Source organism: Talpa occidentalis, unplaced genomic scaffold (genome assembly GCF_014898055.3).
Source record: "Talpa occidentalis isolate TD23 unplaced genomic scaffold, MPIMG_talOcc4v2.1 talOcc4.3, whole genome shotgun sequence".
NCBI classification, from domain to species: Eukaryota; Metazoa; Chordata; class Mammalia; order Eulipotyphla; family Talpidae; genus Talpa; species Talpa occidentalis.
In genome coordinates this window covers 93,659,431-93,790,281 of record NW_023603184.1, presented here as the reverse complement: position 1 = coordinate 93,790,281, position 130,851 = coordinate 93,659,431, and the positions used below count along the sequence as shown (strand labels likewise).

Below are 130,851 nucleotides of genomic sequence, written 5' to 3'. Positions count from 1 at the left end.
AGGTGCTCCTCGATAGAATGCATTTTTTTTTTTTAAAGAATCCTACATCTCTCTCATAATCTGGGACTTTAGAAAGTACAAGAAGAATCGACCAATACCAGAAAATGTAAGAGTCCCTTAAACATCTCTCTTTCCTTTCTCTCCCCTCAGGTCTCCTCCCCTCCCATCCTGACATTTAAATCCTCTTTTTTTTTTTTTAAGAACAAGAGCAAGAGTTAAACCCACCTCATGCAGCAGAAGTGGAGCACACTCATCCTGACGTAGTTAACCTAAGAGAAAAATAGATTTTGTTTTCCATTTTTAGTCGCTAGCTTTATTAGATTTCTCACTCTCACAGATTATCCGAAGACTACCCATTGATTGATCGCCCGTAGAGCTGCATTTGGTGTAAAGAAAAAACTCACAGCTTTATTGGCTCCCAGGAGACAAAACAAACAGAACAAGATATTCATATTAATGCAAACAATGCAACAAATGAGGGGAAGAATCGCCCGGCTGAAGAGGGCTGAAGAGAGGCGGGGAGCGGAGCCGAGTGGCCCGGGGCCGGCAAAGGCCTGGGCACCTCGGCTTCCCGGCCTCGCCGACCCCGGGCGGCCGGAGCTGTCTGTCCCTCGCGCCGCCCGCTGGTCAGGGGCCCCGGGCCCGGGCTCCGGGTCTCCGGGCCTCGCGGGCCGCAGCGGGGCAGTAGGCCGGACAGGCCGCCACCGCGCCCGGAGGAGGCCTCCAGTCCAGGGAGAGGCCCGCTCCCTGTGGGAAAGGCCTGAGACGCGGCCTCAGCCCATCTTAGTGCCGGACCAGAGGGACCTAAGAACTCTCCTAGCATTCTCCTAACGTTCTCCTAACCTCCGGTTCGGGTGTCTCAGTCTCCCTTTGCCGCAGGGTCAGAGGTGGGAGCCAAGAATTCCCAGCGCGCCGCCCAACCCACCTGAGTCAGCCTGGAAGGAGCCGAGAGAAAGACGTCGAGGCACTCAGTGGAGAGCAGGAAGCGCTGTGATAAGCATTCTTAAGCTTTTAAAAGCTCACATTCTCGTTGAGGACACTATATAAACACACACTTAAACGCAACACAAAACACTGTATAATCACAAGCGAAGGGAGTGATATGTACAGCAAATGCAGGGCATTTTAGAGGCACCAAGACTTTACCTGTGGAATGAAAGAAAGAAATTCGAGGCACAAAAAAAGGGATATTTGTTCCACACTTAATCACACCCTCCCCAAAGCTCCACAAATAGAAAAAAACTAGGGGAAAATCTATTTAGTAGAACTTCATTTCACATCTTTGCAGTCAATGAGATATTAAAAAAAGGGTTGCCAAATATTGCAAAGGACATACTCATACTCTTTGTTGCTTATCTGAAATTCAATTCGAACTGGTTGGTTTGTATTTTTATTTACTAAATCTGGCAAGCCTCACTTAAAAATACTTAAAGAACCATAAAAGAAGAAAGGCTCATTCTCTGATGTGTATTAATCCGGATTTGGGGGATACTTTTAATGGGGCTTTGTCTTGGAAAGGAAAATGTGTTAGTTCCACAGAATACTTTTCAAAGAGGAATGTAGGGTGGAGAGGGAAGAAACGACTGAAGCAACTTGGTATTGTCCTTCTACTTAAGGAGGAAGTGTCAATGTCAATTGTTAAGTAGGCAGTGGATTACACCTGCTTTCCCTAAACTTGTCTCCTCCTATCAATAAAAGCTACCAGAGCATGTGTGGAAGTAGAATCTCAGGTACAAACATACCCCCATTGTCAGAGTTGTCTATTTTTTCTAAACTCTCACTCTAGATCTACACTTCTCATTGGTATGTGGTTCATTTCAAAAGATACAAAGTTGAGATTTGAAAACTTTAAAGGTGGAAGAGCAGAGCAAAGTCTGTTTTGAAATTTATCAAGTATTTTAACTTACAAACACATCACACCCAGGCCATGCAGATGCTGAAAGAAAAGACTTTCAATACGCCCATGATAAAATCTCAGAAGAAATTAAACAAAACAGTGGGTCTTTGCATATTGGAGTGTGTGTGTGTGTGTGCATGTGTGCATGCATGTGTGTGTGTGTGTGTGTGTGCATGTTTGAGAAAGCTGCTTAACTGAGGAAGCCTGCTGCTTGCATTTCTTCCTGGTTCCTGGTTAGAGAGCTTTTTCAAGGAAGCTTTATCACCCTTACTAATACTTTGGATTCCCAGTGAGCCAGCAGTCCTTTCAAGCCAATTGCTTGAAGTTGTATGAATACACCCACACAGGATGCCCCTTTATCACTGGCGATTAGTGCTATTTAATAACTGCAAATGGAGAAACTATTTGTCTAATGAGAGCTGTTTTCAGAGTTGATTCACCAACACTCAGGGGAAGATAATGTTATGTAGAGACCTCCTCCTGAGCCACACAGGCCATCTCAACTTAAAGGCCAACTCTTAACCCAGATGAAGTTTTTGGTTAAGAGAACATTTTAGTTGCAGTTTAATAATTTCAGAAAATGCATAGGCACACTTTCAGATCATACTGGTTTACTATTTTTTTTTCCTTTTCTGTACAAACTAACTTTTGGTTTAGAATATGGACTATTAAAAAGTTAGCATGTGGGGCCTCCCTGGTGGTGCAATGGGTTAAATCTCAGCACTCTGAAGCTATAGGCAGCCACTGCAGCATGAGTTCGATCCCTGGCCAGGGAGCTAAGCCACAAGGCACAGCAGATCTCTCTTGCCTTGCCCTGCCTGCTGCTCCCCTCAGCAGTTTCAGTCAATCTGCCCATTCTGTCTCTGGTGAATCCTCTCACACACACACCCCCACACCTCTGGCCTACACCCTGACTCTTGTACACATAAATAAATAAAATAAATCTTTTTTTTTTAAAAAAAAGTTAACATTGTGGTTTAAGTGTTATGTTTTAGAGGCACAAATTCTATTTATTTTTTCTTCCTTAGTCTATGTTTTAAGCTACAAAAATATATTCTGGTACTTGCTGTTTCTCCCATGGGAGCAGCCTTGAGAAGTGCTCAACACTCAGTATGCTAAGGTGCTTCTTCCTCTGAGCAGAAATGTTAGAGTGGTGAGAAATTGACAATCCCCAAATAATAAACCCCATTCCATATCAGGTAATGTCAGGCTCCCTACTGTCTCCATACTTTAGCATAGTTTCTGTGTAAAAAAAAAAAAAACACACTTCTGGTATAATAATTTAGGCATCCTATGAAGTCAAGTACATAGCCAGTGAAAAGTATATCTTTTCTGAGTTGAGAGATTATTAAGGAAAAATAATCTATTGAAAGGCAGGAGTTTGAGTTTAATTCTAGCTTTCTGAGTGTGTTTGAAGGACTCATTCATTTGGATAGTGTTTTGGGGGGCTTTTTTTTGTTCATACACACAAAAAGTTGGATTAGGTAATCTTTAAGATTTTACTATCTAAAACAATTATTCCTTCAATTAAATAAGAAATTAACCAATCTTTTATATACTGCATGACATTTTATAAATTTATTCACTATACAGCCCTAAACAATGGACATGTAGGCATGCTCAAGTTACCCAGGCATTCCAGATTCCAATGGGGATATTCAAATGAGGAAAACAGTTCAAAATCATGGGGTTCCATAATCAGGTGCAAATACTCTGGAGAAGTCTGAGTGACTTAAAGCTACAAAACCCTGTAAAGACATGACAAAGTTGATAACACATATGAGAACTTCACTCCTTTTTGGGGATAGAGAACTCAGAAGAAGACAGCAATAAAGTGAAAGCTAGTTATTTAGTAAATATTTGTGGCATCATAATTCTGAATATTCTAAGTGCTTGCTGCATTTTTACATGTATGAATTGTTGTAGTGGTTCTAGAAACAACCTGAGAAACTTGCTTCCTTCTATCCTATCAGTGTGATATGGTGATGTGCCTTTTAATTTGAGACCCTTTTTGAACTGTAGGCTCCAACAAGCTTTTGCTAAACAGACTTCATTCACATTCTGAATCTGGTTTTTGTCTCACACATATTAAATTTTACAAAACAGAAAGAAACAATAGAGCTTATTAGGAAAAACTTGTTTTGAATAGTAAATTAAGCATAATGGAAATAGGCACATGTTTTAGCACAGTTTCCCCCCTTTTTTACCAATTGAACATTTACATCTTTTTCAAAGTGCTGTGATTTTCCCCTTAAGTCTTAAGCTGGCACCACACACTTTCAATAAATGAGACTAACATCACTTGTTCTACTGAGAGAAATCACTGTAATACTGTGGATTCGAAATGCACAGCCTTCCAAAAATGAGTTTTAAGTGGGCACCCCTAAACTATATCAATAGAATTATTGTAGCATTCTGAGAATCGGAAGAAGTACCTAATTTCAAATACAGTATAACTCAACTGTCAGTTTCAACTTGTTTCAAATTATGCCCTGTTCTCAGAGAATGGAAGTCTGTACATTCAGCTGTCCACCTGACTAGAGGGTTTGTTATTGAGAGATATGCCCCAGGTGGAGGCATCTCCAAAGCCAATATCTTTTCTTTATAACTGGTGTCAAATTGATGTATATATTAAAAAATCTTGGAAAATAATCTCAAAAAGGAAGTAACAGTCCAATGAGCCATATGTTCAGGGAACCTAATAGGTTTCCATTGGGACCAAATTTCACTTCACCTTTTTGTCCTTATGTGCAAATAAAAACTTATCTGTAAATACAATTAAAACAATGATGCAAATTTGGGAAGTCTATAGACTGAGAAGAAATTACACTAAATGACCAAGATGTTGGAAGGTAAAGGACTTGGTTATGTATTAGGAATACAAAACACAACATGGAATTGGACTAAATCTATCTGTTGGTTCATAGCTTTAGACACTTTGCTTCCACAGAATTGGTCAGTGAAGACTGATGAACAATTAATAAATTGCTTAATTTTGATGCTGATGGGGCATCTGAATCTTCATTTACATTAATAAATGTAACATTTCCCCCCCCCCCCCTTAGGTTGTTATTTTAACAGATTCAGAAGCCAGGGAATTTTCCAAATGCCAAATAATACTGAAACACTAAAAAGTCTGTATTGCAGCAGGGGCAGAGAAGCCTGCTTAGTGGTTTTCTAAAGATCGGAAATAAAAAAAGCCTAAGTATTTATGTACACACGAGTCTTCATCCTCTTAAGAATTCTCAATTTTAAAACGTATAAATATTCTGTATTATTTGAGTAGGTCTTAACAAGTTTATGTTCAGCTATTGTATTGGTATGCCTGGGCATATTCTAAATGGAAAAATGACTCACTCTGTGTGTTTGTGTAGTTTTTTAGTTGACCCTATAAATGATGATGATAAAAATGCCAAAATCTACTCATCATTTTTATTTTATGGGTTGTATACTTTTATCATGAAACATTACAGAAAAAGTTAAAGAGAATAATGAGACCCTTGTGTATATATGACAGCTTTATCAAATCTTCACATTTTAAAGGGATTTTTTAAAGTAACAATTGTATGTTGTAAAGTTAGGCGATGTTAAAGGTCAGCAGAAAAAAAAACCATACTGCATGGATTATTTTTCAGCTGCTTTCTTTTTCCACTTATGACTGGGGAAAAGAAAGTTTTATTATGTTAATTGAGACACCTGGTTAGTTAAATAGCACAGAACACGTTAGAAGGAACTGCATGCTTATTCAGTCCAAATTCCTATTTGTTATTCTTTGGAGCTGTGTTCTGTTTAAACTACTTAGGCCATAAGGATGTCAATGGTTCAATGTTTTAAGTCTCTAAGTAAATGTAAATCTGCAATAGTAAAAATATGGGAATAAAAGTGTGTTCTAAGCCAAAGCTTTAAACTCAACGATCAGCTTTTAAACTCAAAAAGTAGGAGAATTGCACCAAAAACCTCAGGTCCGGGGTCTGCCTCAACAGGTAGAGATAGGAAACCTTTTTTACCGGATTCTCGGGTTCGGGAATATTCTCCGTCCATGGGCAGCGAAGGCCCTGCGGTTCTGACCAGCTCCTCTCAGGCTAGAGAGCCGAGCAGAGCCAAGGTGGGTGGGGGGACAGGGAGCAAAGCCGCCAGAAATTCCCCAGAGCCCCGCTCTCCTACTCCCTTCCCCTGACCGCTGAGCGTCCTCAGAGAGGGTGGTGGGGAGGTTTCTTACAGGTTTTCTGTACCCCAAACAGTCTGCCGGGGTATCTCTGAGAGTCCCGAAGGCCCGTTAATCTTGTTTCGGGTCAAGAGGTCAAGCTTTGGAAGCGCAACTAACACTAAGTCCCTTTAATTGTCTTCCTTTCGGTGCTTATTAAATCGTGAAGGTCTGGTTCGGGCCTAGTGGGGAGCAGCGCAGGCCGGGGGTGGGGGGCGGGTAAGGGGCCGACCGCGGGGACTCTGCTCGAGGCTGCCCTAGTCCGCCGGGGCGCTACCGCGCGCGGGGTCGGGCCCCTGGATCCCGTCTTGGGGGACTCCTTTGCCTTTCTCACCCCGACTGCTCCCCACCCTTGGCTCTCCCTGGTGCGCCCCGAATTCGCTCGGATTCCCACTCGCTGCCCAGTGGGCTCAAGTCATCACAAAGCCAACAGACGCGAGGTTCAGGCTCCCGGGCGTCCGAGACGCGGCAACGGGAACGCGGGCCCTGGCCGCGCGCCCCGAGCTGCGCCCCGCGAGTGGGCGCCCCGCGCGGGCCGGCCCCGAGCGCCCTGGCGCCAGGTAGCATCGCCCGCCGCGCGGGTGCGGCGGGGCCCCCCGAGGGCGCTCGCGGGGGGCTGCTCCGGGCCGCCAGAACCTCGAGGGACGCGGTGCCGGTCGCTGGGTTACACTTGCCAGCGGCGGGGAGGACGCGCGGGAAAGCGAGGGATGAGGATGCGGGTGGCGGCGGCGGGTCCGCTGGAAAGGAGGGAGCGCCGCGGGCGGGAGGAGGGAGCGCGGAGGAGGGAGGCCGGGAGGAAGGAGGGAGCGCGGCAGGCAGGCGGAGGGAGGGCTGATTAGCATGCAGCAGCGCTCGCGCGCCCGGCTCCATTGTTTTAACACCTCCCCTCTCCTCCGCGCCAATCTGTCACCGTTCAGCAGGCGAACGCTGCTGCCTCAAATGCTGCTCTTCTCAAATGAGACGGATAATTAGTTGCCCCGCACGAATGCCGCACTCTTCTCACCCCTGATTGCTATCACCTTCTTGCTCCTGGCAGTTTTGACACCTCGTAATCAGCCTGCTGCTTTTCTCTTTTCTTCCCGACTTCTGCTTCCCTCCCCCTCCTTCCTTCCTGGTTTATTTATTTATTTATTATTATTATTATTTTAAATGCAATCCTGGTTCCTATTTGGACGAGGCCTGCGCCGCGAGAACCTTCCGCGTATACATGTGTGCATATAGATGCACACGGAAAGCGGGGTGCCTGTGCGTGAGCCGGAGGCGGGCTTGCAGTTTTGCGGGAAACACTCGCTTGCACGCGGAGAATTCTCTGCTCCTGGAGATATTTTGGGGAAGGGAGGAGTTGGGGAGAGGGACGGGAGGGGAGAGTTGGGGAGACCTCAATTAATGCTTTAAAGATCTCTTAGAAATTAACAAACTGGGGAGTCTCGGAATCTGCTGTCAGAAGCGTGTTTTCCCCTCTCCTCTAACAAGCACTGACAGTCTAATTACTGTAGCTATAAGCAGCTGTCGAGGCAGCAGCCCGGGAGAGAAGGCGCCACGGGCTGAGCGCACCCGGCCGGCCCCAGCGCCAGCGCCCGCCCAAACCGGCCCGGCTCCCGGGAGGACCGCGAGAAGGGCGAGGCCCTGCACCCCGGAGCCCCGCGCGCGGAAGGCGGGCCGGCGAGCCCGCGGACACGCTCGTCGTTTCGTATTTATAAAGTCTTTACCTTGAAGGTTAAAAGATGTGCAGAAAAAAGGAGGGGACTTTGGGGGAGTGGGAAGAACATCTCCTGAGCTTCCAGCCACCCCTATCCTACCTCCTCGAGCTCTCCCTTCCCCCGTGTTGGTAAAATAACCACGCAACCCGGGGCTGAGGGGGCGGGGTGAGCCAGGCTGGAGTGTAAGAAAGCAGATGTCCCCGCTGGCAGCAGCCTCAGCCTCCGGGGAAAGCTGCATTGGGGGGGGGCCCTCCCGAGGACATTCACCTCCCACTTCTCAGGCATCCCGCTCACAACTGCCTCGCCTCGGCGGGGGTGGTTTTTTCAGACTCAGCGTTTCGCGTGTGCAGCTTTTTTACCTGGGAGCTGTTCTTACCCGGCCACGCTTAGCAGATGCCAAGACGCAGCCCCAGCACGACTCTGTAATAACAGACCGAGGGAGAGACCTGGCGAGTGCCCACTCCACCTTCCGAGCTGCAGCCACCACCACCACCTCTGCAGTGTGGGAGCGGGGCTTGTTCTCCAGGCTGCTTCCCCTGTGGCCCAACAGGGCTGTGATGCCTCCAAAGTTGCAGCTTCGAGTAGCACTGGAACCCAAAAGAAAACAAGAGTTCCTCACTCTTACTATAAGTGGTCGAGGTGGGAAAAGGGTGCATTGCAGAAGAGAGGTCAGCTATACACTTTGAGTCATTTTCTGGGCTATGATTTCCTTTGGCTGTCAGCGAGCTAGTAGATCTATCTCAACCATGGGAGAGGGACTCTTCCTCCACTGGAAGACAGCGAAAAAGAACCCCCTTTCAGAAGATAGGTACAGTGGTGTATTCTGACTGGTACATGCTGGGAAGTTTTTATTTTTAATGTTGTGTATGTGTGGGTGGGGAGGAGAGAGAGGGGAGGCTGGGTGGGTGGGAGGTGGGGGGGAGGGAAGAGACTTGGATAATTGTCTAGGCATTTCCATTCAGCCCCAGTGGCAATGAAAGAAAGATGTACATGCCTCAGAACCCTTCACAGTGAATGCCTAATAATCACTATGTCACCTTGGTGAGGAAGATGTCAATTTGATGTGCTTGGCACCTTGAGAAGTTGAGGCACTGCTCTCATTCTTCCACAAGTTGAGGCTCTCCGCTGTGGCACAGGGACCTGCTCAAATTTCCCATGCTAAACCTTCTAGCTTTTAACAACACTTTCTTCAAAGAAGGCTTAAATGTCTGAGAGCTGCAAATCACTGTTTACTTCATAAAATAAAAGCCGTGCCTTGTTTTTTAAAAATCGGGGGAAAGAGAAACCTAAAAGGTAAGAATCATAGGGAAAAAAAAAGGAAAGGAAAGCCTTCTGAATTTGTTATCTTGTCTCTTAAGTGTCTTCAGGGGTCATCAATAAAGCTGCTTGCTAACAACAAATATCTCAAACAAGAATGTGAATATTATAACAATAAATATGGATAGCTTTTAATAGGGTTTTAGATTTACCCCCAATAAATGCAAACATATTTCTTTAGCAAGTTTAGTTTGAAAAATAATTTTAAAATTCGAAGTGATGCAATGGTTGTAATGAAATATTACCAGATCTGGTATTACCTTTGTTATCAAAGAAAACATGAATTTTATCAACTTCCCCCAAATATGATTTCCTTTATTTTTACTCAGGAACATAGAACACATTAATGATCACAACAGATAATTCTTTTAATATCTAAGTCATTTCATCATGTAGCTATACACACAGTAAAAATTAAAACCATTTTTATTACTAAAAAGCAATCTAAAGTGTTTAAATGATTCTATCAGTGATTTTATCACTGGGCAACAATTATTTTAGGTTTGGTATATACTTATGTTGTCTGCTATTCTCTATTATACATTTATTCAAAGAGAATATCACCTAGAGCATAAATAATCAAACATTTTAAATGAATACAAATGAACAATCCCTATAAACTTTTGACATCACGAAATTCAATAGCTCTAACTAGAAATCCAAGTATTAAACTTAGACATTTGAAACAAAGTATGGTTACGCAAGTCTGCAAGTCACTTTTTAATTTTGATTTAAGGTAAACACTGTAAACATGAATACAATGAAATAGTTTTGAACAAAATGACCTTTTAAGAGATAATAAAAAAGTTACAATGTAAGTTTAGAAAAAAAATTCAAACAGCTGTGACTGGATTTTTCAATAAATGATCCTGAACTAAGTTTGCAATCATTTGTATTCCATACATAAAATCATCACACAGTTTCATGTCTGTATTCAAATGTATTTTAAGTTTCTCCATTAAAATGTGAATTAAGGTGCCTGAGGAAATCCCCCCTGGATGTAATGGATGGTGGGAAAACTGCTTGACAGAATTCACATACTCGAGGTATATGCAGTTCTGAGTCTGTGCCATTTAGTACCGGTAAGTCACTGTCTTGATTAGGAAAGGGCTTCCAAAGGGGCTGCAGAAAACAAAACAAAAACATCTTCTGTTATTTGTATTTCTCAACTTGCACTGGACACCAAATTGAAAAATTGTGAATGAATTATATGCATATATGTGAAATTCCCTAATATGAAAGCAAATTACCCTTTTACAGAGTTATCATGAGGACATGATGTTATCTGTTTCATAAAGGGAACACTAAACTTTAAAAAGCCCTTAAAATACACATGCATATACTGTCTCTTCGCATATTTAAAAATCTTTCAGCTTTAACATCAGAAAATTTTAGTATCCCAACATTCCATAATTTTGGAACGCTATTAAATTTAGGGGCAACACTTAATAACTGAGACTTTAAAAACTACATTCTATTTTTTCCATTTTATAAGAGAAAACTTAAGTCATAAGGACTTTATTAATACATAGCAGACTAGACACGATGTTTCTGAATGCATTTTAATAGAGAATAAATTTCACCACTATTTATAAGCAAATACACAATGAATAAATCATATAGGAATAAGTGTTTTCATTTTTAAAGTTTTTTTCTTTTAAAGTACTAAAATTTTATTGATCAGAGTTTTTTGTTTTTGTTTTCAATCTCAATTACTTAAATTAGCCATTCAAAAGACTCTAACACTGGATGCATTCTTTTGACTTATTTTGCTCCTGGAATAAGTGCATGGTTTGGCCTTCTTTACTCTTTCTGAAGCTGAATAAAGTAAAACCTGTCAGTGGTTGCCCAATTAAAGAATTTGGAAAAATTATAATTCAAAAGAATTACCCCCATTATAAACAGTCTAAGTAGCATTTATATACCCTCAAACAACTTTATTTTAAAGAAAACATCCAGAAGGGCAAGAAAAAGCATTTAGTTCAATAGTAGATGCTCAATAAATGTTGACTGGAATATCTTATTTTCCTGATATTATTTTTTACATTTGCTTTTTTATCTTGACACAGATAAGTAGCTATTTCTGTACTCAGGAATATCTACTCCCCAAAATCAAAGGAGACCTTTTGCATTCCTATTACTAATATGTTTTTAAAGTAACAGCCTAGTCTCACACCTGATACAATATTAGTTTTCATTTCCTTAATTTCTTTTATTTTAGTTAAGCAATCATTTACATAAATAGCATATTACTAATTGAAGTATTTGGGTTTCACAACATCACTGTCTTCTTATAAATAATTTACTGGGCAGCTGTGTAGTTGGTGTAAATATACAAAGTCTGTCTAGGTACTAAGATATAGTCAAATATCAGTGCACAAAGATATTAACTGACTCAATTCCTTCTGGAATGAGTAACAATTTTATCATAAAAATAGTAATATTTAAAAGACATTGAAATCTGAGGTTTCATGATAAAGCAGGAATACTTGTTAATATATAAGCAAAAATCTAAAATGACTTAAATTTTACTTCTTGCAGTTTAAACAAAAGTACATTTGATTAATATGTAACACTCTAATGGGATATAAATAAATAAACTATTACTATATTCAAGATAATTCTTATTAAGATCTACAGCATCTATAGATTCTATTGGAGGCAATTTAGTTTCTAAACTTGGTGAGGCAATCGTCTGCTAATTTATGTTCAATGTCCGTATTTGTTCTTCTCTATTAGTATTCAGATTTGATCTCTTCATTGAATTCACTTGGGACCCCATCACTGACTCAGCAAAAATAAGAGAAAGAGAAAATCACAAAGAACAAAATTACACAGATATGTTTTAGACTTTTTTATGATAGTTGAATGTATAAAAAAAGTATTAACTAGTAATGCTTAATATAAACTAAAAATTTTAAATAACAAAAATTTAATTTCCTTGTTTTTATCAACTCAAGAATTTTTATATTTATACCAGCTTTATTAATACAAATAAAACTGCAAAAGGTTTTTAAGAACTGATTTTAAGAAAAATTCTTTCAATGCTAAACTGTAACATAGTCTTCAAAACAAACTAATTTCTTTGCTTTTTCTGCCAAAATATCAATTATCTAACCTTATGCCCCATGTCTTGTGACAGCTCAACACCAATTCTCCTGCATTTTTTAAGCTGAATACTTTTCCATCAAGTTGTAATCACATACCAGCTGTTTCCCTTGCTGTAGCAAGGGAAAGCAAATGCACAATGCAGGGTGCCATCTACTGAAACATGAATGCACAGACTAACTAGTAAAAGAACAAGCAAGAAATATAATGGAGAAAAAAGTAACAAGCATTAGAACTGATGTACTTCACAGCTCCACAGGACTTCTACTTGCAATAAATGAAATTGTTTAATTTGTTTCATTTAGTGGTAACTATATCACAGACTATGATGTGAAATAAGGTACAATGTGAACATAACTGAGTTTATAATTAAAGCTTTTTGTCAGAGAAGCCTAGTTTTCCCTACTACTAAAACATACCACAGCTTGACTACTGTTTCCTTTGTATGCTGATTTATAACTCTGTAAGTTATAAGAGTACTTATAAAATCATAGGGTATTCATCAACTTGTTCAGTTTTTTTTAAGTAAATTAAATTTCTCAAGGCAAAGAGAATCAAACAAATGTTTGCAAGTTATACAGACAAGAACATCAATCTGTATTTTCACACACTTCTGTTTACTTTAGCAATTATATATTTTTCATTTGCCTTCAGGCGTTAAATTTTTTTTTTAAACTAAGAGTTCTTTGATAGAACTTGTATAAAGAAGAGGGTAGGAGCGGATTGGGGGACTCCAAGTAGTCTGTGAGATTTAGAAACATTAGTGTATTTGATTAAAAATATACATATGCAGAAACTATTCAAAAATACATTGATATATATTTAATGCACATTAGAAACCAAAACTAAAACCTACAGATCTATATGCACTCTGTAACAAAGAATGTAATGGAAGTATTCATTCAAAGACAATTCACTTATTGTGATAAACAGGCATATACAATGCAATTATTTACTTGGGGAAAATCATGCATTCTCATAAATGTAAGTATAATATACATAATATTTAACACAAATTTAATTAAAAATGTTATTGTTTAATATAATGAAATTTAATGAAGACTCCTTTGACAATTCTGATGCTGAATAAAAAAGCTTTGAAAAAGGGACTAAGAAAGTGACACACAACAGATATGAATAAGGTACCATAAATTTTAAAATGTATTATAAATTTTAAGGTACTTATATATAATAGAGCTTTATCATATCATCTTTTATAATTTCATGTTATTTATTAGAGGACCTGAATTTCTCACTGAAAGCCTAAACTTTGGCTGGTCATTAGTTTAGAAAGGATGTTCAATTACCTAAAAGAGATGCATATCTATGCATGTATGGCAAAATGTGTGCTCACACATATTTGTTAATGCAAACCAGTTACCTGCTGTGGTCCTCGGATAGCTTTTCCTGGGGAATCAAGTGAAGGAAAAGGTACACCAGACGGGTCCTGAAGTGGGTATGTATTTATATATAACGCATTATGGTCTCCAGGTGGCAAACACGCAGCTCTATCCAGAGTTGTCCCAATACAAGCGTTTACAAGATTTGAAGGTTTTGCTTTGTTAGCTGTTTTAAGGTTTTGTATCGCTGAAGCTATGGGGTCAATTCCCTGAATATCAAATAAAGTTTCTGCTGTTTTAACAAAGTTTGCTGGGTTGTCTCTGAGTTCCATATTAAATTTATCCTGGCACATTGCCTCGGATGTAGCAGGAACAAGAACATTGGGTCTTTCTGGAGTGCTATGTAAGAAAGTAGAGTCACTGTCCATAGGTGGGAACTTGACATTGAATTTAGAAAGTGATTCAAAAGAAGTATCTTCTTCATCTCGGCCCAGTCCTCTTGGTGTGACAGATGTGATACATGGTGCACCTCTATTTATATCATCTTTAGTCTGAGGCTTAAACAGTGCTTCTTGTTTATCTGTTTTATCTGTACACTGTATAGGCACAGAACACTGTGTTTCTGCAGGGAAAGGAACACAAAAGGAAAGCAGTCACATTCCAATCATTCTTAAAAATCTTAATGTTGAATCAGCTTTGGTTTTTATAGCAACTTAAGACAATGAGGACTTTTTTACTTTAGTTACCAGCTTATGCAGAAATATTAGCAGTCTCCTGTGGGTGAATTGGTATGTAGCTTATTAGTCTCAATTTAACTACTTTGTCTTCTCCTATGCCTTTTGCTGTACGCTTTGCATCTTGTTCACAGTTACACTGTTTTACACTTAAAAAAACATTTGCTCGTAGTGTATACATTTAAACATTTTGTCAGTAATGGAAGCTGCAACTGTGAGCTTGCTTAGACAAATAAGTTGTTAAGGGAAAATCCTTACTAGACATATATACATTATACAGGTTAATAATCTGTATGAATTACACCATTTATTCCCTCCAATATCACTGTATGATAATGTATATCACCAATCAAATTAGCTATTTCCCACTCTCAATAATCCATGTGAGGAAATGATGGTGGTAGGGGTTAGGGAGCAAGAAGACAGAGGCAAAAAAAAAGGATGAATTTTTGAAATTCATGTTCAGGAAACTGCATGTGAATGTATGATTTTCTCATCATGTATATGTATATATACATTTATACAAATAAATAAATAAATGAAAAGCCTTTGTAGAAAATGGTTAGCTGTCAGGGTCTTTGTAGCTCATTTTATCTAGAAGTCATTTATGCACCAAATTCAGCTCTCCACAAATAGGCAAAAACTAGAAAACGAGTATACAGAGCTTCTGATGAATCTAAAGTGCAGCCATAGAGTCAGTAGATACAAGATTTTTGCTCTTATTCTCATTTTAAATTTATTCTAAGGAGCCCAATGATGTTTCCCTAATGTATAGCTGGTTAGAGCAGCAAATGTAAACGTATGGTAAAGGCAGGTATTGACATAAAACAAAACAAAACAAAACAAAACTGAAAGCATGAGAGCAGATAAAAATAAAAAAAATTCAGACATAAGAACTCAAAAAGCACTACAGTCTAATGTAGGGTCAACAAAGGCGACATTTCTCAATGCAAAAAAATCTCAAAACAGGCCTCCCTGGTGGCACAAGGGTTTAAGAGCAACCTATGAAGCTATCTGCAGCCACTGCAGCACAAGTTTGATCCCCGGCCAGGGAGGGGAGCTACCCACAGGGCGCAGCAGACCTCTCCTGACTCGCCCGCTTCTCCCCTCAGCAGTGTATTTCAGTACATCTGCCTGTTCTGTTCCCCACTCTGTCTCTGGTGAATCCTCTCACCCTCCACACCTCTGGCCTGTACCCCAGTTCTTATACACATAAATAAATCTTCTAAAAAACCCCAAATCAATGATCAAAGCACTCCTCGCCTTGATGCTATGACATTAGAGCAAGCTAAATTATGAGCCACAATGTCACCTCAAGGAGGTTTGAAGATTGAAGGTTGGTAATGTTGTATTTTTGATAGATGAAAAAATTATAACACCTTTCCATCTTTTGTCACAGCACTTTCCAACACAAGGTATTTTTCTTTTTGGATATAATTATAGTACAATACAACCAATTTCTTTGTTCCACCATTTTCTATACCTACTGCCTCATTTTAGCATTATCATCTTCTTTTACTGGATTATTACAACAGCCTTTGAACTATTTCTTTGCCAATAAATTTATCTCATAACCAATGCATTCTCTACACCATTCCTCCTTCTCCATGCCCCGAACTTTTCTAAAATACAAATCTGGTCATGTTACCTTCCTAATAAAAACTTTCATGGCTCTTGAAGGCTCTCAGTCCTCAGAAAAGTCATGTAAAACTGTTCATGATTGGTCACTGGTCACCTCTCCAAGCTGTCATCTTTCACACCTGCTTCACATTCTTGACTCCAGCTATAATGAAATTTGTAGAGTTCTCCAAAATAGCCATGCTTTCTTGTCTTTAGGTCTTTGCACACATGTTGTGCAGACTGCTACAAGTGTCCCCATGACTACTCTTTGCATAACTCTTATTTATTCATTGTATCTTGGTTTAGACATTGATTTCTTGGGATGGCTCTCTCTGGCTCTTCAAGACTGATTTAAGCATGACTCTTGGGTGCTGTAAGGACTCCCATAAAATGATGTTTCTTGAGGTCCTAAACTATGTTTTGTTTCGCAGTGATTTCCACTACCTTGTCCAGCACCTGGCACATAGTATGCTCTAAATAATTGCACTCTGAATGAATCTATCTTCTCTTCTCCACAGGGCCTAGTTTAACAATCTACATTTACCAGATAATCTGGCTGTGACTAGGAGTGATACAGTAACTTAGAACAAGTTTCACTGTTTAGAAGGATTTCTTTGTACTTTGAGCTTCTAAAATTCATTCATCCATAAGTAGTCATTTTTTCTGGTAGCTTAAGAGTGGCAGGAAATTCTAGGAAACTAATTTTCTTTGTAGTTTATATTTGTTAACTGCAAGTTAGAAAAATCAACTATTGAGGTAACTAAATTCCTAACTGAGAAGAAGGAAACCCTTATGAAAATGATCTTCACAGAACAGGGGAATATTGAAGAATTTGCTTCTGCTAACTGCAATTATTAGTAGTATTTGTATGTGCCACACATTTTTATAATCATTGTATGTGCATGAATTCATTTAATATTAAAAAAAAATCCCACGGTAAGTACTGTTATCCATTCCCACCCTATAAAAGAAGATACTGAGACATAGAGAAGGCTAATTCCAAGGCTACACAGCTAATGAATGTGTGGTAGATATGGGACTGGTATCCAGCAGCTTAACTCTAGAGCCTGTGCTTTGAAACCTTATGTAAATTAAACACGCTGGTTTCTATAGAGAGGAGAGTTCTCAACATGACAGAAATGTGTTCTGAATTTCTTTTCCAATAGCTAACCTAGTCATTGTATAAACATCATGGAATCAAACAGCTGTAATAAAGCAGATTTTTTTTTTTTTTCAGTATAGATAGCTGGCATACCGCTTAGCCATATTAAAATAATCTTTTGAATTATTCTGCTCAAGCAATGGGAATTACTATTTATCAAAGGAAAAAAAAAAGGTTTAAACATAAGACTACTAGAAAACCAAGGTTAGGAAATGAAAATTCAAATGAGGTACATGAAAACAGTTGCCATCCTAATACTATATTGAGAAACATGATCAGGTGAGCAAGTTGCTTTTCTATTTTGTCTATTTCAAGGACACTTATTTTTGCAAGGAAAATGAGAAAGATTTTTAGATTTCTAAATTTTAAGGACAGGATGCCCATTTAGACCACTTCTCAATTAAATTACCTTGTATAGTAATAAAAGAGATTCGATGGTTTGTAACATTTAGTTATTTATCTTTTCTCCTGCTCTCCAATGAAATAGGAGTTTCTTTTATGAACCAAATAGCAATTTTTATGAAGTCACATTTGCTCAAACATACATTTGTATCTTTATCCCTACTTTTGCCTTATTTTGATGAGAAAAAAAAGAAATTAAAAGGAAATGTACAATTCCACCAATTTAATTTTTATGAATTATATCTGTTTATGTAAAAGTAAAAATTAAATTCTAACAAAAAATAACCTAGGTACAATAATGTCAAATATATTGCTTCAAGATGTATCATGTAAATTACATTTGAAAGAGTCCCTCTATATTTTAATTCAATGTAGCACTCATCCTTTAAAATCCTGGGTAGGCACCTTTCCTCAAAATATTTCTTTTTCTTTCTTTCACCTTTTGATCCAACACTGCCAGAACATAATATTTGATGTTTTAATTTCTGTTTGAACCCAGCAAAACAACACTGGAGTCTATAGCACAACAAATCTGAAACATTTCAAGAATAATGTTGTATCTATTCTTTGTAACATATAAAGCATAAGAATGTTAGGAGGAGGCAGTTTTAGTGAGAAGAAATTGAAGTTAAAAACACTCTGTGTTCTAGCTGACAGACACATACTCAGATTTAGACCTGTGCAATTTAAAAATGGTCAAAGTATTAAGCCATTGATAATGGGATAGGTTCTCTGTGTAACAATGAATATTATCACCATTACAATGTTTTGATAAGATGCTGATGTTCAAAGAAGCATGTTTATGAATTCTAGGTACTACATTTTGTAGCTAGTGTATTTTAAATAAAAATAATTATTTACTTAAGAATTTACCTTTAGTCTTTAGAAAAGATGCATCGCTCATGAAATATAAAAATTAAGGTAGAAAATCAGTTATTTTTGGAGAGGTAGGCAAAAGGGAGGGGAAATAAATTATGTCTAACCACAAAGCTTGTTTTGCTTCTCTAATATTATACCGTGTACTTTTCCTGAAAATAAAATGGTAATAGTAAGCAAAAAGTGAATCTGCAGTATTAAGTCATTTTAAAAGAGTGTAGATATAAGAGTTGTAAGAAATGGAAAGTGATCTTTAATTAAAGGGGTCATAGTCAGCACTGCTGCAACATCTTTCAGAGTGAAAACTGTAAATCCCATCTCTTGGGAACTGTAAGTAGAATATCACAAGGGTAAAGGAGAATTTATTATTATAAACGATCAGTTTACCTTCCTTTTGTTTACAGAAGTACTTGGTAGCCAGATTCAATCCATGGTATTTTGCTATTCATATAATCAAACTACTGAAGCAAATACCAGGAAGCCAGTCTAGAGTTTGAAGGAAGGGTAGAGCTTTTAAAAAACATACTGCAACACATGTGTAAAACAGATGTTCCTCTTAAGTTATATTTTATACTAAACTTGTACTTTGTGCCTCCAACAGAATTAGTCTCCTGAAATTTCAAATGTTTATTTCTTCAACCAAATTACATGAATATCTCCATGGTGTTTAATTAACTTTCAGGCAAGAAATTAAAAACAAACCTGATGTTAAAATTTTATTTAGCTCATATATGATCATACAACTTCAAGATCACTTACTAACATATGAATTAATATTTAATAAGACCCCCATATAGTAAATGAAAACATTGAGAGATATATCCTATATTTATTTTGTGTTTTTTCCAAGGTAGAACTTCTCATTGAGATGCTCAGTAATTATGTCATTTCTACTCAATTCATATAGCACCACAGAATAAAGAGAAAGGGAGAGTCAATAATTAGGTAGTGTGGTATATTACAACCCTTAAATAGCACTGACTCATTAAGTGGTATGAGGCACAAGTTGCAGATTCTTAGTACTTAATAAACATTTAAAAATAATTTCACAATAAAAAAATAAATCCATTTCCACCAATAAAATTAACATTACTGTAATTAAATCAAATCTTACCAGTTGCAGTAGCTGGTACATTAAGTTTGTTTAAGTGATCTTTCTGAGCTTTTGCTAGCATGCATATTCTATGAAATTCTTCTTTCAGATCCCAGAAAGTCTTTTCTATACATCCCCTAAAAAAAAAAAAATCAGTATTTTAAAATAAAAAAATGTACTTCAAATATTTTTAAAAACCATAGCACCCTTTTTAGTACTACAAAATAATTATTGGAAGGTTAAAGCTAAAACAAATTATCTTGAATTCCTACACAATGTCTTCAAACACAACTCTAATGTTTGGAGAGTCAGGTACAAAATAAGTGATAAATGACAAGTCCTGATACATAAATGTAGTACAGACCAGCTTATGTACTTATCACACTTATGCTGGCTGTCTCTTTCTAAAGCATATTAGAAATTCCAATGCATTGATTTTGTTTTCTATAAAGATCTTAAATAAAAAAAAATTAAATATCACTCACTTTGATAGGTACACATTAAGATTCATCCACACATATCAATGTGGTCACAATACTTGGTATATTTCAGTTTTAGAGAATTCAGAGTTTAGAGTCATCTCAGCTATTAAACTGTATGACTTATTTAGGTCATTTTATTTATTTATTTATTTTTATTTAGGTCATTTTAATATGGAGGAATCTAGAACTCGGTCTCTTCTAATTCTAAAAGGCTGCTTTTCGTTACAGCTGTTAAGATTTAAAAATAAGTAAATATATGTCAATATTTAAGATTTTCAGAGTTGGCAAAAAAGGATGCAGAACTACCTTTCATGGAATAAAGGAATGCCAAGACTCCTTGATGAAGTTTCTTTCCTAGGAGAGGAAACCTCTTGTCTTCTGACCTTAAAAGATACAAAATGATTACCATTTTAAATTGCTTCTAAACTCAAATGAGAATGGGTTAACAGAAAACATATGGAAAATAATTTATCTTTTTTATTGAAAAATAAATTTAGATAGCTCACAAATGCATATAATATACTACAGATTTTTTTTTTTCTTTACATGAGATCAGGGAAAGAGAAAAATAAAGGCAGAAAAGCAGGACAAAGACTTGAAGTATTTCTGGTAACTTCTTCAACTATTTTCAGTACTGATAATTCAAGGAATTTCCTCATTTTTAACAAGTGCTCAAAACTGCTACTCTGGTCACTAAGTACCTGGTATGACCAGGGGAAAAAATGGTATTTACTTTTTTTCCATAATTGGCTTATACATTTAAATAAATGTCTTTGTATTTTGTTATAGAGTCTTTGCTAAGAAATACAGCTTTATTAGAGGGAGGAAGAAAGAAAACCATGTTATAGTTCCTTCGCATTTACAAGCATTTTAAAGATAGTGTTAATTATGTATTTAAGCTACTTCAACACAAGTTCTTGCCTTTCACTCCCACCTTGTGGCTTACACTGGTATTGCATGTATTTTGACATTTAAAAGTGAACATTCAAGAACATGTTGCCAGTTGTATTTAGATTTTTAAAAAATCTTTCACCATACCTAGAGTACTTTAAAGCTTCAAGTCAATAAATTCAAAACTAGAAGAAGTGCTAATATTATACAATCACTAATTATAATCTGACCAAAACTACACAGGTCTTAATTTAAGTTCAAATTCAAACCAGTGGACATTTCAATTTAGTGACTAAATTTTATTCAATTCTTCAGTTCATGGTAGCTATTATTAAAATGGGCAATTTCCCCTCATTGCTTCATATCATGTGAGTACATTTCTGTTTAATGTTGCTTTTCAAAGGCAATTTCAATTTCCTAGGAGTCTTATTTGTTCTTTAATAAAAAAACTTGATTTGTTTTTCTTAAAATTAGTATCTTCTCCAATTTATTTTAGTTTATTGCTCTGATTCACCAGTTTTCTCTAAATACCAGTGTTTGCTTAACATTTCTAAAATAGGGTATTACCTAACAGTAATTAGTAAAATAAAATCTTGGCAACATAAGCCATTTGTGATTTTATATATTATGTTGTCAGATTGAGGTAAAATAAAAATCATTTGCTGTTGAATGCTTTTTATCAGACAAACATTTAGGTCAGGGCTTCTGGATTGAAACTGCTTTATTGAGCTTTATAAAGCAGTCACATCAGAAGACATTTTCACATTCACAGTTTGTTTTTAAAAGTGGTAGACAGGTTTTTCTTTAGTGTTATGTGTAATTAGAACACTCAATGATTTTAGTATGGACTAAGAAAAAGGCAACATTTTAAAGCTAGTCAGCCATACAGGATGCTGTATAAAAACAAACTTTTAAAAGATTATATTAAATCTTTAACAAAATCAGAGAGTAGTAAAGAATAGAAATACTTGACAATTTAATGTTAAATCATAATACAAAGATTACATCAAATGGAATGATTAACCTTTCAAAATGTCCTACTGGAAATTCTCAACATTAAAAAAAAATATTTTATTAGATGCTAAAATCAACCAAAATGAAGTACCTTTTAATTTAAGCCTAAAAATGAAGGTAGTTCCAGAAGGTAGTAAAGAAGAGAATACCCGTTTTCTCATTTAATTTTGACAAAATCGAGGAGGGATAGGTTCTAAAGCTAAAGAAACTGTAAAAATTAGTAAGTGGATGAGAAGAAAAAGTGAAGGAAAAGGTGGGAAAAGAATTATAAACTTCTGTTTGGCTTAGCAAATAATTTGTGTCAAGTCTGTGATGTTTACATTTGCTAACTGGTGTAGATGAATTTATCTAGAGAAGATTCCTTGTGTGTATTGGTAGGGAAAAAAGGAAGGGCATAATTACTGAAAAATTTCTATTATTTTTATTATTGTTATAAGTAAAGTTTTAAGGGGCCTCCCTGGTGGTCTAAGGATTAAGTCTCAGTGCTATCACCATGACTGCCACTACAGGTTGAGTTCCAGCCCCTGCCAAGGAGCTTACCAACATAAGGTAAAATGTATTTCAGAAAATCTGCCTGCTCTGCTCCCTATTCTGTCTCTGGTGAATCCTCTCACCAGAGGATTCCCGTCCCTGCACCTATGTCCTACACCCCAGCTCTTCTACACAAATATAAATAAAATCTAAAAAAGAAAGGTATTAATGACTGTATTAAAGAAAGTTGTGCACTATCATTCATATTACGTAAATCTGTTGATATATTTCAAGTGTAAAATGTAGATCCCCAGCAACCCAAGAAGAAATTTCAAAATAGGAACCATTCAACATGTTAGTTGCAAAAAAAAAAAATAAATAAAAGTGACATAAATAGGGTTCATTTAAAAAGAATGCAGCATGTTAATGCTATTTCCATAGTATCTGAGAACCTTCTGAAAAGGATCACGTATTAGTCGAAGGATTTAGGATTAATTATTAGTCAATGGCAACTCCAAGATATCCCCTAGAAACTCAGACTTTCTTTCTTATTTTTTTTTTAAAGATTTACTTATTTATACAAGCACTGGGGTACAGGCCAGAGGGACGGGAGGGTGAGAGAATTCACCGGAGACAGAGCAGGGAGCAGAACAGGCAGAAGGACTGAAGTGCACTGCTGAGGGGAGCAGCGGGTGCGACAGGAGAGGTCTGCTGCACCATGTGGGCACCTCCCTGGCCAGCCAGGAATCGAACTGGTGCCGCAGAGCTGCGACAGCTTCACAGCGCTGCACTGTGCCCAACCCACTGCATCACCAGGGAGGCCCCAGACTTTCTTTTCAATGTCAACTTGTTTTAGATATTAATAAACTTCACTGAGTTTGTTGAGTATCCTAGAGAATAAGTAAACATCAGAAGAGAAAAGTTGTAGTTTTCTTTTTCATTCTCAAATATTATTTCAGTGAATCCTGTGCTTCAGGAAGCTGAAGTTATTGTAACTTCAAGTAAGAAAGGAAGAGAAGTTTGATCATTTTAGACTTTAAACATTAAATCATTCAACAAATGCATTTGAGATAGTAAAACTTAAAATACTTAACTTTATATACTGTTTCAAGTACTAGTTTAGAAATACTGAACTTGGGCCTCCCCGGTGGCGCAGCGGTTGAGCGCTGGGTTGCGAAGCTGCCACGGCCTCTGTGGCGCCGGTTCGATCCCCGGCTGCTCCCCGGCCACCGGAGGAGGGTCCCACATGGCACGCAGACCTCTCCTGCCGCCCACTGCTCCCCTCAGCAGTGTACTTTGGTCCTTCTGCCTGCTCTGCTCCCCGCTCTGGCTCTGGTGAATTCTCTCACCCTCCCGTGCTTCTGACTGTACCCAGTGCATGTATAAACAAAAACAAACAAATAAATAAATAAATGAATAAAATACGTGCCTCTTTAAAAAAAAAAAATAGAAATACTGAACTTGTGGAATGAAGAGAGTCTTAACAAATTGTATTTTTCATTACACTTCCAGTATGATGCTGGATAAGTTATTCAATAATTAAGATAAATCCATTTGAAACAAAAGATTCTAAGAAGAGGGCGCAGCGGTTGAGCACTGCGTTGCAAAGCTGCCCACAGCCTCTGCAGCACCGGTTCGATCCCCGGCTGCTCCCCGGCTACCGGAGGCAGGTCCCACGTGGCGCGCAGATCTCTTCTGCCGCCCACTGCTCCCCTCAGCAGTGTACCTCAGTTTTTCTGCCTGCTCTGCTCCCTGCTCTGGCTCTGGTGAATTCTCTCACCCTCCCGCGCTTCTGACTGTACCTAGTGCTTGTATAAATCAATCAATCAATCAATCTTTAAAAAAATTTAAAAAAATAAAAAGATTCTAAGAAGATTCCTTAACTCTTCTCTTATGTGAATTAGGAGCACTTTGCTTTATTTATTTATTTTTTAATAGAGGCATGTTTTATTTATTTATTTGTTTTGTTTATACAAGCACTGGGTAGTCAGAAGTGCGGGAGGGTGAGAATTCACCAGAGCCAGAGCGGGGAGCAGAGCAGGCAGAAGGACCGAAGTACACTGCTGAGGGGAGCAGCGGGCGGCAGGAGAGGTCTGAGCACCATGTGGGACCCTCCTCTGGTGGCTGGGGAGCAGCTGGGGATCGAACCGGCACCAGAGGCCGCAGGCAGCTTCGCAACCCAGCGCTCAATTGCCGCGCCACCTGGGAGGCCCAGGAGCACTTTGCTTTAGTGTAAATCAATTCAAGCTTCTCATAAATGGGTATTACATAAAAAATATGTTTAAAGGCTAGTTGAATATGTAATGATAACTATGCAGGAGGAAAGAAAGTCATTAGTCCAAAACCAGGTTTGTTGTTTTTATGGTGTAGTTCAGGATACGTTAGATATCAACATTCCAAAGAGAGAAATGTACACATTCCCTAACACCTGTCTTTTTTTTAATATTTGGTACTAAAAATTAAAGTGTTTTATTCTCTAAATAACTTTTAAGAATACAGAAGTGATTATAGACAAGATATGGATTCAACCTAAGTGTCATTGATGGATGTAGAAAATGTGATACACACACACACACACACACACACACACACGTTTGGTTATTGTGTATATATAAATGTATTAATATTTTAAGGCTGAATATATTAGTTTTATGAAGAAAACCCTGTCATCTGAAACAACATAAATGAACCTGAGAATATTATGCTAAGTGAAATAAGCCAAGCACAGGGCCTCTCTGGTGGCGCAAGGGGTTAAGCACCGCACTATGAAGCAATCTGCAGCCACTGCAGCACGAGTTCGATCCCCGCCAGCTAGGAAGCAATCCACATGATCCAGCAGACCTCTCTTGACTCGCCCGCTGCTCCTCTCAGCAGTGTATTTCAGGCTGTCTCTGCCTCTTCTGTTCCCTGCTCTGTCTCTAGTGAATCCTCTCACTCCCCGCATCTCTAGCCTGTACCCCAGCTCTTTCATGCATAAATAAATAAATCTTTAAAAAAAAGAAAGAAGCCAAGCACAGAAAGACAAATACTGTATGATTTCACTTACATGTGGAATCTAAAAAAGTTGAGCTCAAAAGAGCAGAAAGTAGAATGTTGGTTGCCACCTTTTGGGGAGGTGGGTAAAATGGAGAGATATTAAAGAGTTGATATTTCAATTATGGAGATCTAATGTACAGCATGTTGACTATAGTTAATACTATTACACTGATTACTTGAAATTTGCCAAGTAAATCCTTTATATTTTCACTACAATATGTGCAATGGCTTAATCAGAAGTTAATTAGCTTGACTGTTGATAATTATTCCATAATGCATACATATCTCAAAACATCATATTATATACTATATATATATATAAATTATCCTTTCATAAAGCTGGGGGGTGGGCAGCAGAAATGCAATGAAAAATTTTATTTCAGAATGTTGTTTCTTAAAAATTTCAAGCAGCTAAATCCTGCAAAATTAAATTATGGGACCTTTATTATTTCTTTTATTAAAGATTTATTTCTTTATGCATACAAGAGCTGGGGTATAGGCCAGAAGTGCAGGGGGTGAGAGGATTCACCAGAGACAGAGTAGGGAACAGAACAGGCAGATTGACTGAAATACACTGCTGAGGGGAGCAGTGGAAGAGACAGGAGAGGTCTGCTGAGCCATGTGCATCACCTCCCTGGCTGGGGACTGAACTGTGCTGCAGTGGCTGCAGATAGCTTCATAGTGCTGCGACTTAACCCCTTGTGCCACGTTGATGCAATGTGTATGTATTCTAACATATGGAAGGAATCCAAGCTTTAAAAGGCTAATAATGAATAAAGGTTGTAAGTTTTCAACAATATCTGAACAATAGTAGAAGAACTACCACTTTATTCCAGTGTTCATATCAAAGATTTCCTTAAAATTTGAGTTGATAACCTTGTATGCAAAAGAAATATTTACTTTCAGGTAGCTCAGGTAACTGAGGGTAGCCAATATTTGATTTTGTTTCTAGATGAGGTTTAACAGAATTATTCTTTTAAAATGGAAAAGAGAACTATGCTGTAAATTAAAAAAATGTAAATCAAGAAATAAGCTGATTAAGAAGGGATTGATCAGTAAAAAATATAAAGTGATATAGTTATTAGTATTAGCTTGATAAATTTATGCAGAAAAAAGAAAAATGAGCATTGGGAAAAACTGAAACCAAGGATTCACTTATTACTTAGATTTTGAAGCAGAAGGAAATGCTAAAGGAGAAATGGAAGTTGAGTAATTTCCTAGTTAGTTTCAGACTTACTGAGATAAAGATGTTAGATTAAGTTAAGTACTGAATTTGGTAGAATTAGGGAGAAAGACGGGGAAAAATTATAGGAATAGGAAAAAAATTACAAAGAGATTTGATTAAAAATAAATATAAATGCATAGTAAAAGTTAGGGGACAAAAAGTAAATTAAAAAATACAAGGAATTTTTATTTACAAGAATGTGTGGCCATTCGAAGTCTATGGCTCTTTCATCTTCATTAATATTTCTGAAAATCTTGCAAAGCAAGAAGAACACAAATCCTAGGAGCCATGTCTGTTCTGCATGATGCAGTGCGCTATGCAAACCCACTGCCAGTGTGGGAACAATTCCAGGGCAAAATGGGAACCATCCCAGAGTTCTGAAGGAAGTGGCAAGAAAATAAACAAAATAAAAATAAAATTAAATAACCCATTACTTCCAAGTTCTTTAGAGGATTCCTGTATAATGTAAATCCAAAAAAAATCTATCAATTCCATATAAAAAATCATTCTTTAAAAGAAAAAAATTAAATCTTTTGTAAGTACTGTCACCATAATTACTCTAATTTAAATTCTATGAAGTTAATTTGAAGCAAAGTGAGATTAATAGCTTCCTGTTATCTGTCTTTTGAATCTTTCATTTTGCATATATTTTATATATATATATATATTTTTTTTTTATACAAGAGCTGGGGTACAGGTCAGATGTGCGGGAGGGTGCGAGGATTCACCAGAGACAGAGCAGGGAACAAAAGAGGCAGACTGAAGAAATACACTGCTGAGGGGAGCAGTGGGCGAGACAGGAGAGGTCTGCTTGCCATGTGGGTTGCTCCGAGGCAGGCAGGGATCTAACTGGCACTGCTGAGTATGCGGACAGCTTCACAGCGCTGCGCTCAACCGCCTGTGCCACCAGGGAGGCCCTCTTATTTTCTTAATAGAAATAACTAATTATGGGAATCTCTTTTTATGCAACATGAGTAATTTAAACGACCAATTCAAAATTAATGTTACCCATACTCCCCTCACCCTTTCTTCAAACATATAAGTACCTTAAAAATAAAGCCAGCCTCCCTGGTGGCATAGTGATTAAGTCTCAGTGCTATAACTGCTATGCCTCGAGTTTGATATCCGTCCAGAGAGCTAACCCACATATGGCGCAGCAGCCCTCTTTTCTCTAGTCCACTTCACCTGTCAGCAGTGTATTTCAGTAGACCTGCCTGATCTGCTCCCCACTCTATGGTGAATCCTCTCAAGCACCACACCTCTGGCCTGCATCCCAGTTCTTCTACACATAAATAAATCTTAAAAAAAAAAAAAAAAAGTGATTTGGAAAAATCCTTTCCATTAACCACATTTTATGTTACACTATTACCATGAACAAAATGTCTTCATGGAAATAGCTATCATGTAAGCAATCTGCATATATTCAATAATTTAATCCACATTATCTTGTGAACTGAGCCCTTTAATTTGACTTTAAAGTTATAGCAAATAAGGTTTTGGTGAAGTTAAATCATTTGCCTATAATCCAGCAGGTGGAGTAGCTATGACTGGAACCCAAGCTTCTCCACCCCAGGCTCTTATATTATAGCACAGGGGACTGGCTGGTAGAGAAGCTAAGTAGTAGAATTATTCAGTATGGTGAGGTAGATACAGAACAGTAACATTTATACATTGCACTAAAGCAAACTAATTTTAAGATTCAAAAACCTGTCTGTCATACAACAAATACATTTCTCACTGAGAAGTAGTTATGAGCCAAGTTTTGATGTTTAAATATTGCTGGGAAAAAATCTTTGGTATGGTCTTTTTTTTGTGTGTGTTAAAAAATCTCCAAGTGAATAATTTAGACTTGCACCATGAACATTATGAATATTAAGTTGTGAAGACATGTTACGTGGTACAGAGAGGTAATGAGTTTCTTGTTTCTGCAGGTAATTAATTTGGTTATATGCAGACTCTGAACTATCACACATTTGAAGCCAGATAGAATTTAGTTTAATCCTCTCATTTTCTGATGCAAACTATTCAGTTTGCTTCACAAATCTACGTGCTAAGGTGGTAACCAGAGGTTTGAGCTGAGTTAAACACAAAAATTAGGGTTGTTCTTCTCTGACATGTTCCTCTTTGGGGTTGTTTCCTTTAGTCTTTGACGACCATGGTTATCCTGGACTCATTCTCTTTCCTGGTTCTTTCAGCCAGAATGATTGTGGGCTTTGTAATGGAGTTTCAGCCACAGAAACTGTGGCCACCCTCAAGGGCAAAACCACTGAAAACTGAGTTTACTCTGAGTAACTTACTTGCTTCATAATTGATTCTTCTCCAAAATACGCAAAACTGTTTCCAAAGTCCTCACATAATTGGTTTTTTTGTGTGATGTCCAGAATTATTACTATTATTTGTAGAACACGGTTTTGTTAGCTGTCCATTGTTCAGTAACAGAAGCTGAACTCCCAAACTCAGTTTTTGTTCTTTTTTAAAAAAACTTTCCATTCTTTTAAGATTTCACCATGATTTTCCAGAGATGTCTTAAATATCAATTCAATGGCTCTTTCTAAAGCTTGTGTTCTGCTTAATGCTTATTGGAGAGACAATATTTCACACTACAGATCAACATCTCCTCCTTGAAACTTTTTCTAGCTACAAGCATCTGTTATTTAGATTTTCTTCTTGAAGTTTAGGTATTTTCACTGTTCTCTCTTCGTCCTTGACCACAAATGTGGGCATTCTGGAAGGGTCAGATGCAGACACATTATTCTCCCCTAGTTATCTTTCTTGTCATTCATGCACATTTCAGGCCTACTCATAATCATTTCCTGAATTCTCTCTGTTTAGGCCCACTCTCTCCATAGCCACTCAATTCTTCCAATACAACTTGCTGTCTACTGTAGACCTCCAAGTTTAAAACATAACATAATAACCTTTTCTTCAAATCTGGATGACACTTCCAATCTTCATTTTTCTTTTTAAATATAAGACCATTCTTTTCAGCATTAAAAAAAAAATCTTTGGGCAAGGTAAACCTTAAGGAAACTGAGATTAGGCTTTTGTGGAATAGCAAAATTCAAACCATAACTGGGGATCTGACAAAGGGATACCAACTTTTAATTCTGCCAAGAAGGACTTGGAGAAAACAACTAATTACCAATATTTATTATCTTCTCCATGTCAAAAAGGAATGAACATTTATCTAAAAAGCAGGAAGAGTTTTTAGATTGAGCTTTTAAAAAAAGTCATCGCTGTCCTTAGACATGATGAGAAGAGCTAAGGAGAATGGGAATTTTGAGGCATGTTCCTCGATTTCCATCAGTATGGAAAAAGGAGGGAGGAAATACTGTTTAATAAGCAGCAGCAAGAAGGAAAGCAACTTATGACCACTTGGTTATGCAGTAGGAATACTTTTCAGATGATACTTTTTTTTTTTTTAAAGAATACCAGCTCCTTCAGGTTGACTTGGGTTTATCTTTTTTTTTTTTTTTTTTAAGATTTATTTATTTATACAAGCACTGGACACAGTCAGAAGTGCGGGAGGGTGAGAGAATTCACCAGAGCCAGAGCGGGGAGCAGAACAGGCAGACTGACGAAGTACACTGCTGAGGGGAGCAGTGGGTGCGGCAGGAGAGGTCTGCGCACCATGTGGGACCCTCGCCAGTGGCCAGGGATTGAACTGGTGCTGCAGAGGCTGCGGGTAGCTTCGCAGCCCAACGTGACGGCCTCAGATGATACTTTTTAAGGGACAATGATCAGTCAATAACCCTGGCAGCATTATCTGGATGAAATGTTGACAGAAATATGCTGTCTTTAAAGTTAAACAATGAAGAGCTATTAGAGATTAAAACAACAGTGGGTAAAACAGACATATGTGGACTTACTTAGAAGAAAACTGAGTTAGAACACAAAAATCATACCACTACTGATAAACACAGTGAAAGAGGTAAAACAAAAATTACCTATCTCATTATTACGTGATTTTCCAATAGGAACATCAGGAGATAAAAAACAGGTTAAAGACTTGCAGAGTACCTGATAACTACTTTCTAATAGTGTTATTAGGATTCTAGTATCTATTAATCCATTTATCTACCTGCCTGCCTGCCCACCCATCCACCTACCTATTAGAGCAAAATATAAAGTAAATAGAAAGATGACTAATAGCCAGAGGAAAAATCTTACAGGGAAAAAGTTAGCTTTTATAATATGCAAGACTGCATAAGTAGCAGAGTTCAGAGTGTAATACATTAGGTGCAAATGAAAATCTCCCTCATCAAATTCTAGCTATATCTTAGAGGGAACTACAAACCCATTGAGTTATTAAAATACAGTAATGGGAAAAGTGCTAGCTAGAGATTATGTGGTTAAATGAAGCTAACTGGTTTTCTCACTGTTGAATTCAGATCTATAATTCATTTGTGTGTCTTTAAAAATGACCACAAAGTGTACATAGTATGTGGTGTTTCACAGGTCTTGGGTTCTGTGGAATACCTCAAGAAATGTATCAGGCTTTATACTTGTCTTTTAATGAACTAGAGTAAAAAAATTAGTGTTTGTGCTAGATTTAATACAGTAGATATAGATAAGCAACCAGGAATAATTTATAGGTATCACGATCTAAAGTATAAAGATATAAACCAATTAATTATCCAATAATTGTGAAAAAGACTGGCAGGCAAACATTATGATTTTTGTGCATAAATAAGGGTTCCTGAGGAGATGCCACAGTATTCTTAAATCATGACATTTTTTTCAGTAAGATGGGAAGTAAATAACTTACTGAGAAAAATGTAACATGATTTTTCTAATAGGAAATTATAATTTGGTAAAACCACTGGTTCTCAAAATATGATCTAGGGTCCTTGGGAGTTTTGAGAGCCTTTTAAGGGATCCACTATAGGGAAAGAAATCATATGGATCCTGAGTGTCCTGCAAGCTTTTGCTATGCGAGACAAGAATATAAAGCTCTGATTTTTACCTTGGGACATTTCTCAGAGTTGTGTTTGCAGAGGGCAAATTTGAAGGATAAGATAATGTTTTCCCTCTTGGACAATGAAAAGCTGTTTATTGCCTGCTATAACATGATCGGTTTTCCCATTTCAATGTTACTCTTCTTTAATACTATCCATGATATGTAGGAATCCATTTGGATCTACTATGTTGGCCATTTCATCTACCTCCAATGCAAATATAATGCTTTTGCAGCTTCTATGCTATGAATAATAAAGATAGTTTTCTCTAATCCAGGAGTTGGTGTCTTCTTCCAACATCTATGAAACATTGGATTATAGGTAGTGTAAAATCAAATCCTATACCCTGAGCTCCATGGGGTCAACTATTGTCACAATACTAACAGATGTTATCTGCCAATTTTATTGCATTGGCAATTATACTATTTACTGTCAGTAATACTGATGATGCAAAGCAACGGTGAGTAAAACTGCTGGTACCTGAGTATGACCCAGGCAATGCTACCAGACTGTAGTCACTATATTCTTCAATGCCACACATTCAGTGAAAAAAAAAATTAAATAAATAAAAGCTAGTTTTACCTAAGAAGATACTTGATGAGGCAATAAAAATGATAAATTTTACTGAATTTTTTCTACTGAATTTTGATCCCAAGGAAACATCTTTTTAGTATTCTGTGCTACAAAATGGGGAACATATTAAAAAGATTTCTGTTTCATGCTGAGGTACAATGGTTGTTCGGGAGAAAAACAGAAAGGTAGAAGAAAAGTTCACTGGCACATGGTTTTAGTTTTCCTACTGCAGTTAACATTTAAAGAAACAATTACTTAAATGAGTTTTAGTGCAGTATCAAAAAAGAATATCCACAGTTTCCTTCCCAAATATATCTGTGTGAGGCTGGACTGTCTGAATATAATTCAATCAAAAAACAAACAAACAAAAAAAACTATTAACATCACAATAGATTGAATGCAAAAGCATTTTATAACAGAAAAATATCTTCAAAACAGATTTGGAAAACTTTTAGGATGGCAGATTATACTAATTCTGCTTTCTGAGCTCTGAAGAAGAATAGAAAACAAGAAAGTGGCAAATAAGGGAGAAAGGTCACACTAGATATATTTAAATTTGCTTAGAAGTCAGAGAAAGAATTAAAAAGTCACATGTCGCTTCTCATGTTCTCTCCTCAAAAATTATTTCCAGAATTACAGCAAAGCAAAATCCCTAAAATGACGTCCTAAATTAAAAAAGAGATCCAAACCAGGAGAGGGTTGGAATGAAATAATAATTCAGATATGGTGATAAAATTTCTTGCAATAGAAATTTCAAAATGTAAATATTAATTTGCTATGGATATTAATATCTTCTTAGAGTCTGTTATCTTTATTATGGCACTCTGGAAAACTTTAATGAATGAACTGGTTGGCTATAGTTATTTTTCCTTTAAATTATTACTCTACCAGATAGTCTATAAGCAAAGATTAGTCTCCAAAGATGAGTAACATATAAGTGTTATATATAAAAGAAAGTCTATTTGATTCAATTTCTAAAATAAAACCAGAGGAAATGGAACATTTGCTTTGACCAAGAAGGTAAGGTGAAAACCTTAGTTTTCTCCAATCTTCTGTAAGTCCCAGCCTAAATTGACATTTGTCATTGTATCATAGGCACTTGAACTAAATGTTTAATTCTTGTTCAAGCCTACCTTCAGCTCACTGGGGATTTTTATTTTTAAATTAAGGTCTGTATGTTTTATTTGTACTATAAATTTATAATTATGATTCATTCTGTCATATAAATAGGACTTTATATTGTCTTATTATGCTTGCTAATTGCCTTGGGTATTTAAATCTTTTTTTCTCCAACCAGATTATTGTTCCTTAAAGGGGATGGATTTACATTTTTTTTTTTTGTTTGCATTCCTGTCAATGACTAGAACGAGTGGGCAAATACGAGTTCAATAAATACTTCTTGACTAAGTGACTGACAAGTGTATATTTAGACATCAGCTTTCCTTCAAACATGTCAGAGATTCTATATTTACTTGCAATTGCCAGGTATAGCACATCTTATTTCCTTAATGTTATTAGCACTGATGGCAGCTCCACAGCTACACCACTGTTTTACTATTCTAAATCTACAAAAATCTTTCCTGCTTCTCAAAGATCTGCTAATCTAATCACAATGATACCTACGTTAGGAATGTGCCAACTAACTTCCATCTTTCGGTACCAACATTCTTTATATTTTAAAAATTTTGCTTAAAACATGTAACTCAGATGAAAAGCCATGAAAAGAATGAGTTAGGAATATATATACAGAAAATCAGAAGTGAAGGATAAAATTATCTCTGGACACATGAACACATGATCTCTACTTAAACAATTAAAAGTGCAAATAAACACATTTACTTCATATTGTGGACCCTAGAATCTGAAATAACTTTGCAACATTAAATAATGTCTGATTTGGTTATTAAATCAATTAAGCCAGAGGAAGGTACAATATATCTTTGTTCTTCCAGTTGCTTACAGTATCAGGTACATAGCAGTTGACAATTACTAAATGAATGAAGAAAATTTACCAACATCACCAAATTCTTATATGTTTTATATTATTGCTCTTTACATTTTTTCTTGCATCTAAACATTCTAAACTATTGTATAATTTCCACTAAACTAAAAGTGGGATTAAAGATAAGGGCAAATAATTTTTGTCAAAATCTAAGATACTCTAAACACTCTAAAGATACTCTAAAATACTCTAAGATACTCTAAATACTAAGGTAGTATTTAGTTTGGCGGTTGAAAATGCATCCTAGAAGTAAACATCTCCTATTTCCAAGATCATAAAAATGACTATTATAATGCTACTTTTTAAAAAAGTGATTTAAACAATATCTACTGACGGTTATATAGAACACATTTGTTATTTAATAACTGGTATCATGACATGTATTACTACATTTGATAAAGGTGTCCTATAAATGAGATGACTAATCTTTGCCAAGAATAAATATGTACATTTTTGTTAATTCATTTCCTGTATACAACTATTTTCAATTTTAAAAATTGGTTATAAGAAAAAGAATTAGCAGTAACATACAATAACTCCTTGGTTCTTTTAGTACTGCTCAGCTTTCTTCTGAGATTAATGATGACAGGATTCAGGAAACTGAATTCATTATTAAATTCTACCATGTTCTTTTAATGATCATTAATATTTACCATAGAATGAATTAAATACTACCTTCCCAAACCCTAATCTTTGGTACCCTCTTTGGTCTACCACAATCTACAATGCTTGTGATGCTTTTAAAATATGGCTACAAAATCTTTGGTGGTTTTCCTTTCAAGTGAAGGAATTTTCTTCTTACCTCTGGAGTAAAAGTAACTCGCTTCTAAGCTAGTTAATCTAAAGAGGAAGTAAGTGTAGGTCACAGAAAGCACTGACTTCCTCCTTGCTCTCCTGTGGATCTCTCTTATTTTCTTAGGTATCAGGATGTGAAGAGAGGTCCTTGCAGAGAAGTCTCAAGCAAATAGTCATGTGAATGAGTCAGCTTAGAAGTAGATCTTTCAACAACAGACAAGTCTTTATAAAACTGAAGCCCTTGTTCATACCCTGACTATAATAACATGAGATTCTGAACCAGAACCACTGAACCACTTTTATCTTGCATTTCTAATGCACAGAAACTGAGATAATAAATATTTTTTGTTTTAAGCAGTCAAGTTTTGAGGCAAATATGGGGTAATTTGCATGTTTTTTATGTACAAGTAGCATTAACAGAGCCTGAATTATAAATTTCACATTTTTCAAATAAAATTTTCTAAAAGAGCCTCCTTTTCAACATACCCTTCTTTCTTCCAGTTTGTCCAAAAGTTGTCATATACCATAATGTCCAAGGATCTTTCCAATTTCAAATATCCTAACCAAATTCTAAACAAAATAATCTAAAGAAAATAAATCCTCAAACTAACCACCAAACAGGAGAAGGAAAGAACTGTGGGTGATTAATAGTACCATCCTTCTGTTACTACTGGTTCAAAGCATCTTTATCAACTTACTAATTTATTACAGAGACCAAATGGGAATGTAATATCTAGAAATCAGTTTTTGAGACTAGTGAGTATACTGATAATAGAAAAATAAAAATCTTAGCCATTGCTGCATACTGCCTTCTAAATCTTGTTTGTGGATATACACTCTTATAAAATTGCAACCAACCAAAACTCTAAAATACCCCAATCTTTCAAAGTTCATAATTAGGGAAAGGATTTCACTTGTATTCCTTACATGTGAATTTATTTATAGCACAATAAATACAGAGAAATATATGCCATTGGGAAAGTTTAATTTTAATCACATGACTGGCCAATGTTTTTCTAAATTAGGCCTTTTTTTTTTTTTACAATGAATATACAACTAACTAAAATATTCAATAAATCTAATTTATCCATTTCTTTACAATATACTTCTCCTCTGTAATTCCTTGTGATTTTAGTGCTCATTAGCACTTTGTTTCTGGATATTATAAAGGAAAATAAGAAAGCTGAAATACAGATTTTATTTTTATTAAACGGTTACAGAACAAGAGGCGTGAGTACTTAAGCTCTTCATAGTATTAAATATGTGGCTATCACATAAACAATTACTCTATTAAATAAAAATAATTATGAGAACTCACTGAATTTAGTTTTATTTCTTATTTGGTGCTTTACATTTTTTGTTCTTATTATATGTTCAAAAAGTTTCAATAGTTGCAACATCATTATCAAATAGTTAGAAATAAAACTCTGACATGATTTCTGCTACTTACACTGAATTTCAGCCAAGTACCCAGATAAGTATTTTAAATTTCAAAGACTTTGTCTTATAAAACGTAAGAAATGCAGGCCTCCCTGATAGTACAGGGGTTAAAGGCAGCAAAATCAAGCTACCACCAGCCACTGCAGCACAAGTTTGATCCCGGCTGGCCAGGGAGCAACCCACATGGCTCTGCAGACCTCTCCTGTCTTGTCCGCTGCTCCCCTCAGCAGTATATTTCAGTAGAAGCGCCTGTTCTGCTTCTCACTCTCTCTGGTGAATCCTCTCACCCACTGCATCTCTAGCTTACACCCAGTTCTTGTATACATAAATAAATCTTAAAAAAAAAAAAGGTAACAAATGCTACTTTTAAAAAGAATTTTATTGATAGTTTGCTTTTTTTATTTTTATTTTATTTTATTTTTTATTTATTTATACAAGCACTGGGTACAGTCAGAAGCGTGGGAGGGTGAGAGAATTCAACAGAGCCAGAGCGGGGAGCAGAGCAGGCAGAAGGACCGAAGAACACTGCTGAGGGGAGCAGCAGGCGGCAGGAGAGGTCTGCGCGCCATGTAGGACCCTCCTCTGGTGGCCGGGGAGCAGCCGGGGATCGAACCAGCGCTGCAGAGGCTGCGGGCAGCTTCACAACCCAGCGCTCAACCGCTGCACCACCGGGGAGGCCCGATAGTTTGCTTTAAATACTTACTGACTGGAAAATAAACTCTAAAACTTTCATAAACAATGACAAATTACCCAAATTTAAAATAAATTATTAACATATCTTAGAGCCTTTCACATTATTCCTTTTGTTCTAAGCAAGATTTATATTTTCCATATTTTGAGTTGGATATATCCAATTATGTTCAAAGAAATATTACAGCTAAAATAAGTATATAACTTTTGATTAAAAGTTTAGAAGTCTTTGAAAGAGGAAAATGGACTACAAACATTGTTTACTTAAAGGCTAAGTTTGTAAGTCAGCATTTTATGGAGTAGTTTAATGATTTTATAATGTACCATAATAGACCCAATCATAAAATTTATACTCCAAAAGTACGAATCATTGTTTCTAAATTTCTTCTTTTGCAATATAAACCTAAACATATTCCAAGGCTACAACCTCTCGTTTTTAATCAATATTTTTTGGTTAAAAACTTTTAAAAATTATTTTGAACAAAAAATATGAACTATGAGATATGACAGATAATTTTCTCATTCTAAAATTATTCTTTTAGCAAAGTATCAAAATTGGATTTCTCAGATTTGATGTTAAATAAGTAAAGAGAGTCTTAGTTATAAGATCAGTAACTGAATAGCCCTGATAAATGAAGCTAAAACCTACCTTATTTAAAACTAATGAATAAATAGAGTAGTCTTGACTTAATTGGTGTTGTGGATGTTAAGACTACTCAATGGTCATAGCTTATTTTAGTCAAAACATGTTTCAGCCCATGAAAACTCAACTCATTAAAAAATTCCTTTCTAAACTCATAAAATTTCAAGATTTAGAAAAATACAGAGAATAAAATATATGTCTATGTTATCTACTACCTTAATTTAACAAGTGTTAACATTTTGGCATATTTGCTTCAGATACTTTCTTAAAAGAAAAAAGTTAACAGCTATACTGAAAATCCTATTTGATTTCTTACCAAAATGATAGTCTCTTCTCTCCCCAACTGTAGAGGAGATGATTTTTTAAAAAGGATATGCAACTTGTTCATGATTGTATACTTTTATTACATATTTGTGTTTTTATAAACCTGCCATGTTTAAATATTTACATTTTAACAATTTGTAATTTTCATTTTTAATCAAAATAGCCTTTGAAATCTATGCATATTAAGATAGACATATATTTTTAATTTAGTTTAATTTTTCTGAAGTGTTTAATTATAAAGATGTACTATTCTGCTAATGATAGATTTTTAGTTCATTTCTAACCAACCTAGCATTAATACCCTAGCATATGTCTTCCTGCAGATATGGAATATTCCTTTCCACATTGCCTCAAGGAAGGCTCTTGCTGAACTTGGTAGGGTTGATTTAATTTTTCAAATTAAGCACAAGCAATTAAAGAAAAAAATAGAATGTCATTTTCTAACATTCTGTTCTATGCTTTACTATATAACTTAGTTTAATTTTTATTTCTTTGTTAAGCATCTTGTGATACAGAAAAAAGAACAGTAGAGAATATGCAACATAAACTCTTATTTTGCTTGGAAATAGTACTTCTATTTAGGAACATGTAAGTTATTTGCTTTGTATATACAGAATTTCTGTTTAAAATAACAGTGGTGGATCCACCTCAAGAAAATAAGGAAGATGTACTGTGTATCAGCATTTGAATGTTGTGTTTTACTAAAGTAATGTCAAGGCTGAAAAGAATTTTGTCTACTTTCTCTCACAAATTGTGCTAGAATACTAATTCAGAAGTCTGTTGGACCTATTTCTAATGTTTTATGGAAAAAAAACTAATAGTGTACTACCTGAGATTCTTTTTCTCTTGGTACTCCTGATTTCACTTTATCATTTGGCTGATTAAGAGTGAAATTATTCTTCCTTGCTTCACTGTCTTCAAATAGGGGGACACAGCCATAACTGTTATCTGTAAGACAAAAACCTCCTGGACATAAGTAGGAAGCCCATGTTTTGGTACTACCTGGAGAAGTAAACAGAATACAAATAAATCCTAATTTTAAAGAGTGAGCATTTTAAACTATGAGTTAAAAATCTTTAGATAAAAGTTACTTTGACAATATAGATTTACCCATTTAGATTTTTTTTTCAATCCCAATACACAAAACTCCTATTTTCCCAGAATCAGTTGTTTGTAGAAACTAAAGGCATGCTTTTGCAGTCTACCATCAGCATAAGTAATTAAACTTCATGTAAATTGTATGTTAGGCATGCATTTGTTTAATTACTTGTATAATGATTTCATGCTTATTGTAGGAAAATCACAAAATGCAGACATGGCAAAAATAATGAAAAATTAAAGAGAAGGTATTTATCCCATTAAATTATTCATGTTACTATTTTGGCTCATATTTTATCAGAGCTTTTCTCTTCCTATACATATAAATTCATACAAGAATCATCTTTTTTGGGGCCTCCTTGTAGCGCAAGGGGTTAAGCACGACCTATGAAGCTGTCCGCAGCCATAACAGCACAAGTTTGATCCCTGACCAGAGAGCTACCTACATGGTGAAGCAGACCTCTCCTGACTCGCCTGTTGTTCCCCTCAGCAGCCTATTTCAGTAGATCTGCCTGTTCTGTTTCCCACTCTGTCTCTGGTGAATCCTTTCAGCCCCTGCACCTCTGGCCTACACCCCAGTTCTTATATACATAAATAAATCTTAAAACAAAAAAAGAATCATCTTTTTAAACACAAACATTCATTTTTGTATCCTGCTTTGCTCACTTTGCTATATGCTACAAGGTGCCTTGGTGGTGGGTATGGCATGGTAAAATATATCTAAAGAAGCTAACGTAGTCTTCTGAATCATACAGTGTTATAAACCAATGTTATCTCAATAAACAAATAAAATAAAAATAAACAAAGAAAAAAATTTATTACTTTTCTTGGCTACATAGCTGTTCATTTTATGGTAACTATAATTTAATTATGAGACATTTCTTTAGTTTTTTATTATTAGCAATAATACTGTGATGAGCATCCTTGCATACACATATTTTTTTTTTAAAGATTTATTTATTCATTTATACAAGCACTGGGTATAGTCAGAAGTGCGGGAGGGTGAGAGAATTCACCAGAGCCAAAGCAGGGAACAGAACAGGCAGAGTGATGAAATACACCGCTGAGGGGAGCAGCGGGTGGTAGGAGAGGTCTGTGCGCCATGTGGGACTCTAGCCTGGTGGCTGGGGATCGAACCGGCGCTGCAGAGCTTCGCAGCCCAGCGCTCAACTGCTGTGCCACCAGGGGAGGCCCGCATACACATATTTTTGAGTACTTGATTAAGTATTTTTTTAATGATGTATTCTCATGAATTGATTTTTGGTTTAAAAGGTAGAGATTTTAAAAAAGCTTTTGCTATTCTTCAGCAAATTGTATTCTAAGAAGTTTTATCAACTTAGTGCTCCACCATATGGTATATGTGAATGTCCATCTTCCCATATCCTGCAAGGGTTTATTCCTTAGGGGGCCTCCGTGGTGGCGAAGGGGTTAAAGTCTCAGCACTATCAAACTATTACCAGCCACTGTGGCATGAGTTCAGTCCTGGTCAGGGAGCTAACCCACACAGTGTAACAGATTTCTTCTGTCTCACCCGCTGCTCCTCTCAGCAGTTTATTTCAGTAGATTTGACTGTTCTGTTCTCCGCTCTGTCTCTGTCTCTCTCTCACCCCCTGCACCTCTAGCCTAGACCCCAGTTCTTGTATGCATAAATAAATTAAAAAAAAAGTTTATTTCTTTAAAAAAGAGCTTATTTCTGTAAATAAACACAACATGTAATTGCACCACAATTATTAAAATATCCTATTAAGAAACAATGGAGAAATAAAATAGAAAAACATGACTTGCAGCACCTTTCTTTTCTCCAAGAAGTTCAAGAAATATATAAAAAAATACATAAAAGATTAACATGTACATACCTCGACTGGAATTCACAAGAAGTAACTGTGATTTTAGCTTGTCAATAATAGTTTGTTGAAGTGACAGCTGTTCCTGTTGCTCACGTATTTTCTGCTCATAGTTCTCAGTCTGTTGACATAAAAACTAGTTAGTCTGTTATTTACTGACAGACATATACATACATTTACTGTCCATTAATAATTTTATAAATATATGTGAGCTGCCCAAAGTGCCATTTCCCATATAGTAAGCATTTTTTATAAACTAAAATCTTGCTCCAGTAATTATAATCTTTATAGACGTCAGTGATTTAAACCAGTTAAAACTGTAAAATTTAAAGAAATTTCACTTAAGACTTCAATGTGTGATTTTTTTTGGTACTCCAGTTAGCATAAAAATTCTGATTTATAATTTATGATTAGTGATAACTAAAAAAAGCACAAATGGAAAAATATGTTACATTAATTCTATAAAAATACACATTAAATTGAAAAAAGTTAAGATTTCAAGTCTTTTAAATAAACATACTTCCCATTTGCTTTTAGAGTACAAAAACACAAAGGAAGATTTTGTAACTAAGACACTATGAAAATCAAATTGTCTAGTAAAAATTATAAAATTCTATTGATCAGAAACTTGTTTTCTAACATTAAGTTTTATGTCAAGAGAATACCATGGCTAATCTTTATTGACTATCATAAATACCCACATAAATTTATAATCATAAATTTCCCTTATATTTCTAATCCATTCACCTTGCTCTTTTATAGCAATGTGTATGAGAATTAAGCAATGCCAGAAGACAGGAGTTTGCAGTAGAGAATATAAATGTTGCAAAACTTCAAGCAAATTTGCACTACAATTATGTAATCAATACAAATGTTAAAAAATATATCACAAAAAAAAGAAACCAACCCCAAAACACACCAGAATTCTTTACCTATTTCTATCACTGGAGAAACAAATATATAAATGACTACCGTATGTATATAAATCACTACATTTTAAATTCCCTGAAATATGAAATGGGGTCCTAATAATTTTGGGATGTCCTTCAATGGACACTATATATTTCATTTTGAATTGATTCTTCACCCCCATACCCCTTGGACTGATTCTTAATCAAATTTTCAAAATTAGTGAAGGTCTATTATTTTCAGAGGCCAATAAGCCTAAAGTTCTTTATAAATTACACAGCTGTTATAGATTACCAAAATAAAGTAGCTTAAGAAATAAAGCAAAGTGCCAGATTTCCCCAAATGAGAGGTGAAATTTTACAAGTAATATACTTCAAACATGAATAATGAACAGAACTGGTATGCAACCCAAGTGGTGTGTAGTTTTTGCATGTTGCCCTGAGGTACTTTTATAATTTCATACTCCTACAAGTAACTTAAACATAAGAGGTATTTAGTACATGCTTACTGACCAAAAAAAAAAAAAAAAAAAAAAGAAATAAGTAATTGAAGTAAAAAAAAAAATTCCAAGTAAATTTTATTATTATTACGAGGAGATTGAGTCTTGTGAGTCTGTCTGGACCATATACCCTATGAACTTAAGAACTGAAACTTAGGGCCTCCCCGGTGGTGCAGCAGTTGAGCGCTGGGTTGCGAAGCTGCCCGCAGCCTCTGCAGCGCCGGTTTGATCCCTGGCTGTGACCCGGCCACTGGAGGAAGGTCCCACATGGCGCATAGACCTCTCCTGCCACGCCCGCTGCTCCCCTCAGCAGTGTTTCGTCAGTTTGCCTGTTCTGCTCCCCGCTCTGGTGAATTCTCTCACTCTCCCGCGCTTCTGACCGTACCCAGTGCTTGTATAAATAAATAAATAAATTTTTAAAAAAAAAAAAAAAAAAGAACTGAAACTTAGATACCGAAGTCTAGTCTAGGTGGGGCTTCCTAGGGCAAGATTTCTTATTCCTATTAAATTTATATCCATGTACCTAGAAAGAATGTTAGGCTGACTGAAAGAATGGTTCACAGGTCTACAGCAAATTATGGATACCTGAAATTCACCTGGGTTCCACAGAACCACCAGGGTTGAGCAATCAGTAAACATATTTCTGTTATTATCATCTTTATCTATTTCTATGTATTTAGAACTTTCTGCAAAGAACTTAAAGCTTTTCATAAATATCAACCACTAATGACCTATTTCACTATGTTTTGTGATATTCTCCTACCCAGATACTAAGCAGTACAAAAACTTAACAAGTTAAATGGGTTCAGAACAAATATCTGAGTTATTTAAACCTCAGTGCATCCTCCTGCTACTATTTTTTCCCAATTTAATGGAAAACCAAATGACCTATGTTTTCTTTTGGAACCAACTCAATCTCTATCAGGTAATTTTTATCTTCTAGTCTCTGTCTTAAAAACATACTTCGGCACATTTGTTCAAGTGATCAAACAGAGTACAGTCTGTATATAGCAAATTACAATACATGAATAATGCTGGAAATGTACTCATTAACAGGGAAAAATCAATAGTCCAATAACTATTTCAAGTTGAAGTTCTGAACTATTCTTAAACCACTTAATAAAAATTTTTATAAGCTCAATCAAATTCTGTAACAATTTAAAAACTGACATTCTGGAAGTATAGCAAGGGAAATAGAATAAGAATGGTCCATGTACTTTTACTGCTCTTTCCACATATTTACATTATAATAATTATAGTATTATAGTCTAATTGTCTTCATGTCTGATTTCTCTCTAAACTACGACCTTCTCAAGAGGAGACTATTTTCTCCTAATATCTCCAGAGTATAGCAGAATACCTGGCACATGTTCAGATGCTTTGTAAATATTAGCTGGATAAAATCAACTAATTAGGTTGTTAAAGAACTATCATAGATATAGATGTCTTCAGAAGTGACCTTAAGTAATGAATGAAAGGCGATGCTTATATTTCTATACCAGGGAATTTAAAAAAGTAGAGACTTGGGTCAATAAATGAGTAAGGCAAAAGAAAATTAAATATGAGAAAACAGAAGATTAGCAGTGCCTCAAGATTTTTTTTAAATGAGGCTTATACCATAAGGGAAAAAAAGGTACTAATATGAGAAAAGATAATATACATTTAGAAAATAGTATAAAATTTTGACCACAACGTTATGAGAGGGAAAGTCCAGAAAAGGGTATTATATCAAGTTGGGAAACCAAGAGAATTCAGATTACTTGTTAAGGGTTGAACTAACTGAAACAGAAATTTTTCTTTTTATTTAATGTTTTTTGTTCACTGAACAGAACTGAATAAACTTATAACCTGGTAAGTTCTTTTAAAAGGTCAGGTAATTGATGCACTGTCACAGTATTTTTTTTTTTAAACATAATTACAAAGCAAGTACTTTCCATCACTATCAAAGACCCCACAAAACAGAAAAATCACTAACATCACTAACAACCACATTGAAAATGTACAACAGCAATGTCTTGTCAACACTTCTGTACAGAGCACAGACATGACAGCTAAAACAGACAGAAGAGAAGATGCTTTTGACAGCCAGTGTGTGTGAATGATTCTTTGAGTCAGATGGCAGCAACAAGTTACCAACTAGGAGATCTGCATGACAACTAACCATCCATCTGTATCAAACACCATCTGGCCAAGATGACTCTGGCTTCTGTGTATCTGACACTCCTTCCAATTCTGAAGACTAGCAAAACAAGTGGTCTACCAGCATCTAAAGAGGTAAACAGGTACTTAGGTACCTATTTATTCTTTCTTTGTGTTCAAAAGCAAAGCTTAAAACATTGTTGATCAAATATAATATACATCTTAAATTTATTAAATATGTTTGTACAGACATACTCATGGCTATCATAAATAGAGCAAAAAGCTAATCTTAAGAACTGTCCCTTTATTCATGTACAATTTCTATCCATCTTCAAAATCAACGTAGCATATTCTCTATAATTTTGGACACACAGCTGCAAGTTTTCCCAAGTTTCACAAATATTAAAATAGATTTCTATAAATTGACTTTTTCCCTATTGCTGACAATGAAAATTCTCATTTTTCATGCTTTCCAAAGCATTTATTTACTTAAGCAAATAAGTGTCCTTAAGTCATTTATAATACTCTGTAATACTCTAAATAGGTCAACATTATCTCATCTTCAGGAACTAAATTCAATATACTGAAATACCATTGTTTCCCCTAAATATAAAAAGAATAGGAATGTAATATAAATGGGTTAAAAAATAAAAAGGAAAGAGTTTCAATTTAAAAATCTCTCAAACTATTCCAAGATTAACAAAGAGATGAAAGCTTTATTGAAAAAATTGCTTGGTTACCACAAATGTTCTCAATAGGGAGTTCCACAGTTCATGAAGGAAGATAATTAAATATCAGTTATTCCAATACATAGCACTTTAGACTCGAATTAATTGTCTTATCTTAAAACTCTGGAAAACTAAACATCAACTTTAATTTTAAGTCAAATGTACATGAAATTGTATAGAATTAACAACTCAGATATCCTGGTTTACATAACTCATTCTTCAACCATCCTCTGTTATACATTCTTATTAACTAAGTTATAAGTCCTGTGCTTCCTTACCCTCCAGATACCCAGACTTATCTCAGAGAGGTGCAATTTGACAGATCAGATTACCAATGTGATTACTAATAGGCAACAGTGCTGCCACCAATTTCTCAACATGCCATGTGATAAACTATAACAAACTATTTTTATTTTACAAATTTATGTTTTGGTCCTGATTAGTTTCTTTGAGTCTTGGTTTCTTTCTTTTGAAATGAAAATAATAATTTGAAAAACTTGAAAGATTGAAGATGATAGCCTCCGGCCTCCTGGTGGCCAAGAGGTTTAAGTCTTGGCACTACCACCTCGATGGCCTGGGTACGATCCCTGGACAGGGTGCTAACCCACATGACACAGCAGACCTCTCTTGTCTCACTTGCTTCTCACCTTAACAGGTATTTTGGTAGATCTGCCTGTTCTGCTCCCCATTCTGTCTCTGGTGAATCATCTCATCTGCCTATACCTCTGGCCTGTACCCCAGTTCTTCTATGCAAAAATAAATCTTTTTTTTTTTAAAAAAAGATGATGATAGTATATATAAAATATCTGGCATATAAGCTAGTTCTTTTCCTTGCACAACAAGCAAAGTATATATATAATGTCTATGTAGCACATAGGTGCATACATCCATTAAGTGTACATCTGATTACCACTGGACAAGGCAACCAGACTTACCACACAACCATCCCATGCATTAAGCCAGTTTTCTCTGTCTTTCTTCTACTTCTTTGCAACCTAAGACTCAGAAGTTGGTTGAGAAATCAGTGTGGCATCTCCATTGAGTGAAAAACATTCTGTCAAACAAACAAAACCCCTGGCTGTTCAGTTTACAAAGAGACAAAATAGACTAAGAAATAACTGAAGAGTGGCTAGTAGTTTTTAAACAATTACAAAAGTAGCACACTTGTTGGAAAAAGGCAAAAATAAGGGCATCTGGTATCACCACCACCACCATCAAACTTCAGATGTGTACAAAGCAAAAAGTGACAGTTCCAGTCTTTGCCTTCTACTCCCCCTCAGGGATAGTAAGTACTATAATACCTTTTCAGGGCTTCTGTGTTCACATGTATATGTTTCTTATTTAAAAAAAAAATAAGAACTGATGTGCAATCAAATTTTCTACAACATATTATCATCACTTGATCATTTCATTGAATACTTACTGTACACCAAAATCTGAAGGCTTTATTTTCTTTATTACATTTAACTCTAAATGTGTATCTGAGGTTATTTCTCTCAGTTCTACTCAGTTGGTAGTAGAGCTGTGATTTGAACCAAGGTTTGCCTGACCACAAAGCTCAAGTCCCCAAATAACCGCTAAGGACCTATCAAGTGTATCTATCTAGGTTTACTATGGTTTTCTATTTGCTACTTTCCCTTTACACAACATCACTTCTAATGGCTGGTTATATGCCAGACTCTCAAATTTCTCCTTTAAATGCAGACCACGTCTCTAAGATGACCTATTTGGCCAAGTGCTACTGGGAGAGCACTTCAAATTTTACTTATTTATTTATTTATTTATTTTTTAAAGATTCATTTATTTATGAATACAAGAACTGGGGTACAGGCCAGAGGTGTGTGGGGGGGTGAGAGGATTCACCAGAGACAGAGTGGGGAACAGAACAGGCAGACTGACCGAAGTACAATACTGAGGGGAGCAGCGGGCGAGTCAGGAGATGTCTGTGGAGCCATGTGGGTTGCTCCCTGGACGGCCGGGGGATCGAACTCATGCTGCAGAGGCGGCGGACAGCCCCATAGGTTGTGTCCTAACCCCTTGCGCCACCAGGGAGGCCCCCAAATTTTACTTATAGCTATCTCTTCCCTCCAACTTCCATTCTCCTGAAAAATATATTCCTTCTTGGATCATGCTCAGCGAAACAAGCCAGAAAGAAAAAGAAAAATACCGGATGGTCTCACTCATAGCAGGAATCTAGAAAACTTAAATAAGGGACCAGGAAAATGAATAACTATAAGAAAGTGAAAATCAAAATCAACAAAAAACTATGAACCAGAGACACTTTTTGGGGGGTGGGGGGTGGGAGGGGAGGGATTGGGGTCAGAATGGGGGGGTTGCAATTGTATGGGGAATATAAAAATAAAATCTATTATTTAAAAAAATAAATAAATAAAAAGAAAAAGAAACAGAAAAAAAATATATATATATATATTCCTTCTTTCAGTATATGGCAGTACTATCTGTCCAAAAGGCTATCACCATCTTGACATCCAATTATTCTAATGTCAATCCATTATCAAGTATCAATTTTAATCTTAAATAGGCCTCAAATTTCTCTGCATTTTCATGTCTTATGTAGCCAATCACAATTCAAGCATTCCCAACCTTATTCAATCACCGCAATAGTTTAACTGCTCTCCCTAAATCTATCACTCAATCTATTCTCTACACTACAGCTGTGTTCTTTGCAAAATGCAAATCTAATCATAACACTCCTTTCCATCTACCTCTCCCCTCCAGAAAACTGAAGAACCAAAATCCCCAGTATGACCTCAAAGACCCTATATGGTCTTGCTCTAACTCTTCTCATTGTACTGTTTCTCTTATTTTTTCAGTTCTTCTAGGCTAACAAGTCTTCGTAACACAGATCCTGTACCTGGAAAGCCCTCAACTCTGCCTTTTTAAAAATCACTTTGCTAAGATTGTCTTCTCTGCCTTCCTGTATTAGGTTAAACGCCCAATAGACATTCTAATAGCTTTCTTCCTGATATTTATCAGAGTTCAAAACTTTGTTTGACTAGTTTCTGCTTTATAGACAGTGCCACCCAGTCCATGAAAAACATGTATGGTTTTCATGGTAAGCCTATTCTCACAGCAAGCCTATTCTCATAGCAGTTCTTGATACAATATACTGAGTAAATATTCAAAATATTTTTAAAGTAATAGCAAACATTCCTAATACTGTACTTTCCTTGAATATACATACTAGCAAGCTGTCTAGAAGTTTTGGCAGGACATATTCCTGGAAATAAAAATCCTAAACAAAGGATATAAACATTTCAAAATCTGATAGGTGGAAATTTATAGTAAGTTACTATATAAGTCTATAGACAATGCATATAATAAGGCTTAGATCAGAAATAGCCAGAAGCACCTTTATTTCTTACATTAGTAACTTCAGTAGGAAAAAAAGACAAGAGTGAGCTGCCCTAGTCCTATGGACACTTTACAGAGATGTATGGTTTGGGGGAATGAAGAAAGAAAAAAAAAAAGGGTAGTAAACAATAATGAAGCCATTTACATCTTGAATAAAAGTAAAGGCATTTAAAAAAATAAAGTAGTACCTAAAGGCATTTTATGCCTTCATGCAATTCTTTAAAACCTATATTATAAGCTTTAAGAGGTAACATAAGCCTTGAGGCTAAGAGTTTACATTTCAGATGGGTGAAGATTAGCTCTAGAATATGAAAGTACAACCCTTATAGCTTTATATCTATTGTCAGAAAAATGTTAAAATCTGTAATTTATGAGAAAAAGACAGCAGTCAAATTTAGTCTTGTTTGAGGCCTTCACCACAGACTCATTGGTTAGTTAATAAGGCTCTTAGCAAATAAGATAGTTTTAGTATTCTATATCCTTCACCACCTTTCTAATAAATAACAAAAAAAGGACATTTAAAGATGAACTGAAATAAGAATTAAATTACTTCCTTTCTATATAAGACATTGCTTCTTTTTTCTCTTTTAATCAAGTCTGGGCAAGAATTGGCAAATAATAGTTGTCTTCTCAACAATAAAATTTCTATTTTGTGATGATACAATGAAGAATTTTGGGATCAGCAGGAAGAAGTATAGAAAGTTTTCTGTAACTTAATCATTTATGAATATGCTAATCTTTTAAATGAGAATCAGTTTAAAGATTTTCAGATATTTTTACTCTTTTATTACTTCTTGTTCCCTTGTGGAGGTGGTCAAATAAGTAAAAAAAATGTACTTAAGTCTTTATTAAATATATTTGGTTTCTCGCACAGAACCGTGGCAGAAACAGACTGACAAGCAACTTGGTATGAGTAATAAAATAGATTAAATATTTAATCCTACAAAATATAATCTTGTGATATTTGAAAATCTACAGGGAACTTCAGCCTAGTTAACCAAAATATGTGGCAACAGCTTCAAAATATTGCCCCATGTACATTCTTATTCTCTCTTTTAGTAATACAAACTTTTAGCTGGGCACATGATCATCCAGCTATAGCATTCCCTATATGATCATGTGTATACAAATGTGCTGTACAAATTCTAGACTATAGCACTAAAAGGAAGTTGTGTGTTCTTCCTGCCTCTCCCTCTCTACTCAACTACCAAGAAAATGGTGACAAGTATAGTCAGTGTGATTCTAGAGAGGGACACTTTATGTTAAGGATTGTGAAGCTGTCTACTAACTAGCCCTAGTCTACTCATCTCTGGTCTGTTACATAAAAAAAAATAAACAAACTTCTATGTTATTTAAGCACATTATTTCTTCATCTCTTTTGACAACAGCTTATTCTGTACAATAACTAATTCAGGGGCAAAACCAAGTCTACCACTACCCTATATAATAATCTCTTTTCTTATTTTGTAAGCATATTAAAAGTTGTCTACGTCAGGGGATACTGTGATAAAAATCTTCCTCTATTTCAGAACAGTCAGAAGACTTCTAAGTGTGGGTATACATGAATGATTACACAAGGCAAGAAATAGAATAAGCAATATTACATTGTAAACACTAAGTTACGTTCTATGTATTTTTTCTCTTTGAATCCCTAACAGGTATTATGTTCCTGGCATATTATAAATTGTTTCTAGGATGAATGAAAGAACTATTAATAGCAAGTTTTATACTCTACTTCTTTAGGTAAGAGCATCCTCACTAAGTACGGATTCATCCAAGAAAAGAGGAGACTGTATCAGGTTATTCAAAGGAATGGGGAAAAAGTTGAAAAACCTGAAATGGGCTGTGAATCAGCTAAGTAAGTATAATGTATATCGATGTTGGAAACAGGTAAACCTACTTTCAGTACAGATATTGTCACTTATGTTGAAAAATTAACCATTTATGAGACTCAGTTTCTTAATTTAATTATGGGGTTTAACTACGACTATTCTGTAGGGCCAGGAGGATTTACATGTAAAGTATGTGACATTTGTAAAATACACTTATTCATTAAATGTTAACTTTGTTTTATGAAATAATATGAATTTAAGAACTGAAGGAGGAAAAAGAAAGCAAATGGTTTCTATCTGGCATTTTAGTATGGCCTAGAATAAAGGCTATACTGGGAGGAAAAGCAGTATAAAGATTCTAAGGCAATTCTAAATAATTTAATGGCACGGTGGCAAGTGCCAAGGTATAGCAATGAAAAATTTGGTGTATAGCTAAAAGGGAAAAACACTGCCTAAGGAACAGGGAAAATAAATATACTTGATGATCAACAGTAGTCACTGGGGTTATTCTTTGAAATTTAAATGAGTAATTTAGGAGAAATACAAAATAGCATTATTCCACATAGCAACTTATAAAAGGCATTACACTTTTGAAATGTTACAGGTGAGAAAAAATAGTGGATATATAAGTTCAGGTTTAGATATATAGTTAAGCCTGACTTCCAAAATGGCAATGAACTAAAGTTCAGTGAGCAGGTCTGGGGTAGGAAGATGAATTTAGAAGTCACTCTCATAGTTATCTGAAGCCACAGGAAAAGATAAGATAGACTATACAGGGTTATAAAGAAAGAAACAAAGGATTTGCAAACCTCTGATATTTAGTAGCCCAAAGAAGAGAATAAAACTACAAAGGACACTGAGGAAGTGGAGTCTATGAGGGGAAAGGAAAAATCAGATGTAGTGTCTGGAATGTAAAAAATTAAGTGTTTTAAGGAAGAGAGTACAAGAGATAGGTTAACAATTACATAGATTGAAGTAACTATATGTATGAATCTATCTTTACTACTTATTAGCTTTGCGACTGTGGGCAAGTTAATTTTGCAGTTCATTTTCCTCATCTGAAAAATGAAAATAGCATTTCTCATAGACTTCCATTAAATTATATGACTATAAAGCACTTTGGCAAGTATAAGCCTCAATAAATCTGTGGTGATGATGGTGAAGACGAAGCCATTTAAAAAATTTAGATCCTTTTTAGATTAGCATGTTTCCATTTTTTGAAAAAATATGAAAGATATATATCATATTACTAACAAACATTACCCTTAGGAAATGAGGAGGATCATCACTACATACTATCTTTAATTATTTGCATTTTTTCCCAAAAAACATGTGCTGCTTTTGTAATTTTGGCCAAAAACACTTAAAAAAATCACTTACCTGTCTTCTTTGTCTCCCTTATTAATTTGGGGATACTTGGATGTCTTTGCTTGACAGAATGTTCTTAATGGATATAGCACACTGACTTCTCAAAGAGGAGCTTCTGAGTCTTAAATTGCAGTGAACTAGAAGAAACACTGTGAGAAGAACTGGCTTGGAGTATGGACAGTTAAGTGGTAGAAGAATGGTGAGTTTGTAAAAAGTGATAATGACAGATGAACAATAAAATATAGCTAGTAAGAGAATCTAGCTACACCAATTCTCTTTTTTTTGTAACAGAATTTTTTAAAGTTTGGTAAAATACATGACATAAAATTTGTCATTTTACTTACTTTTAAGTGTGCAGTTGTAGCAGTAAGTACACACACAGTTATGCTACTATCATCACCATCCATTTCCAGAACTTTTTCATATTCCCCAAATGAAATTCTATACTTACTAAATACTAACTCATCATTTTCTTTTCCCCAGCCTCTAGCAGCTACCCTGTAACTTTCTGTCCCTAAGAATCTGACTATGCTAGGTACATCTTGTAAGTGGAATTTAACAGTATCTACTTTTGTGACTGGTTTGTTTAACTTAGCAAAATGTCAAGATTCATTCCTGTTGTACTATGAATCAGAATTTCCTTCTTTTTAAGGCTGAATAATACTCCTTTGTGTATATAATCAAAATTTTGTTCATTCATATATCCATCTAATGGGCATTTGGGCTGCTTCTACTTTTTGGCTATTGTAAAGAAGGCTGCAATGAACATGGGAGTACAAATATCTCTGAGTCCCTATTTACACTTTATTGGAATAAATACCCAGAAAAGGAATTGTTGAATCTTAAAAATCTATGTTGGGCCTTCCTGGTGGCTTAGGGGTTAATTCTCAGCGCTATCACCACTAAAGCCTGAGTTCACTGGCCAGTGAGCTGACACACACACAGGCACAGCAGCACCCCGCTCCTCCCCTTAGCAGTGTATTTCAGTAGATCCACCTGTTCTGCTCCCCACTCTGTCTCGGGCAAATCCTCTCACACCCCCTCACACCTCTGGCCTAAACCCCAGTTCTTCTATGCCAAAAAAAAAAAAAAAAAAAATCTATGTTTAACTTTCTTTTGAGGAGACACCATAAACTTTCCATAATGTCTTCGCCACACTGCAATACCATAAACAATGGGTGACTTCTAATTTCTTCATATCCCTGCCAATATTTTTCATTCTGATTTTTAAACATTTTAATTTTTTGTAATAGCCACTCCAATGAGGGGGAAGTGGTAGTATCTGATTGTGATTTTAATTTGCATTTCTCTAATGACTAATGTGGTTATTGATCATTTGTATACCTTTTGAGAATGTCTATTCAAGTCCTTTGCATATTTTTTAAAATCAGGGTTTTTGTTTTCATTATTGTTGTTAATCTGTAGGAGTTCTTTAAAAATTCTGAATATCAGTCTCTTATCAATATATGATCTGCAAGTATTTCCCCTCAATCCTTGGTTTGCCATTTCATTCCATAGACAGCACCCTTTGTTTAATTTTTTAAATTAAATTTGGTACTATGTGTATATAACTTTGGGGTTACATTACTCTTCCTCCATATGTACACATGCTTCAGTCACCCTCCACCAAACCTCTTATGCCAATGTTGTATCCCCTTCTTTTCTCTACTCCCATCTCCCCAGGCCCCTGTTCTGTCTGGTAATCATATGATTTTCACTAAATCTAAGGTTTGTTTTTGCTGTACTTTGCAGTCTATGTTATTTTTTATATTCCACAGTTAAGTGGAACCATCTAATATCTGTCTTTCACTTTTGACTATTTCACTTAGAAATAATCACCTCAATCCATTAATTTTGTCCCAAAAGGCACTATCTTCACCTTTTTTTTTTTTTAAAGATTTATTTATTTATTTATACAAGCACTGGGTACAGTCAGAAGCGCGGGAGGGTGAGAGAATTCACCAGAGTCAGAGCAGGGAGCAGAGCAGGCAGAAGGACCGAAGTACACTGCTGAGGGGAGCAGCAGGCGGCAGGAGAGGTCTGCGGGCCATGTGGGACCCTCCTCCGGTGGCCGGGGAGCAGCCGGGGATAGAACCAGTGCTGCAGAGGCTGTGGGCAGCTTCGCAACCCAGCGCTCAACCGCTGCGCCACCGGGGAGACCCCACTATCTTCACCTTTTTTAAAATAGATGAGTAGCATGCCACTGAGTATGCATTACACAATTTCTTTACCCAGTTACCTGTTAATGGGTATTTAGCTTGGTACACTGGCAACTACACAGTGAAATAAATAAATGTTTTCATATCAGAATTTTTGTTTTCTGAGTAAGTAGCAGAGGTACTGCTGGGATTGCCATTTTTACTTTTTTAAGGTCTCGCCATACCATTTGCTAGAGGTGACACCAAATTGCATTTCCACCAACAGTGGATGAGTATTACTTTTTCTCTATATCCTCACCAACACTGGTTGCTTCCATTCTTTTTTGATATAGGCCTTTTTCAAGGGGTGAGGTGATAACCTATTATGGTTTTGATTTGCATTTCCCTTATAATAAGTGATGCTGAATGTGTTTCATGTGCCTGTAGGTCATTTGAATATCTCCATTAGAAAAGTGTCTATGTAGGTCATTTCCCCATTTTATGATTAGGATGTCTGATTTGTTGTTGCTGTGCTGTATAAGTACTTTGTATATTTGGGAAATTAACTCCTTGTCAGATATGTAATATATAAGTGTCTTTTCTGAGTCTTAGGCTGCATTTTTGTTTTTGTAATGGTTTATTTTGAGGTACAAAAACTATTTAGTCTGATGCAGTTCTACTTGTTTATTTTTTGCTTTTGTTTCCCTTATTGTTGTGGTTACATCCCCAAATACATCTTTGCGGGACAATACATGTTCTGTATTGTATCCCCCATGTTTTAAGTATTTAATGGTTTAAGTTCTTATATACAAATCTTTAATACATTTTGAATTAACTTATGTGTATGAAATTAAATGTGGAGCTAGTTTCTTTTCTTTCTTTTGCTATCTATGTTGGTCAACACCATTTATTAAAGAGGCTTTCCCTTTTCCATCGTATGGTCACAGCTCCCTTATCAAAGTATCCTTATATGTGTGTGTGTGTGTTTATCTCTGGCCTTTCTATTCTATTCCATTGGTCTGTGTTTCTGTTTTTGTATCAATACCATACTGTTTTCATTACTGCCATTATATAGTATAAACTGAAGTCAGGAATGTGATACCTACATTTTTCTTCTTTTCTCTTAGAATTGCTTTAACTATTTGGGGCCTTTTCTGGTTCCATACAAATTTTGTGTTTGTTCTATTTCCTTGAAAAAAGCCATTGGTATTTTGATTGTAATTGTCTTGAATCCATAAATCACCTTAATATCGTTTTAATGATGTTTATTCATGGAAGAAAAAATAGAGTAGTATCTACTATAAAGGTATTTTATGCCTTTATGCAACTTTTACAAACATATTTTATAAAGTTGGTAATGTAAGCCTTGAGACTGAGAATTTACATCTCAAAAGGGTCAAGATTAGTTCTAAATTAAATCTGACAGCACAATACTTATAGCTTTATATTTATGGGTGTGGAACATATTTCTATTCCTCTGTGTCTTCTTTTATTTCCTTTTACAGAGTCTTTAGGATCCTCCTTGGTAGCCTAGGGGTTAAGTCTCAGTGCTGTCCCTGCTAAGGCCTGAATTTAAGTCCCTGCAGGGAGCTAACCCACATATGGTGCCGCAGACCTCTCCAGTCTCGTCTGCTGCTCCCCTTAGCAGTGTATTTTAGTAAATCTACCTGTTCTGCTCCCGAATCTGTCACTCGTGAATCCTCTCACCACCACCACCCCCACCCCCGTCACATCTCTGGCCTATACCCCAGTTCTTCTATGCAAACAACAACAGCCTTTAGTTTTTAATGTATAAGTGCCTTACCTCCGTTGTTAAGTTTACTTCCAGATATTTCATTGTTACGGTGTAATACAACTTTTATTATTTCCTTCCTTCCAATGACTTTTGGATTGATTTATTCTAATTCCTTCAGTTGTAAAGTTAAAGTGTTTGAAATTTTTCTATTTGTGGGTCTGTATTGCTATGAACTTCTCTCATCATATTACTTTTAGAGCAACCCCAAAGGATTTAGTAGTTTGTCTCACTATGAAAGCCAGTCTTTACATACTTTTTGATTTCTTCTTTGACCCAGGAATTGTTTAGAAACATTCTGCTTAGTCTCCACATATTTTGGTTTAGTCTAGGATTCTTTCTGTAACCATAACTTTTAGCTTTATACCACTGTGATCTAAGATGATGCTTAATATAATTTCTGTTTTCATATATTTTCTGAGAAATATTTTATGTACCAACATATGATCTATTCCGAGAATGTTCCATATATGCTTAAGAAGAAAGTAGATTCATTTCTTTTGGGATGGAAGGCTCTGAAAATGTTAAGTCCATCTGGCCTACTGAAACCATAAAATATATAGAAGGAAATATAGGCAAAACACTACATGACATGCACCTCAAAGACATCTTTACAGACACATCACTCAAAGCAGTGATAGTGTAAGCAAAGATAAACAGCTGGAACTACATCAAATTAAAGAGCTTCTGCACAGCAAAAGAGACAATAACCAAAACAAAGAGAAACCCCACCGACTGGGAGAAAATTTTTGCACACAACACTAATGATAAAGGACTGATCACAAAAATCTACAAAGAGCTGATGAGACTCAACAAAAACAAAGAAAATAATCCAATCAAAAATGGGCAGAAGAGCTCAAAGGAAACTTCTCCAAAGAGGAAATACAAATGGCCAACAGGCATATGAAAAAATGTTCAACATCACTTGTAACCAGGGAAATGCAAGTCAAAACTACCACGAGATACCATCTTACACCAGTGAGAATGGCACATATTAAAAAAACTAGCAACAACTAATGTTGGCAAGGTTGTGGAGAAAAAGGAACTCTCCTGCACTGTTGGTGGGAATGCAAACTGGTCCAATCACTATGGAGAGCTGTGCGGAGATTCCTCAACCTACTGAAGATAGAGCTTCCATATGATCCAGCAATTCCACTCCTACGTATTTACCCAAATGACACAGAAACATTAATTCCAAAGGGCACCTGCACCCCTATGTTTATAGCAGCCCAATGTACAACAGCTAAGCTATGGAAACAACTCAAATGCCCAAAAATAGATGACTGGATCAAGAAGATGTGGTACATAATATACACAATAGAATATTACTCAGCAATCAAAAAAGATAAATACATGCAGTTTGCAGCAACATGGATGAAGATAAAAGGGATCATGCTTAGTGAAATAAGTCAGAAAAGAAAAAGAAAAATACCGGATGGTCTCACTCATAGCAGGAATTTAGAAAACCTAAATAAGGGACCAGGAAAAAGACTAATTAATACAAAGTGAAAATCAAAATCAACAAGCAGCTATAAACCAGAGACACACTAGAGGTAGGGGGTGGGGGGCGGGGAGAGGAAGGATTAGAGTCAAAATAAGGGGGAGGGGAGTGCAATTGTATGGGGAATATAACCAAAATGAAAATGCATGCATTGTGCAAAAATGAAAAATTATGTAAGAATTATATAGAATAAAATATTAAAAAAAAAGTCTATCTGGTCTAATATTTCATTTAAGGCCTTTATTTCCTTGTTAGGTTTTCTGTGTGGAATGCCCATCCATTAGTGTCAGCAGTGTGTTAAAGGCTCTGACAATAACTGTATTTTTGTTAATATGCTGTTTTAGATCTGTTAATAGTTCTTTTATATAACTAGGTGTCCCTGTGTTAGGTGCATAAATATTGATGGTAGCTGCATCTTCCTCATGAATTGTTCCCTTGATAATTAGGTAGTTTCCATCTCTGTTTTTTTTGGCTGGAAGTCTAATTTATCAGATATGAGAATAGTAGTTCTTGCATTTCTGAGTTACTGGCTGAAGGCACCCTGTGCCAATCTTTCACTTTAAGTTAACTTTTGTCTTTTGGTTTTAAATGTGTTCTGCAAACAAAGTACAGATGACTGAAACTTTTTAACCCAATCTATCACCTGTGCCTTTTTAATTCATGAATTCATACCATTCACATTTAGATAATATGAGGCTTATTTACTGTCATTCTGGTTTTTTAGATTGTTTTGTCTTTCTGTTGTTTCTTTTTCCATTTGTTTCTTCTTTCTGCTCTTTCATTTAAATAGCTTTCCCTAGCCATTCATTCATTTTCTTAACTGTCTTAAAAACTCCTTTATAAGCTGGTGTCAACTCAATGAATTTGAACTATACAGAGTCTCTCCTTTTCTTTCCTCCCTTTACTGTTCTGTCACATTCTTGATCATGTTGCTGATTTTAATTTCACATTGTCATTTTACTCAGGGTTTTGAGTTTTCTTTTCTTTTCTTATAGTAGAACTACTTTCAACATTTCTTGTAGGGCAGTTCTGGTAATGATAAACTCCATTAATGTCTGTCTGTCTGGGAAGGCCTTTATTTCACCTTCATATTTGAATAGTAATTTTTGCAAAAGATTCTTCTTGGCGGGCAGTTCTTGTCCTTTAGAATTGTGAACATTTCATTCCACTTTCTTCTTGCCTGGTGGGTGACTGGAGCAGAACCCACCGTAATTTGGATGTCTTAGTGCCTTACCTTCTTTTTCTGATTGACAGTAAAACTTTTTATCTTTGACTTTTGATAACTTAACAATGATGTGCCTTGGTATAGGTCATTTTTAATTTAGAGATTTTGGTGTTCTTTTTTGTTTCCTGGATATCCATGCTTATTTCACTCTAGTTTGAGAAATTCTCAGCTATTATATATTTGATTTGAGTTTCCTTTCTCTCTCTCTTCACCTTCTGCTATACCTATTGTCCTTATGTTTCTTTTTCTAATTGAGTCTGATATTTCTCAGTTTCCTTGTTTTTCATCAATCTTGTTTCTCTCCCTTTCCAACATGGGGTACAGGCCAGAGATGCAGGGGGTGAGAGGATTCACTAGAGACAGAGTGGGGAACAGAACAGGCAGACTGAATGAAATACACTGCTGAAGGGAGCAGCGGACGAGTCAGGAGAGGTCTGCTGCGCCATGTGAGTTGCTCCCTGGCTGGCTGGTGATCGACTGGTGCTGCAGAGACTGTGGATTGCTTCATAGTATGGTGCTTAACCCCTTGCGCCACCAGGGAGGCCCCATTTGAGTCTTTTATTTCTAAAATTCTCTATTCTGCCATTTAATTCTACTTAAAATTTTTTTCCCACATTTGTCTTCATTTTATTCAGTCTTTTTTTGTGGTCTTCTCTTTTTGATTTTCCATCTCTTTTTGTTTTTCCATCTTGTTTTCAAATGTTATTTCTTCCTAGCCATGCATATTATCTTACTTGCTTTCTTTCTCTCCCCTCCCCCTTTTTTTTTGAGGGGGGAATTCCTCCTTTAAAAAAATCTTTTCAATTGTTATTGAAGTACCATCGTTTTACATCCTCACTAGTGTTTTGACAGTGTAGGATTCGCCTCCCCCTCAAAGGTGTAGTCACTGTTGCCCTCCCTATACCAAAGCACCCCTAGTCCTCTCCTCCAATTCAAAGTGTTCTTCCCCAATCCCCAGCCCTCTGCTTTCACCCTTCTCCCTCTCTCCCCCACCTCCAAAGGCAAAGGTCAATGTTCAGTTTTCAGGGCTTGGTTCTGAAGTTTGACTTTGAACCACTGTTTGGTTTTTCTATATTTATTCCATATGTAAGTAACAGCTGGTATATACCTTTCTCCTGTCTTACTTTACTTAGTTTAGGCCTGACCAGTTTTATCCATGTTGCTGTAAATGGCATGATTTTATCTTTTTTAATTCCTGGTAGTATTCCACTGCGTATACATATCACATCTTCTTGATCTACTCTTCCATTTTTGGGCATTTAGGTTTTTCCCATATCTTAGCTGTTGTAAATAGTGCTGCTATAAACATGGGTGTCCAGTCTTCTTTTGAATTAAGAGTTTTTGTATTTTTTTGATAGATACTTAAGAGTGGGATTACTCACTTGTATGGCTGATCCATTTTTCATCTTGAGAAACCTCCACACAGCTTTCCATAAGGGCTGGACCAGTTTACATTCCCACCAACAGCTTAAGAGGGTTATTTTTTTCTCCATACACTTGCTAGCACTTATTGTTTTTAAGTCTTTTTAATATGGGCCATTTCCATTGGTGTAAGGCGGTATCTCATCGTGGCTTTGATGATGAACATTTTTTCAACATCATGTGCCTATTGGTCATCTCTATGTCTTCTTTGGAAAAGTGCCTATTTAGCTTCTCTGCCCATTTTTTTTAAAAATTGGGTTATCTGTTTTCTTTATTTGCTTTCTTACTGTTGGGGCACTACAGGTTTAATTTTGTTCATCCTCTTCTTTATATACCTTGGCAGGAGGTGGGGGCAGAAGGGTCTTAAATACTTGGTCTCAGTCTTATTGAGAAGGGTCCAATTACCCTAGAAAGCCTCTTAATCTTAGCCCAACTGTCATGCATGATAGTGGGATTTATGAACTAATCATCCCTGACTAAGTTAGGTGAATCTCCTCTAGCATACATTATCCTGCACAGATCTCTATTGTAGAACTCTGCATACTATGGTAACAACTATTGAAACTTTATGTTCTTTATATATTGGTTTCTCAAAGGCATAAGTTATGTTTTATTTCAGCATTCTCAGAACCTCATCAAGGGCCCAGTATATAAAAGACACTTAATAACATTTCTTAAATAAGTCAAGATATTTTGAGTTTAATGTATAAAATTTATAGTATACACTTTTCTTCTGAGTGTACGAAAAACTTAAAAAAAATTTCCCTTTCTCTCTTTAGGGATATTAGCTGATATAAATAAAGGCTTCTACTATAGATATCAGGTTAAATTATAAGTCTTCCTTTGCTTACCACTGGTTGGTGTTGGAAGAGGAGGAGGAGAGAGAAATTCCTGTCTCTGCTTTAATCTAAAAATATTTCACAGCTACTCTTCCCTAATTTTTGTTTTCTCATTTTCTTAGAACAAGTATAGGATTGTCAATGTTTCTTAATGAACTTAATGAGAAAATAAGAATAAAAGCTGGAGTGTTTTTGTTTTGTTTTCACAAAGTGATTATGTCTTAAACCTGAACTAGAAAGGAAAAGAAATCCAAATTCTACAACTTTATTTCAGTAATTTTAGCAAGCTCCCTGTCACTATCCGGCTTCTGTTTCTCCTAGGCACTCCTATAGTTCATAAATCTACCTATATAACAGCTAGTTTTATAGTAAATGCATAAATGAGAAAGAAGTAAGAGAGTTGTGTAGTTCCTATATTTACGGAATAACTATGAGCTGCATGGCTAGTGCATTTCTTAGAACAGTAAAAATTTCACAGGCTGATAAAAAGGTTTTTTAATTGGGGTGATCCAGCACAAGACTCTCCCTTACTTTCAGCTGCATAGACAGATACAATATAACATAACAGGTCCAGAAAGACTCACTTGCAAGATGGACCCTTAAATGGCACTGAAAACATTTCCTAAATAATAAGGTTGTCACTGCTTGTCAGCCTACTTAGATTGTACCATGAGATTGAAGATGAATACCTACTTTCTTTCCAAGCATCTCGAATTTTGGTTGAGAGAGGATGGCTATGTTACCAGCCCTTAGTGAAAACTCTGAATTCTTGAGTCTCAAATGCAGTTCCCTGTGAAGAAGCACTGCACATATGTGAAGGAATTTTGAAGTTGGTGTGCTCTCACAGGAGAGTAGAATGCAAACATAGGAAGGCTGAACATGGATTCTTCTATACGTCACCTGATGTCTTTTTTCCATTAATGATCCGACCATGTCACTGCTATAAATACAGTATGAATGTATATGAAGCTCTGTGAATCATTTCAGAGAATCATTTCAGAAAATGTATGGGTGTTACTGGAGACTCTAACGTTATCAAACAAACAAACAAACCACTACGATCACTTTACAGAGTATGCTAATGTAACTGTGCTTTATTCTGATAATATAGAATAAATATAGAATTTGAATAAATTTAGCATTATGAGAAGGTCATTATTCTTATTTGGACCAGTAACAGACATGTGCCTGGGAGCTGCTAAGCTAAGTAATTTTTGCCTGGATCTACCTTTCCTCCAATTTACTTTCTTTTGAAACTGAAAATACTAACAGAAATTTTATGTGTGCAGAAGTGATTTTAAAAATCTGAAGCTTTTAATAAAGCCATTAACGATTTCACTGAAATGCTCTATTTTAAACTTATAAAGAATGGAAGAGTTTAGTAAAATTAGTAACAAATCTGTAGTCTACCAGTCAAGTAACAATACAAAAAAACCAAAAAATCAAAACTAGCAGAGACAGTGATCCTTCCTTTAGTCTGTCATTTGCTTAAAAATTATTTATGTAAGGTAATATTCTTTACCTTTTTCTCAACACAATCACCTTAAGAACCCATTTACTTTTTCCACAAGTCACAATGTTTCTTAAAAGACAACAAATAAAAATCTCAAATCTCATCCATTAATATAGCCCTGTGTTTCAATAATTACAATTTTTCAAGTCAGTTTTAAAAAATGTATTATTCAGTTGTAATAGACTCTCCATTCACCAGGATAAAAAATTCAAAATTAAGACCACATACCTTTAGCTGTAGTTCTTTTACTGCAGAATCTCTATCCATGCATGCCTGACGAAAGGCTTCATAAGCTTTATTCAGTTGCTCGCCAATGTTTTTATCCATTCCTTCCTGTCCTGTAGCATCACTATAAAGGATGGAATAAATGATAGGTCTGGAAAATAATCAGAACAATTTGAGTAGTTAGTAAGTTTATAAATCTCATTTAAAAAATACATCTTAATTATTAAAATGCATCAGTTCTACACAATTTACCACAAATATTGTAGAACCAAGGACTTGCACATAAAGGTTTTTGAAGGCATAAAAATCTAATCTAATATCCTGATCAGAAACATGAAGGCTTATCTTTTAAAATTACATCTTCAATAATGTTCAAGGAGCAGTACTAGTCAATAAAGATGCTATTTTGAAAACAGTAAGTGTAAATGCAACTTAAAACTGCAAAAATATAAAAGGCCATTTGTCATTAATACTGTATTACAGAAGTGCACAACAGGACTAGTAATGTGGGAAGGGATTTCTTTCTATTAAACGGACAGTTACTCCCACTTACAAGGTGAATTCTTGCTACACTGAAATTAGAGCAAAATTAAATAGATAATAAATGTTTGTGGATGGAGTTCACACTGTTGTTATCACAGAGCAATTAAAATGTGTGAAAATGCTCTTATTTTAGCACAAAATCTAGGGAGAGCTGCTGTTGGATTGTACATTAAAAAAGAAAAATCATATCCCTTCAGTCCTAGGCCCCCACCCCATTAGTCTTCAACCTCCCTGCTGTTTCCGAACTACAGGTAATTTATTCAGCATAGATAACTTGGTTTTATCATCTTAGTTCGTATAATATCTCTAACCATACTCTGGTTCTAAACAGAGGGTCATCTAAAGGCTGATTCTCCCTGTCCAGCTGTAAAAACTATAATACAGATAAAGTTCTTTAATTGTTCACAGGGTATTTTAGGGGATATCAAATTATTCCATCTCTCTGTGACTGACAATCCTTCATAATTTCAGTCTCCAATCTTTTATAACATCTTTCATTTTGTCTTCAGGTCCATAATGCTTTAAAAAATTAGTATTTTTAATTAAGATAAATATAACAAAATTTACCACTTCAAAGTATACACCTGACTGGTTTTCAGTTATGTTCCATGTTGTACAACCATCACCATTGTCTAATCCCAGAACATTTTTATTACCATAAAAAAGAAGTCCTTTTCCTTTTAGCATTTAGTGTTAATTCCCCCCTTTTCCTCAACCCTCAAGCAACCACTAATCTGTTTTCTGACTCTGTGTATTTTATTTGTTTACTTGGGACATTTCATATACGACCTTTGTAACTACTTTTTTTCATGCAGCATAAAATTTCAGAGGCTCATCTGTGTGGTGGCATGTAATAGTACTTCATTGTTTTTTGTGTCTGAATAATATTACATTGTATAGATTTTGTTTTTCCATTGCTGAGTTAGTGGACACTTTTTGGGTATTTTGAATAAAGTTATGAAGAACAGTTGTATACACATAATTATGTAAACACATTCTTTTGATTCTTTTGTAAATATATTGTAAAGCAGAACTTCTGAGTTAGGTGATAATTCCCTTTAACTTTTGGATAAACCACACAAAATGTTTTCTCAGAAGCTGCACCACTTTGTATTTGCAGTAGCAATGTACAGGGGTTCCAATTTCTCGACATCTTCATTAACTCACCATCCATTTAAAAATTATAGCCATCTTAGTGGGTGTGAAGTGGCACCTCACCACAGTTTTGATTTGTATTTTCCTAATGACTAATGATGTTGAACTTCTTTCTAGTGCTTATTGGTCATTTGTACATATTCTTTGGAAAAATGTCTATTCAAATTCTTTGCCTAAAAGATCAATAGCTGGGACTACATCAAATTAAAGAGCTTCTGCACAGCAAAAAAGACAATAACAAAAACAAAGAGAAACCCCACCGACTGGGAGAACATTTTTGCACACAACACTAATGATAAAGGACTGATCACAAAAATCTACAAAGAGCTAATGAGACTCAACAAAAACAAAGAAAATAATCCAGTCAAAAAATGGGCAGAAGAGCTAAAAAGAAATTTCTCTGAAGAGGAAATGCAAATGGCCAACAGGCATATGAAAAAATGTTCAACATCACTTGTAATCAGGGAAATGTAAATCAAAACTACCATGAGATACCATCTTACACCAGTGAGAATGGCACATATTAGAAAAACTAGCAACAACAAATGTTGGCGAGGTTGTGGAGAAAAAGGAACTCTCCTGCACTGTTGGTGGGAGTGCAAACTGGTCCAACCACTATGGAGAGTTGTGTGGAGATTTCTTGACCTACTAAACATAGAGCTTCCATATGATCCAGCAATTCCACTCCTAGGTATTTACCCAAAGGACACAGAAACATCAATTCCAAAGAGCACCTGCACCCCTATGTTTATAGCAGCACTATTTACAATAGCTAAGCTTTGGAAACAGCCCAGATGCCCAAAAATAGATGACTGGATCAAGAAGATGTGGTACATATGCACCATGGAATATTACTCAGCATTCAAAAAAGATAAACACATGCAATTTGCAGCAACATGGATGGAGCTGGAAGGGATCATGCTCAGCGAAATAAGCCAGAAAGAAAAAGAAAAATGGTCTCACTCATAGCAGGAATCTAGAAAACTTAAATAAGGGACCAGGAAAAAGAATAACTATAAGAAAGAAAATATCAAAATCAATAAACAACCATGAACAAGAGACACTCTTTGGGGGGTGGGGGGCGGGGAAAGGAGGGAATGGGTAAAAATAGGGGGGTTGTAATTGTATGGGGAATATAAAAATAAAATTTAAATTAAAAAAAAAATTCTTTGCCTACCTTTTAATTGGGTGATTTGTCTTTCAACTATTTAAGAGTTCTTTATATATTCTAGAAACAAGACCTCTACTAGATTTGCAAATAATTCTTCCATTCTGTAGACTTTTTATTTAATAATGTTCTTTGACCCAGCTTTTAATTTTGATGAAATCCAATTTATCTATTTTTTTTCTTTTATTGCTTGGGCTTTTGGTGTCACACCTAAGAAAGCATCACCTAATCCAATGTTATGCAAGTTTCATTCACGTTTTCTTTTAAGAATTTTATAGTTTTTTTTTTTTTTTTTTAAATCTTTTGAGCTGTGCTAAGGAGCTTTGACTCACACTGTTAAGGAATCGGTGAAGATCAGCTCTCTAATGTCAGTCTGCATCAGCATTACCCAGAGAGCTTCTTAAAAAAGAGATGCCGGGGCGCATCCTGGTGGTTGTGATTTAGTTGTTCTAGAGTGGGGCCTAAGAGTTTTCATTTCTAACATGGTCTTAGGCAGTACTGATGCTACCATCTGGGGACCACATTCTCAGACCCATTGGTACAGAGAATGGATTAAAAGAGGTGAGAAAACTGGAGATGGGGAGACCAGTTGGGTGGCAATGGTCTACCTGTGCTGAGAAACCGTCACTTAGAGTGGATAGATTAGTTGCTTGAAGTCCCTGTCTCTTCACTCTTATTCCACTGTCCCTGGTATGTGTGTCCTGACCCAACAAACACATTTTATTTAAAAAGTCTTTTTGTAACCATCCTTTACATTAATAATTTTTTATTTAATTTTTTCTTTTAAAATTAGAAAACTTAATTATAAAAATTTAGTCTTGATTCATATTGAGTTAATCTGATATGGTTTGAGGTAGAGGTCCAGATCCCTACTTTCACATTGGCTATTCAGCTGTCCTTGTCCCATCTGTTGAAAATCAGCTCACCATAAATCACAATGTTCTTTTAAATACCTAAGTAACATTTCAATACCCTCAACCAAAGCCTTCCATTTAAAGATAATGCTCATTCATTTTCCAGGTTTAAAGACAATTTCAAATTTCTTATTATGAGGATTACAGTGTCATTACTTTCTGAAGAAATGAGAGAATGAAAATTTACATATTTTACTTAGGAAGTTTGCTTCTGCCTCTGATGGATGAAAAGATGAAATGCTGTTAGGATAATTAACATTGTAAGAACCTCTGATATGCCACAGACACTAAAGAAACACAGACACTAAGGAAACATAAGTAGTCAGCATTAACATGATGTAAGGGTTAGCTGATAATTCCCATTAACTTTTGGAGTACTTTAGGCACTGTATCATTTAAAGAAGGAGTTAAAGAAGGAGTTTGTAAGTCATTTACAAAAAATGAACATGAGATTAAAATCAAGTATATAAGCAGGGAAGGAAAAACAAAGATCAGTGGCCATAGGGATTCTCATACAGTAATTTGCTAATGTAGAAATTGTATGTTTTAAGAGTTAAGTGCCTAAGTTATGTATCACTGTTCATGAGAAAACCATACCTGTATTTTAAAATGAATTAGACCCATCTAATTCTCTATTTTGTTCTATCACTGACTGACCCTATGACTTTATAGTTCAAGGTCACTAAATCTTTTAGAACCTACATTACTATGTGTCCAAAGCAAAAAAGATATTTGGACTCAATTTCTAAGAAACTTCTTTGTTCTAAAGTTCTTGAGTCTGTGAGTCTAAAAATGTAATGTCTGTTCTATCAAGAAGGGGCAATCTTGTTTTTAAAAATACAAATGCAGTACTAAAAATAGCTGCATCATATGTAAGTGAATCATGTGGTGCCTTCACTTCAGGTCTTTGAATTAGATCACACAAATGTCACTAAGAGGAATTTCCAAGTGAATTCCACGTGGAAGCATCCTAGTTCCTGAAATAAGAATGTACGCTGAGGACATATGATTCGGGTCAATAAAACAGAATGATACATTTAATCCTATCTCACAACAAAGAAGAGAAATGGGTGATAGATCCGTGACACCTATCAGAGAAAAAGGAAAATAGTCTCTGGGACCCAACTAATTAAATTGGACAGATTTCAAATATTAACACCCTGTACTTTAAAGATGCTTGTTGCTCCATTTTTTGAGCATTTGTTAAGTGTAAAATTAATTTCACAATTTAAGAAGCAGTCATATTTCAATTACATTTTGGTATGCCTTCTGCAAAATTTGCCAGGCTCCAGGGAAGTGTTTTTATTTGTAGCAAATATGCTTAAATCCAAATCCCACTTTTTGGTTGGCTGCCTTTTGTTACCCATTCTCATCCCCTAAACTCAGCAGGTCCAAATTAGAGCAATCTCTGAAACACTCTTCTAGTTACAGTTTCACTTTTTTAAAGGTGAAACTTTTAAGGCATTGACCCCCAGAAAGCAGCGGAGAAAGTAGAGTGCAAAGCACTCTCCAAGTCTGGATACCTCATATCCAGCCACCTTCAGCCCTTGGCAGTAACTGTCCACACATTCTTTCTGCCAGAAGAAGGGCAGTAAGTTCCTGTCCCAAGGTGGGGTTCAGTTTTGTGTTGGTTGTATTGCCCACTCAGGAGGAAGTGCCCAGAAAAATCACTGGGGAGAGCCAGCTTCCTCTTTCATTGATCCTATGTTTCAATAATGAAACTATTATAGGGTAGGAGGGGCTGGCAGCCTGCTCAAGGGATAATTTTATCTTCCCTTGGTTAAGCTTCCCAGTTCAAACAAAGGTTTGCCAACTGTTAGGGTCAAACTTTGATTTTAATATAATATACCCCATTAATGTCCAATTCAGTTAGAAAAAAATAAGTGTTTATTAGCTTAATAATGCATACGGCACTCTGTGGTTTGCGGCAAGGGACTGCAGAGACAGTACTACTCCTACCTTACGAGTTGTGTTCCTTTTACACTTTTTTCACCAATTCTTCATTTTCCATTATTTATATATCAATTTGACTGATAAGGTTCAGAGATCTTAAACAATTTGCCTACAGTTACAAAGCTGTAGGTATATGACCTGGGACAAAATCTTTGAAATTCCTAAACCAAGGTACTGTTCATTAACATCAAGAATTAAGTAATCTCCCAGGGTGCCATGGTGGATATGTTCATTAAAATAAAAACATTTTCCGAGTGCCAACTATGATCAATGCCTGTGATAGGCACCACTGATGCAGTGAGAACAAAAGACACAAAAACGATTCTCAGAAGGCACGATTAGCTATAACTTAATGCATATATAAAAATAGATATTCAAAAACTATAGTTTCTAGAGTGCACTCACTACATAAACTATATGCTGCAGATTCAGTAATGGACACATTATAGTAGGCTTCTAGTGTCATTCTAAGAAATTTAGACTTTAACTTGCTGCCACTGATAATGGGGGATTTTCATGCAGGAAATGGACATATTTTAGAAAGGTAAACTTGATGCTAACATGGAAATACAAATTGATGAGGAAGATAAAATCAGGGGTATACTACTGCTGTATTCTGGATAAAAGATGAAGGCTTGAAGACAAGGGCAAGGAAGTGAAAGATGAATGAATTTAAAAAACATTTTAAAGGCAGAAGCAACAGAACTCCTGGACTAAATGGATGTGGCACAACAAACAAGAAAGCAACATTCATATTGTTGCAGTTCTTAATCAGCTGGTCTGGGATGATCCTGCACTTTAATAAGCAAAGTAATCCAGGTAATTTCGTTAAAGATGATTCACCAGTCAAATTTTTCAAAATAAGAGGCAGACCTTGATGATAAGCAGGCACAGAAAGAAGGATATTGAATTCAATTTTAGACAAAAGTGTTAGAAGAAACATTATTCACAATAGGCAGGAAAAATAAACTGAGTGATCATGAAATCTAGAGAAAGAAATTAAGGCTAAGTAAACTTTCTTTCCAACTTCAATTTCTGAAGTCCTGCTTTGTCTTTTATACTGGTACATCCACAGAGAGTAAACTGGGACAAAATATTTTCATCAAAAAAAAAAAAAAAAAAAAGGGTGGGGGCTAAAAAAATGTATTATTGCAAAGAAAATAATGGAGAAGTAAACAATACTCCTTGTAAACCACCTGTGCCACAAGATGCCTACTCTTTTTTCTCCCAAATAAAAGCCAAAAAAGACTTTCTGGATGTTGGAAGGAAAGCTAGAAATGCATAAAATATTAAGGAGTTTTAGTAGAATTTTTTCTCTTTTCTGAAAAGAGACTATTAGCCAAACAGGTAGGAATGTTACCTAATGTTCTGCTCTGTTAAACCTTACATACTGTTAAAGAGGGAAAAATAACTCTCTGGTAAAGTGTTTGAATGTGGGATTTTTCTTAAGTCCCTCTAATCTGTTCTACCAAATTTATGAAAATAAAATAGTATTATCAATGATCTTTCACAAGAGTATGACAGTTTATACCTATCTTCTGGTCTTAAAAGGTAAGTTTGAAAAAAACTACTTTCAGTAATCTTAAAAAGGCCCCCCAGAAGAGATGTTGACATGAGATGTCAAAGGCTACCCAAGATTCATAAAGGGCAAAGTTGTTTTTGAAAAGAAATAGTTAAAATCTCATGAGTTAACAGATTTACTGTCCCTCCAAGCCTCTCTGAGTCATTTATTGTACAGGATCAAAAACATTATTAAAGAGGAGAAGCTCATCCTATGAAAAGAGAGTGAAACTTCAGGAGACAGAGGACCTTTTCACAAAAAGACCTGCTTTCTCTTTAAATTGCAGTTTAAATAGCTGAGCAGTCATTTAGCCTTGAAAATATTACCAATGATAATTGAGAACAGGCAAATGCCTATATAATTATATAGCTATACACTCTGCTTTTAACCACTGGCACAGGATTCTACAGCTCTTCATATCTCTGCTTTTAATTTCCCTGAAGATACGTAGAGGCTGTTGAGCAAATATTTGCAAGTCACAGCTTGTTTTATTAGAAGAACTCCAATGAGAAAATAAATAAGGTTTCAAAGATTTCCAGATACCCATTTCCAGTCATTCCCAAGATGTTTAGGGTGTGACTTGAAATGTGTAATACGATAACAGTTTAAAACCAGATACAATATATTTATACCATATAACATGCTTTCTCACTCCAACTGTTGAATTTTCCAAAGACATGACCTCAAAATCCTTAGGTAGCTTGACAAACCAACCTCTCAAACTACCATCTGTGCCAAAATTATTCAAGTTTCCACTCTTTTCAGGGGAACACCAGCTTTTCTTCAAATGTGAATATTTCAGACTTGGTAAATCCTAATACTTGTGCCATCCTACTATGGGAAAGCAAGTTTATTAAAAATTTTAATTTGATGTTGTACTTCCTTTTGTATCTGAAAAAAATATAAAAATACTTCAAAATAAATATTCCATACTTAACTTTTAACTGAGACTATATATCGTATAAGATGTATTTAATTTTCTATTAAACAATTTGTAGATTAGAGAATCTAAATTAAAAAGCCCAGTCAAACAAAAATAAAATCAGAGTTGGTGTGCAGAACACATGTTCTGTCTCTGGTTGGTTCTGCACACCAATGCAACTTTTGATGGGTAAGAGTGAAAAAGTCATTTAACTTTTCTGAGAACTCAGTTCCCTCATCAGCCCCAGTTTAGAATGGGGTAGAACATGTTTTAGGACAGGGATTAGAATCCAGCAGGGGGATATAAAACAAAAATAGATCAACAAACCCTAACTAAGAGTTGCTGGATATGGGCCTCCCTGGTGGTGCACCAGATTGAGTACAGCATTGTGAAGCTGTCTGCAGCCTCTGCAGTGCGGGTTTGATTCCCGGCCGGCCAGGGAGATACCTACATGGCACAGCAGACCTTTCCTGTCGCGCCCTCTCCTGTCGCGCCCACTGCTTCCCTCAGCAGTGTTTTCAGTTGTTCTGCTCCGCGCTCTGTCTCTGGTAAATTCTCTCGCCCTCCCGCGCCTCTAGCCTGTACCCCAGTTCTTGCATGTATGTATGTATAAATAAATAAATAAATAAATAAATGAATCTTAAAAAAAAATAAGAGTTGCTGGATAATTTTGTGGAGCTAGAAATATAAGACAAATTTAGAATCACTGTTCTATGGGGTCAAGTTATAACTGGGAAAGCACTATACTCTGTAAAACACAATACAAACATGCACCAAAGTAGGCAAACAGTCTTTCACAGTGTCCTTTTTTCCTTCATAATAACTCCTTTTTGAACTGTTCAGGAAGAAACATACAGAATTTGGAATAAAAAATAGCAGAGCTAAGGCAGAAGACATTTTAAAAAGAAGGTATTCGGTAGATGGGCCAGAGCAATAGCACTCTATGATCTTTGTTTCATGAAATTTCCACAACTCATCAGTCTGTATGACAAACATTTTCTCTATTAATGGAAGAGATTCCCTTAATAGCATCTGCGCTTGAATTTATGTTGACAGAGAACTATGTGTATGACCACAGCTCTTTCCTCACCAAGCAGCAATGTCCCTTTTAACTTTAAGTTCTCCCATCAATACTTTATAATCATCTCAATTCTTCTCAAATTCTCAATGTTATACTTGAGAAAGGACGTAGATTCCAAAGGGGCAGTAATGGACCAGGACGATCTCTGTCTTCTGATGGTATGGGAAGCATGTCCAAATAAAGGCGGTGGTCCTCTATTTCCTCATAGGAAACACTGGGGACAAGGGTTGGGAATGACACCTGTTGAGATAATACTATTTGCCAGGTCCTAAATTACCTCATTTTAATCTTCCCCTCTGCAGGAGTATGTATTACCTACTTTTCCCCATTAAGGAAACTGAGCTTCTAAAAGGTTGCTGAAGGTCAGCTGAAGAATCAGAAAATGGATGACCCAGATAAATCCAGATCTCTCTAGTTCTTTTCACCCTAATTTAATTTTCATTTTTTAAGTCAAAGTTATATGTATCTATATTTTTTATAAGTCAAAAAGCTTTACAAGGTTTAAGAAAAACAGCAGTCCCTTGCTCCCCCTCCCCCTCCCCATTTCCTGCTTCACCTTGGCAACAATTTTCTACTCTTTTGGTTGATTCTCTTTGGTATTTATCTCTGTATCTCTAAAAAATACATTAAGATTTCCATTACTAATTTTTCAGTTTGTCTTCCCACTATACAAAATAAGGATTCAGTTCTATACCCCTCCCCCGTTATGTCATCCCCATTCTCCCAATATAGTTATATCCTATTTTTGCTTACATTAGCACTGAGTTTTTACCTTACAGCTATGTAATGCTATTCACTGCTGAGCTGTATAACATGGCTGAATTTCCTTTCCTGAAAAATTTTTTGTTTGCTTTATTTCTTATTATCACTAATACAACTCCTCAATCCTTTTAGACATTTCAATTATTCTACCAATTTCACCTTTTTTACGAAGAATCTCTCCTTGAGCTTACTGACTCATTCCAGTCCAGACTTGCTGATCTCTATGCCTAGAAGAAAGTTTTCAACTTAGGATCTTCCTTCATGGAAGATTTAAGGAGTGGATTTGAGGATTCCCTTTGGATTTGATGATTCCCTTTGCTCATCTTTCCTCTAGTTGAATCCTTCATTTTTAGTATCACAAATCTTCATCTTTCTTGTTTTATTCCCTTAGTTGGTAAAGTAAAGCCTTCAGTAGTTTCCTGAGAAAGAGTGTTTGGGAAGCAAATTTTCTGAGACTTTGCATAACTGAAAATGTCTTCTCTACCCTCAGATTTAACTAATAGTTTGCCAGATTAAGAATTCTGGATTGGAAGTAATAATTCCTCAGAATTTTGAAAGCTTTGCTATGTTGTCTTCTAGCTTCCACTCATTTTTGTTGAGGTCTAGTTCCATTTTATGTGCCAATCTTATATTTAATCCATTTTTTCCCTTTAGAAACTATTGTTTTTCTTCTTTGTCCCAATATTCCGACATTTCTGAAATTTTAGGACTTTATCTACAGATGTGGATTAGTTAATACCACTTGCGATAACCAACTGGTAGGCCCTCTTAATCTGGAAATTTATGCCTCAGTTCCTGAACATTTTTCTTGAATTTTTTTTCAAATTCCTTCTTCCTATACTTACTTCTAGATTCCTACTATCTGGATATTGACTTTTCCTAAGTAGTATTCCAATTTTTCCCACTTCTTTCTCCATTTCAAAAAAACTTCTTATTTAATAGATAAAATAGTTTAAGCCTGTGATCTTTGGCAACCTGTATTATGCCGCCAACCAATGACAGTCAAATGATAGCTAACCAATCCTGAACAATTAATCAAACACTATTTCACTACCAAGTACACAGTTCAACGAGAGCAGTTCAACTTTGATTCATTACATATATTTGAGTCTGAATAAAATCAAGATCTTAAAGGTAGATTCCCTTTACCTCTACCCCAGAATAATTTATAGCTTTTTAATAAGGTCTACTTTTGTGTGGTGGTAGAGACAAGCGTGGGTGATGTGAGATGGGAAAGGCTCTCTGCTGGGTTTCCCCCACTGTCGAGACTATTCGACTTCTGGGTAAGTGTTCTACAAGGGTTCACACTTGTGGTGAGAGGCCAATTTAACTCTAAAGCAGTTTAAAGATGGGGGAAGGAAATCACTTTGAAACTGCTGCTTCTTCCACTCTGTCCTAGAAAAAAATTGACTAGCTAACCCCTTGGGTTATAAATAATAAGACAAGTTCATATTCTATTTCAGAAAGTTGCCACTTAAACAAATGAAGTGGTGAATGAGTGAATGAGAAAAATATACTGTCTTTTCTGTATTTTATCTGTATGTCTGCCTTCTTACCCACATAAAGTAACAAGTACAAAAAGTAGAAAATAAGCCCACAATATATGACATACACATAAATGAAAGGATATCCTCTTAGATGGTTAAATAAATCTTTAAAGACAATCAATGTGTTTTCCTTACTTGAAGACAGAAAGTGGGAAAAAACTGTCACTTATGAATTAATGATCATTTTTCATTTTCAAGAGTTCCATAACATAAGCAGGTTACATTTCTATTCTCACTTTCCAGGTTGTAAGCTTCCTTATGGATATACCCACAGCTCACAGTATTACACTGTTACTGTACTCTAAATAGAGACCTGAAAAAAACAGAAACTTAAATATATCTCAGTTTGCACTCTCAAAATTTGAATTTTATATTTTTTCCCATAAACTGGCTGGCTAAATGCAACCAGACCAGGTTCTCCATTCTTCTGAATGTTAGAACTTGGTGAAACTTTTGGCTTTCTCTCCTAAGAGTTAAAACAATTTCAGTCAAAGACCACACCCATGGGTCTTAGCTTTGCCTCACTTCCTTTTTTCTCCAGTAGTACTTGTTTCTCTCACACTATCAAATTTTATGGGCTGAAGTATACAACTAAAGAGTGTAACAACAAAAGGGAAACTGGGCATATGATGTTCACTGTAAACTTTAACATAAACATGGCACTGCTCAATTAGCTTACTCAGTCTTTAAGGAGTTATCTTTTTTTTTTTTTTAAAGATTTATTTATTTATGCATACAAGAACTGGGGTACAGGCCAGAGGTGCCAGGGGTGGGGGGGAGGTGAGAGGATTCACCAGAGACAGAGTGGGGAACAGAACAGGCAGATCTATTGAAATACACTGCTGAGGGGAGCAACGGGGGAGTCAGGTGAGGTCTGCTGCACCATGTGGGCAGCTCCCTGGCCGGCCAGGGATAGAACTTGTGCTGCAGTGGCTGAGGATAGCTTCATAGGTTGTGTCTTAACTCCTGTGCTACAGGGAGGCCCTAAGGAGTTATCTTTAAGGAGTATACTCTCCACTGACTAGGGACCAGGCCATGTGAGAACCTGGAGATGGTCGAGAGGTTACAGTTTAAAAATGGCTATTTAACATTAAAAATCTGTTTTTATAAATCATGTAAAGTAGGGCTCTGCGGGATACTTTTGGTTGGAGGAACACAAGAGAAAGTTTATACACAGTATGAAGAGGCACAGCAGAAAACTGGGAAGAAGGAGCACTTATAATGTACAATATGAGATTTTATGTCTATCAAAAGGTTGAGAAACATTCAAGAAAAAGGTATTTCGTGTTTAGAGACCACAAATATATGAGGCATGAAATAACATTAGAGTTAAATATCACCTAATAAATGGCCATGAATACTAAAATCATGTAACTATCTCACAATAACAGTTCATTTTCTTCAAGAAATTTTAAATAATATATTCTCTTGAAAGGATCTAAGTCTCTAACTTCTGTCCTTAGAGAAAGTTACTTTCCACAGCAAAATTGCCTGTTTGTTCTGCTGTTCAAGAGAATAATTACCATACCTCATGTTACTACAAATATTTTAACTAATTAACCATTAAACTGGAACTCACATTATTTTTCTTAGGCCATTCAATCTTCAATATTTATTGCAATGACTTGAAATTACTTTGTTTTCAAAGTAGACAATGCATTTTCAATACTGTTCCATTTTTGCAAAGTGTTGGTGAAAAATCAAAGTTAATGTAGATTATTGATGCTCAAACTGTTTACTCTCAAAATCATAGGAAATACATACCTGAAGGTAAAAAAATAAACTCAGGTTACTATGCAGGAATTTTCCCTGTGAGATAAACAATAACTAGTATTTGCCTTCTAAGCTCTATCTCTTAAAAAAAAAAAAAAAAAGTCCCTTAAAAATGTTTTTCTTGAACAACCCAAATGCCCAAAAATAGATGACTGGATCAAGAAGATGTGGTACATATACACAATGGAATATTACTCAGCAATCAAAAAAGATAAACACATGTAGTCTGCAGCAACATGGATAGAGTTAGAAGGGATCATGCTCAGCGAAATAAGTCAGAAAGAAAAAGAAAAATACCGGATGATCTCACTCATAGCAGGAATTTAGAAAACCTAAACAAGGGACCAGGAAAAAGACTAACTAATACAAAATAAAAATCAAAATCAACAAGCAACTATAAACCAGAGACACACTACGGGGGGAGGGGAGGAAAAAGGAAGGATTAGGGTCAAAATAAGGGGGGGGGTGCAACTATATGGGGAATATAACCAAAATGAAAATGCATACATTGTGCAAAGATGAAAAATGATATAAGAATTATATAAATTATTAAAAAAATGTTTTTCTTTGTTGCATAACAATGTGAATACATTCAACACTACTGAACTGTAAATGTGAAAATAGTCTAGGTGGGAAATTGCATGTTACCTGTATTTTAACAAAATTTAGAAAATGCTTTTATAGATTAGGGATTGAAAAACTAAGACACCTTTATTACATAGTTCCTGAAGGTTTGTGTTCAGTTGCAAAAGATCTGGTATCACTACCAACTTCAATCCTCAACTTTTTTTGAGAACTGTCATATATTACACCTCATTCAAAATACTTTGTACACCTATTAACCAGCCACTCACAAGGCAATTCATTTCATATTCGGTTATTCTTCTTGAAGATGGTTCAGAGTCTTGGTCCTGGACTATAGTGAACATATAGTCTAGAAAACAGCCTCCTATTTCCTTCTACCCATGACTGAAAGCACTGGCAATAATAGGGGGAATGACAGTGATAGCATTAACCTAAGGAAATAGAAACTAATACTAAGCTTGACATAATTTAATACAAAAAGTTGAAATTAAACAATAATACTCATGTTTATAAGATGTTAGAAAACAAGAAAGGATAAACAGTAACAGCTAATCAGCTAATGATTCACGTGAGAATCGTTAGAATAGTAAAGTTTTACTAATACATCAATAGACTATTTTTACTGACCACTTACTTTTCAGTAATGCGTTTGGTTATGCCCCAAATCATGTCAAAATTAGTTTCTTCTAGATTAATAGACTATAAATTAAAATACTCAAATATTGATGCATTCACAAAATGTCTGCACCCTTCTGTAAATAGCACTTAAGAGGGTCTTGAAGTATCCTTAAGAGTTCATAGAGAGGGCCTCCCTGTTGGCTCAAGGGGTTAAGACACAACCTATGAAGCTGTCCGCAGGCACTGCAGCACGAGTTCGATCCCCGGCCAGGGAGCTGCCCATGCCCACATGGCATTACCTGCTGCTCACCTGCTGCTCCCCTCAGCAGTGTACTTTGGTCAATCTGCCTGTTCTGTTCCCCACTCCATCTCTGGTGAGTCCTATGCCCCCTCCCTGCCCGTACCATTGGCCTGTACCCGGGCTCCTGTATGCATAAATAAATCTTTAAAAAAAAAAAAAAAAGAGTTCATAAATTACATTACCTGCCTAAGGTCATATTCCTGAAAGTGATCAGTGTTTGAAACAATAACTTAAAAAAGTTAATGGCTCTACCAAAGATTACATAACACATTTTCCACTCAAACTACTGAGGTAATAGATGGGCTTTGGTTAGATGGTTTGTTTTCCTTAGAAACCAGCCCTGCTCTTTGTGTGCACACACACTACACACATGACCAGACTGCGTTAATAATTTTTATTTAATATTAAATAAGCACAAGCATGCCAAGCTTGTGCATATTTTCCCTCACTCATTTTGAAATCCCCATATGGGATTTGGCCACAGTTGAATGTCAGCTCGGTTATTACCTCTGAAGTAAGAAATTTCCCAGCAAAATTAGGAAGTTAACTGCAACAAAGTGAAACATGCTTTCAGCATTTGAATTTCACTCTTGGTTTTTTTCAGGGCATAGAACTTGCCCATAGAAGCAAAACTTTTTCTCTACTATATATAATGTAATTTCTTCTATAATATAACTGGAGTAGAAGGAAGAATAGGAGACATAATTATTAGCAGCCTCTGCCTAATACAGCATTTATCCTGATCATGAAAAAAAAGGAGTTGTGGGTGGGGTTAAAAGGGTATACAACAGCTTTGTTTTGGATACTATTTTATTACTGCTGTGTCAGACCCTAAATCCAAATAAAAGTTTTCGTTTATCTTCTTGTTTAAAGGTTTGGACCTTTTTTCCCCCTTACCAAGATGAAATTATTTCAGCTCTCAAAGAACAGAGAGCTCTCATGGTATTTAAAAAACTTCACGGTGGAAAAGAAGAAACTCTTCTCAGTTTTCTTTAGGAAACCAGATAAACTTAATATGAAAGTCTGGCAAAGCTAATTACGGAAAAAGGATGACTCTAGTTGAACCTAATTACTGCTTTTAGGTAAAAATGTTACAAAAAGGTATGCTTAAATATTACATTATGACCAAATATAGGGCTGGTTCACAAACTGGAAATCTAAAATAATTCACCATATTAATGGGTCATCATAGATGCCGTATGTCAAAAATTGACAGCTTTTTACACTAGTAACTGCTCGCTAGTCAGTTCACAGTGGGGCAAGGACTCTACCTAACACCTGGGTTCCCATTGGGAGCGGGCTTCTTTTTGCAAACTTTTCTACCTCGGCCTCCCATCTTTTCCGTGAGGTAACCCTCGGGAAGTTACCCAACTTGTCATTGACAAGGCGGTGATGACAACACAGCAAAGCAAAGAACGAAATTGTGCAACAACTTTGGGGAAAGCTACAGAAACTATCGATTAAGCAGCTTTCCAAAGAGCAAGCACGACAGCTGCAGCGGTCGCACGGTACCCCCGCTCCGGAAGGGAGTCTGGGACACGCAGGTCCCTGTCCACTGCTCTTGCGGACAACGCAGGCCCTGCCTCCCGGGCTTCCTGGCTAAGCAGTCAAGTGACCGAGAGCGAAGGCGCGCGGGATCCCTCCCCGGAGCGTCGCGGCGAGAGCCGTCGCAGCCGCGCTGACGCTGCGGGCCTGGAAAGCCCCTCCCGGAAGCGCTGCGACCCGGGGCGCACACCGGGTGGCGTCTCCGCACCGCCCTGTCCACTCCCAGAGCCTGTCAGGGTCTGGGCGCCCCGGCTGCCCGCCCCGCGGCGCCCGGACTGCCAGCGCGTCCCTCTCGCTCTCACCCCACCCCCCTACCCCCACTTTCTCCATCACCGCGCACGACGAGGTTCGGACACACCAACTCGCTCACGAAGTTTCTTACTCACAGTCCAGGGATTCCGCATCGGTATCTCGCGCCGCACGTCGGCGGCGCCCAGCTCAGAGACTCCAACCGGAAATTATTTTCCGTTCCAGTTCAGAGGGCAGCGCCTGCGCGCGAGCGTGAACCCTTCATCCTCCCTCCCACCCCGCCAGGCCCGCTGGGCCCTTCGCCCCCAGGCCCCGCCCACCAAAGCCCCGCCCCGCCCCGCCCCGCCCCGCCCCGCCCCGCCCAGCGGGCAAAACGCGCCGCGGAGAGGCATCCAAAGTCAAGTTTAAAGGTCACCTGTGGGTCTTGGTTAGAGTTTTGCCAAACAATAAATAACAGGGTCTAACATCACCCTCTATGTGAATTAGCATGCACAAGAATCACACGAGGGACTTGATAACGATGTAGATTTATCAGTCACCTCTAGAGACTGCTAGGGTTCAGAAACAGGGGTGAGGGTGAGCTCAGGAACCTGCCTTCAACCAACCTCCTAGGAATGTGGTTTAAGGTGTACACACTGAGAAGCATTTCTCTCTCTCTCTCTCTCTCTCTCTCTCTCTCTCTCTCTCTCGCTAGTTTTTTCCACACATGCATAACCTCTTCCTTTATCAACATCCCCCACCCACCAAAGTGATATATTTGTTACAGTTGATGAACTGCATGATATATCATTCTCATCCAAAGTCTATAGTTTCCATTAATGTTCATTCTTAGTGGTGTACATTCTATGATTTTGGATAGATAATGACATGCATCTGTCGTTATAGAATTGTACAGCCTCACACTGCCCTAAAAATCAGTTTGTGCTCTTCCTAATCATCCCTTACTCCCCCAACCTCCAGCAACCATTGTTGTTTTTGTTTGTTTGTTTTGGTTTCTATGACTTTTCTTTTTCCAGAAGGTCATACAGTTAGCTCATACAGTGTTGAGCCTGTTCAGATCAGCTTTCTTTACTTTGTTATATGCATTTGAGTTTCTTCCATGTTTTTGCAAGGCTAGATTGTTTCTTTTTAGGGTTGAATAATGTTCTATTATTTGGATGTATCAAAGTTTATGTATCCTTTCACCGATTGAAAGACATCTTGGTTGCTTCCAAGTTTTGGCAGTTACAAATAAAGTTGGTATAAATAGTAGTGTGCAGGCTTTGGTATGGACATAAGTTTTCAATTCCTTTGGGTAAATACCAAGAGTGTGAACGTTATTGTAGATTGTATAGTAAGATTATGCTTAGCTTTGTAAGACGCTGCCAAGCTGTCTTCCATCAGCACTGAATGAGAGTTCCTGTTACTTCACATCCTCATCAGTATTTGGTATTGTCAGTGATCCAGATTTTGGCCATTTTAATAGGTGCATAGTGGTATCTCATTAATTTGCATTTCCCTAGTGACATGTGATGTGGGCCTTCTTTTCATATGGTTATTTGCCATCTGTCTATCTTCTTTGGTGAGGTAGCTGTTAAGGTCTTTGGTCCATTTAAATTTGGGTTGTTTGTATTCTTATGGTTGAATGTTGAAGATCTTTTTATTTTTTAGATAATGGATCTCTTATTAGATGTATCTTTTGCAAACATTTTCTCCCAGTGTGACTTGTTTTTTGTTCTCTTGACAATCTTTCACAGAGCAGAAAATTTTAATTTTAAGGAAGTTAAAGTTAACAAGCACTGCTTTTGACCAAATTGAAGGAGTTACTTTGCAGATTTCTAATTGAAATAGAAGTTAATAATTACTCAGAATTTAAAACTGAAATAAGTAAATGATGAAACTTTGAATAGGGAAAAAATTAAACATAGATATTTCATAAATATATATTTTTTCTCTTTCCACATACATAATGTAATCATGAAGAAAAGTGATTACTCGTTCCCAGTGTGTGAAACATACATGAATGCTGGGTGGATGGAAGAGTTTTATGCTAATGCACTGTTAAACATTTTTTCTCTTTCTATAATGATGACAATTTTTTAGAATTGGCATCCATTATGTTTTATTAAGATTAAGAACTGAGTTGGCACATTTATTTAAGGAATAATCCTTTAGAAGAGTGACATAATTTCACTTCAATTTTCCTTTACTCGTATTTTTATATACCTCAGATCAGTAAGCAGTACTATGGGGTAGAGTGGGAAGAAAATGAGAACCTCAAACCAATTAAAAATATTTTAAGGCATATTTTCAAAACGGCTTAATACTTTTTACTGAGACTTCTGAATATAAGTAGGGTGACAAGAAAAGCTGCCAGTATAAACACTTACTACAACTTGGAATGTCAGGTATGCATCAATGATCTCAGTGAAATCTTAGATGTGAAATAACACTATTAATAGAATCTGGTTGACTTCTGATTTAGGATGACATCTGGACTAGTTGTTTGTGTTTCAGTTTCTCTAAGTGCCTAATGAAAAATCAGAAAAACATGAGAATTCACAGTTACTTCAAAATGTAAGATTTTGACCAGGCTCAGCATGTATGACTTAGCAGGTCATACTTTGGCTAGAACTCCCAGCTAATAGAAGTACTCATTTGTCACACCATGCTCTCTTGTGTTCTAGTCTTCCCCAGAGGGGTGCCCTTTTTTCTAAGCCACAAAAAGATACCAAAAGAATAGCTTTAACACTATTGACAAGCATTCAAGTGACATCATTTGATAAGATTTTCAAACATTTTTTCTCTTTCTATAAGGGTTGTCCGAGCATTATCATCGCTATGGTCTGAGTTCAATCCCCAGCTAGGGAGCTAACCCACATGGCACAGTAGATCTCTCCTGTCTAGCCACTGCTCCCCTCAGCAGTCTATTTCAGTAAATCTGCATGTTCTGCTCCCCACTCTATCTCTGATGAATCCTCTCACCCCCCTGCACCTCTGGCCTAGACCCCAGTTCTCTGTAAAAAAAAAATTCCATTTTTAATAGCATCCAATAGAAAAAAATACCTAGGAATAAATTTAAACAAAGAGGCAAAAGACGTGCATGCTGAAAACTACAAAATTTCACTGGGAATTTAAATACAACATAAATAAATGAAAAAAATGAAAAATGAAAATACATTCTGGTCATGGATGAGGAAATTAAGTATTGTTAAGATGGAAATACTCCCCAAATCCACAGAATGAATGCAATCTTTATCAAGATTCCAGTTGTTTTTTTTTTTTTTGGAAATGGAAATGGTGACCTTCAAATTCACATGGCATTGCAAATGGCCTTGAATATTTCAAGAATATTGAAAAAGAAAAACAGAGTTATAGGTCTCATACTTCCCAATTTTGAAATTTACTATAAAGTTAACAGTAATCAAAACAGTGTAGTATTAGCATAATAGACATACAGACCACAGGAATAAGAGTTCACAAGTAAAACCTAATTACATCCATGGCTATATGATTTTGTGACAAGGGTGTCACAACCATTCAAAAGGGGAAAAATGTCTTCAATGTAAGATGCTAGGAAAACTAATAGTTACAATTAAAGAATGAAGTTGGACTCCTACCTCACATCACATACCAAAATTAACTCCATGTTGATCAATAAACTAAACTATATAAACTTAAACTATAATCTTAGAAATGGAAAATAGAGGTAAATCAACATTACCTTGAATTAGATATGATACCAAAATCATGAATAAGAGAAGAAAAAATAAACTGGACTTCATAAAATTAAAAAAAAAAAAAACCTTGTGCATTGAAAGACATTGTCAAAATTATTATCAAATAACAATCTACAGAATGGGAGAAGATACTGCATTTCACATATTTGATAAGAATCTAGTATCTAAATTATAAAAAACTCATAATTCAAAAAAAGAACAATTAAAAAAATAGATAAATGACTTGAAACATTTCTCAAAGGAGAATATACAAATGGTCCACAAGTACATGAAAGATGTGTGACATCATTAATCATTAGGGAAATGCAAATCAAAACCACAATTGGGGTGCCACTTTATACCCATTAGAAAATCCGTAAGACCAAAAAAACAGATTTTAAAACAGGGTTTGGTGAGACTATGAAGAATTTGGAACTCTTGTACATTGTTAGTGAAAATAAAACAGTTCATTCACTGCAGGAAACAAGTTGTTGACTCTTTTAAAAGCTAACATTGAATTACCTTATGACTCCACAATTCCACTGCGAGGTATATATATACCCAAAAGAATTGAAGGTAGGTACTCAAACAATTACATGCAAATATATGTTCTTAGCAGCACTTTTACAGTACGCAAAAAGTGAGAACAGCCCAACTATCCTATCATCTACAGATGAGTGGATAAAGAAATTGCAGTATACACACAACAGACTCAGCCATAAAAGGAATGAAGTACTCATATGTGCTATAACATGGGTGAATCTTGACAACATGCCAAATGAAAGAAATCAGACAGAAAAAGGACATATTTAATGATTTCACTTGCAAAATATTTAGTATAAGAACCTTTATAGAAACAGAAATTAGATTGTGTTTTGCTAGGGGTTCAGGGAAGAAGGATAGTGCAAAACAACAACTTAATGGATACAGGGTTTCCTTCTGGTGTGAGAAAGATGTTTTTCAATTAGAGGTGATGGCTGTACAACATTGTAAAGGTACTAAAATGCCACTGAGGGGCCTCCTTGGTGGCACAAGGGGTTAAAACACAGCACTATGAAGTTATCTGCAGCCACTGCAGAACAAGTTCCATCCCCAGCCAGGGAGGTGACCTACATGGCGCAGTAGACCTCTCCTGACTCAAACGGCTGCTCCCCTCAGCAGTGTATTTCAGTCAGTCTGCCTGTTCTGTTCCTCACTCTGTCTCTGGTGAATCCTCTCACCCACCACACCTCTGGCCTGTACCCCAGTTCCTCTATACAAAATAAATAAATCTTTAAAAAAATAAATAAATGCCACTGAATTGTTCTCTTTATAATGTTTTATTTTATGTGAACTTTACCTAAATTTTCTAAATATGGAAAAAAATAAGTAAATCTGATAAACTATGGACTGAGTTAGTAAAAGTATGTTAGTATTGTTTCTTTAATTGTAGCAAATGAACCACACTAATGTAAGATGGTCATAATAGGGGAAACTGTGTGGAGGGGAGACAGGGGGATATAAGGGACCTCTTGCAGTGTTTGCTCAATTTTTTCTCTAAATCTAAATCTATACTAAAACATAAAGTCCATTAACTGAAACAAACTTTATTGCCCTAAATAACTCTTGGATCAAAGAGGAAGTAAAACTGCTTCCAAAAATGATAGAATAATGATAATGTGAAAGTGACATATCAAAAGTTGCAATATGTCAGTACTCAGAGAAAATTCCTAACCTTAAATACTTTTGCTACAAAACAAGAAAGAATAAAAATAAATGAAACAAGATTTCAAATAAAAAACTTTAAAAAGTAAAGTAAAATAGTTGCAAAAGAAGCAGTAAAAATATTAGTAAAAATAAGGCCAAAAAGTAATTATTTAGGGCCTTCCCGGTGTCACAGCGGTTAAAGATAGTGCTATCAAGCTATCACCAGCCACTGCAACATGAGTTCCACCCCACCAGGGAGGTGACCCACATGGCTCAGCAGACCCTCCTGTTTCACCCGCTGCTCCCCTCAGCAGGGCATTTCAGTAGACCCACCTGCTCCCCACTCTGTCTCTGGTGAATCCTCTCATCCCCCATAACCTCTGGCCTACACCTCAGCTCTTGTATGCACAAATAAATAAATCTTAAAAAAAAAAGAGTAACTTAAAAAAAAAGAGTTAACCAGAAAAATGATACATCCAACAGATTAGCTGTTTGACATATCCAATGGGGAAAAAAAGAGAAAACATAAATGGAGAAAAATTAGTAGTGAAAATGGGTTATCCACATAGTTATGGAGATGATTTTAAAAAGTACAACAGAATACCATGTATGCTTAAATGGAAAAATTTGATTAAAAGGATAGTTTATAAACAAAAAACCTAAACTGTGTGAAAAATAGTATAAAACTGGAATAACACAATAACAATCAAAAACATTGGAACGCTTTTAAAGTATTACTTCCAAAAGTGGTGCCAAGGACAGTGTTATTATTTTGCTCCTTAAAAATTTCAAGGAGCCAATAACTCCCATTAAACCTTTTAGAACATGAAAATTTTGGTATTTCAGAAAATACACACAGATTAATTTCATTAGTGAATATGAATGCAAGAATGCTCAGTAAATTAGATATTCCTTTTTTAAGAATATGGTTTCTTAATAGAAATGGTATAAGATTAGTAATCAATTTGGACACACAATTTGCATCCCACTGTTGGTTGTAATGGAATTTTGGTCTGTAATTAATATTATCTTAATAGGGAGAAAGTTTTTTGCACAGAGGATGGGAAAACTGCTTTGTTTGAATATCTGGTTGTTCTACCTGGATGGGGTTCCTTGGAGATGCCATGATGTTTTCATTCTTCTCTGTTAATGTGAGTTGTGAACTGAATTGTGAAGCCAAAATAATAGATGAGAGGTGTGTAAGCATGTTAATTGAAGAGGAAATGTGTAAGTTTGTTTTGGTTCATTTTGATCAGCCAATTTATTGTCCTAAACATAGTAATAACAAAATAAAATTTATTTAACTATGACTTTAACTTCACTATACTTATGCATAATTTCTGATATCATGGAATTCAAAAAATGCAGTCTCTGCATTGAGTAACAGCAGAGCACTATGTAGTTTAAAGAAGAAAAGTCATACAGTTGTCTCTAATGATACCAAAGAGACGTTGAATATAGCTTAACTTGAAGTCTTGATACACCTTTGGTAACTAGGGTCAGAAGGATATTTGGTTTTTATGGTAAATGGATTTATCTCGAGCTAACAACCAAAGACATTCTTAATGTTAACCATTGGGGAATTTCCCACTGAAAGCAAGACAAGTCAGGGTTGACTGCTATCTCTTCTGTTGTTAAACACTATTCTAGAAGTTTGGCTATTGCGGTGAAAAGATAAAAAGCGAAGGCAAATCATTATTTTTTTCCTTTCCATACATCACATGTGAATTACCTAAAATTATTTAGAACAAATAAAGGTTCAATACAATGACTGGACACAAAATAAAATTATGATCTCAAGGATATTCCTAAATGCCAGTAGTAATTAATTAGAGAATAACCCAGACCTATCTACCACACACATACACGAAGAAAAAATAAAGTGTATTGAAATACATTTTATAATGAACAAAGAAGCTATTTGGTTTAAGGCCTTAATACATGCAATGTTTGCATACAGAAAAGTCCTCTACTGTAAGGATAATCATTTTCCTCAAATTTGTGCATAAGTTTATAAAATTCCAACCAGAACTTTTTTGAAGACATTCAAGAGATTTTTTTTATTTTAAATCTTCCAGTTAGCTATCTCTTTCACAGCCATGAGTGTTTAAGAGAAGTAACTGGATGTTGCTTTAAGGCTTTAGTTGGTGACAGCAGGAACCTCAATCAGGGTGGACCCAGTAAACAGCCCTAGGTCCCCCCCTCAATGGAGGCCAACTAATGGCCCCTAATGTACAGATGCCTGTGCACGGGTGGAAGCACACCCTGGAGGGAGTGAGGAGGTGGGTACTCAAGTGCAGACAAAAGAAATCTAGCTTCTAAGAACGACTTGGCTGCTCTGTGATCTTGGTCAAGTCATTTTCTTTCTGCCTCTGTCATCTTGTTCTTTGGATAAGATCTCAAAATACTGTTTCAATATTGCAAAAAAACAGGGCAATGGTAACAGAGAGCCATGGAAAAAGAAGTGATAGGAATTTATATTTAACTCATGGCTCTACCACTTTCTAGCAACAGGATCCTGGGGCCCTTTTCCTCCATTCAATAAAAGGTAGCTATCAATATGTCAGTAGTGACACTTAGCTTCTTGAAATTTAATGTTTTTGAACTACCGACTTTTCCTCAGATTATTATTAAGAAAATACTTAAGAAAGCATATGGAATCTTTAATAATCATCCTTGATTGTCAAAATAAAGGCAAATTGGTAATAGAATAAGACTAAATCACTGTAATTACATAAGCATTAATGTTGAAAGATAGGTAATGCAAACTGTCTTTAAAGCCAATAAGTTACTGTAAAGAATTATTCATTAACATGTATTTTGTAGGAGGTAGGAAATACTAAACTTAAGTTAATGTTTGATTAGACCCTGAGGCAGGCCAGAATTTATCTTTAAAAATTTAACCAAAAAATTATGAACATTTACAGTATTATTTTACTTTTCAATGTAATATGCTATCTATAACTTAGGACAAATACAAATCTTGTAAGTCTTACATTATGTCCTGAAAATTACTCATAGAAAACAGCCTATATTCCAGATATAAACATAAAAAAATTTTGAGCAGGATATGAATTCTACTCTAAAAATTGGGAAGAAAATAAAAAGATCACAGTATTTTAAATTTTCTTTGCATCTTGGCTAGCGAGGCCATTTTTTCAAGGCCAAATTATTACTATGACAATGAGTAAAAAGGCATTATTGAATCATGTCGTAAATTACTCACTTAGTGGAAGAAAGATAAGAATTAATGTGCAACACTTCAGTCTAAGGCAGCCAACTCACCTTGCTAAGTTGAGACTCAGTAGGGACTACAAAAGTTTTGATTACCTCTTTTCCTGGTTACACGCCTTCCTTCACAGACTATTCCTCTTAAAAATGTAGGCAGTCTGGAAGCTTTATTTACAGGTTCTGGCAATGTTGCCCAAACAGTGCTAAGCTCTTCTCCCTTATGTTGAACTGGGAACTTCCACTGAGAAATCCCCTGACTTGAAGACTTCCTTATTTGTAGCTATCAACAGCCAATCGTGGCATGACATTGAAATTTAGCAAAGACTACCAGAAAATGTCCTGTAAACCACCCATGACTTTAGCTCTGACTTCCTTTTGAAGCAAAGATACTTTACTTGAATGGTTAGGACCTTTTGACAAAAATCCAGAAACTGCAAGTGCAAGAATATTTTTGGCTTAGCCATATTTTCATGTAAGGAAATTTAAAAATAAGTCTATCTGAGAAATAGTTGTTTTGCCTTTAAGAAGTCACTTTTTGACCTAAGCAGTGTATTTATAAGTAGCAGGAAAAGAACATTTTGAATATAGTTGTCTCTGCTTTATGGCCTACAGAGGTTACTTGGGTGAAGCCCTGTATTAATAACAAAATTTAAGCCAGATTCTAGAGCCTGACCTCAGGTACTTAGAAGAGAGGGGGAATGAAGCAAGTGAGCTCTTGAAAGAGTTGTTCTGTTTTGAGAATTAAGGTTTGCTGTTCATGTGTATGTACTCTAGCATGTATGCACTCTAGCACACCGGGAACTGCTTTACAAGTGCATGAATTCCAGTACTTAGAGCAAAATATTAAGTTTTACATGCAAATGGAAGGCAACATATGCATCACAGATATTTTTCTTTGTTATAAAATTTTAGAGCTGGAAATGTCCTTAGATACCATCTGTTCTATTTCCTTTTTACTACAAATGAGGAAACAGGAGAGGGTAAATGCTCAAAGTCACGAAAGAAAGTTAAGGGAGGACTCAGATGAAAATCTTAGTCTTTTGAATTTGAGTGCATTTTTCTTTTTTTTTTTTTTTTAACTGCACTCTCAACATATCAAGTTATTGGAACAAGAAAGGACTGTGAACTACTGAGCAGTTTTCTTGCTCAGCTTCTGAATTTTGCAAATGAGAAGTCTGAAATTTTAACCCAAGCTTCCCCAGTGAACAAAAGGATTAGAATCTAGAAGTTGTGATGCTCAGGTTAGTTTCTTTTCCACTCTCACAGCACTGCCCTGTCTTAAATTAGGCATTAAGTAAGCCTGATGTTGCCACTCATGGTGAAATTACTCTACAGAAAGGGGGGGAAAATGAAAGGATGTAAAATGATTAATGTGCTTATGATGAAAAACATTTCATTTACTCATATGTCCTTTAATGAAGTATTTCCTTCAGCACCCTGTGTTTTATAACTGTCTTACTGATACCAAACATTAAACTTTCTTGTGTGCAATGGAAAGGTAAATACAGCAAAAGAAAAAGTGAGATACCCACTGATGGGAGGAAAACTTACTTCTTAAGAATTTACAGTTGTGGGCCTCCCCTGGTGGCACAGCGGTTGAGCGCTGGGCTGCGAAGCTGCCCGCAGCCTCTGCAGCGCCGGTTCAACGATCCCTGGGCACCAGCGAGGGTCTCACATGGCGCACAGACCTCTCCTGCCGCCCGTTGCTCCCCTCAGCAGTGTACTTCGGTCCTTCTGCCTGCTCTGCTCCCCACTCTGGCTCTGGTGAATTCTCTCACCCTCCCGCGCTTCTGACTATACCCAGTGCTTGTATAAATAAATAAATAAATCTTAAAAAAAAATAAAATTTACAGTTGTAAAGGAGCAGGATTTTGAAAACAGAGCTTTTTAAAAAAAAAGCAATGCTCTTTTTAACTGGGTGATGCTTCCTTTGCTCTCCCCATTCTGTGGCCTTTCCCTCTTTTATTTGCTTTGGCTTGTGAGTTTGGCTGTCACCCAAGTTCTAGCAGAACTGGCTAGGCTGGTGAGGAACTGCTTAAGTAAGGGTCCTGAGGCCAGGACAGAGAAGCTATAGTCAAATGGCTTTTTGAAGAAATTCTGTTTGAGTGCACAGAATTTAAAACCTATGCTACCTACCAGTTTTGGCTTTAGGCAAAACACATGAGGCAGATGGAAGTTTCTATCTTTGTTGTCTCCAGTGCTTCCTTTTCCTATACCCTCCCCTCCCCTCCTTTTTTTCCTTTCAGAGTCATAAACCCTGTGACCAGGACAAATAGAAGCACAGATTTCTGCAGGGGAGGAAGGAGCAAGCTGGCACCAAACCAGAATTAGTAAGGGTGAGGATACAAGGGCAAGAGCAGGAGAGGGTTGGGGGAGGGTGCTCCCAGCCACAGGCAAAAGTCAGGTTCCTGTTTACGTAGAAGTGAAAGACCCAGGGGCTACTATTCAAAGAATAAAGACATCCCCACCTCAGGGCATCAAGCTTCTCAGCACTGGTCTGGGGGATTGGCCTACCCAAGAAGGACTCCAGGAAATCACAATTCTTTGGGGATAGTGGAGGGTAAGGAAGCCAGTGTTCTTTATTGTTGGCTGAGATTTACAGAGAGATTCGTACTTCCAGAGCAGATCCAGGGGCCTGTACCTTTGGCCAAGAAGCTAGTGAGGCAGCTAGGCTGCATGTAGGGTGAGTGAGAAATTTGGTTCATATTGTTACGGAGCAGCCCGATATAAAATGGGTTGCCTGGCTGTGGGTCAAAGCCTGTATGGAATTAGCTTTAGGACATCCTTTCCCCCTAACAATATGATCATGTGGGCACCCACAGAATGAATCCATATTCTAGGGATGGTACTTGTGGGAGCAGCTTGCTGGTGACCTGATATGACTGGATTTTATTGTCCCAAGGCCACAGCATAGCCGGGGCCTACAGAGATGATGGATCCTCTTTTCAATACCATCCCAATCTCTATAAACTGTTCTGGGAAGTGGGGAGGAGCTTGTATTATTTATTTGCAACTTAATATAAATTTAAGACAAACTATAGCTTCTCCAGTGAGGACACTTATAATTTATGTCTTAGAGAGTTAAGAATTAAAGATGTCCTCATTTAATAGAATTTCCATCTACAGTGAATGGGGAAAGGGAATTTAGTAGAAGTAGGGGGGATAGAGGGGAAGGGAAAAGTCCTTACTCCTTACAATTCTGCTTAACCTGTAATATATATAATGACTGGTCTTATATTTAGTAAGGCATGTAGTTAGCATGCTTTCTCATTTTTTTAAAGATTTATTTATTTATACATACAAGAACTGGGGTACAGCCCAGAGGTGTGGGGGTGGGGTGAGCAGATTCACCAAGATAGAACAGGCAGACTGACTGAAATACACTGCTGAGGGGCGCAGCGGGCGAGTCAAGAGGGATCTGCTGCACCACGTGGGTAGCTCCCTGGCCGGGGAGCAAACTCATGCTGCAGTGGCTGCAGATAGCTTCATAAGCTGTGTCTTAACCCCTCGCTCCACCAGGGAGGCACCCTCCACTTTTTTGGGTACACATTTATTTTCTAATTTATGTTAGGAGGCTCTGTTCTGGATATAGGGCTATTAAAAGTTTTTTTTCTTGGGGCCTCCCTGGTGGCACAGGCAGTTGGGTGCAGCGCTGTGAAGCTGTGCCGGTTCGATCTGCAGTGCCGGTTCGATCCCCCCCAACCTTGGAGCAACCCACATGGTGAGCAGACCTCTCCTATCTCACTGGCTGCTCCCCTCAGCAGTGTATTTTGTCAGTCTGCTTGTTCCGCTCCCCACTCTGTCTCTGGTGAATCCTCTCACCCTCCTGCACCTCTGGCCTGTACCCTGGTTCTTGTATAAATAAAATAAATATTAAAAAAAAAGTTTTTTTCTTGCCCTTGAGGAGTTAATGATCTTAGGGAAAATACATATAGAAAAACAGATTTTCCTCGGCCTATTGCCAAAGATGAGAGCAGAGATATGAATGACATGCTGTGTGGGCAGAGAGGCAGGTCTCAGAGCTGGAACAATTTATCAAGTGATGCCTTGACATGCAAGGGTTAAACAAGCAAAAGAACCAATGATTAAGAATTTATTTTATACCTTTTCTCATATTCTCTATTAACTCACTCTGTATCTTTTAAGCTAAATTTATGGCTTTTTTCTCATTTCCATAGATTTATAACTAAAATTGAAAAGGAAACTTAATTGGGTTTTTAACATTGTGTTACAGGGCAGGGAGAGGGGCAGCCCAAACCCCGCAAACCTGCCTATTCTAAATGGGTTCTGCCATCCGCCGCATCAACACAAAACATATGAGACTTTACTGGGAAGGAACTTTAATACAATTAGGAAACAATACAGGAAAGGCAAAGAATCTAATTTCTAAATCAAGCACCCAAAGTTACCTGTCCCCTCATGGGTAAAAGTCCATCCAAATGGGATTGGCCCAGAGCAAGGCCCCAAAGCCTGCCACAAGTCTAAAGCATCTTCCAGTGGGGACCCACAGAAAAGGGTCAGAAACCACCAGACAAGCCCGGAAGGAAAAGAACAAAATCAAAATCAAGATAAAAGCTGCCATTGTCACCTCCCCCCGGGTCTCACCCACATCTGTGTCACCCAGTCCACGACCAAAAGACAAGCGCAGTTTCTTCACGTTTCTCTAGGCTCCATGTGCCTCCTCCAGGTCTCCTGGCTCCATCCTGCTTCTTTCCTTCCTCAGTCTCCTGGGCAGCCTCTTCTCTCCCTGCTCAGCTCCACCCTCCCTTGGGTTGGGCAGGGAACCTGGAACCTCCCCCTTTCCTGGGGACCACCCTGTTACAATTGTAGAGGACTGTTTGTAGTCTTAATAGACACTATTTTAATTTTCTGGATAACTATGCTTAAGCATCAAATCTGTGAGGCACACAGGTTGAGAAGTATCTTAGGTCTATTATTTTTAAGAACAGGAATGAAAGTAAGACCTTGTCTTCCCAGCATTACATTCTTATATAATGACTACATATATTTGGCTGTGAAAGAAAGAGGACACCTAGTGATTTTTTGATGAAAAGAAGGTTGATAGAACTAAAATCCAAAAACATCTTGACAAAATCAAATTATGTTGATGCTAAAGTGACATTTAACAACAGTGATTATAAAGTATCTAGTTAGTACTCCTAACATCATGTACTGTCCTCTAACAATCGACTATACTACAAACAAACAAACAAATAGACAAACAAAAACCCAGAAAAAATGCATTAGCCCAGAAAGGGCATGATAAGATGTAATTTAGTAGTAGTCAAACAAAAAATGACTTGAGTTTTATTTGCACTAGTAATAGGAGGATGCCAAAAGAATCCAAAATGAACAAGCCCTTAGAAATCCCTTTAGAATGAGTGACACTCTGGTGCTGCTTTCAAACCCATCTCTGTGGGTTCCACGCAGGCAACTAGTAATCACTTATTTATATTACATGTGTACGATTACAGGAAGAGGATGTTTTGCTTAGAAAAAATGAGATGGAAATGAGAATACACAAATATCAATTAAATTCTTCAATGTAGGCCCAGGGTAGACCTCAGACCAATGAGTAGGAACTACAAGGAAAAATAATCAGGATTCTCTAAAGAAAGCTCCACATTCCAATAGTAAGAAGTTGACAGTGGTCATCCTGGAAGGTAATGAGTTCCTTGTTTTTGAGAAAAATAAGGCATAAGATGTTAAATATTAAGGCCTCCCGTGTGGCGCAGCGGTTGAGCGCTGGGTTGCGAAGCTGCCCGCAGCCTCTGCAGCGCCGGTTCAAGGATCCCCGGCTGCTCCCCGGCCACCAGAGGAGGGTCCCACATGGCGCGCAGACCTCTCCTGCCGCCCGCTGCTCCCCTCAGCAGTGTACTTCGGTCCTTCTGCCTGCTCTGCTCCCTGCTCTGGCTCTGGTGAATTCTCTCACCCTCCCGCACTTCTGACTGTATCCAGTGCTTGTATGTATAAATAAATAAATAAAATCTTAAAAAAAAGTTAAATATTAAATATTGAAAGGATATTAAAATCATAGATGAGATAATAAAGCTAATGCTTCTATAGCATTTACTATGGTTTTTATACAATTCTAAGTATCATTTAGATGTGTCACTTACATGTGTCACATATATCACTTCATGTATCACTTCATTTAATCCCTTGCAAGTACCTTATAGAAATCCTCGCCTGAGACGTTCCCATTTATACAAAAAATGAGGCTGAGAGAAGTTAACTAACTTGACCATCACACAGATATTAAGTGGTATCTGTCTCTAAAGTCCATGCTCTTAACAACTTTATGATACTACAATATCATAAATAGGGATGTCCATAATAGTGCATTTTACCAGTACAGATTTGTTCACTGATAACATGAAATTTTAGAGAGAAAGTGAAAAGAAATTCAGATCTTTCCCTACTACTTTTATTCCTTCTTTTGCCCAATTTTAAAAAACATCCAACCTGATGAGAAGTTAATGAGCTCAGAACATACCACCTCCAATCTCTGCATCCAATCTCAACATCTACCAGATGGGCTCAAGATAGGCAAATAAGAGTGGTATAATTGGAGAAAGAAAAAGAGCGGGAGAGGGAAAGGAGGGTGATTGCAGAAGCAAGGCCCTTATTAAGAAGTGGAGAAACAAATGAGAGTTACTGCCTTTTCTCAAATGCCAGTTCAGGAAAACAGCACAGCTTTGGAGCAGATTCAAAGCCATTAGTTATGAAAGATAATTTTGTAAAAGAAACATTTTGTTTCTGCAGGTTTACTTATTCCTCACATTTTTTCCCTTTTTAATCTGTTACGTAGAGCTTAGTAAGTCTCATCAAAATATCCATGATACTTTCTACAGGGTACAAGGTGAAGAATTTAAGTCTCCATAAAAAGTTTTTTGTAGGGCCTCCCTGGTGGCGCAGCAGTTGAGTGCTGGGTTGCGAAGCTGCCCGAAGCCTCCGCGGCGACTGTTCAATCCCCAGCTGCTCCCCAGCCACTGGAGGAGGGTCCCACATGGCGCGCAGACCTCTCCTGCCGCCTGCTGCTCCCCTCAGCAGTGTACTTTGGTCCTTCTGCCTGCTCTGCTCCCTGCTCTGGCTCTGGTGAATTCTCTCACCCTCTCGCGCTTCTGACTGTACCCAGTGCATGTATAAATAAATAAATAAATAAATCTTTAAATAAAATAAAATAAAATGAACAATGACATAAAAATATATAAAAAAAGTTCTTTGTAAGTTGACAGAATTTCATCAGGGAATAAAGGCACTTCACCATTAAAAGGTCTATTTCAGGTATTATATGTTCTACTTTCTGTTTTAGTGGCCAAGGTAGGTAGCAATACATATAGCTTATTGTCAAATAGCCCTTTTATCTTGATCGATGTACTGACTGGGATTTCTCCGAAGATTAATGATAACCACCAACCAAAAGAATCAGTCTCACAGGCATTTTCTTCCCAAACTAAGAAGCCCAGAAAAGTGCTTTACATATTAGAATAGAGAAAATAGAAATTACTTAACTCCCTCACAGAAGTCCAGAATTTATAAATGGTAGAGGACATTGCATTATCTGAAATATATTATCTTTTGGATTTATAAATTCATGAAACAGAAATTGCTGGGAGATACTTAAGGTCATCAATAATTTTGTATACAAGCAAACACAAAATAGTAATTTAGTCCTGATACAGTTTCTAATATTAGGAGAATTAATAATTCATATTTGCAATTCTCTATAAATGAGAAAAAAAACATGTTAACCCATCTAAAACCTTTAATATGCAAGGGTTTAAGTCACAGCAGTATGAAGCTATCCGCATGACACAGCAGACCTCTCCTATCTTGCCTGCTGCTCCCCTCAGCAATGTATTTCAATCAATCCACTTGTTCTGTTTCCCACACTGTCTCTGGTGAATCCTTTCACCTCCCGCCTCCGCTGCACCTCTGGCCTGTACCCCAGTTCTTGTATGCATAAATAAATAAATATTAAAAAAAAACCTCTAAGAAATATGACAGTGAGAGAGAAATTAAAGATCAGGAGAGAAAAGAGGGAGATAGAAAGGATAACCCATGAGCTGAGTTTTTCTCTGGCTTTAATAAAATAAGTCAGACTTTCAAAGAGATCTGACCTTTGAAATCTGTTTAGCTTGAATCCAGGGGGATGTAGGGTGTATTAGCTAGCTGAAGCTCACAGAGAGATTTCAAGTTTCCCTTTGTGTTATTTATTCTTTGGTTTACCAGTTAAGTAATTTGATCATTTTTGGAGGGATGCCAGAACCATGAAGAAAGAGTCAATAACCATGGCTTGTAAGTAAAATCATAAGCTATTGTTTAAGGGGGAAGATTGACTAGCCTAACAGTATAGGAGTAATTGTGTGTGTGTGTGTGTGTGTACATGCTAGTCTTCAGATAACCTCTTTGAATTCTTTCACTTCAGAGAGGAAGAAACTGAGACTAAAGATATTGATTTTCTCAATATTAAGGACCTTATTGATGGTGGTGAAAGATTTCCATTAGTGTTGAAGTTTCTAGCTCTAAAGTACTCTATTGTTTTTGACTAATTTGAGGATGCTGTGAAGATATGGAAGCTGGGTGGGTGTGGTTGGAGGACTTTGTCTATTGGTGTAAGGTCTGTTTGCTTTATTTTATCCCTTTGTCACTAGGTTTAAGGTTTGAATAGGAAAAAAAAAGCCTTTCTAGAAATAACTCTTTACCATGTCATTCATTTATTCACTAGTTTGTCATTTATCAGTTACTCTACGCTGATCACATCTGAGCACAGGGTATTATAGAAACAAGTTTTATAGCATGTTCTGTAGCACATTAGAGGAATTAAAAATTACCTTTTTGGTGAGAGTCAGTATAGCAGAAGGGTTAGCCACACAGATGCTGGAGAATTGTTCCATAGATAACAAATCCTAACTTCACTCTTGAATAGCTTATTGACTAAATCTTATACTATTTTGAGGGTTGAATGAATAAGTATATGTAAAGTATTTGAAACACTTAGCAAATGGCGAGACTATGTAAGAGATTTTGTATTGCTGTTGTTTGTTCGTTGTTACATTTTTATTCATGGTCTCTGTAAAATCATAATATCAATCTATGCAAGTATTGCAGGAAAACTAGAGAGGGAAATAAAATTATTTAAGATAGATTTAATTATTAAGATTAAATTTTATAAGTTTTTTTTGTTTCTCTTTGCAATATTATTACCTTTTCCTTTTCCCTCTTATATATGCTTATTAGGACATTGACTCCCCATCTTATCTACTGGTAAGCTAGGCTTGCCTTAAACCAGTCAACACATTACATTTCCCTGGGCTTTACTACTGACTAGGGGTGAGAATGAAATTCAAATCAGTCTAATCTGGGTGAATCCCAGGCCTTTCGTTGGGAATATAGTGTTCAACTTCCCCCTGAGATTAAATAATGAAGCACAACCTTCATTCTGAATGGCAGTCCTTAAATCATTCAACTCTAAGATAAGCCACCACTATGGGGGAGGGCAAAAAAGAGATGCAGAGAATGAGTTTTAATAGCATTGTTGAGCCACCAGATGAGCCAACTTTGAAACTCTTTTCATTTTGTCATTCCTATGATGCAATCTCCAAAATCCCCTTATGTTAAGTTAGAGTAGTATTTTGTTATCAGCAACTGAAGTCTTCTTAGTATAATACTCAACATACTAAAAAAGGAGTCATGAGTAACATCAAAAACCACAAAAAAAATGCTTCCATGGCAAGCACGGTCTTGGTTCTGATCTTTACAATAATCCTGTGAGGCAGATGTTATAATTTCTGAGTATAGGACTCTAAATACCATGTGCAAAATATCATGACTACAGATGCTTATGTTTCCTATATGGCCTGCTTGTGGTCTATTTTGTTTTAATATTTTTGCAGAGAATAAATGTATAAAACTAAATTAGTCAGGGTCCCTTTTCCCTATTTCCCCAGATAATTTCTTAAGCTGAAAACAGAAGATATTCAGTAGAGCACAACACTTAAACTCAACAGCTGATTAAGGACCTTGTGTATTTGGGTTTGAAATTTGAATTTGGTTGCCTGTTTTGTTTTATTTTTGTTTGCAAGGTTAATATGAGAATCTATTTTTCCAGCATTTGAATGCTTACTGCTTTTTAAAAGCATCTCGTTTATTGTAATCAAAATATTAGACTTAATTGTAATAGTTTACTCTAGTTCTTTGCATACAGTGGGTGTTTAAATAATTGCTTGGAAGACATATTTTTTTTTAAAGATTTATTTTATTTATACTAGAGCTGGGATACAGGCCAGAGGCATGGGAAGGTGAGAGGATTCACCAGAGACAGAGCAGGGAACAGAACAGGCAGACTGATTGAAATACACTGCTGAGAGGAGCAGCGGGGGAGACAGGAAAGGTCTGCTGTACCATGTAAGTCAGCTCCCTGGTCTGCAGGAATCAAACCAGCACTGCAGAGGCTGCGGACTGCTTCATAGCGCTATGCGTTCAACCTGCTGCGTCACTGGGACACAATTTAAGTCATAGCATAATAAGGACTGAAGTAAGCATGGTATAAGCAGAAAGAAAGTTAAATTCTTTTCTTAGCACCATCTTTCATCTGAAACTTTCATCTGGAAAAATTTGAAATGTTTCCTGACCCTTGATGAAATCTAGGTACGTCCCAAAAGATCTCCAGTTTCTTGCTGTTTTTATGCACAGTCTTATTTCAAATTTTAAAAAGCTGTTCATCTAAATGAAAACACTTTACCAGGTTGGACCTCACATAGACTCAGAAACTGTAGTGAAGAGAAGGCATGGAGAACCTCTTCATTCTTTTCCTGTGTGATTCTTAAACTCTAGATCCCTACCCGACTACGTTACATGTTGTCTTCTAGACACGGGTGTGAGGTTGTAAGATTGGAGGAGCAGTATGGTCCAGAAGATGTAGTATTGACTGGCTACAGTGGTAATCTGACTGGGAGGCCTCTGTGTAAGACAGATGTCTATCAATATTTGTGAAACACTGGTCCTGTTTCTGGTATGAACAACGCAATCTCAATCTGACTTCTTATTATTGATTCTGAGCTCCTGCTACACATATTCTATGTTTTGGGACCTTGATGTAGACCTGCTTATTTCCCATTGTGTCCATGTGGATCACCAGAAAACCTGTGTCATTCTTCTGTTCAACCATTTCTCTTTACTCTGTTTTCAAAGTGAGGTCCAGTTTGGCCTCTTGCCTTTAAACTTTTCTGAGTAAGAGTCTCTCTACCCAGGTGACTTTAGTTAGACTTTCTGAGATTTTTTCTTGAAGTTCTCCCCTTCACCTGGCTTGATGGATTATATGTGTATAAATAATCTGTGTTGTGACAGGAGATGGATGAAAAAATTGCACTGTGGTCTCATTACACTTTCAGACAACTCTCTCACTATGATCTTGTTAGGAATTCATCACCTTGTCTCCTTTTATTTTTTAGGTCGATCTGGATCAACTTTTTGGGTGATCCCTGAGCAAATTTATAGATAATGAGCAAATTTATAGATAAATAAATAATAATTTAATAAAACAGTTCATAGAACTGTTTTCTGCTCTGGGGTTTCAGATAAAATCAGATGCATAGGAACAAATCTACTTCTGCTGAATACATCAGTGATTTTTACTATTGAGATAAACACAAGGCTTAGGATTGGGCTATGTCTATAAACAGGACAAGATAGCTTAATTTATAGATTTGATTTCTCAGATTTACTGCCTCAACATTATGGTTGGACTTGTTTGGTAAGTAGAATTAGACTCAGTGACTATCATCATTCTTTCTGGGTGGTTCCCATAGACAGGCAAATGGATGAACTGAGTAAATGGGAGTTTACTTTGTGGGTTAGAGCCAATAGAAGAGATTTATAAGAGCTTTGTTTAAGGTTTATTTGATCTTTTTCCCCAGAAAACTTGAAGCAAGAGGCTTCGCTTTAGTATCCCTCTACTTCTAGTCTTTTCTATCCCTGGTTCTTAAATAATAACCTAATTCTAAGTTACCCTATTCCTAATTTTGGCACGATCACCAGACTCAAGCAGCCTGTGTTCCTGTGCTATTTCTGCTTTACTCCTAATTTCAATCATCATATTTCCAATTCTGAATTTACAATCTGGGCCTGATTCCTCTTCCTCCCTTTCTTAAGATGGGGCGTCCATGGCTTTGGATTACCTTGACTCTGATTCATCCTGTTGCCATGACTCAGCTGGAAGGATCCTGCCCCTGTTTGCATAGATTTCCTATTTGTAAAGATTTCTAAAGTTAATATATCTCTAATTCCAAAAGTCTTTTCTTTGACTTAGTCTTTACTGTTGAAGCCAGTTTTAAAACATGGGAGAAGACACAGTTTTATCTTCTCTTCAAAGCCAACACAGTGTCTTAAAAGTGATGGCAGAAATAAATCCTGACAGACTCAGAAATTTGTTCCTTTTCTAGGTACTTATACTGTGTGGGATGCTCATAAATGGGCTCAGAAATGCAACCCACACAGTGTAAAAACAGTCTGTGGCAACTTGATGGAAACCAAAGATTCACATTCTGGAATAACTGAAAAAAGAAAAATTTCCTTGGGTTCATAGTCTAACATTTCCTCAATAAATAGAAAAGAGAATTGCCATAACTTGGACATCATAGGACCAGCATGTAGAAGAAGGAAACTGAGGTGTAACGAATGACTATAGAAACTGACTGAACAAGGACAACTAGGTGTTTAGTGCACAAAGCACAAAGGTATAATATGCATAGGACTGCTTCAGGAAGATACTGATTTTTCAAGCCTGGTTCAAAACTAGCCCATTCATTTTCTGGGCAAAGACTCTAGCCCTTGATGTTATATAGAAAACAACAATAGTTCTGTTAGGGGGAAAAGGATGTCCCAAAGCAAATTCCATATAGGCTTTGTGGACTCCACCCCCACCCCAGGTCAAAGCCAAAGACACTGGAAACTCCAAATCCCATCACCACCAAAGGAAAGGTGGCTGGGACCTGAGGGTGGGGTTAAGCAGCCAGGTGGATACAAAAGGCAGACACGTGGGCTTTGGGGGGCTCTCCATTTTTGGGCTCTCGGCAAGCCCGCAGCGTCAGGCCAGCCCGCAGCGTCCGGCCAGCTCTGAGAGTGACTTTGGGTTTCCAGGTCGTCGGATCGGGTAGGACGCATTAAAGACTTTATTTCCCTATTTTCTCCCTGAGTTGTACATTTTCCTTATTTCTTTTTCTCTTGTAAATAAACCTTTTATTAACCCTTTTGCGTGTGTCTGTAGTAGAGTATTCATAAGTCCCTTTAGAGCGCGCGGGTGAGGACCCACAGCCAGGAACCCGTTTAATATCGGGGTTGCTCTATAACAGTTCCAGTTACCTAGACTTGAGTACACAAAGGAGTGTGTATGGATTGTTTTTATATGATAAAGTTTTTATCAGCCACTTGAAATGAGAAGGATGATGTAGTGTAGTGATTTTTTTGTCTAACACTGAATTTATTTATTTGAAAAAATGCTTTTTATTCTAAGATTAGTTCCCTCCTACTTTATTTTTTGGTATCAATATGTGCTTTTAAAAAATTAAAATGACAGTGTTTCTGCATAGTAGTTAATTATTTTTATATCTTTACTTTGCAAATTAGAGATTAACATCCTTATATAGGTTCCCAAAATGTTTTTGAAAATATTACTAGCTGATGACATCCAAACATTTTGAAAGTTCTGATTTAAGTCACATGAGATATGCCAATTGACAATGAAACCTAATCAGGAAGAGACATATTCTTTGGATGGTGACAAATACAGTGTGAGACAATGTGGCATCAATTCCAGACACAAATCTCTCAGTCTGCAGCAGGAGCTGAGCCTATCATAAACATTACCTATGGGTTTTTTATCAATGTTACTTCTGAGCTCCATTTGAAACTGTTGCTGTTTTGTTACTACTAATAAGTAGTAAAGCAGGCAGACAAAAACCCAGGATTTCATGAGATATATTGATAAAGCACAAATTGTAATTACATAGTTAGAGATAAAATGAATATTTAATGTTATCTTAAGTGAGTACTTAAACATGCTAGTTCATTATCACTGTCAGGTTGGTGTCACAAAGAAAGAGATGCTATTGAATTGTCTGGTTAGGTTGATTCTAAATCAATTCCCTTCAAGAGATGCCCCTACTTGGAACTGATTGTTTCCTCCTCTGAACAATTTTCACATCCATTTCAGGGATGCCAATTTAGAATATTGTGTAGGTCATTGTGTCTGGAAGGATTCTAAAGCAGAATATGGGGGCCTCCCTGGTGGCACAAGGTGTTAAGCACCACACTACGAAGCAACCCGCAGCCTTTGCAGCACAAGTTCAATCCCTGACCAGGAAGAAACCCACATGGAGAGGCAGACCTCTCCTGTCTTGGCCGCTGCTCCCCTCAGCAGTGTATTTTGTCAGTCTGCCTGTTCTGTTCCCCACTCTGTCTCTGGTAAATCCTCTCACCCTCCCGCATCTCTGGCCTGTACCCTAGCTCTTGTATGCATAAATAAATAGATCTGTAAAAAAAAATAAAGCAGAATATGGGCTCAGAGAGAAAGAATGTTATGAATGGTGACTGATACCTGCCAAGGGCTGCAGATGGAATCTCATGGGAAATGCTCATAGTTGCCATCTCAGGTGAAGGCCCTCATCTGATACTTCACCTAAGCCACTTCAGATCATAATTATCAGTTTATTTACACAGAAAACTCTTCCTTTTCACCAGGATGCTTCCTGTGAACTGAATATAAAAGTACAATCATAAAATGGATTGTATTTTTCCATATGAGCCATCCTTTAATTGTGGAATTCATTTCCACTCAAAAGCTTAACATGAAATATACCAGAAATGACAAACAAAGAATGTTTCATGAAACAAAACTGAATTATGATCGACCTGGAATATGGAAGTGAAAAAGACTATCTGTGGCCCTGCTAGCTAGATAGGGTTGACAGGTTAGCAACATCAGTATTATTAGATGGCTAGAAATTCAAAATTTCAGAGCATACCTCTTTTGTTTTTAGATTTATTTATTTATTTATTTATTTATTTATTTATTTATTTATTTATTTATTTATACTAGAACTGGGGTACAGTCCAGATGTGTGGGAGGGTGAGAGGATTCACCAGAGACAGAGTGGGGAACAAAACAGGCATACTGAAGAAACACACTGCTGAGGGGAGCAGCAGGCGAGACAGGAGAGGTCTGCTGCACCATGTGGGACCCTCCCCGGCAGGCTGGGATCAAATCAGAGCTGCAGAGGCTGCTTGCGGATAGCTTCACAGCGCTGCACTCAACCTCCTGCGCCACCACGGGAGGCCCAGAGCTTACCTCTTGGATTTCTCAAATAGGTTAACTGAAAATAATGTCTCAACTATTATTAGAGAAAAAGAGTTTATTAGATAATCAAAGTGAGGATTCAAACCTGGGAAGTAGTCCAACAAATTTTTTCTCTGAGCTGTTCCAACAAATACAAGTTAGAATTTAGTTTCCATAGGTAGGAGCATTGAATCATTGACATTAAGAATGCTTGTATAAATAAATAAATAAACAAATAAATAAATAAATAAATCTTTAAAAAAAGAATGTAATTATTCTTGATAGGAGGGATTTCTTTTTTTAAAATTTATTTGTTTATTCATATAAGCACTGGGTACAGTCAGAAGTACGGGAGGGTGAGAGAATTCATCAGAGTCAGAGCAGGGAGCAGAGCAGGCAGAAGGACAGAAGTACACTGCTGAGGGGAACAGTGGGCTGCAGGAGAGGTCTGCGCGCCATGTGGGCAGCTCCCTGGCTGGCTGGGGATTGAACTCGTGCTGCAGAGGCTGCGGGCAGCTTCGCAACCCAGCGCTCAGCCGCTGCACCACCCGGGAGGCCCTAATAGGAGGGGTTTCTATCCTAAAGGTCTGCAGATGCTTGAGGAAGGTAATGATAGGGTTTAATCAGTTCCTTAATTTCTAAAGAATGCACTGCAGAGACATAAAGGCAAGTACCCATTGTTTAAATCTTTTTTTTTTTTTCCCCCCCGGTGGGACCCTCTCCAGCAGGGGAATGAACCTGCGCTGCAGAGGCTGCGGGCAGCCTCGCAGCCCAGCGCTCAACCACTGCGCCACGGGGGGGGGGGGGGCATTGTTTATCAAACTCCTAGATCGTTTGTGGGGGTTGAAAAGGCTGACCTTTACTTGCTTACTGGGTAGCAGAATTTGCATAGCTGATTCACAGATTTCAACTCTATGCAGATGGCTTAGCTCTCTTGCCTTCGCTCTCTTGACCAGGGTTGGGGTTCCAAGAGAATTTTACAATATTTTTACAACCGGAATTTGAGTTTTAACAAGATCCTTAGGTACTTATTATGTCTTTTGTTTGCTCTGTAGAAGAAACCAAGACCCGGGGGACTGGTGAACAAAACTAAGTTTATGACCACAAGATGGTGGCATTCTCGGAACAGGATCAGGAGAGGAGCTGAGTGGCTGGGACATAGGACATGGCCAAATGTTCCAGAGAGTTAAAAGGAGCAGCTACATCATAGGTAACACTGAAGGAGGAAGCTAGGAAATGGGTATAGGCAGTCAGTAAGGAAGAGGGTGCCCCAAGACTCAAAACCCAAGTTCATTTATCAGCCTGATTGAGAAACAACTACAGGCCTGATTCAATTAAATATGGAATGTTCAGGACACCAACATTATAGCACAATAGAATGGACCAAAGCTGGTTTCACAAAAGTAGGCTGGGGAACAGTGGGAAAACTCACTGAGACTTGGTAACCTGGAAGACCCCAGTGGGCCCAGTCAATCAGCAAGAGACACAAAACAGAGCTACCCAATGGCCAACCCACCTTCCTTGTGCACTGTACCTGTGTAAACACCAGCTTCTTTTCACCTCACTAAGCTCCCAACTCTGGACACCTCTCCACTCAGAGAGATTACCTGTCCTTCCTAGCTACCCATCAATAAATCTTTTGCTTTTCTGTAACTTGGGTCTCCATATTGAATTCTTTCCTTGCTGAAGACAAGAACCAGCATCCTCAGACTCCTGGCTTGTCCCCTAAAAACCCCTAGTCAACGCTGCCAGGCTGTGCCAGAAAGTCATTCAAACTCACAGGGTTACTTCCTGGAAAGAGATGATGTGGCCTGTCTCTGATCCCAACCAGTGTCTTGGCTCGGAGATTAAATAATGGGGTGCAGAGTTCTGGGGTATAAGCAAAAGGGGGGAAAAGTCATGTCACATCCACCCCACCCCCCTCAGGCTGCTCATTAAAATTTTCTAGGGAGCCTTAGAACCTGACAGTGCTTGCCCCTGGCCCCATCTGATTTAATTGGTCTGAGGTCTATTCCAAGTGTCACTATTTAAAAAAAATTTCCCCAGTTGATTATTATGTACAAACAACTTTGCAAATCTATGACATTTCATTTCTTTAAAAAACCTTAAAATAAAAAGACCTAAAGGGGAAAAGTAATAACTATTTACAATCCATAAAAAGAAGCTCTACTCTAGGAGTAATATGTGCTATAAAAATTATTATGAAAGCTAGAGTAAATACTTAATTAGAAATACCTTTTTATTGTGTTTGAATCTAGAAGGATGAGGGGACCATGAATTTAAGGATTCCTATATATTTTTAAAACTGCAAATAACACATCATGTTATTTAATTTCATTTAAATTTCCTATCACAAACAGATATTTGGAAGTATAAATTGGGATTAAGAATGGAGAGGCCTGGCTCTGTGACCTCCTACTAGTGATTAACTGTTTTTGAAACTGATGACTGTGTGGGTGAAGGTGAAGAATGGGTGTTAATTAGATTGTCTTGAAGTGGAGCAGCTCCACAAAAGGCTAATCTTGGAAACATGGAGATTCTTTTTATTACCTTAACACCTATTTTGCAAATTCTTATGACAGAAAGGAGCAAGACGCTAACTTTTATTGGGTGCCTATTCTGTGCCATGCCAGACTTTCTCATTTCGTTTTCACAACCACCTTGTGAATAAGATATTTTTTTCAGAGGCTCAGAGGCACTAAATCACTTGGTCATAGATAGTAAGTGGCAAATTCAGCATGTGTACTTAGGGATGTCTGATTCCAGGGCCTGTGGTCTTTATATAGCACACATGCATGGTTCCTTATAACCATAAGGATATCTTTTACTCACCACAGATAAATTCTTATTTCTTTACGAATCCACAACCAAGTTGCAGATGACACACATTCCAGATGGAGGGGCATGGCTGCGTCTTACATAATGAAAGTGGACTGTGATCTAGCTCCCCTTACTTCCAATCATCACCTATCATTCTCATTCTAGAATTTTTTTTACTATTCACATCCTAGGATATGCTCTTTTTTTCCCTGCAGATAAGAGAGCCAATGTTGGCCTAACTTGCAGACCCTGTGTAAATCTTGTAACTGTGATTCTAGTATGGAAGTCGTTAGAAGTTTAGGTGGAGAGTTAGATTGACTCAGTTTGGAGACTTAGAGGACAATTCATTGAGTTGCATGGTGTTTGAGCCTTGATTTAAATTAGACCCTGTGTATTTCTAAATTATTCATAGGACTGAATAGAACTCACTGTTCTCAAAGGATAATTCAGGGTTTGCTTCTTCCCTATTTGTCTTCAAGACTGCTTGAATAATTAAAACAGCTGAAGGGATAATTTTTTTTAATAGCAATTCCACAAAATGGACACTAAAATATTGAATAACTAAAAGAGAGCTGTGGTTTTTATTGGATTTGAACTAGAGAAAGTACTAAAATAATCTATTTTATTAAAAAAATACCAGTGATTAAATAATAGGTAACAGTTGTAAGAGAGGCTTAGCAATAGAAGCAGTCTTGTGGTGGTTGGGGACAGCTGAATGAGGACACAACTGTCATAAGTTGTGGTTTTGATAGGGGGTTAGAGAACAAAGGAAGGGCACAAACCTCACATAGGAATTTGCACATATACATCTGCACATGTACATAAGCTGTATGTATACTCTGTGACTAATGACCTGTTTTCTTTAAAGTAAAAGTCTTGCTTTAAGACTGAGGTTCTTGCCCTGATGATGCCCAAGTGAGTGCCAGACATTGGCAGCATACCAGATATACCAGGGTCAGGATAACCAGGAAGTTGATAACAAGTTCTGGTGGCAGAACATGATGACTACCATGAACATCAACTAGATTGGTCTGTTCTCATGGACTGTTTGCTTATGACTAGTTGTTTTTGCTCAACTTATTGTAAAAAGGCCAGCTTGAGATGAAATGGCAGAATGATCTCTCTCTTCTCCCAGATAATGGCCAGTTTTATCCAAATATATACATACATTTGGTTGTAGTCATTATGTACATGCAATTTTGTGTACATGCAAAAATGTGTTACAATTTTGTTTGTTTTCTCATAGATATTTTTATATTGCTTAATAGTTTTCATAATGATCATTAATAGCGACTGCAAAATGTACCATTGAGTGTATGTACCATACTTTAAATATTTCCTGTTGTTGGATATTTAATCCTATTTAACCCCTTTATACTCTGCATTTTATTTTATTTTTAAAAGATATTGATTTATTTATGCATACAACAACTGGGGTGTAAGCCCGAGGTGTGGGAAGTGAGAGGATTCAGCAGAGAGTGGGGAGCAGAACAGGCAGATCCACTGAAATACACTGTTGAGGGGAGCAGAGGGCGAGACAGGAGAGGTCTGTTGTGCCATGTGGGTTGTTCCCTGGCCATCTGGGATCAAACTTGTGCTTCAGTGACTGGCAATAGCTTGATAGCACTGTCTTTAACCCCTTCACCACCAGGGAGGCCCTGGACTCTGCATTTTAATAAATATAATCAGGTTATATGGTATAGAATATTTGTGTGTATTTATAATAATATATATCTATGTCTTACATAATTTGTCATAAAAAATCATTATATTTCATTAGCTTTTTTTGGTCTCTTGCTTATTGTTCCCTTTCAGTGTATGGACTATGTGTCTACTTTGTATTCTACAATGTAGAAAAATGATATAAAAATTCTATTGGTGACTATTTTAAAGGAGTGATTTTCAAACTTTAGTGACTGTCAGAATCACCTGTGTTGCTTTTTAAAAAACACATATTCCGGGTTCTATCCTCATATAATCTGAGGAACTGAGTGCCCGGGGTGTGGATTCTCATATAGGGGGCTATAGAGTACCTGCTGAAAACTTTTTTTAGGGAAATTTAGGACATATTTTAGCATAATTGCTAGTAGAATTAATCATTGAATGTGGGAGTTTCTATATTTAAATTTAGGTAAACTTTTAAAGACAGCCTGTGTAGTCTAATGGTTCTTGTATTTATAAGCATGAAGTCTAGTTTTGACTTCATGCCAAAACTCACTAGGTAGCCAAGAGGAAACTGAGATTGAAAGAATGAAGGGAGAACAGCTATCCCCAAGTTGGAAGATAGTCAGAAAGGCGGGCCTGCCAACTGTGTGGATAATGTGGGGTGTGGAGAAGATAGAAGGAGAGCTCCAGTGGGGATCAAAGGTCAGAACTCGTCAAGCTTCAAAGAGATGTGATAAAGACAACAAACCTATTTTATTTTTAAAAGAAATCTAAAAGCAATTTCAAGGACACATCTAGTCAGCTTTATAGCTTGATGGAAATAATGGCTTAGACTCATGCTTACCATTAAAAAATAATCAGTATCTGTACCTTATCAGAACAAAGTATTGGTAGGTTTATCACACTTCCTCCAAAGGCATCAGAGAATAAAAGTGTGATTAGAACCCAGTATTTTTTTATATGATGTTCTTCTATTTTAGAGAGTCCATCATGAAACTCAAAGCATTTGTCAGACTGTTCTTTTTTCCTTTATTTCTCAAAATAAGCAGTGAGTGGGCAGATATCACTCCTATTTTATAATCACAGAAAGAAAAGGACTGAAAAGTGAAGTTCTTTGCTTATAGTCCCACACCAGCTAATTGATCTTTTTCACTGGATTTTGAAGGCAGAGGTCTTGGTTTGTTAGCCTTTATAAGTGCTATAGTAGACTTAGAATGGTTGAGAGACAATTTTCATGTATCTTTCACATTTCTGTATGCCTAGGGAACAGAGACATGAAATATGATTTGCTCTGGAATGTCTTTTCAAGGGGGTGTATATATAGCAAATAGCCTTTGAAGACAGATAGTGTTTTCTCTTCAGAGCAAAAGGCAGGCATGCTTGCTGTCCATTATTAAAGATGCAATTTCCCTAAGTTCAAGGTTCTTTTCCTGAAATGCAACCTACTGCATTTGCAAGCATCCATCTGGGCCCATCTGCATTGTCTCCTTGAGACTAAAAGATAAGGAAAAATAGAGAAAAATATGCTAATCCTGCTGCTGCCTGTGCCATGAGTAAGAAAGGCCTTCATCTTTGACCCAAGAACCTCATGTCATTAGCCAACATCCATGAAACTGTGGCAAGCTAATGTGTTATTTAACCAGTAAGATAAAAATCTTACATCCTTCACAGTTCTTGACAAGCATCAGTTAATTAAACACTGTGAAATAGAATCAAGACCCAAATAATGGACAGTAGGTCTTTAGACTATAAAATCATAGCAAAAGTCAGTACTGCTTTACAAATTATAGTTAAAGAGGAAATAATAGTAGCCACTGGTTCTCTGGAAGAAAGAGACTCCTAAATAGATTGAACTGCTAACAAATATGGCTGATCTTTTTTTTTTTTTTTTTCATAACAGTAGAATTTGAAATTACAAACTTGAGTTACTAAGAAATGTCATTGCTTTGTTTTCTGTAAGTTACTTAGCTGGTAGGGAATCCAATTTTTGTCATTATTGTGCTCCTTTTCCTGCCTACCAGAGGTTTGAATTTTGCCTAGAAAATGGAGGGCAGAGCTGGCATGATATGGTATTCATTTAAGTCAGTGCAGTCCCCTTGAAATAGCTGACCATCTGCTTCTGTGACTCCCGGCCATGGAGTTCATTCTCTGGCAATGGAGCTCTCTGTTGAAGCTCTATCCAGGGATGGAGGGCAGATTGATGGCTCCTCATTCTCCTTCCAAATGAGGAAAATACACTCTCTGTCAGACCAACTCCTTTCTTATTGTCTTTACAATATAATACCTTCAAGGAACTCATACTATTTGGACAATAAAATCAGGGAGAAAGTATTTGGACTCTTAGAACAGGGCATGGCTCTTTTTCTGGGAAGAGGCTGAAGAGGGAAACATAATCTGAGAATGAGGCACCATTTAAAATTTCAAGAAATTATCCTGCCACACTGTGCTGATAAATCTTTTCATTATATTCTCCTTGCATGCTTTCCCCTAATACAAGTGGATGACCGTTTTAATAGTGTTGCACGGATCATATAAGAGTGTACATTCCAAGGCGTACCCTGGAGAGGGAGTGGGATTTTAGGAATGAGGTGGCACATGTAGAGAACAAACAAAATGAGTAGGAAACCTGTAGGGCTGGTAACTTAGGTTTCTAGTACTCCTTTGTTCTGTTCAACTAGGAGTCTTTCCTCCCTCTACTCAGCTCTCAAGGTAAAAACTAACCATCAAAATGCCATCCTAACCAACACTTTTACATTTGAAGACTATGTAAATGACAATAAAACTCTGGCAGTATGTGCAGATTCGCTTGCATACTAGATTCAGAAAGGAAAATATGGTCTGTCTTGACTCTCACTGCTGTCAAGTGTTTAAATTGTCCTTCCAGCATATATTTAAAACACATTGTCATTGCAATGTTACCAAACAGTGAGCGAGTCAATGTATCTGAGACCACACAATGATTGACACTTTATAAGTCAAACAGAGAGACATGGAACCTCAGATTGCGACTGCTGTTTCCAGCTCGAGGACTGCTGATACAGTTTCTGACAGTGTGGAGAGATGTGTAATGCTGGTTCACAACCATAAGCTGTGGAGTCAGAAGGTAGCCTCAACTCTTTGGTGGCTTGGCACACATTACTTCCTTAACCAGGAGAGAACCAAGGCCAAAGACAGGCATGTCGTGGACACATTTTCAGGCAGTTGTTCTTCGTTGTGTGAACAGTGAATGTCAGGGCAGGGGATTCTTTCACTTTGTTTGGACTTGGAAAAGATGCGCACATAGGGTCATGCGCTTGGGTCGGGCCACTTGTTAAGATTTCAGCAACATCAAAGGGGAGAGGTGGGCCTCCTGGGTCTCCTTGTCACACACGGGTGAGTAGGATCATTGTCCTCAATTCAAAGCATTTGCTAAGTTTCTCACAAATCATGAGAAGTATTCGATGGAGATTCAGCTTTTAAAAACGGAGTTTGCACCTGAAATGAAGTTTAACTAATCTCAGTTAGAATGAAGTTCTAGGTGAGTAGCTACCCCAACTACCTACCACCTCAGCTGAATTAGGGTGAAACATTTTTTCACCCTTTGACTGTGAGCTATTGCAGAAGGCAGAAAATGCATTTTTCATCTTTGTTTTCTAAAAGTCTAGCTCAGTGCATGGCACAAAATACATGCTTGATAAATTTTGACAAATGAATGAAAGAATGAGTATTAACAATTAAATAACAGTGCACATTTTAGAAAAAGAGCCTTTCATGTTTCCTGGGTCTTGTTTTCTGAGGTTACTCTTTCTATGCCAGTTTTTTTCAGCTCTAATGACTACATCTCATTTTATTTCATCTTTTATTTCTTTCTAATTAAGCTTACCATGGTTTGAAAACCCTGAGAAAATAGCAAGGTTATCCACTAAAGAGTGTTTCTTAACCTTCATTCCCTTAATAAGCATCTCTGGCAATGTTTCTGACTTCCCAAAAGAGTTGTTACATAGACTTTATACTATTTAGATGGAGAAAGAAGAGAACAACATGATCAATGAAATTAAAGCTTTTGCATAATTAGGGAAAAAACACCCTTTGCCTGGCACAACTTCAATCTTCTTTTTCACCAGCTGCTAAGTCATTTTCATATCCCTAGCTGCTTCCTCCAAGCGCAAACACACCTGTTCTCCCAGCTCAGTACCCATTTTATGCTGGCTCCTTGAAGGAGATGTGAGTGTTTTGACTTGCATCAGAGAGATGAATAATTATGTCTTTATTCTGGGATGACAATAGTCCACTTTGGCAGAGGTAGGCAGCTAAGTAGAGGTCATCCTCAGAAATTTTCTCTTGAGAATGTGAGCAGAACAATTCAATTAGTAAACCATGTTAGGTGTAACTACAAACTAGAATTTCTTTTCTCTGGTTAACTTGTTGGTCTATCAATCTCTGAGAGCTGCTCTAGGTGGCTGTACCTTGTGCAGCAGCAAGAGCTCTGCATCTGCTGGCCATCCAGAAAAAACCCAGTCCTGTACTTCTAAGTCTGATGCAGATGCAGTCACCAACAGATTGGGTAACTGGCAGCCAGGGTAGCACCTCTTGTTCTGGCACTTGGGAAAGGAACTAGAACAAATGCATAAAGGCTGCACAGCTTATATATAAGTAGGAACAAAGCAAAAGCCAGTGTCAGAGGTGAAATTAAGGGAGGTGAAAGGTAGAGCAATCAGTGTGCTGACTGATCATTATATTTGGCAAAAGTAGAGACCTGTCTCATTTGTGCTATTCCTATTGTACTCCCATTGGGCATGGATGAATGATTTGGAGTTTAAAAGTTTTTGTCCTAGGTACCCTTAACACTTCTTACCACAAAATATTCAAAAGTGATTGCCTCCTTTTTTTTTTTTAAAGATTTATTTATTTATGCATACAAGAACTGGGGTACAGGCCAGAGGTGTGGGGGGTGTGGTGAGAGGATTCACTAGAGACTGAGTGGGGAACAGAGCAGGCAGATTGACCGAAGTACACTGCTGAGGGGAGCAGTGAGCGAGATAGGAGAGTTCTGCTGTGCCATGTGGGCAGCTCCCTGGCTGGCTGGGGATTGAACTCGTGCTGCAGAGGCTGCGGACAGCCTCACAGGCTGTGTCTTAACCCGTTGCACCACCAGGCAGGCCCTTGCCGCCCTTTTTATTGGGAATTGCTTATAGGTCCCCAACCCCATCTGCTTTGTAATGTTTTCAAAATAATGGAGTCATTCTGAGGATTTCTTTCTATTGTTCCACTCTGTGTACCTCCCATCTGGTTAGAACACTACTCTCTTAATTAGTAAAATGCCATCCTGTCTGATTCTCTCTTGCCAGCAAGTCATTCAGTTCCCAAATCACTTCTTCACCTCCATCACATAGTTTAGTATTTTGCAACAGGAAAACTGTAACATAGCACATTCTTTTCCTAACAGGGAAAAGTGAAATCTGCTATAGCAATACTAATTAAGCAGAGTTTAACGTTAGCTTTAATTTAAAGCAGCCCTCCTGAGACTTCCTAGCATATACCCAGGGTGTCATAAAATATGAAGCCACACTCCCTCTCAATTAGCATCCATTTATTTGGGAACAACACCAGGCATCAATAAACAGGCACAACCTGTTCTTTTCTCTCATATTTTGCCCAGCAGCAGCCTGCTCTTTGGCTATTTGCCTCAGCAGCAGCGGCAGCCTTTAGGTGACTGGGTTAAATCAAATCTGGGCCAGATAAAGTGTCTTGCTAGACATCTCTCTCCCTCTCAAATATTAGGTGTTTTTCAGTTTAAAGTTGAATCATGCCAGTGAAATAACTTGCAATTGGAGGAAGACTAAATCACACTTAAATTGAATTGGTTTCATCAGAGGTTATTTTAATCAGAAAGTAAGTTGGTGATGGAGGCCGCTGGGCTTGAGACTGTGATGATGCTAGGTCTATAAATCAGGCAGCTTTTAAAAACCTTTCTTATCCTAACTATCTCACCTCCATCTACCAGTTCTAACCCCTGCCTTTCTTCTTGTCTCTTGGTGGTCAGTGCCCCCATTTTTGGGTATTCCTGATCCCCTTCATTCACAGAATTTATATGACCAGTATATGTGTGATCAGTGTTAATTCTCTCTATTAGTTTAGTCAAAAGTGTTTGTGTTAAATCTCCCAGATTAGCATTTTTAGTACATGTAGGACTTTTAAATAGTATTCTTTTAATTTTTATTTCACAAACATCAAATACTAAATAAAGAATGCTTTAAAAGGAAGAAAAGTAACTCACAATTCATCCTCTTTTCTTGCATCAAATTCTGGCACATCAATAACTGCTTAATCCAACTGTGTCGTTTTCCCTGCTGGTAAAACCTCAGTGCATTTCTAAATGCACAAGAATAATACTTCTTAAATTATCTGGATAAGGTGATCTTTACAAACTCAGCCTGAACAAAGAATCCTTTTTTTTCTTACGTAGATCAGAGCTTGAATTTTAATAAATAATAAATAAAAGAGGTGGGAAGATGAAAAATAAATTCAAGAGAAACATCAATAATATCAAACATCTTCTAGGCCCCATCTGTTGCATAGTCCATTAGCTGAGAAATTGCACAGAGTCCTAATAATAGTACTTGGGATTTAAATAGCACCTTTCAAACAAAGAGCTTTGCCATTACTAATCTCATCTATCTTTACAGTCCTTTTAGGGCAACTGCCTGGGACAGGTATTATTATCTATATTTTACAAATAGAAACACCACAGCACACGGTGCAGTGATTTAAGCAAGGTCATGCTGTCAGCCAGGGCAGATCTAGGATGTGTACAAGAGCTATATACAACTTTGCAGCTGCTACACTGTTTAGATCCATGCAGACCCAGACCCAGATGTGATTTTACGACCTGAACAGCACTGTCCATTAACTAATTGTGGTCAAATATCAGATCCTCTGCTTAAGGGAAGGTGGTCCCAAAGAATATACGTTCTTTGTAAATGCATAATAAATGTCCTTTGCCTGGGTGAAAACACTTAAAGCCTTTCTCTAGCACAATTTGGTTTTTTTTTGATAGAAATGCATGTTTATCACAGTTGAGTTCAGTTCTCTTCAGTGTGTGTATGTCCAGGTGTGGAACTTTTTAAAATGCTGGTTAAATCTGAATTCCTGTTCTTAGAACAAATTAAACAAAAAGCTGCGGTAAATCTGGTCAGAGATAAATATATAAGAAGCTCTGTCAGCCTTAGATGCACTCTCCTTGGGGTAGGTGTCATCTTTCACTAATGAAAAATATTTCTACTTGGAGGTCCTACTAGACTTGGCTGTGCGCCAGACCATGGTGCTTCACAAGAAAAACTATGGTGAGAACTGTACTTCCTTTAATATTTCAGAAACAGCTAATAGTTCAGAAAAAGAGCAAGTATCACATGGAAAATGTTCTCCAGATTTCTTAGTTTTTCTCATTTTTATAGTTTTGGATGTAACTATTTAATAGATTTAGTTAGTTCATTCAACCCACCACAAATATTAATTAATTTCTATGACGTATCAGACCTTGAAGTAGGTGGCCCCAGAGCTTTTCATAGTGCTGAGACTTAACCCCCTGCACCACAACAGAGGCCACAGGAAAGACTTTGCAAAGAGAGTGATATTGAAGCTGAGCATAAAGTCACTGTTAATATATCTGTGTTATTTATGTATTCCTTACTCTCTGCTGGATCCCTATGCTGCAAAAGTAGAATAATATTTCACTACCGATTCCTTTGGAATAAAACTTGATTTATTCACACATACATACATTCTCATAGGCTAGTGGTTTTTTGAAATTCCGTTACATTCTTTTTTTTTTTCTTTTTGAGATTTATTTATTTATTTATTTATTTATTTATTTATTTATTTATTTATTTATTTATTTATTTATTTATACAAGCACTGGGTACAGTCAGAAGCGCGGGAGGGTGAGAGAATTCACCAGAGCCAGAGCAGGGAGCAGAACAGGCAGAAGGACCGAAGTACACTGCTGAGGGGAGCAGTGGGCGGCAGGAGAGGTCTGCGCGCCATGTGGGACCATGGCCCCATGTGGGACCATGGCCCCATGTGGGACCCTGGCCTGGCGGCCGGGGATGGAACGGGGATCAAACCTGTGTTGCAGAGGCTGCGGGCAGCTTCGCAACCCGGCGCTCAACTGCTGCGCCACCGGGGAGGCCCTCTGTTACATTCTTAACAGTTGTTGAGGAGTCTCAAAGAGGTATGGCTTATGAGGCTTATATTATTATTTACCATGCCAGCAATTGGAGAAATGTGAACACATTTATTCATTTATTTAAAAATAACAGGTGAAACATTTATTACTGTTAATCTAAGTAACATAACTATGTAATATAATATACATTTGTATATAAATGTAGCTATTTTTTAAAACAAAAAATGAGTGAGGAGAGTAGCATTGTTTTACATTTTTGCAAATTTCCATTTTTTTTTTTTTTTGGCTTAATAGAAGACAGCTGGATTCCCATGTCTGCTTCTGCATTCAATCTGTTGTGAAATGTTTTTTTGGTTGAAGTGGGTATTTAAAAAAATGCAGCCTTACACAGCTATGTAGTTGGGAAGGGTGAACGTCATGTGCCCTCTGAGAACCCAATGTCAGTGGGTAGTTTTTAGCTCAGTACAGCAATACTACAATTCCAGATAAAGTGACAATTACTCATGGGAAATAGATATCTGGTAGTCTTAATCATTGGCACATTTATTACTTTCAAATGTTTTACTTCTCTCCTAGTTATAGGCATATGCTGGATTAAACTCAGATAGCAATAAAGCTCAATTTTGACTCCAGCAGCTTATTCCTTTTTGAGCAATTTACAAAGTGACTTTTAAAGTCTCTGAACATAGAAAATGAAGCAGGTGGTAAAAATTTACACACTAAGACTCATATTTTTACTTAATTTTCTACAACTGATTTTATTGCACTCTGGGGACCTCATTCCCACCACAAAAATGCATTGGTTATGCCAGCAACGCACACCTTCATCGCTGCACATTTACAATAGTCTCTTTTTGGTAATTACTCAGTTTTTCAGAGTGTTTTTCCCAGAGGTGAATTTAAAGGAAGTTAATGCTTCAGGATAATATTCCTTAGTATGTATAGACCACATTTTGCCCACCTATTTTTGGCCATTTATGTTACTTTTACTTCTTGACTGTTGTGTACAAATATCTCTTTGAGATCCTGTTTTCAATTATTTTGGATATACACCCAGAAGAAGGATTGCTGGATCAATGGTAGTTACAGTTTTAAATTTCTGAAGAAACTCCATACTATTTTATATAACATTCCAATCCCTCTAACAGTACACACCACTTTTTCTTTATTTTAGCAGCCATCCTAATGGCTGTGAGGTGATATCTCATATCTCATTGTGATTTTTTTTTTTTTTTTTGTGGGACCCTCACCAGTGGCTGGGGATAGAACTGGCACTGCAGAGGCTGCGGGCAGCCTCGCAACCCAGTGCTCAACCGCTGTGCCACCAGGGGAGGCCCTCATTGTGGTTTTGATCTCTATTTCTCTAATGATTAGTGATACTGCATATATTTTCAGATGCATGTTGGCCATTTGCATATCTTTGGAGAAATGTCTATTCAAGTCCTGTGTCCATTTTCCTTCTCTTCTTTTTGCTGACATCTCCTCCTACCTTGTAGAAGAAAACTTCCTTTTTTGGGTTGGGGAATTCCCATAGCTAATAATCTTGGCTGCCCTACACTATAGTTTTGTAAGTCTCTATTCCAGTCTTCTTTTGATAAGTAAAGTTCAGTTTTACAAATAGAGGCTAAATTTTGCAAATCGAAATAACATGATCGATTACTTTTCCATTGACTTAAAAAGTAATGGATTCCCTAGTTTAAGATTCATTCTCCCGAAGCAATATGTGAATCCATTCAAGGTACCTTAATGGCCCTCATTTCCTTCCCTCCACTCTACCCCCACTTAACATGTACATTCCCTGCTGTGATTCTAGTTCAAGTCCTGATCATCTTTCATGTAACTCTTGCAATAATCTTCTATTTGGTTTTCCCATCTCTGGCCTTGATCTTTTGAAGCCATCCTGTTTCCCATTGCTGGGGTGTTGTTATTCACAAAACATAATTTTGACAGTTACTTACTGTTCTTTTCAATGGTTCTCCTTGCCTATAATAAAAAGTCTAAATTCCTTAGTGTAGAATATAAGTTTATATCTCTTCTGAGTTTTTTGATTACTGGTTTGTCTCTCCACTGAGTCTGAATATCTTTTCCCCCATTTTCATAGCATTGAATTGCTTCTCATTCTATAGTAAAATTCTTGAGGGCAGGACCCTATATTACTTGTCATTGAATTCTTATATCTCACATAACGTCTGACAAGATCAGCACTAAAATGTGTGTTGAATAAATGGAGGCAAATACCACTCCTAATAATTCATTTTATTATTTGGTGTTTTGTTACCTTAAGCTGAAATATATATGTCTATAATCGATTGTTCCTAAAATGGATATATATGTATATATGTGTATGCACTTTATGTGTAATTTTCATTAAGAAATATTTATTTAGGGATATTCACAACATTTTAAGGAAATTCCACCCTTCTAAAAATCAACACTGAAAATTAATAAAATTTGGAGAGTAAAAAATATGAAACTATGCAGTTCATATCTATAAAAAGTTTACAATCTGCTAACAACTTCATAGCAGGATTCCAATAAAATATCCTAAGTAGCAAAGAATTATGCAGGAAAAGGGACTCATTCCATATCTAATTTTATCCCCATACACTTTAATAGAGGGGCTATTGTTTTCACAGTTAATTTCTTCTTGTGTCAGACTAGTGATCCAGGGATTTAAGAGACATCCTTCCTCATTTTACTCTGATCCAATTTTGCATGATGAACCAAATAGGACAGTATCAAATAGGATATCATGTACTATGCTTTCAAAGTTATTTGTTTGCCAAATAGAATATCTGTTTGTATCCTCAGTTCCATCCTAAAATGGCTGACCATCAAAAACACTGTGGCTGAAACTTACAAAGTGTTCTAGCTTTAGTTCATATGTTATTTCCAAAAATGTTCTAGTGCCTTGATATTCCTCAGCCATTATTTACCTGGCAGGGAAATGTATCCCATCTCTCCTGGGTAGCTGTAGAAGCACTGCTCAACCACAAGTTGGTCTCATTCTTCTGTTCTCTACCCTCTATCAGTGCCTTTCACTGCTGCTCCTGGTGGGCCTGGGAATTGACTACAGAAGTTTATGTCACTAATAGTACCTTTGCCCTCAGTTTGAAAACTGACGTTTCTAGTTTTGGTAGTGAGGGAGAGATGTTTGCTGTATTTCCTTTCTTTATTACATTTCTTTCTGTTTCATCATATATTTTCTAGAATGACAAGCTTATGTTGGCTAAGTATTTTCCTTTCATAATTTAAAAATGTGAAGGTCCTCAGAACTTGAGCAAGGATTTAGATTTGGGGAATCTGGGCTCTGTGCAGGCTCTGATCCTAATTATGTGATTTGAGTAAGTCATTTGATAGAAGTCTCTGTTTCTTTATCATAAGGATTTATTTATTTATTAACCTGACAACAGAAGTTTCAAAGAGATTATTTGTGAGTAAGTGCTTTAAAAGGTGTAAAGTGTAGCATAATCTTGACTTAGTATTATAATGATATTTTTTTTGACCTATAGCTATCAAAACTCTGTGGGCAATTATGTATATGAATCTTTGCTATATGATATGAACCAGCCATTTCACTGCATCCAGCCAAACAGCTGGTCAAATTCATTGTAATGTTATTTTGAATGAAGTGATTAATAGCTCTCGTTAGGAAAGTCCAAAATAGCCTGTAAATTTAACTTTGCTATTTAACAAAAAGCTTCCTGTTTGCCTGGTTAATGGCACCTGTATGACTCACTTCTGAGCCAGATGTTGTGCTTCATCATTTCATAACGTGTCATTTTTGTGCATCGACTTTCTTTTCATAGTTTCTGAAGCAAAATCTATTTCATTCCATCACAGGGATAATGTTGGTGACAGCTGCAACACCTGAATAGGTAGCTTTAGCCTTCACATGGACATAGAGATGGAAAATTTTCTCAGAATGGAGCCAGCAGGGAATGAAACATATGGCAGGAAGTAGGAGAAGTGAAGTCTAGTTTCTATAACAAATCCCTGCGAGTTTTGACAAGACTCTCTGATATATGTCAAACCACCCCAGGGCTGAGAGGCAGGTAACTCTTCTCTATCTAGTTTGAACACTAAAATTTGCCCGAGGAAAGAACTTTCTTGCATTGTTATCCAAAAAAACTGTTGGGAGGCAGTGAGTTCTTTGTTACTGGGTATAATTAAGAAATGGCTTATAACCCTATGTGCTCATCAGCTTCACCTGTTTAGATGCTCTGGACTCTCCAACCCCATTTTGCCTTATCTTTGGATGTTTTAATTCAGTAGATCTGGGATGGGGTGCAGCAAATTATATTTGTAGGAAATTCTTCTGGTGTTTCTGTTGTGCAAAAATCTAAACAAAGATGGTATTAGAGAAGCTAATAATCTAATGAATGTGTTTTCTAAAAGATGACTTTTGGATCCTTGCAAATGCTAAGTTTATCACTGGATGAAGATAAATTTTCATTTGCAAGGGTCAAATATGAAATGAATACAGGGACTAATAGGTCAGGTGAATGTGTGAAATGGCCTGTGAACTAAATAGGTAGTTTTGGGGATTGTGGAAAACTGGGGAGTGGAACTCCATTGAAACCACTCCAGTTAACAAAATAAATCTGTGGACAAATTGGCCTTTGGATCTCCATTTTTACCAGAGTAAAAGTCTTTTGGGGTTTGAGGTATTTTTATCTTGATTTCTTCTACCTCTCGATCTACTCCCAACTCTCTTGGATAGTGGTAAGAAAATGTCAATAAAGTAAGAGAAATATTAATGAACAGGAAGCACTTCAAGATTATTTAAGGAACTATTTTAAAGTTAGAAGTATTTTAGGGGCATCTGCTGAGAATATTGCCTAATTGTGGTATTCCTCTTTTTCACTTTGGGGCAATGAAATTTTATGAGTCACTAAATACATATTTTGACATCTGGCTTCACTGCTTTTTTTCTTGAATGCTGTAAATTCTCATCATAAGAGTTTCCTTCTTGTCAGTCTTTTGATACTACACTTTCAATCATTTTCTGGTGATTTACAGATGGTGGCACCTAATTGCCTTAGGTCTTAGTTTCTTATGAATTTGCTAGGCTAAGGTAAGGCGTGAGAGCAAGGAATAGAAATACTATTACATGAGGACAGATTAATTGTTGGCCTTCCTTAATTGCATAATTTTAATCTTTGTGCCTATTTAATTTGTTGATGTAAACTTTTATTTTTATGTCTAATATTATTTAGACATGCTTACTTATAGCTTTGAAGAGCTCTTGCCTTAAAATTTCATTCTGACGCCTCTAGTCTTAATTACAGCTACCAGTTTTGGAGCTCTGATCCATGTGAGATTCTGAGATGTTTTAATTTTGAATTTGTCTGTTGATTTTGTTTTGCAGAGAAATTAATTTTACATTGACATAAGGTAATGACTGCTCTTTTCATAAGTAAATTAAAAAAAATTCTACATAGGATATTTATAATCAGCAAAAAGAATTTTAATTTCTCTAAATGATAATGTATGTCTGTGTTATTTGCTATATGAAGTCCTGGTCATGTATTTGTGAATTGATGCTTTAACTTATGATCTTATACAGCAAGAGCAAATAGTAAATGGGAAATACTATGGACAAGAGAACACCAAAATTGGCAGCCTAGAAAATGTGACTTTTTCTTTCTCTCATCTTCTACTTCTCAAATTTTATAGATTTCTCTAGTATTATCATTAAGAGTTTCATTAAAATTTGATCATTCTCAGGGAGAGAAGGACCTAGGAGGAGGCTACTACTAATTCTCTCCACTAGATGTTGATGTGAGGAGTATACAAGGAAGGTAAGGTGCTAGGGTGAGTTTACAATCACTGGTACAGGAAGATTTAGGATAATGTGAAGTTCCAGCTCACTAATAATCACTTTGATTAGTGAAGCTGAGAAAATGTGGATGGAATCCCTGCATATGTATGTACACTTTTAGGAAATTAACCTAGTCTCCCTCAGGAAAACCTTAACATTCAAGATGTCAACAGTGAGCCTGGGTGGTCATATTAATTCCTTAACTGATGTTGCCTAATCTGAGTATTACTGCCAGAGTGTGAAAGAATGTCTTTGGGTGGATTACACTTTGCGTTTGCTGGCAATACTCCCTGGGGTGTCTGGTGGTACAGAATTAATTGCTGAAGCAGACTTCAAGAACTCAGCTATAAATTCTTAGTGTTGCAGTAAAATGCTTGGAATGGATGATCACCCTGAGTTGCTAACATTTCTCAGGAATTCTGATTTCTACAACTAGTCATTTATTTTAGAATCTGCAGAATTGATAAGGGTTGGGTAGTGGGGGGGGGATTGGGTAAGACACTATGCGTGGTATAGTAGGAAGATTGCACACACATATTGTTTATGGCCTGTCTGCTCTACTTTTTCCAACCCAAGGACACGTCTGGAGGAGAGCAGGGAGCCAGTGCAATCTGAAGATCAGCCTTAGCATAACATGTGCTAAGGCCAGGTGTCCAGGAGAGCGATAAGGAGCTCCAGGGGCTGGACATCACAATCTCCTGGCAGTAGTGAAGACCTGCTTACTGCTGAACTGTGTTTGTTCAACTCACTGTAAAAAGGCAGCTGGAAATGAAATATTACAGTGGTTTCTTTAGGATGTTAACCCCCATCTTCCAGATTGTTGGCTGTCTAATTAAAGTAGATTCAATTCTTGTCTACTTTATTGGCATTCAGTGGGTGACAGGTGTCCCAAGCTCCAGTCTTCTGGTTACAGAATGTCTTTTATTTTTTCTTTGCTTTTACTTTGCTTTCACTTTTAACCTTGGATTTGATGAGGGAGGTTTTGCCAGTCATGGAGAGGCTCCCAATATTCCAAAATATTCTTTGTTGCTTTGGGATGGATATTGAATCCAATTGCCTGAGAATGAATGATCAGGTTTGTTTTCCTATCTCTCTTGTAGAGAACAGCTTTAATACGGAGACTGGTTTTGGCGAGGTCTAGATGTTAATAACACGGAGGTCCAATTTTGAGAGTCAATTCTTGAACCACTCAATGAAGCTGTATTTTAGTTTCACAGGCTGTCTCCCTGCCACTCATTGATTTTTACTCTCATCACATATATTAATCCCATAAAATTTGAGGAAAATATTAGAATACGTTTTTATTTTTTTATTCCCTTTTGTATCTGGTCATAGTTTACCCAGACAACCACACACAATGATGACATTACTGACTATTCATAAACACACTCTAAGCATTATAATTATTAGTTTTTCTTTAAATTGAACAGGTTCAATCCTATAACTAAAAAGATTAATAGGAGCAGGGACAGCAAATGAAGAAACTGAGAAGGCCAACTTGCCAATCTGATTAAAATGTCTAGTATATTGAAATTGAGGAGAAGATGTAAAATTAAGAAAGTTACAAGCAGAAAATGGCAAACACCAGCTGAGGCGACAGGGAATGCCATATGTTATATGTTCTTCATGCTTTTTTTTCCTCTGGCTTTTTTCAAAAAAGACTATATATAAAATACACACATTTTATATATATATATATATATATATATACATGCATATATTATCCTGGCACATGTATCATTAAGGATCTCCTTGGAAAGGCAAGTTGATATATTTATTTTTTGGAATAAAAAATCCAGAGTTATTTTTTGCAGCATCAGGTTTGCATTTATACCAGTAATGCCATGACTCTATTCATTGTTGAAGATTTAAAATTCTAGTCAGTTTTCTTTTGGTTTTCCTGTTGCATTTTATCTGTCCAAGTTCTGAGCTCTGCTGTCTCTCTGTGTTTCTGTTGATGAGCATCCAAGGAATAGTTTTGGAGCCTGTTCCCATCTATTCTTCCCACAATATTTGTTTAACACAGGATAAACAACTGATCACAAAGGATAAACAATGATAGAATACTCCTAATCTTACTGTATTAGGGCCCTGCAAATCTGGGCAGCATTTATTACATGGAGAAAAATATGAATTTTATTTTATTTGATAAGGTGGAATTAATTTGATGTCAAAATGAATTATCCCATTTATATTCTCTGTTTAGATTTGTGTAAAAATTTTGAAGTCCACCCCCCTGCAACATGTTTTTCAGAACCTGGCTTCTGCATATTTATATTCTTTCACCAGATACTGCTATAAATAATCAATACAGCATCAATAAATAGTCTAGAATTGCTGGGTGTTAAGGAAATCAGCAGCTATTATTGCTATGGGTTCATCTACATTTCTCCAGGCCTTAGATGTCTCTGACCTCCCTAGTTTGCCTTCCAGATGTCAGTAGCAACTAAAATTTCTTTATATATTTTATATTCATGATTTCATAGAATTTATCTTTCAATTTTTTTCTCACTCCTCATTAACTACTTATTATCAGTTCACATATTTACAAAATTTATATCAAGAATGTTCTTCCTCCTCATTACAAAATAGCAGTGATTTCTTTTTTAAAATTTAATAATTTATTTATATATATTTTACATCATTGTTCTTTTTTTTTTTTATAATGTTTGCTTTCTATTTTAGAAAGGAAGCAACTACTTAAATAATTTAGCCTTATTCCATGTCTTAGCTCTATTGTTTTGCTTTCCTGGAACCTGTGGGGGACTATTCTCCTTTTTGGGAGACTGTGAAGTGGGTTCTTTTAAAAGAAAGAAGTAAATTTACTAATTCAAATTCTTCATTCGAATGTGATATTCTCTTCTGGAAAACCTACTTGTTAGAAAGAAAGGGTTTCCAGTTGAGTCAAAAATGGTAGTGACCTAGTGTGTGAGCTTATACTCTAAGTTTTTTTGAAAATATTCTCTGGGCAATGATGACTAACTAGCACAGTTACCTAGGCCAACATTTTAAAGGGAATTTACTGCTATAGGATACAAATAATAATTATTAATTCAGAAAACCAAAAAGCACTAAAACCTGGTGAGTATAAAAGCTTGGGATTATAAAGAGATGTGTCTACAAAGACATAAATGAATTTTTGGATTATTCTACCCACCCAGATTACTGGATATTTCAAGTAATTTTTTCCTCTGCCTCTTTTTCCACTTTCTTCTTAAATAAGTTATCAACCTATGTCGTAGTTGTCTATTACATTTCATAAATGATAGTTTTGGTTGGCAAAGTGGAAGCTGGAAGTAGGAAACTAAATAAAACCTTACTCCTTTTAGATCACAAATAAAAGAATAGTTACAAACACAAAGTCCCAGGATAATTTGGCTGACAAATCTATCAAATCTAGCTAGTTCTTTGTCTCAGTCTTTACAAAGAGATGCAAAACAGCTGCCAGGAATTAATGTATTCTGTTTCTTAGGGGAGAGAGAAGAAAAATTGAAGAAAAGAACTATGCCAGGGTCAGTGATGAAGAAATGACAACATTGTGTAATTAAAAAAAAATGGTGGTATCAGGAGAATATTTGAATGAGAAATTACTGAGAGTAAAGCAGGCAGTAGGTGCTGTAAATGGGGAGGTGAGGAAGAAAAGTGAGCCATGTTCTTTTCTGTCATTTTCTTCTCTCACTCCCTTCCTCCCATCTAAATTTCATGTTGAAGATCATCTGGGCTGGTTTCTCAGGAAGGGACACACCAGTCATCCAGAATGTCAATATCCCTTATTCACAGTGAGAAATGTGCTTAAATTAATCAGTATTCCCATTTCAACTAAAACCATTGGTGGCAATCACAAGGTAAAATACCCACATTATGAACACTGAAAAAGTGAAGGTAGAATTTTTGTGTTGTAAACACTGATAAATGGTGTTTCTATTACTTGTTTTTTTTTTTTTTTTTTACAGTGACATTTGTGCTCTGTGTGATGTTCAGGTACAGAATACTCCAGAGGTAGGAGAACAATAGATGAAAGGACAGGAAAAAGGAGGAAAGATAGAAGGATTTTACACTTTTGTAACATTTCCAGACCACTAGTACCTCCTTTTTAAAATAATTTGTTTTCATTGATTTCTGTTTGTTTTACGTACTCCAAAGCAGTTGCTCTCAATGAATAAGGTTATTAGCCATACATAGGATTTAAGTGTTAACCAGGAGAGTCTGATTTCTTCCAAATTTCTTTAGTTTCTTACTTTTTCAGTCTCTATGGTTTAACTATTCAGAATTTATTTTAAGTTTGCACAAATGTCCTACTGAAATCTACTGAAATATAAATATACTGGGGATAATAGCTCCTTGAGCTTTCAACTATGGAAACTACGGTTAATGGGGAGCTAGAACCTGCTTGAATGCAATACAGGCTGAGCATGAGGACTGAAGAGACAACAATGTGCTAAGAGGAAAGCCAAGCTTCAGGGTGAGAAGTTGTAATTTGCTATGAGGAAAACTAGTTAGCAGTTGAATAGAGCTTCCATTCTGGAACCTGAGCAGATGAGTTGCTTAAAATGATTGCTTTAGGGGGCAGGTTGAGGAATTTCATGTCGTTCATCATCTCACTGAGAGTCATATACAAACAGGCTTACTTTCTATTTTAAAACAAAGAAAACAGAGGGCTCTGACAGAAGCACACTGTAATTGTGACCATGTGTGAAACCCAAATATAGGCCATAACAATATTTCTACCTGCCCTGTGGGAACTAAGACATTTGGTGAACTACTTTCTAAAACCTCAAATAAATTTTAAAATTCAGAAAATATAAAAATTATATGTAGTCTCATCTCTCAAAGACAACTGCAAATAATATTTTAGAGTAGTTATTTCTAGTCTTTTTTTCTTACATTAATAATGTTTCTCTTGATCTTATTATGAAGGAAAAAGATAGACATTGCAGAAAGTTTAGGCAATTCAGAAAGTATAAAGGGAAAAATCATACTAAATCTTATTATTAGAGATGGCCATTGTGAATATTTGGTTCTATTTCTTTCCTGCATTTTTTCCTTCAACTTTCTTCCTTTCTTTTCTTTTTTAGTGTGCATAATGTGAGGTGAAGGGCTATTGGTTGACTTTAAATTCACTCTGTTCTTCTCTCTGGACACAAGGCTATCCAACTGAAATATGTATTTCTAAGGTTCCCTTGAGGCTGGTGTGCTCTTGTGACAAACTTTTCACCAATGAGAAGTGAAGTAGAAGCCGTTGGTGTAATTTTTGGTTATTTTCTGTAAGCTGATTGCTTTGGACCTGTCCCCCATTTCCTTCCTATTCCCAGGCCTGATTGGTAGGGGAGAGCAGGAGCTCAAGTTAGGTTGGAAGTGGCACAGGCACCCACCCCAACTTAGGTCCTGCCCGTTCTCTTCACCTGGGAGAAATCACATGACCTTTGGGGGCTTCCAAGAGATACTCAGCAGAAGGAAACCTAAGGGTTTGTAACTTGGAATTTAAAAGTCAATAATCCCTTGAATTTAGTGGTTTTCTTTACAAAATCATGGATGGGATTGAGGGAAAATTTTGATTTATATATTATCATACTCCAAATATTTAAAAAATACTCCAAATATTTAAAAGATACTGCAAACATTTAAAAAATACATTTTGGCACATAGTTCTGTATCATTAACTTTTCTTTGAAAATATGTTCTCTAGCAGTTATATAATAATTTATCATAGGGATAGTTACATGTCAGGCATTTTTATTATTTTCAACTTTTATTACTAGAAACACTTATTCACATATTACTTAGTTTCATTGACTTCCTAACTTTGTGCTTGAGATAAAATGCCAGAAGTAGAATTCCGCATCAAAGCACATATGCATTTTAAAGACATGTGACATATTTTAGGATTAATAATCTGTGATCATACTGTGAGGTATTGGGGATGGATCTGTGAGTCTCTTCCCAAAAGATAGATTATACAAATGTCTTCAAGGGAAAGGATCTTGCATGTCTTTAGATCACAAGTCTCTCATTTTCAAGAAATTATGCTTGTTTACTCTTTCATGCTTCTGGGAGAGAATAGAGAAACACTGACTAATTCAAGAAATTGAGTGTATTGAATAAATCAAGATATCAAATAAATCAAGAAATTTGAGATTGGTGTCACCATGGATCTCCAATTAAATCACCTACGAGCCCTATAATTTTCTACTTTCTGCTTCAGTGAGGTGACAAAGGGGTAAGAATGTTTTCTTTTTTTGAAGAAACTGTCCACTTGCCATGTTGAAGTTCAGAAGTAGCTGACATCAAATATTTCCCTGACAGCCATTTCTACACCCAAGAGTACCAGTCCAGAAAGGGGTCGTAGAGTATCCCATCTTCAACAGAGTCCTGGAATCTGTGAGGTATTATTTGAATATTATTTAGTGTTCTCTATATTGGGGAATAAAGGGAGAATAGAAACATTTGGCATAAAACTTCTGTTTCACTGTGATGAGAAAGCCTAAGTAAAACTTAGCTCACTGTGGGGGAAGCTGCCCTAGTTCTGGTCACTTATAGCAATATTAGTTACTGGAGGCTTCAGGATAACAAATGAAATCTATGACCTGGGGAAGGCATCACTGCTTCCATCACACAGTTGTTCACTAAGAACAACACCACTTGTTCTTAGTCTGAATTTTCCTTAGATTATAGCTTGCAGAATCACCTTCCATGTGAATTTCAAAATGAGATTTTCCAGCCACATTTTTTCAAAAAATTTTTATATTTTTATTTTTTCTAAAAATAGTTTTGGTTAGTAAGACTTTATTCCTCCAATTACCATAAATGCTATTTATCTATAGAAAGGAAGGAGATAACTTTCTAGCAGAGTTGCTAGTTCCTAGGAAATGTACAATACACATGTGTAGCAGTGTGCAAGCCAAATTGTCCACATCCTCAACTCTGATGTGGTTCATATCATTTTGATGCCATAGGATAGCCAATCTATTTGTTCTTTGCTGTGGAACTTGCGCTGTTCCTTGGATATAAAAATGGCAATGTAGTTTCTCTTAATCCCCATTTTTTAAAATGCAAATATAATCTTTATTGTCTGTGCCCTCTGATGTCCATTTGCGTTACCCACCAGCATTGTATTGGCAGGCAAAATATAAGCAGACTAAGTTGCCTGTAGTCAGCTCAGAGTTGATTTTAGTATGGCCTCCTTGATTACCAGCAACTGAAGGACCAATTGTATCACATGCTTAGACTGGCCATTGAAATCTGATAAGATTCAATTTCAAGTGACAGTTCTACTATTCTGAAGACATTATAAAAATAGAGGAAACTGGGCCTCCCCTGGTGGCGCAGCGGTTGAGCGCTGGGCTGTGAAGCTGCCCGCAGCCTCTGCAGCACCGGTTCAATCCCCAGCCACCAGCGAGGGTCCCACATGGCGCGCAGACCTCTCCTGCCGCCCGCTGCTCCCCTCAGCAGTGTGTTTCAGTAAATCTGCCTGCTCTGCTCTCCCCTCTGGCTCTGGTGAATTCTCTCACCCTTCCGCACTTCTGACTGTACCCAATGCTTGTATAAACAAACAAACAAATAAATAAATAAATCTTTAAATTTTTTTTAATTAGAAAAAAAAGAAAAAAAAATAGAGGAAACTATTAAGACCTTATCCATGAGTCAAAGTGTACAGTTTATATGCTCCCCTATTAGTAGACACAAGCCTTTCATTTTCCATGCCTTGCTGCATTCCTGAGGCCAGACATTATGCAAAGTGATTACCAAAGTTTACTTCAGAGTGGAGGCAGGAAAAGACCCAGACATATTTGAAACGCAAGAGTAATAATGGGGTGTGGTGGGGTAAGGAATAGAAAAAAGTCACATCAAAGAATGAATTACCTTATAAAGTTATAAAAATTTTTTTTTAAAGACTTTTTTTTTTTTTTTAATAGAGGCATGTTTTATTTATTTATTTATTTGTTTATACATGCACTGGGTACAGTCAGAAGCGCAGGAGGGTGAGAGAATTCACCAGAGCCAGAGCGGGAAGCAGAGCAGGCAGAAGGACCGAAGTATACTGCTGAGGGGAGCAGCGGGCGACAGGAGAGGTCTGCGCGCCATGTGGGACCCTCCTCTGGTGGCCGGGGAGCAGCCGGGGATCGAACCGGCGCCGCAGAGGTCGCCGGCAGCTGCAGAGGTCGCCGGCAGCTTCGCAACCCAGCGCTCAACCACTGCGCCACCGGGGAGGCCCTAAAGTTATAAAAATTTAAAAACTTTGAAACTGAACACACTAATGTAGTAAAAATGGGTCCAGAAATGGATCCAAAGGTAGAAGAATTTGGAATGTTTGGTGTTTTGAGGAACATGGTGGTACAAACCAGGCTCTCACCCCAGATGGGCAGCTTGGCTGAGCTGACGGTTTATAGAGACTGTAAATCCATTATGCAGAAGGCCCCTAAGAGTCCTCATGGAATCCTTTGTGTATTTTCAGTAGGTTTGAAGTGCAAGTACCAGAGGATGAATCAGTGAAAAGATTTTAGGATTTCAGTGTCTTTTTGTTTCTTTTAATTAAAAAGGATGAGAATAAAATATTAGTTTTGTTGGTACTTCAAAAAAAAAAAAAAACAAACTACCCAGGTTTATGTAACATTTGCCAGTTTCCTTGGTATAAATACTCCCATGGAGGCAATTTCAAATTTAGTAGTTTAGTATATGACATCACTGAAAGTGGAGTTGGGAAGAGATGTACAAAACCAGCTGCTTAGACTGACTCTAATAATCCCTGGATAGAGCTTGAAGTCATTATGTTGAGCAAAAGCAGCTGGGGATACACTATTATTCCACTGATGAGAAGTTCAAGACTACTGTTGCTTGTGATAGCGGTATGCTCCTTTTTTGAATAGTATTCTTTTGTATGAATATACTGAAATGTGTTTACTCATTCACCTGTTTGTGAACATTTGACTTAATTCCAGTTTTCAGTTATTAAAAAAATACTATGAACGTTTTTACATAAAACTGTTATGAATGTTCTTGTGCAAGTGTTTTGGTGGTCATATATTATCACTTATCTTCAGTAAATACCAAAGAGTGGTATTTCTGGGCCACAGGGTATTATACATTTTACTTTACAAAAAAAAACTCCACATCATTTTTGAGATATATTACATATCCACATGGAAAAAAGGAAAAGGAACCAGGATTGTCCTATGTCTTTTCTTTGGATTCTACTTTCAGTGGTGATGGTACCCACCCTACCCAAGGTTAGAAGAGAGAAAACCACTACAGATTGTTCTTTCAATCATTCGTTCATTCATTAAAAACTATTTCAATTTCTAGAACAT

The 130,851-nt window shown here is 36.8% G+C and overlaps 1 protein-coding gene across 3 annotated transcripts; it reads right to left on the bottom strand.

The window, feature by feature from the left end:
* Positions 1 to 9,283: 9,283 nt before the first annotated feature.
* Positions 9,284 to 87,809, bottom strand: TANK (TRAF family member associated NFKB activator). 3 transcript variants are annotated; one of them, XM_054699783.1, is made up of 8 exons: positions 87,791 to 87,809; positions 62,448 to 62,595; positions 40,952 to 41,060; positions 38,827 to 38,945; positions 20,242 to 20,318; positions 19,475 to 19,590; positions 13,608 to 14,188; positions 9,284 to 10,240 (listed from the first exon to the last, which is right to left on the bottom strand). In XM_054699783.1, exons 2-8 carry the CDS (start codon positions 62,544 to 62,546, stop codon positions 10,064 to 10,066), a joined length of 1,278 nt encoding a protein of 425 aa, XP_054555758.1. In that variant the 5' UTR covers positions 62,547 to 62,595; positions 87,791 to 87,809; the 3' UTR covers positions 9,284 to 10,063. The 3 variants fall into 3 exon arrangements, with proteins under 3 accessions (XP_054555758.1, XP_037379312.1, XP_037379313.1); XM_037523415.2 differs by lacking the exon at positions 87,791 to 87,809 and adding an exon at positions 79,259 to 79,378; XM_037523416.2 differs by lacking the exon at positions 87,791 to 87,809 and adding an exon at positions 75,630 to 75,857.
* Between the last annotated feature and the right edge of the window lie 43,042 nt (positions 87,810 to 130,851).

Bases quoted from the DNA above. Each gene is read 5' to 3' on its own strand.
- TANK (XM_054699783.1), bottom strand. From the start codon at position 62,546: ATGGATAAAAACATTGGCGAGCAACTGAATAAAGCTTATGAAGCCTTT. The intron at 20,319-38,826 runs GTAGTACACTAT...GTATCTTTTAAG, and splicing joins CAAGAGAAAAAGAATCTCAG to GTCAGAAGACAAGAGGTTTC. The intron at 19,591-20,241 runs GTAGTTCTGCAT...TTTTTTTTTTAG, and splicing joins ATTCCTTTATTCCATGAAAG to GGGATGTATAGAAAAGACTT.